This window comes from Thamnophis elegans, chromosome 2, assembly GCF_009769535.1.
Source record: "Thamnophis elegans isolate rThaEle1 chromosome 2, rThaEle1.pri, whole genome shotgun sequence".
NCBI classification, from domain to species: domain Eukaryota; kingdom Metazoa; phylum Chordata; class Lepidosauria; order Squamata; family Colubridae; genus Thamnophis; species Thamnophis elegans.
Genome location: NC_045542.1, coordinates 67,580,581 through 67,692,271, shown reverse-complemented (window position 1 = coordinate 67,692,271; position 111,691 = coordinate 67,580,581). Strand labels below are relative to the sequence as shown.

Below are 111,691 nucleotides of genomic sequence, written 5' to 3'. Positions count from 1 at the left end.
TAACAGATCAGAGCCTGTGGCTTAATGGCTAAGACGTCTGCCTAATATGTAATATAGCCCAGGTTTGAATCCCAGTAAGGGTATGGCTAGCTGATGAGAGCTAAATAGCTTGAAATAGATCTATACTAGTCTCCCTTTATTTATTTATCAGCACAAATAAAACACACATACACACACACACACACACACACACACACACACACACACACACACACACATATATATATATATATATATATATATATATATATATATATATATATGAGAGACAACCTATGAATAGCATAGTTCTATCATTCACTGTTGTCATGGTAACAGGAATATTGCCATGCCTGTTTCATTCTGTAATCAGTGATAAAGCACAAATTATTTCTATCCAATATTAATGTATTTTACTATGTTGGCAAATGCCAAAAAGCAGCTTGTGAGCTTTCTATTGTCTTTGATCAAGGATGCAGCAAGCTGAAAACATCAAAAATACATAATATCAGCCTTCAGCAAACGTCATGTGTGGAATTTAAAGCACTTGTCCCGATTTGCTATTTATATAGCAAAGTTACATTTTTATCCCAGATACTTCTCTCAGTAGAAATAATTTCAAGTATTCATTGTTTTAGAAACTACTATTCCAATGGTTCATTAACATGTAAAATTCACGTGCAATGTTATTTCTTATTTTTGAATGACATTGATAAGAATTGTTAAATTTAATTGTTATGTTTGGGAGTGCAAATAAATGAATGAGAGAGAAAAGTAATCCCACATAAAATAAATTGCATTTGACCTACATACTAACAAGAAAGGTCTAAGTGAGAGAGGAAACAGCTTTAGGACAATAGGTAGAAGAAAAGGATAAAAACCCAGAACAAATTCAACAATCTAAATCTAAGAAGCAATGGTTTACAAAATAATCATTCTTACATTCAAAATAGAAAATTAAGATTTTATACAAATGGTAAAGGATGTTTTCATTGTGAACGTAGTGGAAATCTTTATCAACAGCTTAAACTTCTGTTTCAGTTAAAAGATAAAAATCTTTTAAATCAAGACAAAGTATAGCTAAGTGGAATCAGCTAAGTAGAAGCTAATGAAAAATAATAGTACTTGTTCGGTAGTCCAGTAGCCAATATGGAAAAAATAGACAACAGTTCATTGTTTTTAAAATTATATCTTATAGTGAAGAGTCATAAAAAGAAACACAGGAATAAGGCTTTCCTCAGAGCCCCCTTGTTTAACAAACCAGGGTATCTAACATTAAATGAGAATTTATATATAGCCCTCCATGAACATGTGGTGGAATATAGTAAAGAGAAAGTTGGCATTTCAGTTTTCTACCTATATCAAACTGGCAGGGTCATCGTGACCGATTCAAAGAGATAAGTGGAGGCTTTCTACTAAAAGCATCAACTGAAGCAAAGCAAAACACGACAAGAAGCAGCAGCAGAAGAAGACTATTAGGAACCCATATATTTTCAAGAGTAATTGGTCAATTTTAAGAACAATTGACCTGAGAACAAAAAGAGATCTTGCAACAATGAGACAGTATTTCCAATGCTCAGTGCTGTAAAATTAATTAAATCTTAATTAAGAGATAAAGTTCCTAGCAATTATAAAATGAACTTCATATCTATCATTTTTACCGTTTGGCTAAACGAAGTATCGCAGGCCTGAAAATATCTTCCGAAAATTTATCCTGGGTGGATTTTCAGATTGGCTTCTGAACTTTTCTCCCAAATCATCCTGCTTTTTGTGCTAGGCTGAGAATCTCATTATCTCTTCTGGCTTATAACCATGAATTATACTTTATACATAAGGACTGAGAAAAACTGAAGCAGAAGCACTAAGCATACTTTTTTATTTCAAACGTACTAGAAGACTTGAAAACACCATGACATTTTGATAATGACTTTCAATGCTTCTGTAGTATGCCAGCTCAGGTAGTGACCTAAATTGTGACATTTAGGGTTAATGGTAGTCAACCTAAATCTCATCGTTAGACAGTTTTGAATATTCTTTCTAATGTATTAACCAAAAATATTGGAAATGAGGAGAAAAAAATGGAAATCTCATTTGAAATAACAAAAATAATGAAAAGTTGTATTTGGAATTTCAGGCGAGTAATGAACAGTTATTACTGAAACATAATCTACTAATCAATTGCAATTGTTATTATTTTTATTCTGCTATATCATCTAGGGATTCTATAACCAAACCACAAATTATTCATTTGCTGAGATTTATTGAAATAGAAAAGAACACTGACATTACAAAGATCACGTAGGGATATAAGACATCTGGGAAAACCCACCGATTAGATAGATTTCCGCTGAATTATATAGAATTGTTATTGTCATCTATATTCTTGGAGGCTTGTAATCAATCATTTAATTTTTCTACATTTCCCTTATTCTGTGACACTTACACAAACAATAATACTAAAGCCTGGAAAATATTCCACTGTTGTACAGGTTATAGAATAATATTCATGCTAAATGCGGATTAAACGTGCCTTGTAAGTAATGTAAACTTCATTATACGATTAAATTCATTTGTAAGTCAGTAATGATTGTAAAAAAAAGCATAGTATTGGATCATACAGTCTTCCTGTGTTCAAACTATTAGAATCTTACTTAAATATATGGAGCATGGAGATTTACAAATGGGTTCCAGAGACCAGTAGTACATCCAACACATCCCTCTTTTAAGTTTTACCCAGATCACTCCTTGCAGACAATGATTTTTTATGTGCAATAAAATCGATTTATCTCATTCTTCAACATATACCTATATATTAATACTTTTGCCCCTTCATCCCCCCCCTTTTCCATTCAATAGTGTCTCTACTGGGTTCTATACCTCTCTTGCTTTCTTTTCTAGATTCCTTTCTCTAACCAATCATAAAATCTTCCCCTTGAAGTACATAGATGCCACCCTCATAATTATTGCCAAGTGTTTGAATGTTGTCCATGTGACCATGGGAAAGCTGCCAAAGTCATAAGTTTGAAAAATGGTCATAAGTCACTTTTTTCAGTGCGGTTGTAACATTGAATGGTCACTAAATAAACAGTTGTAAGTCGAGGACTGGCTGTATTTGTTCATTTAAATTTTCACTCTACGTCTAAGAGAGATTTATTTCAGCAAATCCTCGCTTTCAAACCCATTTGGGTTTGTGAAAGGAAGCACAGTAAAAAGCAATTGAAAAGTACCATTCCTTCACTGCTAAGCACACATGAATTTTCTCCCCAGAGTAGTTATAGCCTTGCTAAACCACAAGAGCTATCCTCACTTAGGCATTAATCACCACAAAGAGTAATTGTTCCCTAACCCATACATACAGTGATGAATGGACAGCAGTAGTAATCCCCAGTTGCTATTCTGCAGAGTTTGAAAGGTTGGAAATTATGTAAAAGGATTCAGAAATCTGTCCATCTACCTACTAGGCTATTTCTCTGCAGGATAACTATCTGAACACGTAACAGAATTGGACCAAATTTAATGTAGTGGGAGAAATCAGCAAAAGAATGATAACATCGCGGATATAGAGAAAGAGGAAAAAACAAACAAAAATATTTTCCTCCTAAATCTCAGTATGGAAAAAATATTGGATAATAGATCAGAATGCTGTCATCGCTCCATTCTAAGCACTCCCCCTCCTCCATCCTGACCTTGTTACCAAAGTATCTGCAGTCTGATCTATGCTTCCCAATGAGCACAGCATCAGGGCCCTACCGTATATTTCTCATTGAACGCAACATACTCAGAGGCAACACATATGCATTCACTCTGAGCCTGGGCACTCATTCACTGGGCCCTATGTAACAGAATGAAATTCAATGTAGAGAAAAGTAAAGTCCTGCACTTAGGTAAGAAAAAAATCAAAAGTACACATATAAACTGGGTGAAACCAGGCTTAATAGCAGTGACTGTGAGAGGGATCTTGGAGTCTTAGCGGACAACCAGCTAAATATGAGCCAGCAGTCTGCAGCGGCAGCCAAAAAAAGCCAATGCATTCCTAAATTGCATTAACAGATGGATACAATAAAGATCACATGAGGTACTAATACCACTCTATAAAGCCCTAGTAAGACCACACCTAGAGTACTGCATCCAATTTTGGTCACCACACTGTAAAAAAGATGTTGAGACTCTGGAAAAAGTGCAGAGAAAAGCAAGCAGGATGATTAGGGGGCTGGAGACTAAAACATATGAAGAACAGTTACAGGAACTGGGCATGGCTTGTCTAGTGAAGAGGACCAGGGGAGACATGATAGCAGTGTTCCAATATTTGAAAGGCTGTCACAGAGAGGGGGGCAACCTATTTTCCAAAGCACCTGAAGGTCAGACAAGGAATAATGGATGGAAACTGAACAAGGAGAGATTCAACCTAAAAACAAGGAGGAACATTCTGACAGTGAGAACAATCAATCAATGGAACAGCTTGCCTTCGGCGGTTGTGGGAGCTTCATCATTTGAGACTTTCAAGAAGAGATTGGACTGCCTTTGTCAGAAATGGTGTAGGGTCTCCTGCTTGAGCTTGGACTAGATGACCTACAAGGTCCCTTCCAACTCTGTTACTCTGTTAAATTAAAACTTCACACACACGTACAACCTTATAAGTACAGGAGAAAAAGTGTACACAAATGCAATACTTTACTTCATTACACCCAATAAATAAGAAAGTACTGCTATCTCCTATCACCATTGCTGGTAAAGTAGGTGGAAATAAAATTCCAAAATGAATTCCAGAAGCCACGTTTTGCATGGTTTCCAAATTTTGATAATGGCTACAATACACCTAATTTAAAGGCAGGTTCATCAGCACCATTGTGACAAAGCTTAGAGCCGTGGGTAACATTAGTTGCTGAAGTTATAGAAAGTATTACTAACCAGTGAACAACTTTACAATGCTGAATTTCCTACTCCAGTGGTCGCCAATATTTTCGGCTCTGCAGACTAGCAGCAATGGCAGCTGCGGGGGTGGGAGGAGAGGGGATGGTTTCATACAAATGGAGCTTGCCTACCACTTGCATGCCCCGGTTCCCAGTGGGCCACAGCCCAGGTCTGGGCCATGGATCAGGAACTGGGGACCCCTGTTCTATCCCCATCCATCAAGAAACTGGTCAGGAACTGTCAATGAAGAAAGTGTCCCTCCATTCTAGTTCAGCCATTTACTATTTTTATATGTTATAACCAACCTTATACTGAATGTCATTCAGAGGTGATATTCAGCTGGTTCGGAGTGGTTTGGATGAACCGGTAGTGCCGATGATCAGTTGGCCCTGCCCACTCACCCCTGCTCTATCCTGTCCTTTATTTCCTGCTTTCTAGCTCATCACAATCGAGCAGCACAGCTGATTTTTCCCCCTTGCTATTCTACTTACCGTGGCTGACTCAGAAGGTAAGCCGCTAATCTTCTAAATGCTCCATTTTCAGTGCTGTACACAGTGTTTTAGGCATGTGCACACAAAGTGCACACTCACCGAATTGGTTGTTAAACCACCATCACTGATGTCATTGGAACTCTTCCATTATTTTATTTTTTTACTTTTTAGCATAAATGTATATCTTTCCTAAGCTTATGGTTCTTTGTTTAGCAAAAAAAGTCTGTTCGAATAAAATTTATTGCTTACTGGTAGGTGCTATCTTAATTTTTGAAATCTACAAGACAGTGAAAATGACTGTCCTACCTCATTGGGTTGATATTTTTGGCAGTTCAGGAAAGGATAGCTATGGAACATTCCGGCAAATGAATACTTACTGTACTTTCTTTCCATGGTGAAATTTAATTATACAAAGAAGCAAGAAAAATCTAAAATATCATGCTAGCATTTATAAAGTGGCAAGGGTACTTATAGCCCAAATCTAAAAATTACATGACAGATGCTTGCTCTCCACTCTTAATTCAAACCAGGTTTTGCACATTTTATGCAACTTCCCTTAATACCTCTCTCATAAAGCTCAGTCATAAATAATGCATTTAAAGCAGAGATGCCATAGAAAGATGCAAGTGGAGTACTGAAGATTTGGAAAATAGTTTTCTCTAGCAGGTAATTGTTTACTAGGGGCCCAGAGGGAACAGTTTTCTGCCAGGGAAGTGACAAAGAGTGTGACTTGAATAATTGATTCAGACAGTTCAGCAGAACAGTCCTAGTATCTCTGCTACTTGCCTATCCAAAAAACCCTTTGTAATATCAAGTTTGCATTTCTACTTTCACACCTATTTTTTCCCTCCTTCTCCCACCCCTTACTGACAGGACATCTTATCTGACCTCACTGTGGAGGTCAATGCATACCTGCAGAAACTCTGAAAGCTGAGCGCTGTGCTCTTTATCAAACATTAGCATTGTTGTTGAGAGGGCTTAAGAGATCAAGAGACATTAATCATTAGCAGAATCATTTCTCCGTGGGGATGCATTGTAATTGGAACTGTGTCAGCTGCCAAAACAACTGTGTAACAACATATGGCCTAACTTCACTGACATGTGTTGTTGCTAAGGCTCTTTTGGTTGACAAGGTTAACCAGCAGGTTCTGCCTTTGACAACATCGGACCAGAAGTTCTACCTTCCTTCTGTTGTTCTTCCACTAGCAGCTTTTAATTCCTGCCTTTCCCTGAGGACTGAGGTCCTGCTAAAACAAGGCTATGTAACAGAAACTAAAGCCAACAGAATTCTAGCTCTGACCTGATTCAGGTCTTGGATAAAGGAGTGAGATTACGCAATTTTGTGCCAGCAGCTGAGGCATCAAGCTTTTCAAATATAATCATCTTTTGGAGAAATACATGACTTGGTTAATGAAACAAGATTTCACACCAGCCAAGTGAAGATAAGACCGAGCAAAGCACTTGATTTTGGCAAAAATACCAAATGGCAACACAAAGAATTAAGAAATAGCAACGGATTCATGCTTTGGAGACAAGCAACTGAAGTCAAGATTGCTGAGAGAAGGAGGAAAAAGGTTAATCCTTTCATCCTAGCAATCTTGACTTCAGTTACATGTGTCCAAAGTATGAATCCAGTGTTACTCCTTAATTCTCTGACTTATCACTTGGTATTAAACCTGTCTCCTAGTAATCACTATCTAGATTGCTAGATGGAACAAAATATTAATTTTCCCCTACTACTCACTGCTCCTATTCCTGTTCAGCCACAACTGTTGCTAACAAATCAAGCCTTTCTTTGCGGGAATTAAAGAGGATACTTTTCTTCAGACATGTGAAAGGAAGGATGCATGGTGCTAGAAATACCTTCTGTATGCCTCTCCTTCTCCCTTTTACCTTTGAGAACCCCTCCCCTCAAAATTGAAGGAGCTTAAAGCTGTAACTGAAAGTATGGTAGTGTCACACTAGCTGAAAGGAAGATAGAAAAATAGCTAAAAACATAAAAGAAGATGCAGAGATGGCATGAACAGGGCAATGTTTATGCCTCATAAGACATCAGGCAAGCAATCGCTGTATAGTCCAGAGTACTGGCATTTAAGAATGGTTTGGTATTTAGATGAGGAGCCCAGGTCATCAGGCACTGCCATTCTGTAAAAGATTCTGGACACTGACTGCTTCAAAACATCACCCTAAAGGTACAGCACTAGGCCCAGAGTAGTGTCAGTGGTAGAAAGGAGTCTGTTATAATCCCCAAAAACCCTCTTAACAACAAACACAAGCAATGGGCTGCATATTGCATGCAAATGGCTTTGGGATAGGTTTTGGCCTGGAAAGGCAGAGGAAAATTAGAGTACAGTAAGAAACTATAGGAATTGGTATATAGGATACAGCATAAATTACTAGTTATTTGTATAGGGGGCAAGACAATGTAAAGTAGGCATATCCAACCTGTGGCCCAAGTACAGATCTGGATAGCTATTGAAAATGATAACAATTATTTAAAAATAAAGGAAGTTGGTCATTGAATTGTGTTTGAATATTACTCACTCAGGTTGGTAGTCAAGATTTTTTTAAAAAATTCACCTCATGGCTGCTGTTGTGTTGCAATATTTTGGGGGAGGATTTATTTTTTGGAGGAGGGCTTATTTTAGTGCATGCGCTCAAAAACCCGATTGGGCTTATTATCCAGGGAGGTCTTATTTTCAGGGAAACAAGGTATATTAAGTCTATATATTGAACTTGGCAATACCTGGAGGCAACACAATAGAAGAGAAAGAACTTCATAATAAAAAGATCCTGTTGGTCCTCTAGACCCAATATCTCAATCTAATAGACAATAAGCACTGCAACTTTCACTTGTCACTTCCAGAGTGGAATATCACTGACTGGCTGATAAACGCATCTTTGACATTAAAGGAAATCAAGCCTCAGCTTTCTTGTAAGCTCAAATGGCAATATTTTCATACAATGGACACATCATGCAAAGAAGCAATAGAAATTATAGCCACTAAGTTCAGAAGTAGAGAAGGAAGATGGCTTCTTAGTGCAACAATATCTTCTCCCCCTCCTTTGAGATCCTGGCTCCATAATTCGCTTTGTAAATCTTCCTCCTCTCCTTTCCTCTCCTCCACACCCCCACTCAAGTCTTTATCCTGCTCCTACATGGGAAACTGTTTTATTTGGTTTGTGGTTTTTAAGTTTGGACCTATTTTAATAGTTTGACAGATAGAAATTAATTTTGTTAAGGATAGTTGGCAAAAGAAAGAAAATTATCAGGGTCCCAAAAACTTTCAAAATACCTCTTTAAAATAGTATTCAAATGCCATGTTGATTATTTTCTTGTTTGTTTATTTGGGTATTTTGAAGACTGAACAATTCGTCACTGGTGCATTAATGAATAATATTTTTAGACTGTGGATAAACATTCCAGATAAGTGTATAGTCTCCTTTGAGTAAAGCTCACTTCCTGCCGAGTGTATAGATACCTTCTGGTTATTTCTTGCTAACAATACGAATGTGGTTTGCTGTTCCTTGGAAGATTTGTTTTTTCAGCTTCATAGTCATTCTACCTGCATGATATTTCCTGTGGTTTTCTCTCCAAGTATTAATCCTGTTTAACTTTTTCAAGATCAATCGAGGTCAGCCAGGCTGATAACATCTTGCAAACATAAACGTATTATTTCCTGCAATGACTCTCACAGTTTCAGTAGTATGTATCTGCAGTAGAGTGTATTCCTCTCACACCAATTACATGTGCCTTTCTCACTGCTTAACTACCTGAATTCCACAACAATGATTCAATTTGGGTGGGCAATTTGTAACATTCCAGCTCCATCTTTCCAAATCCAAGATTAGGCCATCACATTTGGCAGAAAATTTTCATGGTTTTTTTTTAATGGATTTGATTCCTAAAATCTGTGTATTAAGTCTGCAAACACCTCAATCACAACTTTCCCAAATGCAAAAAAAATTCTGGAAATTTCAGCTGTGCCTACTCTGTTTTGATATTAACACCATAAGCCAAAATCTCCTACAGCAGGTGTGTCCCAAAAAACAATCCCATTCTATTTTCTATATATAGACAATCCTTTATGCCAAAATAAGCTTTTGAAAGACCATACATTGGTACTCCTTCTCCAATTCAGTCCTTCTAAAAGTACTAGAGTTACAATTCCCAGTCAACTTCTGGAAATTGTAGTCCCACACATTTACTATAAGATTAAAGACCGCCTGGGTAAACAAATCTAACAAGCTGAATTGTGGCAATTCACCACAATAGCAGATTAATGGCAGCGCTCTTGATTTCTGCACCCAGAATGTAATAGCTGGGGAAAACCAGCTTGAGGTGAAGGTTTCAGATGGCCTGTGATGTGTGAAAAACTACTGGTTCCAAGTGTCTCCAGTTGAAAGGTTTGCTTCAGCTGGAACAACTGTTCGTTTTTAACTATGTATCTGGAAGCTGGCACTTGACTATTAGCCAAAAGCACTAATGTGAATGCTGATGAGAAATGAAAGGAGAAAGTAGTCTTACAGCTGGATAAGCATCCCTCTAGGGTCATCTTACTCAAAATTACATACACAGAGAGGGAAAGCTGGAAGTGAACCTATTGGCGTAATTATTTGTTAAGTGGAATATGCTAAAGAACAGCTTGCATATAAAGTTTTGTCTTTGACTTTTTTTAAAAAAATCAAGTAAGTGGTTTTAGTATCTGGAACATGCTTAAGAATGTACACAGATTTCTTCAGGATTGAACATTTCATTTCAAGCGCATTATATAACTGTTAAAATTTGTTGTATATCATAACCTCTGTTTCTGCATTTTCTGGAGGCATCTGATTGTCTTAGATTGAAGTAAACATAGGAAAAAGAGGTTATATAGTGTGTGCTTGGGTGTGTGCAATGTATACAGAGTCGGTTTTTGTGAGATGGGTGGCTATACAAATTACTGTTGTTTTATATTTATTGTTTTATTCAATCATTGTATGCCACCCAGAGCCTTTTTTGGTGAAAAGTTAGACAAATCTGATTAGTGATAAATAAATAAAACCTCATAAAATGCAGAAACCAAGGCCATGATAGCAGTCTGCTACTGTCTCTCTACAAATTTGAATACTCAGAAGTATACTGCCACTGAATATGGAGAGCCTGCCTTCTTATAGGGAAAAATAATCCAGAGTTAGATCCTTATTGATTTGTCCTTTATGTAAAAACCTATTATATTAGAAATAAAAGCAAGACTTTAAAGGATGACTGTATTTAGTGGCTCAAGCACACACTGACGCCAAGGTGAGATGGTGTACATAATGGAAGCCTGGGAATATGAACAAAGGACAAAGAGTAAATGCATTCAGACTGATCATTTATCCCCAAGTCCAGTCTTCTATAATCATGCTTGGAATTCCAGGATCAAAACTGTGAGCCTCAATTGAAGCATGTTTTCCCAACCCAAAAGCTACTACCAAGGAAAAACAAATAGGACTAGTATCAAGTGAATGTTCAAGAAGGAATGTATACTATAAAGTAGAGATGCATTTTCTTTTTTGATGAAACTCCCTTCTGTTAGTTTCCTAACCGCATGCTCTAGTGCCGTGATGGCGATCCTAGGTGGCATACAGAGCCATTTGTTAGGGCACATGAGGCCTTGCCCTGTCAGCTCCAGCATGCATGCGTGCGCTGGGCAGCTAACTTCAGCCTTCTTTTTTGGCCATTTTTCGCCCTCCAGAGGCTTCCCTGAAGTCACTTCCGGGTTGCCCATAGGGCCATTTTTCACACTCCAGATGCTTTGGGGAAGCCTACTGAAGCCTACAGAGGGCCTCCAGTGGGTTGGAGGAGGCTCTTTTCAGCCTCCCCAGGCTCCTAGAAAACCTCTGCAGCCTTGGGAGGGTGAAAAACTGGTCCATCATGAGCCAAAAGTGGGGTGTGTGGGTTGCCCGCGCATGCACACAGAGGGGGGTTAGTGTCATGCACATAGCATTATAGGTGTGGCATGCCCACGCATGACCCCCCTGCACTCCCCCCACTTTTGGCACATGATGCAAAAAAGGTTAGTCATCACTGCTCTAGTGCTTCTTCTACTTCTATGACCCTACCAAGGATGTGTTCCTTTGTGTATTATTCAGGTCCACAACTCCTTGGGGGAGGGGGATAAAAGCACAATGACTATATAGGTATACTTTTTTGTTCTCTTTTTTTTAAAAAAAAGAAGGAAGATATATGTCAAAATTAAACATGTATACTGAAAAGAAGTTATAAATACCATCAACCTAAAAGGGAGCTTGCTCAGAAGCTGAAATACACCAAGTAAATGAGATGAAGAGTGGGAAGTAGAGGAGAAAGGTAAGGGAAGAAGAGAGCGATAGGAGAGAGGGCAGGGGTGGGAGGAGCCTGTCGCCGAAGGAGCTCAACGGAGCCCCTCTCAGAGTTCTGGTCTGTATATCTAATTAAGATCAATAGATATCACCCCTTTCTGGCAGAAAGGGGCAGGCAGAAGCTCAGGTGCTAGGATTTATTCGTAGTTCACAGCCCCCTTTCTTTTTTTTTTGGGCTGCGAACGGAGAAGAGATCCAGCGTAACTGAGCTCTTATCTCCAGCCAGTTCCTCGCAGCTGCCTTTTTGCAGCCCTAGACAGGCGACCCCCCCACTCAGGACAATGATAAATTGTTTAAAGCAACTTAAGCTAACACGAGCGGGTCTCACTCCTGTGATGTTTTTTTTTTATAACTATCTAAACACCAGCCTTGTTTTTCCTTTGAAACTTCTCTGTGCAATTGGGATACAAAATGGCGTTTTTACTGTGTTGGTGATTGATGACGTAATTAACCGGCTTTATCTCCCCGGAGACTGCTACTCATTAACAAGCAAAATCTACAAATAATTTATTGAGAACTGACCAGCTGAAGACACTGTTTATCTGTTTATTCTCAGCTTTTATCTATAATGCCTCCCAGGTCTAAGCAGGCAAAAAAATCCCCCCCGCGTGTGCTTAAAGAACTTGTTAGTAAATCGCTGCCTTTGTCTCCTACACCACCTACTGGAGATTCCTTGACACAGGAGCTTTTCTTTCAAATAATTAATGACTTTAAACAAGAAATTAAAGAATTTGTGCTGGATTTATGCGATAAAATACAGACTAAAATTGCCCAAATAAAGGCAGATATGTTTGAAGTTACGTCTACTTTGACAGATTATATCGAAGAAATGGAGACTAAACTGGAAACTTTGGAGGGGGCTAATTTTAATTTGACTTCTAATATCCAAGCATTACAACAAGAGATTAGAAATACTCAAACACAACTTACAATGATAAATTATAACAGAAAGGCGTCTGCAATAAGAGTCAGAGGACTGCCCGAAAAGAAAGGAGAGAACTTGAAACAGACCTTTGTAGAAGCTTTCAGCCAAGCGGTGGGAGGTCCGGGACTCAATTTTGATTGGAATATTCAAAAAATCTATCGCCAGAATTCGCGTGTAGCAGAGCAACGACAGCTTCCAAGAGACATAATTATATACTTTTTCACAAGAGAATCCAGAAATGCGATCACTCAAAAGTTTTACAATAACAGGCTCCGAATCGATGGCCATGATTTGTTTGTCTTTAAAGAAATCCCGCTCCAGATGCTGCAAGCAAGGAGAGGCTATACTTTTTTAACCCAAGAACTTAGAAATCGTCAAATACAGTATAAATGGGAAGCTCCAGTTGGAATCACAGTTACATTTGAAAATCAAAGATTTCGTATTAATTCTGTCTCGGAAGCTCGGGACTTTTATTATAAAACTCTGAAGGCGGGGCTTCTTGACTCACTTGGAAACGCGGAAGGACAAGGTGAAGGAAAGACAAGCAGCAAGTCACTTGGTTACAAGAAGGAGGGAGTTGTTCTCCTCCTACTGGAGAGGCAGAAGAGCGGAAACTGAGGATTCAGTCATATTTTCAAAGCAGCGGGACACGTGGTTATAAGGGAGAGGGTAGCCTTCTCTTTCCAAAAGGGCAGAAGAGTAAAGAATATAGATCCAGCGATGTCTTTAAAATACTTTCTAAGCTTTTGGACTGATTAAAACTTTAGGATTTCTGTTTGGTATGAAATGGTAAAGCTGTGTACTGATGAGGAATGGAAAGAAGCATTGCTTATTCTAGACAGATATTATACGGGACTTTTACAAGACTTATTTGAATCTCAATCCAAACTGCGCATGAAGTGTTTTCTGTGAGGAAAGCGGGGACTAAGATTTATTTGAATTGCGGTTTGGGATGAATGGAGTTGGGAGGAGTGGGGCAGAAAGGAAGGTGGAGCGGGATATTGATGAAAGGATCTTGGGATTGAATGAACTGGTATGGATTTTGGGCACACATTTTACGGATTTACATGCTTGAAGTATAACATAAAAAGCTCAGGATTTTAAAGTGAAGAGCGAGATCCTAATCTTATGCAATTTGGGCTTGGGAGGAATGGAGACGTGAAACGAAGGGTAGGAAGATGAGTAGCGAAAGTATGATTAGACTGCTCTGTATTTGAAGATAAATTGATTTTTGTATAAACTAATATTTGAATATAAGGTTAAGAAAGGCTATCTGGAGAGTCTACAGGAAGATGGGGGTAAATATCAAAGAAGTAAGGGACGAGGACAAAATATAAATGGAATGATTCACACTGTTTAAATTTTAAGAATGATGGGAGGCTGAGCATAATGCAAAAGATTTTTAATTTTTCTTTTTCGGAGTGTTCTTTTTATTTTATTTTCATTATTATTGTTAATAAGATATTTTGAAGGTGAATGGTACTGAACGGTGCCGGGTGTGGGACCTGGGAAGTCGGAGGGGGTTAGGGAGGGGGGTTCATTGGGGGTGGGTGGGCGGGTGGAGATATAGTTTCAATATATAGAATAAGAAGAATACACTTGTATACTGTTGATCCTTATATTTTCTTTTTATTTTTCTCTTTTTTTTTCTTTTTGCTTTTTTCCTTTCTTTTTTCTTTTTAGCGTAACTGAATAGATTAAGGAATAGAGAAATGCACCATAGTGAGAAGTAGAGGAAAGGAAGAGGGAGAAGTAAGGAGGGAGGAAGAGGGGAATGTAAGGAGGATGAGAGGGGAAGGAGGGTGAGGAAGGCGAGAAAGGAAGATAGGAGGGGAAAGGGAAGTAGGAGGGGTGATCGTTGGAGGGAGAAAGGAAAGTTGGAGGGGGAGAAGAAGGGGTGTATGAAAGCGATAGGTTGGGTTTATGAGTTGTGTTTAGGTTGGGGTTTTTCTTTTCTTACTATTATATTATTATTATTGCAAATATACAGTATATAAGTGAATGTACAAAATTGAAAATGAAAATGAATAAAACATTTAATAAAAAAAAGGAGAGAGGGCAGGGGGGGGAAGAGGAGGAGAGAAATGAGGAGTGGTAAGGGGAGGGAGGATAAGGAGAGAGGAAGGGGAAGTTGAGAAGAGAAGAAGGAAGAAAGGAGGTAGGGAGGGGGAGGAGAGAGGGAGAAGAAAGTGATGGATGGTACATATATGGTGTATGGAGAACAGAAGAGCCAATAATTGGTTTTTGGGAGTTGTTGGTAAGATGAATTGATGTAAACATTTAATAATACAGATGTTGGTTATGTAATAGTATACATGTGATTATATGTTATGAAAGTGGAAAAATAAAAAACTTTAATTAAAAAAAGGTGCTTCAGACCAACAACAATAACAAAAATAGACATAAAAATGGTTGTCCGGTTCAGTAGAGTTCTTTACATTTCTAGGTCTAGTTTAGACTCTCAGTTCAAGTTCTTGGAAAGTATGTGGCAAACAGACCAACTCTCTGTGAGGCAGATGGGCATTTAAGAAGGTAGATAGATGATAGATAGATAGATAGATAGATAGATAGATAGATAGATAGATAGATAGATAGATAGATAGATGGATGGATGGATGGATGGATGGATGGATGGATGGATGGATGGATGGATGGATGGATGGATGGACGGACGGATAGATATAAATATAAATTAAAAGGACTGAACAGAAATGAAATAAATTCTGTAATTGGTCATGGCTGGGTGTGCATTTTGGAGATTGTTGCTGAGATACTTGCTGTACAAATAAATGGAAACAACTACAGTTTGTTATTTTCTATGTTAACTGAAATATATCCAGCTGGGTTTATGCTTTACTCCGTCTCAAGATTTTTTTTAAAAAAAAGTATCTTATGGAACCACAGAGACTAACAAATTCATTATGGGATAAGCATTGATTAAAGTCCAATTCATAAGCTAGAAGAGTTAGCATGGACCAAGTCAAGCAAAACACTTACTGGCAACAGTGGCCAAACTGGCATGATTTATTAGAATCACACTCTTTTATCCCTCTGACAACAAGATTTGGCTGCTACATGCACTTTAGTGGGCTTGGATGTATAATGTAAGGAGAAAGAAAATATCGAGTTTGGCTTGTTATTTTCTTAAGTATTTCATATAGATGATATTCTCTAAAGCACCAGAAGGCAGGACAAGAAGCAATGTATGGAAACTAATCAAGGAGAGAAGCAACCTAGAACTAAGGAAAAATTTTGGGACAGCCAGAACAATTAATCAGTGGAACGAGTTGTCTCTAGAAGTTGTGAATGCTCCAACACTGGAAGTTTTTAAGAAGATGTTGGACAACTATTTGTCTGAATTGTTACAGGATCTCCTTTTTGAGCAGGGAGTTGGACTAGAAGACCTCTAAGGTTCCTTTCAACTTTCAACTGTTATTCTATTATAGCTAACTGGATGTTTGTTTGTTGTCTCAACTGAAAAAGTTAATTTTAAGCAGAGGGGTTAAGCTAAAAAAAATATTCTAATGTAAGAATCTGGTTGTGTCATAGTCTCTTCAAGAGAGCTCTGAAGATGCCTCATGATTTTTGTTATATTTTTATCAAATAAAATCAGAGAAGTTACATATTTAGAAACAAAACTTGGAAGTCATTAATAGGACCCTAGATTGCAGCCTTTGTTTTATTGAGGGGGGGGGGGTATTTATTTATTTATTTATTTATTTATTTGAGCACCACTAGAGATCCATTTCTCTTCAGCATCATTTTTTTCCCTTGGTGACAATGATTGTGTGGTGACAGCTAGTACTGTGATCAGCACGCACTGTTCATAAATGTAACTGCTTTCAAGAGGGATGTTTGTATAGACAAGATAGTACAACATATAATTGATGGAAGTAGAAAGTGGAATATTTTAATTGTAAAATAAATTTCTCACTGTTCATAGTTTATAATTATTGTGCAACAGCTTAAAGATATTCCTCACTTAACAACAGCAATGGGGACTAGAATTTCCATAACTAAGTGATGTGATCGTAAAGCTTGAGGTCACATGATCACATCATTTAACCATAGCAATCCTGGCAGTCTCTGTTGCCCATGTTAAATGAGGACCTTCCCACATCTTCCTGCTGGCTTCCCATAAGCAAAGTCAGTGGGAAAACTTGCAGGAAGTTGCAAGTCCAGGCCGCTTTCAAGCAGGCTGATGGACAAGTAGGGATCTGCTGCAAGTTTGGGAGGGTAGGCAAGAGGCTGCAGAGAGGGGGTGCAGGTACAGCTATGCTGGGAATGGCTGCTGTCAGGTGGATGAGACTTCCAGAGTGACTTGTGACCTTCCCTGCTGGCTTCCCCATTGATTTTGCTGGTGGGAAATTGGCAGGGATGACTGTAAAAGGTAACTGCAGAACGATCATAATTATGAGCCAGTTCCCATGCATCCAGCTTGTGATCATATGACTGTGAGGATGCTGGGATGCCTGGACTGGTTCTAAGCACAACACATGAAGCACCATCATAACTTTGAAATAGGACCAAAAATTGTTATTAACAGAAGACAACCTGTACTCCTCATTTATCAGTCAAAATTATAGGTACTATATATTTTTGATTCAGCTAAGTTGATGCTATTCCTTCAATGCATGTTTCTTCCCTAATTTTATTGACATTAACATAATAATAATTACAGACTGATCCAAATAGTCAGGGCTATCTATGAGGAAAGAAAAATAGATTGTTTATATATATTACATCCTTCCCCAACCTTCCTTTCCCAGTTAATTCCAGTGGAATTCCGTGCTTCTCCTCCATTCATTTATTTGCAAGGCTTATAAGTCATTCCAATCAAACTGATTCTGTATAGCATTTCTCAAATATGTAACTGGGGAGGGGCGGGTAAGAACAAACAAACAAAAATAACTTCAATAGCATAATCAAAGCTAAAAACTAAAAATTGTAATAAAGGTTCCCCTCACACATAAATGCTAGGCGTTTCCGACTCTAGGGGGCGGGGCTCATCTCTGTTCAAAGCCGAAGAGCCAGTGCTGTCCGAAGATGTCTCTGTGGTCATGTGGCCGGCATGACTAAATACTGAAGGCTCACGGAACATTGTTACCTTCCCATCAAAGGGGGTTCCTATTTTTCTACTTGCATTTTTACATGCTTTCAAACTGCTAGGTTGGCAGAAGCTGGGACAAGTAACAGGAGCTCACTACGTTATGTGGCACTAGGGATTCAAACCACTGAACTGCTGACCTTTCTGATCGACAAGCTCCATTTCTTAGCCACTGAGCCACCACATCCCATAAATGCGTAAATCAAGAATCTAAATATTTGAAACATAAAAAGATAACTCATCAGCCAGAAAACAGTCACAACAACCCTGCCCCCAAGGTAAATCTTTACCAAACTAAATCTTTACCAACATTTTAAAAGTCAGGGGGAAAGATACTGATCAAATATCTTGTGGGGAATGCGGGAGAAATGTTGCAACTTGTGCAGTTTAGCATAATTTCATAATTTCACTTACTTGACATGATTTTACCAGAAGTGAAACTGAACAATGGAGAGTACTGAAATCTTGGTATTGTCTTTAGAGGAGCAAGACAATACCTAGGAAATCATAGATCATCAAACTAGTGTTTGCAAACACTGGGGCCTAAAAATAATCCATTTAATAAGTGGGTGCAACGCATCTCAATGAATTGCTCTATAGGCAGGCTATAATGAATTGCTCAACAGATAAGTCATTTTGAGTCATGTAACTAGGGAGGCTGGGAATTCTGTAAACTGAAGTTTGAGCATAACAGGAAAGTACATGGTAGGAAAAACTGCCAAATCACTGCTGTAGAAGGGACAATTGACTAAAAACTGTAGCATTTTATGACTTCATATTTAAGGGCATGCTTTCTTTTATTTTGATAATTCACAGCCAAATGTCATATAGAAAGCATTTATTGTTTATTCTCATTATCCTAATGTAATCGCTGATAGCTGAAGAACAAAAAAAATTGACATACTGTAGGACATTTTATTTCAGATATATGCTTCCATTTTTAAAATGGTCAGATATAGATAATATAGCTGTAAATGTAGGTGATATGGATATATAAATATATATATATACATATATAGCGTAGATATATTGCAATCATGGCAGTGTTGGTTTTTAGTGACCACATTGATTTTCTCCATGTCAATCTGTCCCAAAACTGATTTTTCAAGTTTGCAAACAGTGCTCCATTACCACCGTAACTAAACCCATCTCCCTTGCTGCTGGTCCTCTCTTTTTTTCCCCACCTTTCCCATTATTAAAACCTTCCCCAAAGAGGAAACTCTTCACAAAATGTGTTTGAAGTAGGATAATAGGAGCCTGGTCATTTGTACTTTGAATGAGAACTCCGGTTTGATTTGTTTAAATGATTCCTGTGTTTTATTGGCTGTCCATGATATTCTCAGGAATTTTCTCCAACACCAAAGACCAAAAGTGGCAATATTCTTCTTATACTGCTTCTTCAAAGTCCAGCCTTCACTTCCATAGAGTATCACAAGGATCGCAATTGTTTGCATTATTATGCTCTCTGTGTATGTGTTTCATTGATTGATTGAATGAATGAATTATGCTAAGATGTGAAGTATAGAAAAATTCAGTTTTGAATCTGGTCTTGTATCAAAGAAATAGAGTTCAAAGAATTGTGTTTGGTATTTTGTTCTTCTCTTGTACGTGTTTAGGATCTTAGAAAAGTTATTTGGGTTTTTGCTTCAGAATTAGTCTTTGAATTTTATTTTCCCTGAATAACTGGATGCTCCTTAGCAGTTGTTATGCATATCTGTGTTATGATCTAAGACCAGAATTTCTTTGTCTTTGTATTATAGTCATTGAAAAACTTGTAGAAATAGCTATGTGTAAAAGATGCCTTCTAATGGATACTTTGGAGTACTTTTGGTAAAATAAACATTTGCTGAAAACAAATTTGGAACAAGGTTAGTTGAGGCTCTTAGCAAAATTATGTAATTGAAATTGCTTTTGGACCTTCGAGACCACATTCCAAATTTCTAGCTGATTAATTTGTATGAAGTTAAGAAACCAACAACTTAGCTGATTATTGGCCAGTTCACCATGGTCAATCCAGCTAATTAGAATGTTTCAATCTTAGAATTCAGACATTTGTAGACTATTAAAGTACAGAAACATCATACTGACATGGTTAAACCTATGATTTTCTCAGTTATAACATCCTGCCTGGCTAAGAAAACTAATCATCAGAAAGGATAAACTCAGAGAAATGTTTGATTTGTAGCACTGGGGGGGAAATGTTGCAAATGCCTCAGACCACAAGAACAAATAATTCAGAACAAACACCACATGAAGTAAAACCAGGCAAGGCTCTGAAAACATCAAAATTAAACTAAAACTCAGACATTTTGGATTTTAAAAAATGCAATGGGGTAATGCAATGCACACCCAATTGTTTCTGATTCCTATAATAATATGATTATTGCATAGGTTGAAGTTGTACCTACCTCCCAACTTTAAAGAAAATAAATCAATGCCAGAAATTTGGTGATATTTTGGATAAGATGGAACATTCTTCTGGCAGTAAAAAAAAATGACACATATCACATGAGTCAGAAATAATGGAGGCAGCATACTGCTGTTTCTGGATTTTATATTCATTAGAGTTGCTGTAATGACTTGAACAAACTGGTTAAAAGAGAAAATGATTTCATTTATTTACTTTTTTTTAATAAAAGTGATTTATGGAAAAAAGATCAGATTTCATTTAATTCAGCAGATGTTGATTTATCAAAGTGAGACTGATTTCATTTTACAAACATTGGTTTATCAAACAGAAGTTGATTGAATTATTACCAAAATAGTTTACAGAAGAGAGATTTGATTTCATTCCACAAACACAGGTTTATTAAAAATAGATTTTCCTTCAACTGGCCCAAACCAAGATATAATCTAATCTTTGCAAAAAAAAAAATTACTACTATTACTACTACCACAGTAGATACCTCAGCCTCAAATAATAGAATGAGAGCTAACTGGTGCAAAAGAACTATTTTATTTTATGCCTAAACCCAAATGAGGAATGGCATACAAAAAAAAATGGAGCAAAAATAAAGGAGACTAAAGAACTGTTTCAAAATCGTACCTTATTATAATTACATAATCATTTACTTTCGCTGCTCCGTCTTGTCCTCTTTCTTTGGGTGTGTCCATGCACACTCCTCAGAATATTACATGCTTCTCAGAGTGTCTGGTCTTCAAAAAAGAAAAAAAATATGTAAAAAGTAGACCTGAAATTGTACTGTATAAATAAAATGCTTTTGGATAACTAAACAGGTAGTCATCCCTGGAGGCCTGGAGCCCCCTCCACTGAGTGCAGTAGCAGAAGTGGAAGGGGCCCAGACTTGCCTCTCATCCCAGAGTGCCTGGATTGAATGGCCTGCCAAGTAGAACAGGGGCCGTGGGAGATGGAGGGGGATCTACGGACATGGGGGCGGGGCGGAGCATTAGGGTTATGACTGGGAGGGGCAGATACGATGGGAGCTTCAGGGCAAGCCATCACCGGGGAAGGAGGGTTCGCTACGTCACAGCGATCCCTCATTCCGGCCCTGATAGCTCAACTCGGGAACCAGGTGACATGGGAAATCAGGGCCCTGGTCTCAGGCTGCTGCTGCTGAATGCCAGGTCTGTGGTCCATAAAGCTTCCCTCATCCAGGACTTACTATTAGACGAGGAGGCAGACCTGGCATGTATTACTGAAACCTGGCTGGGCCATGAGGGAGGAGTCCCCCTCTCAGAAATGTGCCCAGAAGGGTTTCAGGTGTTGCACCAGCCACGACACCAGAGAAGGGGTGGAGGAGTTGCTGTTATAATCTGGGAGTCATTGATGCCTCGCAGGCTCCCTGCTCCAGAGATTGTCGGATGTGAGTCCCTCCTTGTGAGGCTGACCTTGGGGGTCAAATGGGCTTATTGTTGACGTACCTACCTCCCAGCTGCGTTGCAACAACCCTGCCTGTGCGTGCTCCTAGAGTCAGTCGCTGGACTGGCGGTTGAGTTCCCCAGACTTATAGTACTGGGGGATTTCAACCTGCCATCTCTTGGCGAATGCTCTGATGGGGCCCAGGAGTTCATGGCTTCCATGGCAACCATGGACTTGACCCAAGTAATTCAGGGCCCAACCCATATGGCAGGACACACACTCGACCTTGTGTTTCTCTCGGAGCAGTGGAGATGTGATCTGGAATTAAAGGAGATTGAGATCTCGCCCTTGTCATGGACAGATCACTTCCTGCTGAGGCTTGATTTTTGGAAGCTACTCCCCCACTGCAGGGAGGTGGAGCCAATTAAATGGTTCTGCCCCAGGCACCTGATGGACCCTTCGGGATTTCAGACGGAGCTTGGGGAGATACCTGACTCCCTTGCCCACAATTCGACTGAGTCCTTGGTCGCTGCCTGGAATACCGCGGTGACTAGGGCTTTAGATCAGATTGCGCCTTTGCGGCCTCTCCGCCACAGTGGATCCAGGAGGGCGCCTTGGTTCACCGAGGAACTCCGGGAGATGAAGCACCAAAAGAGATGCCTAGAGTGACGATGGAGGGCTAGTAACTCCGAATCCAACCGAACACTGCTAAGAACCTTTATTAGGTCTTATCTAGTGGCAATACGGGCGGCAAAATGTGCACATTTTTCCGCCCTTATTGTGTTCGCAGAATCTCGCCCGGCCCCCTGTTTAGGATAACTCGCTCCCTCCTGAAAGGGCGAGATGCGGGTGAACCCTTACAGGGTAGAGCAGAGGAATTTGTTCAGTTTCTGTCGGATAAAGTCAGATTCAGATCTGATCAGATTCAGACGGACCTTGACTCCACTTGGACAGTGCCAGCAGAGATGCCGAGGGAGAGTCTTGAGCAAACCTCGTGGAGTGAGTTCCAGCCTGCCACTCCTGAGGAAGTGGACAAGGCCATTGGATCGATGAGTACCACCACCTGTCTACTGGACCCTTGTCCCTCCTGGTTGGTCTCGACTAGCAGAGAGGTGACTAGGGGCTGGATCCAGAGGATTATAAACACCTCGCTTCAAGAGGGGTCCTTTCCACAGCCTCTGAAAGAGGCGGTGGTGAGACCCTTCCTCAAGAAGCCTGCTCTGGATCCAGCCATCCTTAAAGACTACCATCCAGTCTCCAACCTCCCTTTTTTAAGGAAGGTTGTTGAGAAGGTGGTGGCCAAAACCGCTTTGGTCACACTGACCGATGATCTCTGGTGAGCCAGGGATAATGGGCATTCCTCTATCCCGGTGCTTCTTGACCTCTCAGCGGCCTTCGATACCATCGACCATGGTATCCTTCTGCGACGGCTAGAAGAGGTGGGAATGGGAGGCACTGTCTTGCGGTGGTTCTCCTCCTACCTCTCTGGCAGGTCGCAGTCGGTGTTGGTCAGAGGACAGAGGTCGACCCCTAGGCCCCTTGAATATGGGGTGCCGCAGGGTTCGGTCCTGTCCCTCCCTCCTATTTAACATCTACATGAAGCCGCTGGGTGAGATCATTCACAGGCATGGGATCAAATACCACCAGTATGCGGACGATACCCAGCTGTATTTGTCCGCCCCGTGCCAACTCTGTGAAGCGGTGGAAGTAATGTGCCAGTGCCTGGAAGTTGTCAGGGTCTGGATGGGAATGAACAAGCTTGTGCTCAACCCTGACAAGACTGAGTGGCTTTGGATGTTGCCCCCCAAAAATAGTCCAGATATTCCACCCTTAACCCTGGGGGGTGAAATCATACACCCCTCAGAGAGGGCCCGCAACTTGTGTGTTCTCCTGGATCCACAGCTCACATTAGAACATCATCTGTCAGATGTGACCAGGGGAGCTTTCGCACAGGTTCGCCTGGTGCACCAGTTGCGAACCTACCTGAACCGGGAGGCACTCCAAATGATCACCCATGCCCCCGTCACCTCAAGGCTCGACTACTGTAATGTGCTCTACATGGGGCTGCCCCTGAAGAGTGTTCGGAGACTATAATTGGTCCAGAATGCAGCCGCGCGAGTGATACTGGGTGTACCTAGGTACACCCATGTTACACCTATCCTCCGCGAGCTGCACTGGCTACTCATCAGTCTCTGGACACGCTTCAAGGTGCTGGTTATTACCTATAAAGCCCTATATGGCCTAGGACCTGGATATCTCTGTGACCGCCTCCTGCAACATACCTCCCAGCGCCCAATAAGATCGCACAGGCCAGGCCTTCTCCGGGTACCATCAGCCACACAATGCTGTCTGGCGGCTCCCCAGGGGAGAGCCTTCTCTGTTGCTGCCCCGGCCCTTTGGAACGAGCTACCCCCTGAGATCCGGACCCTCCCACTCTCCTGGCCTTCCGTAAGTCTGTTAAGACCTGGCTGTTTTGACAGGCCTGGGGCTGTTGAGCTCGACTGAACTTCAGCCCCATTATAACTGAGTGCATGTTGTGTTTTTCCTGTTTTAAACTGTATTGTTTTTGTGTTTTTAATCTTTTTAATATTTTAATTGTTTTTATGTAAGCCGCCCAGAGTCCTTCGGGATTTGGCGGCATACAAATCTATTAAAATTCTAAATTCTAAATCCCTTTCTTGTCCTCATGCTTTGCCACTAGTGAGAAAAATAATTCTACATTTTCATCATGAGAATACAAAAAAAAGGTGCATTATTTAGCAATTCTGAATGAAATTCAATGCTCAATTTTACCACCTTTTTTACTGTGACTGTTAAATGAATCACTGCAATCATTAAGCAAATCACATGTTCATTAAGTGAATCCAGTTTCCCCCATTGACATTGCTTGTTGTAAGCTCCCTGGGAATAATGTGACCCCTGGATGCTGCAACCATTGTAAATACATGCTGGTTGCCAAGCACCTGAATTTTGATCACGTGACTGCAGGGATACTATGATGGTCATAAGTCACATTTTTCAGCACTATCATGACTTTGAACAGTTATTAAACAAGTGGTTGTTAGTCAAGGACTACTTGTACCTTGCTATGTTTTTTTTTTCCTTTTTATCTGCCTGTGCTTTCTGGTTCATATTTTAATGTCAGAGAAACAATTCAAATAAAGATCGAGTGATTTTTGAAACATTTTATACTTTGAATCTCTTTTTAAAGCCACTTAAAGCATTTCCATACTTGAAATAGACTTACCATGTAAGTCTTCCCACCCCTCAGTGGGGTGGGAAAAGGAATCACAGAAACATAAAACGTAAATAGTAACTTATAAAGCCTTGAGGTCCCCTCAGTCTGGAAAGAAACATCATGATAATGCCAGGAAACTACAATAGCCATCAGTTTTTGCTATGAAAAAGCAAGAGTCTGGTATCAATAAATTCACAGCACCCCTTAGTTGAAATACTGTATGCATGAAAGGAGGGGTAGGATTCAGCTGGTTTGGACCGGTTCGGGCGAACTGGTAGTTCTGACAATCAGCTGGGAGTGAACCAATTTGCTCTGATGATCAGATGGGCCTGCCCGCCAGTCCCTATGCTTTACTTATCTGTTGTGGCCCAGCAGAAGCCATTGGAGCTGCCACCAGACTCCGACAGTAAGGGGCCCTATGAGTAGGCTCTGGAGGATGTGGAGGACCCTGGACAGGGTTCCGACTCCGAACAGGGCACAGAGAGGCTGGTTGGCCACCAGGAGGCATCTGAGCCTTGGACCAGTGGGCAGGAGACAAGGAAGAGTGAGCCGGATGCTGACAGTGAGTTGTTCCTGGATGCACGGCACCGAAGAGCTACTAGGCGTCAGGAACAGTTGCGCAGTTACAGGAGGTAATTGCACTCAGCTGGTGGTCATTAGGCTCCTCTCCAGACTATAAAAGACTGCTTGTGCACACGCCCCTCTCGCAGAAGTCAACGCATTGACTAAAAGTTGAAGAACTTTTGGAACTAGCTTGGCAGGCTGGATTGCTGCTGAGGCTTGTCTGAGTTGCTGCCAAGGTCCTTATCTGTTGTTATGCTTGACTTTCAGCCACCAAGGTTTTGGTGTCTTGCTAATAAAGTACATTTTAGTTAAGCTTGTCTCGGCATTCGTTAGTGGACGGAGGAGGGGGTCAGAACACTTATCTATATCCTCTCAGCTGATTTGCAGGGCAGAACAGATTGCCGCGCCTCAGCTGTGTTATTCCCCAGAAGCAATGAGGATAGTAAGTTTTGTTAAAACTGCACACGCTTGGCAATTACCAAACCACAGAGGTGGTATTCAACAGGTTCTGACCAGTTCTGGAGAACTGGTAGGGGAAATTTTGAGTAGTTTGGAAACCGGTAAATGCCACCTCTGACTGGTCCCACCCCTATCTATTATGTGTCTCCCGAATTCCAGCTGATCAGGAGGAAATGGGGATTTTGCAGTAACCTTTCCCTGGAGTGGGGAGGGAATGGAGATTTTACAGTATCCTTCCCCTGCCACGTCCACCAAGCCATGCCCACAGAACTAGTAATAAAAAAATTTGAATCCCACCACTGCCGAACCAGTTATTAAACCAGCTGGATCCCACCACAATGAAAGTAGTAACAAATTGTCTAGTGCTCAAGGCACCAGGCTAGAAAGAAAGAGACTGTGAGTTCAAATGCTGCTTTAGCCAGGAAAGCCAGCTGGATGATTATAGACCAGTCACTTTCTCTCTCAACCCAACCCACCTCCAGAGTTATTGTTGTGGGAAAAATGCAAAAAAGAAGGTGCATTTGATAGGTTCACTGCCTTGACTTATTTGTAAAAATAATAACAGTGACATACAAATAAATAATAGCAATAGCACTTAGGCTTATATAGAAATCCATAGTGATTTACAGCACTCTGTGAGCAATTTTTTAAAAATCAGCATATTGCCAATTTGCCCCCAACAATCTGGGTCCTCATTTTACCATCCTCAGAAGGATGGAAGGCTGAGTCAATCTTGAGCTGGTCAGAATCAAATTCCTGGCAGAGTTAGTCTGAAGTACTGCATTCTAACCAATGTACTACCATAGCTCTTACTTATTTTTACAGAAATATAAATATAAAATATAAATATTTTGCCTACCAGAGTTATTCAAAATTTATGCTATGCATCAATCACTGATCCTTTCTGCAAGCTTGTTTGTGAACAGATTGTTTGTGAACTTTGTGTGGCATTTGTCAATCTTGACCTAAGGTAAGACAGAGATGATGTGCAGAGGTGGTATTCAGCCAGTTCTCACAGGTTCTAGAGAACCAGTAGCGGAAATTTTGAGTAGTTTGGAGAACCAGTAAATAGGCTGGCCCTGCCTCCGCTGCCTCCCAGCTGATCTTCTTTTGTTGCCCTGAAAAGGAGAACGAAGCTGGAAAGCAGGTTAGTGGGGTGGGGAGGGGGATTTTGCAGTAACCTTCCCCTGTCACACCCAAAAAGCCACACCCACAGAACTGGTAGTAAAAAAAATTGAATCCCACCACTGATGATGTGTTTTGATGAGCAAACATTTACCATGATAGAGCATGTGAATTCCAGTATTCCCTCCACCTGGCTGAATTTGGGCTATAAGATCCTCTCCCATATTGACTTCTATATGGAAGTAGCACCTTCCCTGTATTTAACTGAAAGAAAGAAGCCTAATTTCACTAAATTAAAAAAAAATGCCCAGTGTAAAATACATAGCTTTTTAGTTTAAATACTTTCCAGAATGTAACTTTTTATAAATGTCAAATATGGTAACTCTTAAAATATACTTAAATTATGTTCCCCTGGACACCATCTACTTCATACTTAATATATCATTAAATGCTCTAGCAGACTTTGATTTAAGTAGCTGTTTCCAATGCTACTAACAGACTTACTTATTGCAAAAAAAAAAGTCATCTAAATGTTCACTCATCTTCCTTGGAGGAAGAAATTTTATAATAACTTTTTTTTCCAACTTTCATCATTACTGCATTTTGATTATTCACCAAGGCATGGAGGAAGAAATAGAAGCAAACAAGAATTTTAAACTACTGTAGTGCAAAAGCAGAATTGCCTGATGGATGAAACCAAGAGTTAATTTTATCCAGGAATTTATTTGGAGAAGCAATTTCTAGATATCTCTGATCTTGATACCATCCAAAATATCAATTGACTTTTCTGACTATTAAAATGAATCTGCATGCCTCTGAATACTAAATACCTAGGACAAGCAACAGGGAATCTATTTTTCTTATTTCTACTTTAATCTGTTATTACATTTTTTTAAAACACAATCGTTTTGTGCAAAAGGGCTAAGAAGCTGCAAATGCTCAGAGGCATAGCATAAAAGTGACAGTCAACTTTTTTTTATTGGTAGCTTCCAATTAACAAAATTAATTTCATCCTAAATAGCTGGGATTCTGCATTTAGGTAGGAAAAGCAGATGCAAATTTATAGGGTTAGTGGATTCCTGGCTTTATGACTGCATATGTAAAACGCCACGAAGTGTCTTCACAGACCATAAGCAAACCATGAGTTAGAAATGGGATGACAATTAAATTCTCTTTAAGCTGCCAAGATTCTTTCTGGTTATATTAAGATAGCAATGCGTTTATAAATAAATAAAAGTTGCAAAAATGGACAAAACACAATTCTAGCATATTCTAGGTTCTGCGTTTAGGATAAAAAAGGAGTTTTTCAAAACCTAAGACACGAGAAACCAATGGGCATTTTAGCCCTTTCTCTTATGTCTCTTCCATCTATTAAGGGCTTTATGAGAAAGGGAAATGAGAAATAACTCACAGAGACCCATACCTTAATGTACTCACTAATAAATGAAGTTGTGGGTGCTTCAACACTGGAAGTTTTTAAGAAGAGATTGGACATCCATTGTCTAAAATAGTATAGGGTTTTCTGCCTAAGCAAGGGGTTGGATTAGAAGACATCCAAGGTCCCTTCCAACTCTGTTATTCTGTTATTCTGAAGGCTGGAGTATATCTAATTTAATTCCCAATATTCTGTAATTTTCTTTTACTTGGCATAGACTTTATGCATGACTCTCATTTACTTGGTTATAGGCTGCTATTGAGGATTGAAGCATCTAATTCTAGCAGGAAAGGTATTCTATCCAGATTGCAAGTAGCAATAGTAACCCTTTACTTGCTTTGTTCAACTGTGACCTGAACTATTCTTTCAACCATCATTTACCAAAAAAATGCGGTATGAGATTGACAAATATGAAAACACATTGGGAGACCAAGTTTCACAAAGGAATTGGATACATTTATCTTGAAGAAGACAATGAAGAATTGACGCTGTCTTCTAAAATCAGGCAATGCCCGTTACCTGGGATAGAAAAATCAGAATCATCAGGATCAAACTAAAAGGAATTGTTCCAATTTCCCCTCTTCTGCATCTTGATAGTTAAAAGGCTATCTGCTCTTGCAGGAATCTCCCACACATGCAAAAAAAAAAAAAAAAAAGACCAACCATACAGGCTTCTCTACACATTTACAGTAAAATCAATTTTGTATATACAAGAAAGGGGGCTTTTCAATGGCCTCTGCAACATTTGTAGAATTCTTAACCCAAGAAATTCTTCTAATGTCAGTTCCCTGTTTTAAGGCAATGCTGAAAACTTTCCAGGTAGAAGGGATGCCTTCAACTTATTGTTGACTACTGGTAACTGCCTGGACAAACCTTAAAGTCAGATTGGTAAAGTTTTTCTAAAGCAGTTGCCATTGCCTCCTTCATGGGGCTGAGAGTATGTGACTGGCTCAAGATCCCCAGCTGGTTTTGTGCCTAAATCAGACTAGATTCCCTCACAGATTCCGTTTCTAGCCTTCTTAACCATTGCACCAGACGTATCACCCTTCTGGTTGATATTATAAAAGTTTCAGGTATCTACATTTCATTTTGTTCTCTTTATCCCAATGTTAAATGCACACTATATTTTAAATTGTCTGTTGTCTGAATTTGCTTTTTCGAATGCTTTTTAATCAAAAAAAACAAAGTACATTCCAAGGGGTGAAAAAACCTGTGACTGATTACTCTTCTCCAACTCATAACAATCCTTGTCAGTCCTTTTGTATCCAAGACCAGAGGTGGTATTCAGCCAGTTCTGACCAGTTCTGGAGAACCAGTAGCAGAAATTTTGAGTAGTTCAGAGAACCGGTAAATACCACCTCTGACTAGCCATGCCCTCGATCTATTCGCTGCCTCCCAGCCTCCGAGCCCCAATTGATGGTTGGTCTATTGCTGCCTCCCAGCCTCCCAGCTGATCACTGGAAAGCAGGTTAGTGGGGTGGGAAGGGAATGGGGATTTTGCAGTATCCTTCCCCTGCCATGCCCACCAAGCCACACCCACCAAGCCATGCCCACAGAACCTGTAGTAAAAAAAAAAATGAATCCCACCACTGTCCAAGACACTTACACTAGCAAAATAGAGACAGGATGAGATAAACAGCTGTTCTTTGAACAAAAATGCAAAGAAAATATAAAGATCTCTACAAAAACTATAGGTTTCCACACAGTATCAACTTCAACTGAGAGATACATTTTGTACAAAAGTGAAAGAGTCAGGGGCTGCCTAAAATGCTGGCTTTAGTGGTAAATATTATGCCACAACTCAGATACTATGTTTCTAGGCTTCCAAATTCCAAATGTCTGTAATGTGTCCTAATTGCATCAGGGTTTAAAAATTAATAAGAAATCTGCTGAGTTATCATTAGGGTTTTGGCTAGAGGTGTTTTGACTGCCTACGTTTTCACCTGTTGTAGAGAATTGAAACTGAAATACTGAGAGACCGTATTCAGGAGTGGGTTGGATTTAAAATAGTAGATGAGCACACTCTGTGTGACTGTTGGATGTATTTTCTGCTTACAAGGACCAGGTGTGTGTTGTAAGTTGTAATTATCCTTGCTTTTAATTTTGCCCCTCCAGGGAAATGGTCTTATAAGCAACAGTTTAACCCTTTCTTATCACAAAGGGCTTTTTCTAACAATAAGGACAAAGATGAATATCAGATTATATTTTCCTGTTTTTGCTTTTTCTCATATTCTTTGCCTCACCACCAATCCTGGTTCCTTTCTTCCAGCAACAAGGAGGCAAAGAGAGCAGAGCTTCAATCAGACAGAAACATCTCTACACGTTCATTGCACACAGCGAGCAGGATGGGATTTCCCCTTAGGTTGTCAAATGTCAGCATCTGCTATGACACAGTTCACTGTGTTTGTTTGCTCTATAAATCGTTTAGGTTTGAAGGTTGCAAGTAATTCTGTGTGTGTTTCATCATTTCCTGCGAGTAATCAACCATGTGTTCCTCTTGTTTCTTGGGGAAGCATTTTTCTTGTACTGGATAGCCTTTCGTGCAGCAGGTAACATGTGAACTCAGAACCTAGGAAGAGGTGCATTCGCTTCCAAGCTAGAATTGTTTTTCAGTTCCTGTTCTGTGTTTGTGTTTCAGACATCCCTTATCAGTGACCATGACTTTACCAGTTGACTCGGCTACGTACCATTGGCAATGGCCAAAAGAAGAAAGTTCACAGTTGGAATCAACACCTCTCTTATCCTCTGACAAACCAAGGCAGAACCAGAAACACAACTGGGACAGATGCAGGATTGTCTTTCCTAATAATGCTAGATTTCAAAAGGAGTTGGGAAGAATCCTGAAGACATATTGCAAAAATGGGATACGAACCACAAAATATACTTTGCTGACCTTTTTACCCCAAAATCTCTTTGAACAATTTCACAGGTATGAAAATGCACCACTACACCAAAAGAAAACCACAATGGTGGTTATTTTTATATCTGTTTTCAGTAAATGAAAGAAAAGTATCCCCCCCCCCCAAAAAAAAGAATCATACAAAAAAGCAAATAATGCCTTTAGTGAGGTAAGAATCAGATATTGTTGCAGATTTAAACTCCTCCTTCAGATTGTCATTAAAGGTTTTCCATTATATAAGTCTGGAACATACAATACAGCATTGGCGCACACAATGTTATACACCAGTGTTGCACAACCTTGACAAGTTTAAGACATGTGGACTTCAATTCCCGGTATTCCTCAGTCAGCATGCCGAGATATAGAAACCATGGTGTAGATGATGCTCCTACATAGCATCAAAATTACAATGAAATAAAATTGTTTCTTTATTTTAAAATGACCAAAATGTTATGAGATTTTAAGTGACAATGCCAAAACCTTGGATGATTTAAGCTAGATTTTGGCCTAGTCATAGTATCTCTGTTGCAGATCTGATAGACCCCAGATATTCAACGAACTCTAAATTAAAAGTTGGAATGTTTTATACAGTGTATAAACATTGTATATTAGAAAGTGTACAGAGAAGAGCAACAAAGGACTGGAGACTAAAACATATGAAGAATGGTTGCAGGAATTGGGTGTGTCCAGTTCAATAAAAAGAAGGACTGGGATGACATAATAGCAGTATTCCAATATTTGAGGGGCTGCCACAAGGAAGAGGGGATCAATCTATTTTCCAAAGCACCTGTAGACAAGACAAGAAGTGATGGGTGGAAACCTATCAAGGAAGAAGCCAACCTAAGTCAAAGGAGAAAGTTCCTGACAGAACAATTAATCAGTAGAATGAGTTGCCTCCAGAAGTTGTGGGTGCTTCATCAATGGATTTTTAAGAAGAGAAGAGACATTTGTCTGACGTGGTACAGGGCTTCCTGCTTAAGCAGGGGATTAGACTAAAAGAGCTCTAAATTTCTTCCAACTCTGTTATTCAGTTCTGTTCAGTGTATTAGAGTGGAATCTAATACTCCTCTTTGGCACCATCTGTGGATGTGCGAATGAAATTCACCCCCTCTCCCCTCCATATACACACATGCTCTAAACTTTGTTTAAAGAAAGTCAGAAGAAACTCCGTATCTCATGGGGAAGACTACAGGAGGGAAGGGAAGGGAAGGATTGGATCAAAGTCTGATTGTGCAACAGGAAACAACACTGAATTCCATATTTAAATATGGGTGATGATTTATAAAATGAATAATAAGGGACAGTCCAATATCATTTTAAAAAATAGCTCATTTAGTATGACATGAGATACTATACAATCCTTTCTCAGGCTATTTAGACAATAGATTGTGACGTGTGTCAGACGTTGCCTAATTCCAGTCTGTTGGGAGAGGCTTGGTGATTCATTGGGAGCTATAAATAACACTTCTTTAAGTAACGAGATGGTCCAGATCCTCAGGAAGCTATTCTAAGCACCATTCAGAAGAAGCTTTAATTAAATTCATCTGACCTGAGAAATTATAGACCAGTCTTGAATAGCCCAGTCAGAACAAATGGGTCATGACAAAGCAGCTATATATTATCTCTGGTGGAGAAACAATTTCAACCATCCCAAGACCTGGTTGGGAAATTGGAGTAGAAGCCATAAGATAATCGACAGCTCTGCCTTGTCTGTCAACAGTCTGTAGGTCAACATTATGTGGCTTTAATTTGTATCTAGTTTTACATTTATGCATAAGAATGTTCTTGACATTGTGAAGGAAGATAACAGATGTGTGTGTGTGTTTGTGTGCGTGTGTGTGTATTATACATACATATACATATACATATACATATACATATACATATACATATACATATACATATACATATACATATACATATACATATATATATATATATATATATATATATATATATATATGTAGCTGTGTTATCTTCCTTCACAATGTGAAGAACATTATACACATACACACACACACACACACACACACACACACACCTGTTATCTTTCTTCACAATGCCAAGAATGTTCTTATGCATAAATGTAAAACTAGATACAGATTAAAGCCACATAATGTTGACCTACAGACTGTTGACAGACAAGGCAGAGCTGTTGATTATATATAGATTAGATTAGATTAGATTAGATTAGATTAGATTAGATTAGATTAGATTAGATTAGATTAGATTAGATTAGATAGATAGATAGATAGATAGATAGATAGATAGATAGATAGATAGATAGATGTATTGTGTCACTGGAAGCACAAATGCAACACACACACACACACACACAAACATAGATAGATAGATAGATAGAGAGAGATGATTGATAGATAGATAGATAGATAGATAGATAGATAGATAGATAGATGTATTGTGTCACTGGAAGCACAAATGCAACACACACACACACACAAACATAGATGATAGATAGATAGATAGATAGATAGATAGATAGATAGATAGATAGATAGATAGATAGATAGATAGATAGATAGATAGCCTGGGGGTTGGGGACTCTGCTGTACACCATCTTGCCTATTTCAACCCTGCCCAAACAGATGCTACAGCTGACTTGCCATGGTGCCACAAACAAACTCATCACAATTTAGTCTAATATTTTATGAAAAATCACCCTGCATGGTTAGTGTGGTTGCATACATGCATTGCATAGACAGAGTTTTTGGACAGAGTTAAGTTTAGCCATTAAAGCAAATGAACGAATAAGTGAGTGGTTGGTTGGTTGGTTGGTTGGTTGGTTGGTTGGTTGGTTGGTTGGTTGGTTGGTTGGTTTGATTAGACCCAGAAATCATTGCCTCACTATAACAATAAGAAAGATGATAAACATAACAACTCCATTAATTATTCTATCCTTTTAGGTTGGCCAACATTTACTTCCTCCTCTTGGTGATCATCAACTGGTTTCCACAACTGGAAGTTTTTCAGAGGGATATCACAATGGTACCTTTACTTACTGTTCTTTTAACTATAGCAGTCAAGGATGGCACTGAAGATTATAAGAGATACAAACTGGATCAGCAAGTCAATTCTTCTAAAACGAAGGCATACAATAAGTAAGTCTATAAATATGCCATTACATTATTATTCCTTATATCCCTAACCCATCCCCCATATTTATGTAAGCAATAAACTATCAGAATACAATTTGTGGCAGAAGATTTTTTTTCTTTATAATATCGGTATTGCTGTAATTCTGTTGGTACATTCAATTTCCTGTTTAAAATTGTATTTCAAACATCAATTATGATGAATATCACAAAATTCAACCCTATGCTTATGCCACTGTTATTTAGATTCCTACAGAACAGTGGTGTGTTGCAGGAGGTGCGCCCCGGTACTGGCGTACCGGTGCCTGCCCGGAGCACTGGGTACCATTCCAGTACGGCGCTCCAAAGGACCCACCCTCCCGCCCAAGCTCCTTACCTGTATTTGAGCTCTTCGGCACTTCCGCACATGCACACGGAGCACGTGGCGCCTGTGTGATGCTCTGTCGAGCAGCTGGAGCATCACAGAGGCATCGCAGGAAGTAAGGAGGCATGCGCATGCTGCACTCATTGATGTGGTGAACGTTGGGCCCTGTTGCAACCATACCAGTTGCAATGGGATCCAGAACCCACCACTGCTACAGAAATATGATTTATTTCACATAAGCAATCATGTAATATACCTAGTTTTAGCTTACTGCTTTCTACAAATTCAGCCATTGAATGTGTAAACCACAGTGCTTTCTTTAATAACCCATAGTTAAAAATTGGTTTAGGGTGATGTGTGAAGCCATTCTACAGATCCTCTTTGCATCGCATAAAATATATATCCACTCCTTTAGACATTGCTTTGAATATTTTTTTGACAATGCAGACAGCTGGAGATGCAAGCATTTTGGAGAATGGCATACAAATTATGGAAAACAGTGTACAGACAAGTTTCCTCGGCATATAATTTCCATGCAGAGAAATGTAATTGCTTGAAGTTGTTGTTTTAAATTTCAAGTATTTAAAATGATAAAGGCCCTATAATCCATACATATCCGAGATTCAAGTAACAGGCCAGTGAACTTCTAACTTCTATTTTATACGGTTCAGAAAGTTTCGGTCTCATTGTACAGCCGAGAAGAAAAAAATCCAGATTGGCAGCAAGGCAGGCACTAGGACCCAGGAGCACTCTTTTTGATGGCAGCAAAACTGGTTTTCAGAAGGAGGACACCTCTGTGTTTCAACAGGTGTTGACTAAAGCAAGCAAAAGCAGTTGGCTCAATTAAATTCAACCTGACACTTCTCCCTGGAAGAAAACAACCGGAATAGTTTGTGTTTTAATTCTTTAAGTGTAGCTTTAAAGGGGCAGGAAGATGTCAAGGAAATGTGCTCAGTAACATTCCTACAGGATATACATTGGTTCAGAAGACTGTGCTGCCAGAGCATTGTCTCAGAGTCTGAGAGTGTGGAATCTGTGACGAGAAGGAATGGGAGAAAGAATGAAGAAACTACACGAGTTGTGCTGTCGAACTTGCCCTTTGAAGCCAAGTGGAAAGAAAACCCAAACAGACATCATGCAGGCAACAAAATCAAGACCACCCGATACACATTCCTGTCTTTTATCCCTAAAAATGTTTTTGAACAGTTTCACCGCTTTGCCAACATATATTTTGTGGCCATCGTTGTTCTTAATTTTGTGCCGGTAGTCAATGTTTTTGAGCCAGGAATATCTGTGTTGCCCGTCTGTGTTATAATGGCCATCACTGCTCTTAAAGATGCTTGGGAAGACTTCCGGAGATACAAGCTGGACAAGGAGATCAATAGCATGGGCTGCCTAGTGTACAGCAGGTAAATACCTTCTGAGATGCAGTTTGGGGAGGTTTCAGAAGCAACTTTAATAAGCCTTCAAATATTATCCAATATTATTTACTACTAATGCTAATTTGTTTTAAATAATCTAGCTAAAATTAAACTAACTAAAACAAATATTTTAGTATTGTAGAAGAGAGAAAAAAAATTTCTAGTAACCCCACCCAGGTTGCTTTCTTCTGCTTTTTTTCTTTGTTTCAAACTAAACTTATGTGACATAGAGATGTAGTGTTCATTGCAAAGACAATAACCAAGAATTAAGTTTCTAGTTTTGGCAATTTCAGTTTTCGATCCTTTCTAAATGATTCCCAATATGTTTTGTTTTGTTTTTCTGTTTTTTTTCACAGCTGTCATATACATAGCGACCCTTTTATATCACTAGTCAGATTGCTAGTCAGAACCTATAAATAGTTAGGTAAAATCAGAACAGTGAGCAAAATATGTGTACAGTTTCTGTAATACTTTGAGTAGTTCATCTCTTGGCTTTTGAAAAATTATACCCGTGCTGCTGTCATCATTTACTGAACTGTCAAGTTTTGATAATCATGTTTCTTTTCTTACAACCGTTCTAAAGGTAATATTTAACATATAATTATTGTTAGTATTTAGTTTATTATTATATTTCTGTTCCTAATTTCTTGGCCTAAAGGAGAACTATTGAGGAAACTAAAAATTTGCATGGAAACACTGGTCCATACACCACAATCAAACCACAAACCAACCACCAGAGTTTCCTTCTCCTCCTTCCTTCATCCTTTTGGTATTACAATTCCTTCTCTCACTTCCTCCGTCACCATACTTTGTCATCCACACAAAGTAAGGCCAATGATGAGTCACACAATAGTACATACATACCAGAATTCAAACCCATAAGAGTTTCTTATGCTGCCTTACAGATAGCAATTAAGATTCCCCCCCTCAAATTTAGTTGTAATCTATCTATTTTATCTGTAAACTATGAAGAATCAAGAAGAAAAGTTGGAACTGAATTTGTGTGAGTGAACCATATGAGGAACAGATCACCTTTAGGTATGGATCTTAAGTAATGATATCTAAATTAGGTCCTTTTAGTGGCACAGATCCATATTATTGTCTTCATTAGTGCTCTTAGGAATAGGAAAAGAGATTTTTTTTATTATCTGTACTTTGTTCCTCAGTTTCTAAAGAATGGAGAAGTGAATGCAGAATTTTGCCACATATCTCTATCATCACCTCTACACCCTGCTTTAAATTTAGATTAACACACTACATTCCACATTTTTTCCTAGGCCTCCCAGTCTCTGTAGCATGCCACAGGATTCTGTTTTTGGCTAACAGGCCAATTTCTGAATATTTTAAGTAAGGATGGGAAAGCATTTCCATGCACATTTACTATAAAGGCTTTATTTCTTTTTAAGGTTATTATATCCAAACAGTGGCCTGTTGTGATGTCCAGCTATGGGTGGAACATTCTTTGTTACTATTTGTCATCCAAACAGCAAGTTGGCACCAATATGGAACTTAATTTCAGATAAAAGTCTAGGAAATGATAGTGTACAGGTGTATATTTGAATACCATAGTATTAGACAAGATCTCTGCTTCCTTGCCACATAAGAGAAGAGTAAAATGAATATTTTCTTCAGTGGCAACAAATTTTGATGATTCCCCTTACTCAGATTTGCCTCAGGGCTGTGACCTAAACTCAAAATTAGAGGAAGCTGAACTAATAGATGGGAACTGCTTTCTCTAAGGAAAATTCGAATTTTGGCTAGTTGGACAGAGGCACTTAATTTACCTTCCGATGCCACTTGGAACTTTCCATATCTCCAGATGGTAGAAGACACTTGGAATTTTCTATATTGTTGTCCTTCAACATTTCCGTGGAGATATGTGTTATGGGTGCATCAGAACATCTTAATTGCCTTGATGTATCAGAACACCTTGAATTTAGATTTTTTTTTTCAATTTCAGATGACAAAAACATACATCAAGTCATTATTTTTCTTAAAAATTAATTATATTGGCTACAAGGAAAATTTGTGATAAAAAGTTGAAAGTTTGTAAAATGGATGAGATCCTTTATAATTGTTTTTAGCAGTACTCTATCAGGTCAGGTTTAAAGATATTGATAACATATTTAAACTGTGTTTCCTGTAACTTACATACATGTTCACATATCCAGGATCTGTTTGAAATACAAGAATTTTTCACACACTTCTACAATATTATGAATTGGGATTCATAGAATGCCAGCTGGATTCATCTTACACATGATTTCTTATTTTGAAGTGTTCCTGGCAGATGCTTCTAATGAAAGTTCTTCTATAATCTTAAGATCATTTCATCATTGCTTTTATTTTTAAAAAGTTTATTTTAGTCTTGCTCCTGGGCATTCTTCCTTATAAACAAAAAACCCGAGGCCTAACATCAAGGCACCAAATGAGAAAGTATTTTATTTTATTATTTATTACATTTTTATGCTGCCCATTTTCCTCATTAAGTGACTGGTTTCTTACTATTTATATCTAACACTGTGAAGTGCTTATTTTACACAGTTTCAACTAGTTCCTAGAAAAAACTTCACAGGCTGTTGTGAGATTTCTCTTAAGAAATGTCCTAATACCATATTCATCTTCAGCTGATCTTGAAATTTTGCTTTGCAAAAGGCTAACCAAGGCTTCATCTTAAATGGAATTGATTTGCATAATGTTATTAATAAACATGCTGCAACACTGAAATAACTCCAGGCAATGAATTAATGGAGGTACAATATTTGTCAGGGAGAGAGGCTCTTGCTTCTTCTTGCCAAAACTTCCATTTACATGCAATTCCCTTATTGGAAAAGCCAGGTGCCTCTTCAATCATTGCCTATGCCACACCTTTTGGTTCCAGTGCTTTGTATAATGCAGGTTTTGGAGAAAAGGCATTATCCCAATAGACAATGAATGTTTGAATGTACATATTTATAGAAGATTTCTTGCACATCTTAGCACATGATCAAACTGTTCCTGAAGATATCGCAAGCACATGATCAAACTGTTCCTGAAGATATCGCACTCATTTTGAACATTGATTTTTACATAGAGAAAGGGAATGCTAGCAACACTTCACAGTGTTGTTACTGTTAGATTGGATTTAAATTGTCTTCACAAATTCCTACTGGTTGTGCTATTCAGTCATCTGGGAGGAGGAGAAAATTTAGCATTGACAGGAAATCTTTTGCCACATATCCAAAGCAAGACTGCAAGGAATATAAAGAAAATCAGGCTAGTATGATCTGTGCTTTCTGTGTACAGTTCTAAAAGATCAATTCTTGTTGAGAAAAAGAAAGGGGGAGTTGTTCATTCGGGCCTGACTGGACTTGGCCCAAATGAATTGAATCCAAAGTAGATCCAACCCTCTTTCATAAATCAAGGTTGGGAACAATCAAATTATGGATATAAAATATATGGAATCCGCTCACTCCAGTATGGGAACTACTCTATAGGCAATCACCATCTTCATTTCCTATTAAACATTTCTAGCTTTGAGACACTGTGAATTGCTTGAAAACACGAGAAGCAAAATTAAAGAAGCCATATGGAACAAAAAGTACATGCCCTAAAATAAAATAGTTATAAAATGAAAACCAGGACATAGTTATCTACACTATCTAACCCTATTTCCAAAAAAACTCAAAATAATTTGCTAGGATTTGGTGGCTTTAAAGGGAATCAGTATTATTGTTTGGTGTAGCATAATGGTAACCACTACCAAAATAGCAATAGCAATAGCAGTAGACTTATATACCGCTTCATAGGGCTTTCAGCCCTATCTAAGCGGTTTACAGAGAGTCAGCATATTGCCCCCAACAATCTGGGTCCTCATTTTACCCACCTCGGAAGGATGGAAGGCTGAGTCAACCCTGAGCCGGTGAGATTTGAACCGCTGAACTGCTGATCTAGCAGTAGCCTGCAGTGCTGCATTTAACCACTGCGCCACCTCAGTATGTAGAGAGTTTTATGGAAGTTTCATGTTGAAATATATACATCAAACTAAACATAATATGATTTCATTTGATCTTAATATACAATATCCTTTCTGAACTCAGCCATTTTTGCTAAACATGTGGTTTCTGGCTTCATGCATTGCGCAGTCTAGATCAATTGTGGTCTGTTCACAACTGATCCTGAGAAAGGAAGGTAATAAAGGAAGTTGAATTCATGAGGGGCAAGGCTGCATTCCTCAATGAAGATTATAAAATCATTTTAATCTGGTCATCTTTTTAACACATATTAGGTTGTCCTGGATTGTTATTTTAACTGGGAGAAAGCTTTAGAATTACATTTTTTTTCCTAATAGAATATTAGAGAATTAGAAGCTACAGTTTCATTCTTATATGGTAGACTGTTTCTAGAAAGCAACATTGGAGACTTTTGCTCTCTATTGAAAATGTCAGGGTAACCATTTCAATGTTTAATGTAAATTGTCTCTGGTGTTTTGGTATAAAACAAAAGCAGTTGGGTTTATCATGAGAAAACCAAAACTTTATTAGGCTAACTGAAGTTGTACAAATTCTGAAAGTTCAAAAATTCTGCCAGCTAATACATAGATTACATTTCTCCTTTCCATCTATTTGATTGGATTGCAGGAAATGCCCAGAAAGTGTCTAAATTCAGTAAAGAATTGGAGAAATATAATTGAAATGTAAATAAATGTTTTATTTGACCAGGGAACTAGTGCTAAATGTTTTCTCATTTGGAAGTCGATATAGAGTTTAGGGTGCTATTGGATTTAATCTTCTCTCAGAATACCAATTTGGCATCTGGACCTGAAACATACTTTGTTATCTTAGATGGCTAAACTTTTTCAATCATAGAACTAGCCCAATGATAATGACTTCTGCATTGGAAAAAAAAACTGTTTTATATTACCATGGTGCACAGTAGATGGAAATTCTCTTGAAGCAGTTTGGAGATTTCGGATAGTAACTACATGGCATCCAAATTGTTTCCAACCACATGGAACCTACTTTGTCTTTAATTTCTTTGGTTATGGACCCCCAAATACAAGTAATTTAAATTCCCAAATACAAGTAAGGGGACGCGGTGGCTCAGTGGCTAAGACACTGAGCTTGTTGATCAGAAAGGTTGGCAGTTTGGTGGTTCAAATCCCTAATGCCGCATAACAGAGTGAGTTCCCGTTACTTGTCCCAGCTTCTGCCAACCTAGCAGTTCAAAAGCATGTAAAAATGCAAGTAGAAAAATAGCAGCTTCCTTTGTTGGGAAGGTAACACTGTTCCATGCACCTTCGGCGTTTAGTCATGCTGGCCACTAGACAGGGAGATGTCTTTGGAGAGTGCTGGCTCTTCAGCTAAGAAACGGAGATGAGCACCACCCCCTAGAGTTGGGCACATATGTGAAAGGGGAACCTTTACCTTTACCTTAAATACAATTCCAATTGCTGGCGTTGAATATATAAAGGCCCATACAATCCATGAACACAGTTCTTTCTCTCTCGTCTATCATGAAGGATTAAAAGCTTTTCTCCAAGTGTTTCTTCTCTTAAAAATACTCACATGTCTTCAATTCATTAGTTACCCTCATTGTAGAAAGCCATCTTAAGGAATATTTACTTGCTACCTGGTACGCTGAGTTTAAAATGCCAGTTTCAATTAAACAGCTGGGGGGGGCGGTTGGTAAACTGCCAAAAGATTACATCCAGAATATGTCAGTACACCATATATATTTCCTAATTGATAGATTCAGGGTCATAACAATAGTGTTTAAAACTTATATATTGTTCCATAGTGCTTTACAGCATTCTCTAGATGGTTTATAATGTTAGTATTATTTGCATATGGTCCCCAACAATCTGAGTCCTCATTTCACTGACCTCAGAAGGATGGAAGGCTGAATCAACCTGAGTTTGCCTGCAACACTGCATTCTAACCACTGCTCCACCAGGCAATAGCATGCTGCCTTCCAATTGATTAGGTGCCCTCATTTGCATAGGATAACATAAACATTCTTGAGCAGAGTATACCCAAAACTAATCACTACTGTCCTTTTAATCAGCATGAAATGCTGTATATGGCCAGGCATGATTATGACTAATTACTCTTTCCTTCTCTTATTAAAAAGCATCATGTGAAAGTCTCAGGCAACCAAGACCATGATGACCAACAAAGGCCAATAACTATGAGTCCATGTGATGTAGATCATGGCATATAAAAGTTTGTGACTTGGAATGTAAGAGGGCTGAACATCAAAGTGTATGCAATGCATTAACAAATGGAATGAAAGAATGAAAGAATATTGTGTGTAACTACAGTGTGAAACTACAAGGAAAGGGAAGTTTGTAATAGTTCCAAATAAAAATTGAACGGTTTTTATTGAAATGGAATTGATTTATACATGAATGGGGGCAAGAGCAGGCTTAATTAGGAATGAAATGCTAAAATATATTAATTGTTGAGGGTTGCATATAAAAACAGGAATCCATACAGTTGCAAATTAAACTCCAGTGAATGGGGATTATAGAAGAACTGGAGAACCATCTTGGGAGAAATAATGCAGCATTCTGAATGAATGTTATCTGGATAAAACATCATTCTGTTAAGTGACATGAATAGCTGGTAGGAATGAGAATGCAAATAACATGACTGGGCCTTTCAGAAACCCAAGGGAGAATGAGAATGGGAATCTATGGTTACCTTCTATTTTAAGAAAAAAATACCTGTTTTAAGTATAAAATGATTCATACATATGCATGTCAAAAGAATAAATATAAATCTGAAAGCATGACTGATTTTATAATTTACAAAGAAAGACTGAGAGAATGAATAAAGTATGTGAATATATAAAGAGTCGAGGTGGTGCAGTGGTTAGAATGCAGTACTGCAGGTACTTCAACTGACTGCTAGCTGCAGTTCAGCAGTTCAAATCCCACCGGCTCAAGGTTGACTCAGCCTTCCATCCTTCCGAGGTGGGTAAAATGGGGACCCAGATTGTTGGGGACAATATGCTGACTCTGTAAACCACTTAGAGAGGGCTGTAAAAGCACTATGAAGCGGTATATAAGTCTAAGTGCTATTGCTATTGCTGCTATGTGAACACAATGAAGCCGTTAAGTCCTGCTATCCTGAGTCATTGTGGTTGGGAGAATGGAACATTCCTGAGAAGGATGAGCAAAATGTATTGGGAGTGTTTGGCAGTGTATTCTCCAGGTAGAGTCAACCAAGTAAAGACGGTCATCTGAACAGCCCACTAAAACAAACAAGCATTGCTATCAGACAGCAATAATATTTACTGGAATTGAGTGGTCATTTGAACAACAACGCAAAGGCAAGAACACATTTTTAAAAAACCTGGATAGATAACAAGATAAAGTGAAGACGATACATAGTGTTGGATGGTGTCCTTGATGTAGCTATGAATCTTGCTGCTGGTAGACCAATGCAGAAAAAAGAAGATCCAAAGCTGGAAAAACAGAATTTGGTGGAAAACTGGAAACATGGGTTAAACAAAAGGGAAGGGAAGGAAAAAAGAGAAAGAAACAAAAAATATAATGGGTACAAAAAGAGGATTTATGAGTTCTGTTGAAAAAGCATTAGTAAATTAATTGAATAAATGGCCAGCGGATATTTTAAATATATATATGGGAGTCATTTGAAAAAAAGTGAAAAATAAGTTATTACACATTATCACGGAACTATGGTAGTGGAATGGATGAAAAAAAATCTGTGATGGAAAGGTGGCATGAAAAAATCCTGTCAATAAGGAAAAATCCATATAAAGGAATGATTGCTGCAAAAACTACATATAGAGAGAAGACTGAAGTGGGCAGCTGTAACAAATCTAAATAAGTAACGTGGGAACACTTTTTAGTGTTGACAATAATTTAAGAGTGCTGATGATGCTAATGTGTTTTGACTGCATTTGTGAAAACAAAAGCTATTTAATTTTATACACTGCCATTCTACAGCTTAAGGCAACCCAAGCATTTTTTGCAATAAGTCAAATGTTTTTTTTAATATTTATTAGCAGTAATTTGTTTTAAAATGTTACTACCCTGTTGACCTAAGGAAAAAAATATACCTGAAATTTTAGTCCAGTTTTACCATTATATGACAACATAGATTAACTAAACATTTTTTGTAGATTTGTCTTAAAACTACTTGATAACTTATTGATCCACTTGAACTTAAAAATATGAACTTAAAGGAATCTCCCTGAGTAGAGATATCAATGATATAATATCAACTTTCAAAGCATCTGGTTGCTTATGAAAGTTGATATGATTCACTTTCTATATTTATCTTAGCAATTGTTTTTTTAATATATTTTAAGATTCTTTTTCCACCCAGAGTCACTTGTTGAAATGGATGGATGGATGGATGGATGGATGGATAATCTGCTTTCCCCATAAATCCACTTGCATTAAAAAATGTCTTTAAACAAAATGCTTTCCTGTGCCCTAAAGAAAAGAGGTGCTCTGTGCGTTGATAGGGCAGTCACAGATTGTTAACTGATGGTGCATCTTCTCATAACAGGAGCCAAAACACCTACATTGAGAAGTGCTGGAAAGATGTTCAAGTGGGAGACTTTGTGCAGCTGCAGTGCAATGAGGTCATTCCTGCTGATATTCTGCTGCTCTACTCCTCTGACCAGAACAGGATCTGTTATTTGGAGACAGCAAATCTTGATGGTGAAACCAACCTTAAACAAAGACAAGTTGTGAAAGGCTTCTCCCATCAGGTAAGCAACTTCTCTCTCTCTCTCTCTCTCTCTCTCTCTCTCTCTCTCTCTCTCTCTCTCTCTCTCTCTCCCTCCCTCCCTCCCTCCCTCCCTCCCTCCCTCCCTCCCTCTCATTGATTATTTTCAGTCGAGACTAGAAAATTAAATAATTAAATATAACCCTCCCCCCACTTTTTTTCTCCTGAATTTTAAGTATCTGGAACAGTTTTCTAAGCCCCTGATTTTTAAAACCGACATAGAGTGCAGCAAGATAAGAGCATAAGCCTAAACACTTAGGGAATCATTTATATCCACCTTTGTTTGCCAAATGCATGAAGATGGGACCATTTCAGGAGCAGGATTCACAGTTCCTCAGGACTCTTCTATGGAAGCGCGGTATGGAGGTCTTGTGAGACAGCTTCAGATTCTTCTTCCAAGTTATAATTATTAGTAGAAGAGAGCAGAAGAGAGCAGAAAAGTAATCTTTATAACATATCAGCTGTTGAAATGTTACATTAATCTTATATAAAAGCTGGGTTTTGAAACATAGGTTTCGAAGTTTTGTCAACACAGGAAGAGGCATGCTCTACTCCAGACCTTCACAGAAACTCTCAGCCTGTCAGCACTTTTGTGTAGACTGTCAGATGCTTGACAAGCCTACAGTTGGGGGTGGGGTGAAAAAAACAGGTGATTTATTGTGCTCCATTACGATGAGCCAGCTTGCAGGCTGTACTGTCAGATGGTCATCCACCCTGTGCAGATCGATTGATTGGTTATATTAGTGTTTACAGCCTCGGAATGAGGTTCTAAGTTTACCCCTAACCAAAACACAGTCATTAATTTCAAGCAAGCCATTAATGGTCCAGAAATATAATTTAAAGAGAATGTTTAAAAAATTCAGCAGGCAAGCAGTGACTTTTTACCAATATGTAACATTTCCTTGCACCTTCACTCAGTTTTCTTCAGAATATTTTTTTAAATAACTATTTTATTTATAATAGTAAGAGAGAGAGGGACAGCGACAGAGACAGACAGAGGGAGATGAAAATTGTGAAGGAAACGTAAAATCAGAAAAAAGAAAGAAAAAAGTGAAGTAAGAATACGGTAAATAAAAAAGTTATAGAAAGAAGTGACTTGCAACCTTATCACATAGAAATAAACTTCACCCCTATATAGAGGCATATGTGGTATTGTGTTTTTATTCAAATGCATTGAAAGGATTTAGGTGAACTAAGTCCAATTTAAAATCACTTACTTCGGGAGAAAACTAAAGCTTCATCCACCCACTGGAAATGTTAATATCCATGTGCATTTTGGGATGCAAAATTTAGTGGGATATGAAAAATTGATAATAAATGTTAGTCTTACTTCAAATTTAAGCCTGATTAGCCAAAAATAATAGGTATTTTAACATCTCTGTTCCCACATTAATATTTTTTCAGAAGCAGTATAATTAATATTTCCTTTTATCCATTTTATATATAAATCCATTTGTGAAATTTTTAATTTTGGAAAAAATATATTATTTAAATTATAGAGTGATTTCTCAAACACCAGAGGTGTCAAACTCAAGGCTCACGGGGTGGATCCGGCCCATGGGGTGCTTAGATCTGGTCCATGGGGCCGCCTTGGAAACAGCAAAGGACCAGCCCATGGTGCCTCTGCCAAGGAAAACAGAGCTCAGGAACACTGTTCCCTCTAAGGTGCGCGGCTGCGCACGTGGCAAGAAAACACCGCACAGCCATTTATAACTGCATGCAGTGATTTCTGTCACAGGCAGAAGGGGAATATCTGCTGCCACCTCCTCCTCCTCCAACAGCACTTCCGGATTTGCCGCCCGACACAGCTGAGGTGAAGCCGCCAAAGCTCCCATCAGCACCTCCGCCCGTGGCAGTGGTGCCTCTCCCTCCACGCGGAGCACCTGAGCTGGCCCCCATGTTATCCCTCCCCCTTCCTCCTCTGCCATGCTTTTGAGGAGCCATGAGGCTGCGGGAGCTAGTAGGAAGGCGGCAGAGGGGGCGGGAGCAGGAAAAAAAGACCTCATGGCTTCTCAAAAGCACGGTGGAGGCGGCGGCAGGGGTAACCCAGAGCCCAGCTAAGGTGCTCCGAGGGGGGGGAGGCACTGCCACCACTGCCATGTGCGGGAGCGCCTGCAGGAGCTTTGGCTGCTTCACCTCGGCTGCAGCGCTGGGCAGAAAATGTGTTGGTGATGTTGGAGGAGGAGGAGGAGGCGGCGGTGGCAGCAGTTATTTTAGTGGCGGCGGGGGCTTGTTGGCATCTTCAGCAGCAGCCCTGCCCCCTGTGAAAAAAACCAAAAATGGATCCACGCAGATGACGTTGCCGCAACATGACTGGAGGAGGAATTCTGGGAGTTGAAGTCCACAAATCTTAAAGCTGTCAGGTTTGAAGACCCCTGGGGTTTTTTTCCCTAAAGGGTTATGGGTGCAAGGATCTTGTAACTTGACAGCTTTAAGACTTGCATGCTTCAATGCCAGAGTTTCTGAGCCAACATGACTGGAGGAGGAATTATGTGAGTTGAAGTCCACAAGTCTTAAAGCTGTCAGGTTTGAAGACCCCTGGGATTTTTTTTCTAAAGGGTTAGGGGTGCAAGGATCTTGTAACAACAGCTTTAAGACTTGCGTGCTTCAAATGCCAGACTTTCTGAGCCAACATTTTGGTTGCTAAGCAGGACCGTTGTTAAGTGATACTGATATTATATAACACTTTTAATTAAGCAGGTACCTTGAATAAACATAACTTTGAGTTTCAAATAATACTGATTTCGTTGTTGTCTTAGGTGACATCTGTGAAAAAAATTCAGGTGCTCAGGCATGAAAATATGCCGCTCAAACACTATACTTTTCTGCTCACACTGAAAAAAAATTAGAGGGAACATTGCTCAGGAGGACCCTCCCCAGCTCCATTTTCACTCCCAAGTGATTTGAATGGGCCACCCTGGCCAGACTCACCCAGCCCCCTGAGGTCAAGCACAACCCTGATGTGCCTTTAATCAAATCAAGTTTTACACCCCCGATCTAGACATCAAATGTAAAGTATTTTTAAATGTTTCTGTTTTCAGTGCTACAGATTTAACCTTTTCTTGCCTTGCCTGTGTTGTATCTTCCCCATTATGTTGCATTCCAGATATGTTGGATTTCAGCCTTTGTCATGATGGACATTGAAGTCCAATAAATCTAGATTGTACCAACCTGGGGTAGGTTGGATTAATTTATTGGCTTCACTCAGCTACTGTTGTATTACAATAAGTACTTGGATGGGGTCACATTTTAGATTCATTCATGGCACATTAATCTGCAATTATCACTTCTAACCATTGAACAAATATTGGGACAGCTCTTATAAACCAGTTTAAAAAATATCCATTTGCTATTACAAATCACTAATTTTGTTTTGTTTGTTTCTTTACAGAATACGGAATTTGAGCCAGAATTATTCCAAAATATTATTGTTTGTGAAAAACCTAACAATGATCTCAATAGATTTACAGGTTACATGTAAGTTACTGCAGTTTTTATTTTTACCATTCAATCACTATTATTAGAGCCAATAGAGAAAAGGGGAAAGTAATAAAATATGTATGTGTCATGATTTCACAGCATTTTATTATTTTTCATTGCTGCAGTTTGAAAAGGATGCCATAACAGTGTTGTGTTGTGTTGTGTTGTGCTGTGCTGTGCTGTGTTATGTTATGTTATGTTGTTATGTTATGTTATGATTGTATTCTACTCAAAATGTTTTGAGATATTGTGAACAATTTACATAACTATTATTGTACTCTCCCAAGTATGCAAATAGTCCAGAAATAAATATATTCAGCAATATTTGCTATATTCATTCTTCTTCAGTGAGGATTAAGACTGAATAGACTGTTAGTACTGCTGATGTCCTTCTGCAGAGAACTTTGTGTTTGGCTACAGCACTTTAACAATAAATTTTCTTTTATCATCTACCACAGTATCGTTATAAAGTGGGAGCAATTGTCATTGTTTAAGTATGGAATTAGATGAATTTGTGTGATTATTATAGGGTGAGCAGCTAACATCTTCAGAAAGAATTTGAATGAGCTCATGAGCTTTGCAGTGCATCCTATGTCGGAATTAGGAATTCAGAAGACTATTTTGTGACTTCGTTTCAAACAGATACACTATATAAACAAGTCAACCACATTTCTGCAAGTTCTGCTTTCTTCAACTTAAAGTCCTCTTAGGTCCTCTTTAGGTTTTCCAAAAATGCAAATGTGGGGGATAATTAATGAAATATTTGCCTCAACCATTTCCATCCTCAATTTCCTTTAATAATGAGAAATATCTGAAGAGCTGTAACCATATTCATCTTCCATAGATTCAGAAGTCTATCATTTTCATTCCAAAGGATGCAATCCTTTATTTGTGACAGCAATATCAGGAAAAGAGAAGTGAGGCTTAGGTATTCAACCCTGTCTGCTCTTTGTGTTTACAATAGGTGAATTACTAAAGAAGGCCCATGAGCTTTCCAAAAATATATTCGCCAATCAGGTTATTCCATCCAACTCCCAACATGATATATAAACTAGTGGGAAGTGTACTGATAAATTATTCCATAGCGCACTGAATGTTTTATATTTTCTAAAAGTGAACTAATACAGCCTTCTTCTATATTGCCCCTTCTAAGCACTGCAAGTTATCCAGAACATATTCTTGTTGCTAGCTATCTGTAGTTAATTATTCTGACTCATGAAGAGTCATTGGGTTTATACAGCCCATGTGATATGAAACTAGTACTACTGAGCCCAGAATATTTAAATATGCAAACAAATGTCAATTCGCAACAATGGCAAATGTAAATCAACACTGCTGGGTGTGTCTCATGATTGCTCTTCCTAGAAACTGTCTTATGGCATGCCAGTATCGGGATAATCTGAAGATAGGCTGTAATTATTTTGTTTCTATGGATCTTTTTTTTTTTTTTGTAGCCAAGTATTTTAAAATGGGGACAGGCCCAAGCCTCATTGAATGTTATTATTGATGAGGTCTGAGGCTGATCCTTTATCTGTTCCTTTTTTTAGTGGAAAATTAACTTGGTTTCCTACATTAAAAGCAAATATTCAATGCATAGAACTGTAAATACAATCACCCATTCCCTAAACTTTCCCATAATTATTTTGTAGTATGTACAGATAGCAGTTAACAGAAAGACTGGTATAAGAAATGAAGCAACCTATAGTTTGCATAAACGGTCCCAAACTGTCATTTGTAGCATCCAAATTCAATGGTCAAATACTGGTAGAGAAGTTTTCTACCAATTTCTGATATAAAGTAAAAGAAATAAGGCATTGACTTGGACAGGACAGGAAAGGAAAAGACAGGACAGGACAGGAAAGGAAAGGAAAGATCCCTCACAGATAAATCAAACAATCCACTTGCATGGCATCATCCCCCTCTCCTCTGTGAGAAAGAGACAACAAAAATAATACCAAAATGGCATTCCTTCTTGCTGTTAAAACCTCATTTACTCCAATCCTGAATATTAATTTGCTAGAAATGTCTAGCAAAGTCAATTTTTCTGAGTGTCAGGAGTCTGATAGCTTCAAAAGGTGGCATTTATCAGAAATGTGGTGATGTTCTATATGGCCCTCCAAAGTCTTTCTCTCACCTTAGATTCCACCACAAGGAAGGAGAATTTGTGATAAACATTCCATTCAGAATCCTTCAAAAGTAAGCTTGAAAGATGGGTCACAGAAAAAAGCTGAAGCATTTTGAGGCCTTTTTTCAGACAAAAGACAGATGGTTGCTTTAAAACAGCCTTTGAGCATTAAGTATGAAGAATCCAATCAAGTGCCTGTGAGCGTTTCACCATGTACATAAATTTATCTGCAGCGGCAAGGACATCCTTTTTTAAATGCTGCTGGCAAATATACCCAATGTATTGAATTTCCACTGCTGACACTTTGGTACAACAGAAGGTAGGAAGAGCCTCCGAGATCTTTGAACACTTACATTAAAAGAATGTATTGTGTCAAATTTTTTAAAAAATGTGTTGTGTCAAAACATTACATGGTGATCTGTAGAAGCCTAGGGCTCAAGACATCAGAGAAATCATCTTTTCTGTAATGTAAATTCTCAGCCTTTTAACACTGATTTGAAACCGCAGCATGGTAGTGATCCCCTGCAGTACTTTATACCATCAGTGAGCCTCAAAACATAATCACCCACGGTCACGACATTAGTAGTGTATTATTTAGCACTGAGAGAACAAGAAAAAAAAGATATGAAGAAAACAACACACATCTTTCTTCTTTGCAGGGAACAGCCTGATTGCACACGAATTGGACTGGACAATGAAAGCCTTCTTCTTCGTGGTTGCATAATAAGGAATACAGAGGTTGCTATAGGAATTGTTATCTATGCAGGTAATTACTGGATTTATTTTTCATACAACTACAGATTGATACTAGGGTCACAAAAAGTTCTTTCCCCCAGCACTTTTTGTGCAATGTAAAATTTGTTTTGCCTCTGGCACTTTCTCTGTAAAATGCAGAGTTGAAGTTGTTGTTGTTAGTTGTGAAGTCATGCTCGACCCATTGCGACCCCATGGGCAGCGTTCCTCCAGGCCTTCCTGTTCTCTGCCATCCTCTGGAGTCCATTTAAGCTGACGCCTACTGCTTCGGTGACTCCATCCAGCCACCTCATTCCCAATCATCCTCTTCTTTTTGCTCTCAACATTTCCCAGCATTAGGCTCTTCTCCAGTGAATCCTTCCTTCTCATTAGGTGGCCAAAGTATTTGAGTTCCATCTTCAGGATCTGGCCTTCTAAAGAGCATTCAGGGTTGATCTCTAGGACTGACCAGTTTGATCGCCTTGGAATCCAAGGGACTCGCAGGAGTCTTCTTCAGCACCATAGTTCAAAGGCCTCAATTTTTTGGCACAGCCTTTCTTATGGTCCAATTTTCAAAGCCATACATTGCATCTGGGAAAACCATTGAGTTGAGAAATCAATCCCTATTAATTTTTTATGCCAGCTTCCACTCTTCATTATTTTGGATACTTTTTAATCTGAGCAATAATTTTAGAGAACTCAAAAACTGCCTGGGTCACCATTTGTAGTTTAGTCTGAGAAATATATTCTTACTTAATGCATCACTTTGGCTAATTATATCTTGCTTCTTGAAAGGCAGCTTTATAATTTGAGAGAAGAAGAAGAAATTCTGCATTATACAGTACACACAGGAAACCAAATTGTGGCCTTTGATGGCACTCTTCATAGGGTTGAGAGCAGGAGGATTGTGCTGTTTTTGTAAACTACCTTAGGAATGCTTATTGAAGATCACTACAAAAGCAGCACTTAATCAAGATGTGTAAAAGGGAAAGGGAAGAAAGGTTTATGGTGTGTTTCATTAGTGTCTGAATATAGGTGAATGGTTATACTACACAGAGAGAAGAATGCATTGTCAAGAATGATTTTTAAAATAATGGGTTCTGGAACTCTTCAAATTCTTAGAGTGGGAAAAGAGGAAGTTGCAATCTTAACTGATCTAAAGAGTTGTCTTCACCTTATATTGTAAATATAAAATCCCCATCCCAAGTCCTCAAGAACTGCTTAAATTTCATTCCGGTTTTCTCTGAATAATTTGGATTCTGACTGGGATGTCAGCATGCACTTTTTTTGGTTTGCCTAAAACTGTGGCAGTTGCTGTGCTGATAACAACAGTAAAACCATCATTCGTGAAAGAGACATTTGAAACTAATTTCCATCCTTATCTTGTCACTTTAAATGCCGTAGCAGCTCTTGACTTTAAGAACACAGGCATAAACCTAGCATGCCTCTTGGGAATACTTTTATTTTCCTAATAAATCGCTTTTCAAAATTTCTTTTCTTTGATGCCAGAAGTGTTCCCACAATACCAATTGCTCATGAGCAAGGAAAAGTGGAAACCTCATATCACAATGAGAACACTGGTTTTGTTTTCATATTGTATTTATTAGAAATGTGTAAGGCCACCCAACTCTACAATAACCCTGAGCAGGTTACAGTAAAAAAAACAACCATACAAATACCATTAAAAACCCAAGTGCCAGAATAAAAATAACCATTAACTAGCACTTAGCAATTGCAATGGCACTTATATACTGTCCCATAGTACTTTGCAGGGCTCTGTGAGCAGTTTGCAAAGTCAGCATATTGCCCCCAACAATTTAGGTCCTCATTTTATTGACCCTGAGAAGATGGGAAGTTGAGTCCACATTGAGCTGATCTGAATTAAACTCCTGGCTGTCAGCAAATTACCCTGCGATACTCTATTCTAACCACTGCACCATCAAGGCTCCAAATAATATTCAAATATATAGGATTATCACCTAGACTCTAACCCAAGTCTTGTGGAAAGAGCTCAGATGGGGGAATAATGCATCTGGGATGGTGCTCCAGATGGCAGGGATTTCAACAGAAAAGGCATGCCTCCTAGATCCCATCAGGTGGAGCTGCTTAATGCATGGGACATTGAGCGTGCTGATTGAATATGCCTAGTTGCGCATGCCAGACAAAAACCACAGAAAATACATGGTGCTTTAAATAATCAGGCCCTATGTAATGAAATTCCTTGGTTACAACTTTTCCTGAAATGGGAACCATTAGATTCCAATTTACTCTGTGTTTCTTTCTGGCCTGCTGTTTTGTTGGTACTTCAGATTCACTTTGGGAAGAACTAAACAGCATTAAAATTATTCACTGCTGGATCTAACTTATTGGACTTTCTTTATGTTCACCCAGAACACGCACTAGTAGATTCTCATTAAGTCACTCTGGCAGCTGTGAAACAGTCAAACTTACTTAGAAATCAGTCGGCCATCTAATTAGGTTTTAAGGCATTAAAGTACTCTGCATTTTTTTTTGGCTCAGGTTGATATTCATTGTGAACAAGGACTTCTCTAACCACCAGCCTTTCCATTTGCAAATAATCCCCAACAGACTTTAAACCTCATCTATGATTTCTTCACATTGTTCTCATTATCAGTAATCTCAAGCACATTCAATATGATGTTGCCTGTACAACTGTACCTTTGAAGTTGTAGACAGCTATGCACAAAGACTGCTGGCCACCTACTCATTTTTTTAAAAAACTAGACAGTTGCTGGATGCATTGTCCCCAAAACTCCATTAGGTTGCTCTACCTGCAGAGAAAGAGGAACAATGACATTCTTAGTATTTTTCACACAGACGCACATAGATGCTGGCACGCTGCACACACACTTGTTCTATATTTTTGTACATCCGCTGACTGTATTGCGAGGCATTTTTTTTCAATTGCCTGCTATTAAAGCCGTTGCAAGGAAAGACTCACTATTGAAACTATTAATGCAGGGAAGCTTCAAATAACTCCTGTTCACATGGAATCAGATCACCGTGGTAACATGGAATCAGATCACCGTGGTAGAGCTGTCAATCATGGTAAATCTTGTGAAAGTGGCATTTTTGCATAATGTGTGAAGTGTGTTATCCCAGCAAATCCTGAGTGCTGCAAGGCAACAAGCCCCATGAGAACCACATGCAAACAAAATTGCACTTGAGCGCTTTTCTCCTTGCTAGGCTAAATAAAGTGCTAGTAAGGAATTGAAAGCTTGGGGACATGGAATCCAAAGGGGAAACACATGCCAACAAACAAAGAATGATTTTCTGGGAAACAGGTCCCATATGTCTCTGAAACAAGGGACAGAAAATGCAAATGAACTTTCCAAATGGGACAAGGAATGAAGGTCTGCTGATATGCCCCAGAGCTGGTTTGCAGAAAGCATTGAACAATAGATTGAGATTCAATCAGCCCAAAAGGCAGAAGAAAATTAGTATCTAGAAGCATCCCACATCCCTGCACTCTTTTAAGACACTAAAATCAAATGTTGTTATCTTCATGGAAGTGAGATGCAGCATATAATGTGGTCTCAATATACTGAAGCTCTGGTACAGGTATACTCTCACAAAATAAAATGTGCAACAATAAATAGTTACAGCAACCATCATCAGTCCTGTTTCCATTCCTGTAATAGTCCATGAATTAACCTAGATATCAAATACATTTCTCTGATTATCACACATCAGGGAGCTCAATAGGAACTCTCATTTCAGGAAGTCATCTCCGTTGACTATGATGTCTGTTGCCTCTGGATTGGGTTCAGAGGCAGAATTTATGAATTGATCAGTGGATCAAATCAAAAATCCATTAAACTAATTGCTCTGATTTCCATTGTAGCCAGCCAGATGGTGCTGAGAAAGTCACAAGCAGAACATGATGGAGCAGCAATTGCCAATTTCTATTAAGCCAATTATTTCAGAACGTGAAAACTCATTCAAATGCTTACGGTTAATTTCCATTAATATTGCTGTCCACACATAGTGAACTAATCCAGCACAGCCCTGTGCTAATCCAGCACTGAAACAGCATCCCCAGATGGCAATTGCAGAATTTATTTTTTAAAAATAAAAGTTATATATATATACAGTACATTTTTTTTAATGGCCAGAATATCACAGATTTTTTTTTTACATTCTTGCACGTGCTCAGAAGATAATTATCTGGAATTTAAGGATTTCAGTATTACTCGGAAAAGCTCTTGGGAGGGAGATCACCAAAGATTATAGTTTTATGACAGGAGACACATTTTCAAAAGTATTGTTTTGATTTCTTGGCTCAGGTCTTATGTGAGATTCCATGATAGAACCTTGAATGCATTATTGAGCTTTGTTCCAGTCTTTTTAAAAATTATGTAATAAGGAGTGACCATTGTAAAATCATATAATTATTGGCTAGCATTTGCTTCTTATATTTGGGAGAAGTGTTGCTTATTCAAAGGATTTAGAAGACATTTATTTTTAATTTTATTAACCAAATTTAGAAACTGCCCATTTAGTAACACATATCCCGCCTTAAAATGATAAATAACATTTAAGAAAAGTAAATAATACATCCATTACAGCCATCTGTTCTATTAAGAAACCAAAAAAATATCTCTGTATGTTCAACTTTCCTTAAATATGTAGTTATTAAATAATCTGCAATACAAACTTGATTGAAGTTCAGTTTAAAATAGTTCTCTATTCATTCTCTCCACATTGTGGACAATTTTATAGTCCCAACCTGATCCTCCTCCTTTTTTCTCTTAAAGAAAAAAGCCAAACTATTTATGTACTTATTTTCTAGATATTTTTTAAAAGCCTTGCTTTCTAAATCCAGGTTGATGAGCAGCAATAAGAACATAATAGCCCTATCAAACTACAGCTTCATCTAATTATCTGTGCTGTCTAGCAGCTGTTCTCTTACTTACAGATTAAAAAACTTTTCCAGTTTTACCATTATTTATTTCCAGTAAATCCAAGATTTTTAGGAATTCAGGATATATTGATGCAATCTTCTTGGCTTTTTGCAATGTCAATCTACCACTGGAAGTCTTGTTGCCAAGAATGCAGTTCAAATTACATCTATAGATAGATGAGGAAGTGTTTGTACCAATCTCAGCCTTATTATTCCAAATAGGAAGTGCTTGAAACCAACCTAAAAAGATAAATATGCTCATTTTGGGATTTGGGGATTTTGTAATATTTTCTATATAATCCATTTATAATCTCTTCCATGGCAGATGCGGTGGCTAAGGCGCTGCGCTTGACAATCAGAAAGGTCAGCAGTTAAGCAGTTCAAATCCCTAGTGCCGCATAACGGAGCGAGCTCCCATTACTTGTCCCAGCTTCTACCAACCTAGCAGTTTGAAAGCATGTAAAAATGCAAGTAGAAAAATAGGGACCACTATGGGGGAAGGTACCAGCGTTCTGTTCACCTTTGGCATTTAGTCATGCTGGCCACATGACCACGGAGACGTCTTCAGACAGCACTGGCTCCAGAACTTTGAAATGGAGATGAGCACCACCCCCTAGAGTCGGGAATGACTAGCACAAATGTGCAAGAGGAACCTTTACCTTTACCTAATCTCTTTCATGAACCTGTTATTTTTGTGACATTGGTATTTTTTAAATCTATTTTGGCCTTCAGTCATGCATAGCACAATTTGAATGTTCTTCTCTCCTTCTTTGGACCGTTTCTCTGAATCTATCCATCCCTCACTTTCTTTAAGATTTCTTCCTTTGATGTGCCCAAGAATTATATGCCCACAGGTTGAATCAAGGATCATTTGACTTCAAAGTATGTCCTTTTCAACACATCTGCACACCTCTTTTTTTTCTCCAGGATTTATGTCTTAATTTGAGCAGGAATTTTGGTTTTAGAGACCTTTCTTTGCTTCTACGAGCTTCCTCCAGAGAACATATTAATAGATTCTCTGTGAGATACAAGTCTTTCCAAAACCTTTGAAATTGCTAGACCCTCAATAACTCTGGAAATCATGCTCTTGCATATGCCTATTCTTTAAACATCTATTCCAAAAACTACCATAAAAATGTATGTTTGCATAGCTAGAGTTTAAATTTAAAGTTTGATTTCTTGTAACCCCTGCGTTCTTTATATTCATAAGATCATTTTATCTTACTCCATGTGCACACCTGGAAGGCCACGAAACCAAAGCTATGTTGAATAACAGAGGTCCTCGTTACAAATGCAGCAAGATAGAACAACAGATGAACATGGATATATTCTTCTGTGTGGGACTGCTCTTCGTCATGTGTCTCATTGGAGCATTAGGTATGGAACAGTGGTAAAAACCTAGTCTACTATTTATGAAAATCTTTTTGTAACATGGTGCATTTGGATGGACTTTTCTAAAGATAAGAAGATCAATGCTGCCCTTTTATAGAGGGAAGAGAGGCTCTGGTAGAAAAAATCCCTGAGAAGTGGCAATCAATAGCAGCCAGTGATATTAACTCTATTATGATCTGGTACGATCAGCGTCTCAAGATCGACCAGATTAAGACATTAATGGCATGACCACTAACTACTTTATAATAAGGTTATAGTAATGGAATCTGAATGCACTTTGCCTCTCCTCTCTTATATCTTTATGAAAACTAGGGAGGGTCGTGTCTAAAGTGCTTTTGGCCCCAGATTCAGATTTTTTTTTAATCTGACCATTGGCTTGGTTGCAGCTCTTCCTCTTGTTCAGTAAGGTGACTTGGGTGCTTCATCACTGGAGGCTTTCAAGAAGAGACTGGACACGCCCTTGTCAGAAATGGTATAGGGTCTCCTGCTTGAGCAGGGGTTTGAACTAGATGACCTACAAGATCCCTTCCAACTCTGTTATTCTGTTATTTCTACCAGCCATCACAGGTATATCTTTAACATTAAAATGAATAAAGATTTATTGCCAGTCCAGCTGAACTTGTATATCTGGAAATGAGGGAAGCCCACTCTCTTATCCCAAAGGTGCTTTTTCAAGAGGCAACTGAACTTTCTGGTTTTTATTTGAAGACATTTCGCTTCTCATGCAAGAAGCTTCTTCAGTTTACAACCCAGCTCATTGCCACTGTGCCTCCGTGTGCTATAGACCTTTAGACAATTCCTCATTTTAAAAAACTTTTTTTAAAAAAATGTTTTGCCATAAGAAAAGAAGAAAGAGAGAAAGAGAAAAAAATCTAAAGGATGCTTAGCTCAGATGTACAAACTGTATTCTTAGAACGCTGGGATTCCATGAGAATTTAATGGGGAGAGACTGAGAGAGAGAAAAGTTACTCGAATGTTATTTGCTATAGATGGAAGATGCATTTTTCTTCTAACTCTGAATTAGAGTCATAGAGATTTCATCTAAAATTATCTAAGCCTCTATTTGCATATGTTGCATATCATAATGTTATTGCTTAATTTTTAACAATATAAATAATGTTAAAGCCATCTATTGTGCTTTGCAAACCATCATTTAAGTATTAATATGATATATGTGGTCAGTGTTTGGCTTATCCAATATACTATGCTAAAGAAAAAGTGATTTCACAATAACATATAAACCCAACCACCATTTTACCCCCAATAATCAAGGGATTTTAATACATGATCTTTTGGAATAATGGGATAATTAATTTGCTCTAATACTTTTGAAAAGCATAATTTTTCTTGAGATCATAAAGGCCTTCAAATTTTTAAAATTGGTTTGTCCAACTGAAAATTTCTGTGCCCATACTGGAATGTTGCTTAATGTTTACATTTATTCTGTGCGATAATCTTGGTGTGTACGTGTGCTCACGATGTATGCAGCACTAGGCCTTTTGAGTTTTGCTATTATTCTATTTTTTTCTATTACTCTTTTTGTTGTGAAATGGATGGATATGAGTGCAATGACTCAGATGGTACAATGGCTCAGCAGTTAAAACACTGAACTTGTCAACTGGAAAGCAGAAAGCCTGTGTTTGAGACCTGAGCATTGCATGAGTGCCCTCTTCGACTAGTTTCCACCCACCTCGCATTTTGAAAGCATGCAAATGTAAATTAATAAATAGGTACCACTTTGGTAGAGAGGAAACAGGGCTCCACAATGTAATGCTGGTCACATGACTGTGAAAACGTCTTTGAACAGCACTGGCTCATGGCTTTGAAACAGAGATGAGCACCTCCCCCTATAGTCAGCAATAACTAGCAAAATAAACTCTGCATGGACTCCTTTCCTTCTTTTCCTTTCTATTGTGCACTGAAAGTAAGACTCTGGCTGCAAATTACAAGGAAAGAGTCACAACGGCCTTGAAGAATTTATTTGCCTGCCATTGCTAGTCTTTTCACTGTGAAACCCATAATAAGCTTATAAGAAACACTTTGAAAACAACAGCACTAAAGTCCATTCAATATGGATAGAAATTTGGATGTAGAGAAAAAGTTAACTGCTAAAATTAATAATTCATTGTTGTAAATTCCCTAGATGGTACCAATCACTTTCAATAAGAAGCAAAAGAAAAGATTGCTCTCTTAGCAATTGCAGAGATTGTGTCCTAATGTGACCAGGATTTGCAAGGGTGTCAAATTCTAATGAAAACAAGTCCACCAAGACTCTACAAATAAATATTTGGCAGAAGAAGCAAATGTTCCTATAATTGTGTCCCAATTTCTAAGTGTCGGTCTGCAAGTGAGTTGCAAAACGCTCCACTGGAAGATTTAGCATTTAATTTCTTTTGTGTGGTGAGAGCCTTTGAGGAAAGTGGCATGACATGCCTGTAATCTGTTGAATTAGCCAGACAAAAAGAGCTGAACTATCTAGAAATGAAGAGCCCTAACTAAGCAGCAGTTCAGTTTCTTTTCATTTCATTTTTGACAAAATGGGAATTTTAGTTTATAGTCTTGGTTTAATCTAGGATCGCAGCTGGATCAGTTTTATAGAATGGGAATGCAGTATGTCTTCCTTTTTCAGGGAGAAAAAAAAATAGATCAAAGATGGAAAAGCGAATTGCAAACAAGTTTAGTCTTAATCTTTGTAAGCCTTAAAATTGGAAAACATGTCCTGATCTATTTTCTCACACTTCCCAGGAGTCCCCTGCAAGTATTTCTTTTTGACATACATTTCATTATAAGGAGATGGGTAGAAAATAATTTCATTTTATTTCTTGGCTTTTCAGTGTTCTTTCCCTGAGGCTTTAATGTTGCACTTAAATACACTCTGATTGTATTTCATTTAAATGGAAACTCGTTCTAATGAAAAAGTTGGATGCTGATATCTATTAATAACCTCCTGTTTTGTTTCATACAAAATCCAATTTTGTATACTTAAGAACATCACAGTTTGTTTTTTAACTGTTCATTAGATAATGGCTTATAAACTAGTGCCACATCCGAATGCTTGAAGTGGAATTAGCTGTTACAGCTTACAGTTTTGGAGCAACTAGCCCAAGATGGCTGCAACAAAATAAGGGGGAGGAGGGTATTTTCACATTGAATTATTACAGAGTAATGAACCAATTCCTTGTCAATTACATACCACATTACACCAGTCAATTTCAGTTCGTGCAAAAGGCTATTTCTTCCCTCTTCTGTGCATCTTGTTAGATCATTCCTGCAGAAGGCCCTGTTCTGAATTTGGGTGTGGGTGGGGGAGGGTTAATGAGGAAGGACAGGAAAAAGAGGAGGAGGGAAATTCATACCTGCTATCAAATGCTGCTTCCTCTGTGTAACAACATAGTTGAATACAATCCTGTTATGTTTTATTTTAATGTGCTTGCCTCCCTCTTCACAACTCCCTGCATATGCTCTGCTGAGCTGAAATATTTTGTATTTGAATGCAGGTCAAAGTATTTGGAATGGAAGTTTTCTCATCCACCCCTTATTTATCATCCCAGACATAAATGGCAACTACCTTGCTCCAGCTCTTGCAGGTTTCTACACATTCCTGACAATGATCATTCTTCTACAGGTCAGAAAAATCATTATTGTATGAATGAGAAAAGGAGGTTTAAAGTTGTGTGTTGACCCAGGATTACATGTCAGTTACTTTACAAGGGTCTTTCGTCCAAGTAAACACAGAAACAGAACAGCCAAGAAGCTTAATGATGAGCTAGGTGTGTGAACCCCAATTCACATCCTATCTCACACCACGTGTCTCCTTTTCAGTATCACAGCTTCAGTTTAGCCATCCTTGTGCAGTACAGGAAAATAAATTAGTGATCTATCTTGTTTAGTTGATAAGAATGACATAGCCATTCCTGGAATGCACTTTATAATATATGGGAAGAGCTGTAAAAAAAAAGTTGCATCATTCTTTCAGCTGGGAACCAATGAAGAGTTGAGAGAAATGTCTCAGTATTAATGCTGAAAGCATCTCATTGTTTTTGTGATAATCTTTCAATGTGACTTTAGATATGGAATGAATAATATTTTGTAGCCTTGCTTGAACCACACTTTTCTGAAGTATTCTTTCTGGTAGCCAATGGCTGCAGGAGACAGAGCAGGGCTTAAAATTTATGAGGATTCTCTTTCAGTTTCCTATTGTACGTATGAAGTCCCAACTAAAAGACTATTTCTTTATTACTGGAAACTGGGTGGGAAATTGCACCACTGATTTTCAGCATTTCTGTATTGTAATCCTGATAGATGGGAGAGGAAATAGAACAACAAAAAGAAAGAAGCCCAAACTTTTATAATTAAGAATCATTTAGAGTCAGGCAGCATCAAATCAAATCAAATTGTACACATAAATACATATACAATTGTTTTATTATTTATGGACAATGTCATTCCTGCTTTCTGTCATGCAGAAGGAAGTTACTGTAGTATAAAAACTAGGAAACAAAACTGATCTTAAAAGTTAAAGCAGCTCACAAAATGTGAAGTTGGGTATCAGGCTGAGGTTGCCATACTATAACCTAAATCATTGCCATTTTATCGTCTGAATTTTACTTCTTGTCCCAACCTGAAAATTTCTTTACAGGACAAAACATTCGAGTGTGTATGAGTAACAGTAGGATTTATGTGTAATGCAAATAGAGTTAAAGAAATAAATTTCATTTAGAAGATCTATCCAGAATTCTAAATGTACCCAGGAGATTGCAAATTCGTATTGTCAACTAATGGAACAGGTTCCTGAGAATGCCAGACTTTTCATAGTGTTAGTCTAGGAGCTGCAAGAAATTAGTCATGAGAGAGAGTGGGGAGAGAGAGGGAGAGAGAGATTAGATAGATAGATAGATAGATAGATAGGTAGGTAGGTAGGTAGGTAGGTAGGTAGGTAGGTAGGTAGGTAGGTAGATAGATAGATAGATAGATAGATAGATAGATAGATAGATAGATAGATAGATAGATAGATAGATAGATAGATAGATAGATAGATAGATAGATAGATGATAGATAGATAGATAGATAGATAGATAGATAGATAGATAGATAGATAGATAGATAGATAGATAGATAGATAGATCAGGCAGGGAGGCAGGCAGGCAGGCAGACAGACAGACATTGGACCTTACACAATATCAACATTGCATATTGATTAGAGAGCATTGTTATCAGCAATGATAACAATGATAACAGTGTGAGAAAATACTGGAATATGACTCTTAAAACAGTCATAATATTCATTCTTGTAAATGTTCTAAAAGGTTGTGAGAACCTCCAGAATATTTATGAAAAGTGCCAGTGATTGCAAAGAAATGGGGAGAAAATGACTTTACTGGAAAATTCTGAGTAGAAATATATTTACAAAGTGCTTCAATTTTAGAGTAAAAATAGTAGATTTAATCCAATATAAATCCATATTATCATACATTACAACTTTACAGAAAAATCCCATTGTAATCTATTATTAGATATTCTTCCTATATAGTGTCATGATATTTTCATTTATTATACTTGAACCTCATTCTTTAAAAAAGGTTCTTGTAGGGACTAGCAGCAAAGTTAAAAACAGCAACTGTAAAAACAAAAATATAATTACAATGTACCGTTAAATTTGAAAGTTAAATCTAAAACAATATCAAGCAGAAAATAAAAACCAAGTGCTAAAACAGCTATAAATATTACAGTAAAGTTTACCAGCCATGGAAAATAAATGCTATTATTTTCCTGATCTCTGTAGAGCTCCAGGATGGCTGAGAAAGAGACACTGGGATGGTGGGTACTATGTAGATTTGCTCCAACTCTGAAAGCCAATAAAAACTTCAGAGTAAGACATAGGTGATATTATGGAAATCTCTGTGGACACCTTGTAGCAGTCATTGTTAATGTCAAGAAAAGAAACAGAAAATTATCCAGCAAAAGAATTTCTAACATGCTGAGAAATGTCTTCTTTCAGATCTTAATTCCGATCTCCCTCTATATATCGATTGAACTAGTCAAGTTGGGCCAAGTCTTCTTAATTCATAATGATATTGACTTGTATAATGAAGAACAAGATTTGCCCATACAGTGCCGAGCACTCAATATCACTGAAGACTTGGGACAAGTTCAGTATGTCTTCTCTGACAAAACAGGGACTCTGACGGAGAACAAGATGGTATTTCGAAGATGTACAATTAATGGGAAAGAATTTTCACATCAGGAAAATGGTAAGGTTTTTGTGCTTGCTCTTAAGTGTTAAATTAATCTGAATGTGAAAACTGCTGGAGGAGAAAGAAATTCACTTCAAATATGAAATAAAAAATGTCCTGCATCTTAGTCCTGTCTTGGAAGTTGAGAAAGAAATAGACTACAGGATACATTGTGTGCACAAAAAGAAGACAGGACTATATCATAGGTGCATTTATATATAAATGTGATTCCAGTCCCTTACAAACAGAAGGGTGCAGAAGGGTATTTTGAGAAGGATGCTGGCTATTTGCATCTCTGTGAAAACAAAGAGCTTATATGGGGAGAAGCTGAACCAAGATCAGCTTCAGTTTTAAACAAATATAAGATATCCATTCAGCATTTATTTTGGAAATGTGAGGGAACCTCATCTCAGCTCTGGGGATTTCCCAATTTTTTGCTTCGCTACTATTCCCTGCAAGAGAAGCCATTGGCTACCTCAACTTCACCCCCATCCCAAGTAACAGCAGTGAAGACATTCACAAAGCAGTGCAAAAATGCAGCAAACCTTGTAAAAAATAAAGTCACTAGCTATAAGGAAGTCCACTCAAACAGCCCATTGTAAAGGAAGGAGTGGCAGAACCTGAGGATGGAATTAAAAGCCTAGAATCTCTACATAGACACAAGCAACCTAAGTCCAACCCCTCTTGAATTCCAATCATCCTTATCTAACTCCTAGATTGTATGCAAGAGATCTGAATTCCTAGTGGTTGTAATCATTAATTGAGCCTATTCCTGTGGATAGGCATGAGTAGCAATAAATCAGTTTAATTAGACCTTATGTGTGACCTTTTGCACCTAACCCCCATTCCCCTTAAGGCTTGATTCCTGCCCCACAGGTGACTTCCTCAGGTGACTGCCTCTCCCCCATTGTTTCTATCTGCCCCACCAGAGCTAATAGAAGGGGCATCTTTCTCAGGACTTTGAAAGGGTAAACACAGTGATCTCTTTTATCCCACTAAGACACATGTGGAGTAGATTGAAGACTATAACTGGCTTAAAGTCAACTAGTGAGCCTTGCGGTGTGTGGGGACTTGATGCTGGATCTTCAGAGCTCAAATCCAACATTTTAACCACTACATTGTCTTGGTTCTTTTTGTCTCTCATAGCTAAGCGGTTGGATTCATACAAGGAAATCGATTCAGAGAATGAAAACTGGAAAAAACATTTGAGCCTCCCTTCCAAAGTTGGAGAAACAACCTCAGTAACACAGACAAAGAATGTGAGGCCTTTGCAAAGATGTCATAGTGCTCGGCCCCATTTTCAGGGACACGCAAGAAAGAAATATCAGGGTCTCTGGGGAATTGCTCCATCTCAGGTGGCATTTAGTAGCACCCTTGTAAGTATGACCTTTCACTTCTTTAAATTATAAAACCTTGCTCCTACAGCTGGTTTAGGGGGGAAAATCTCAGTTGTAACTATAAGAAACAAAGGAAATATTGAGGTGTTCAATAGGTGCCAGTCACCAGGCAAAATTTGCTCTGAGATCCTATGATTATGTATACGTATTTGAAGTAAACCTTTTGGATTTGTAATATGCTAAGTGTAGGATATGTTTTGCCTTATTTGAGGGGGTCATATTTTCTCCCCTCTGACTTTTTAAAATTAATTTGTATTGCTTTTTTAAAAAAAATAACAGAAAAAGTAAAACAGAACAGAACCCTATGTAAATACATAGGAAAACTACATATAAAAAGTGGTTGAAATTTAAAAATGCATTTTTTTTCTGATGTTTTTTTCCCTCCCTGATAATAAGAGATTATAGTTGAACTTGAGACTTCAGACCAAAGCACATTCCTACAGCACATTGAGCCCTAGTGAGCAATAATATAAAGTAAATTTCGGCTTTACAAAGAAGACAAACCTAGCCTAAAATTCTTAGAGGTATAACAGCAATTTCTTTTTTAAAGATCTATATCAGGAATAATAATCAGTCAGGAATAATAAGCAGGTAAGAAGAATAAGTAGTCATTTAGCATGCCAAGAAGGCACAGCAGTTAAAGGTTAGTAAAATGACACTTTCAAATATCTGTCTCTTAAGACCATTGACAAGAAATCAGGCAAGTAGCTACATTACATGGCAGAATTGTATGTGAGCGCTTTCTTAAAATATTAGGCAAAATCAGGCAAATGATCCAGAGAGGCAAATGCAAATAAGAAGAACCATGTACATCAATTGGTATCAGTCTAAGCAGATTATTGTTCTCCTGATGCAAATGTTCTTTTTCAGTTATTAGAAAAGAATTAAATATAAATATGGAGCAGTGAGAGCAAGCATGAACAACATGCTGACTGTTGTTAGTTAGTCTCTGCCTTTACACTTGAAGGAAAGCCATAAATCTTTCTTGAACCAGCCCCCATTCCTTCCTAGCTTGGAGCCAGCAGTATTTAGCAAAATGTCTTCGGCATTCAGAAAATGATATCCAATCCCTCCAAAAGCAAGATGCAAAGAAGTTGGCCTATGGACTCCTTGGTGCTTTCTGAGCTTGTTTGTTTTTCTTGCAGATGTATTATTACCAAACTAGGTAACATCATCAGGTTGGTAATGAAACATTTGTGAGGAAATAACCTAGCTCAGGGAGTACCAAGGACTCCATAGTTCAACCCTGAGCTATAAATATTCTCTTCTAGATGTTGACCTATAATGCAGATGCAGGTAATAATTTTAAATACTAGGTCATACTTTTGAAAAAGCCATTTCTTGGGCTTCTTGGGAGAGACAGTCATGGCGAGGTCTGATGTCTTTCCCAAAGGAGGATGGAGCAGTATTTTGAGGGTAAGTTTTTCACATTTTAGGAAACTTGGCAGTTATTGATAATAAGCTAATTCTGTCTGATGTTTTGTGCATCTATTTCCTTTCATGCGCCCCCCAAAAGCAGAGATGATAAAGAATCACAGTTCAGGCAGTTCACCACTGAATTTAAGAGCACAATCTTCAGAAAATTAGAGGGCTACATGTGGTACAGTGACATGCGGTGAGGTTTACAGTTGGTGAGGCAAGAGCACGGCGGCGGCGAAAAGCAGCGTCCTCGCTGCTGTCCCTGATAGAGGCGTCTCGTGTTTATGTCTGGCATAGATGCAAGACACCTCTGTCGGACACAGCGGCGGGGACAGAGGAGAAAGGGGGCGAGGCGGCGAAACGCAGTGGTGGCAAGAAGCAGCATCCCTGCCACTGTCACCGACAGAGGCGTCTTGCATTTATGTCCGCCATAGACGTGAGACGCCTCTGTCAGACACAACGGCGGGGACAGAGGAGATGGGGCGAGGTAGCAGAGTGCGGTGGCAGTGAGAATCAGCGTCCCCGCCACTGTCTCCGACAGAGGCGTCTCACGTCTATGTCTGTCATAGATATGAGATGCCTCTGTCGGACACAGCGGTGGGGACGGAGAAGGCGGGGGCCGAGGTGGTGGAGCATGGCGGCGGTGAGAAGCAGCCTCCCTGCCACTGTCCCCGACAGAGGCGTCTCGCATTTATGTCCACCATAGACGCAAGACACCTCTGTCGGACACAGCGGCGGGACAGAGGAGAAGGGGGGGTGAGGCAGCAGAGCATGGCGGGTGGCAAGAAGCAGCGTCCCCTCCGCTGTCCCCGACAGAGGCATCTCGCATTTATGCCCACCATAGACGCAAGATGCCTCTGTCGGACACAGCGGCGGGGACGGAGGAGGTGGGGGGCGAGGCATCAGAGCACGGTGGTGGTAAGAAGCAGTGTCCCCACCGCTGTCCCCGACAGAGGCATCTCGCGTCTATGTCCGCCATAGACGCAAGACGCCTCTGTCGGGGACAGCGGCGGGGAAGGAGGAGGAGGGGGGGCGAGATGGCAGCCGGCGAAGAAAGGGGAGAGGAGGAGGAGGAAAGGGGGAGGGGAGCAGGACAGGGCTCCCAGTGGGGGGGAGAGGAGAAGGGAAGGGGGGCACAGCAGGCGAAAGAAAGAAAGCGCCAGCCTGCCAGCAGAGGCGGTTAAAAGACCCGCCTCTGCTGGCGGGCTGCCCCTCTCTTCTCAAACAAGGCTGCCACTCTCTTCTCAAACAAGCTGTCCTCCCTGCCTCTCCCCCTTCCCTCTCTTCTCAAACAAACTCTCTCAAATTGAGAGAGAGTTTGTTTGAGTGAAGTGACATGCACGCACACACACACACACACTCAAATTACTCACAATAAAAAATTACTTACAAATTACAATAATTTTGAATTCCTCCCCTCTCCCTCTCTCTGACCCACATACCTTTTCCAGCTGTGTCACAGAGGATTTCAACTCTCCTCTTGTCTGCCATGATGAAAATGTAAAAATTTTAAAAAGAAAAAGGCAAAAGCTGGTGCTTCCAGAGTCCCCAATGGATGACTCTGCTTAACTGTTTTTAAAAAGCCTCTAAAAAAGTGCCCTCTGCAGGAGGAGGCGAGAGAACCACGTGCCTCCTTTGCATAAGGAATTTTTCGCCTTTTAACCCTTGCTTAACTCTGCTCAAGTGATCATAAAGATAAAGTAAAGGAGGCACGTGGTTGTCTCGCCTCCTCCTGCAGTTAAGCACTAAGCAGAGTCATCCACTGTGATTCTGGCAGCAACTACCTCAGCCTTTTTCCTTTTAAATTTGTTTTTCTTTTTCATGATAACAGTGGTGAGGCCCTGCCTCCCCTGCCTCCCCTGACTGCACGTCCCTGATGTGATAGCAATAGCAATAAGACCTTGCAGACCTCTCTAAGCAGTTTATAGTGTCAGCATATTGCCCCCAACAATCTGGGTCCTCATTTAACGACCTCGGAAGAATGGAAATCTATGTGTTATTGACCCCTTTTGAAACTGACACATGAACTGTGATATTGGACAAAGGTTTTATATATGTGTGTGTTGGTGTATATGTTTGGCAACAGAAGTAAGTTGCTCTGTTGCCTTTGTGCTTGGATTGGTATCGTTCTGTACAAACACAGTGTTCTTGAAAACACTCAGCATAGGATGTTATTTTTCACACAATCCTAAACCTGCAAATGTTTGCTTTAACTAATAATATGCATTTCAGGAGAAAGGATGTGACCCCTGACAACAAGCTGCTGATGAAAATGAAGAACCTCTCATGCCCACCAGAATCTTTGAAATCCTTTACTGCTGGAGAAACCACGACTTCAATCACAGACTTCTTTCTTGCTCTGACCCTCTGCAACACAGTAGTGGTATCTACAGCGACTGAACCAAGGCAAAGGGTAATCTTTCACTTAGTCTGCCTTGCTAGTTGAGGAAGAATGTTCTATTTATTCAGTGTAATAGTTTGAAAAGCATATGGCAACCACTCTCAAGCAGGCTAGAAAAAAATCTTACTTTATGATAAGGGAGAATATTCCCTACTTTTGACCTTCAGTAATCCTAGTTAATGCTCAGAATTCCTACCATTTGTGTGAATGAATTTAATCAATATCCCACCGAAAGGGACACAAAGGGCAAGTAAAAAAAAAATTCACTGTACAGAAACAGTTTCAAGCAATTCCTTTATCAAGGACAATACACAATAATAACATATGATACTTTATACAATTTTATTCATGTAAAAAAAGATACACAATTGAGAAAGGAGAAGACCGACATTCAACAGAATATATTGTTGGAATCTACAACAAAAGAAACACCTTTTGAGATGAATGAACCATTCTGTTTATTGTTTTTCTCTAAATCTTTGAAAAAAAAATGAGAATATCAAAAATCTGGATCAAATCCAAAGTACATACATTTGCAGAAATGAAAAATATCCACTTTTAAGAAGAAAAAGGTGAAACTAATTAAATTTATATTTTTAAAAAGCATCAGTTTCATTACTTTTTTATGATTTATATTCTCATGTTTCAAAATGAACTCAGATTCTCTAAAAGGTTATTCCAGAAAAAGGGCCTCCAAAGCCTAAGTATTTTTTTCTCTACTAAATTATGAAAGATAAAGTTGGAGAAATAGGTTTACTTTAAATAATACATTTAAGCTACCTGTGCTTATCAGTTAAAACATGCCAATTAAAAGTCTCCAGCAAACTTATTCTGAGAAATAACAGCCAATGTTAATGGGGATCTTTTCTTCTGTGAAAAAAAAGAAATCCTTTACCGTCGTAGAAACTCTGTTCCTAAAGAGAAACTAATATATTTAGAAGGGACGCAGTGTTGGGCCCTTCTTGTTGATCAGAAAGGTGGCCGGTTCGGCGGTTTGAATCCCCCAGCGATGCATAATGGAGTGAGCTCCCGTTACTTGTCCCAGCTAGAGATGGGAACGACTAGAGCATATGTGCAAGGGGAACCTTTACCTTTACCTTAATATATTTAGCTAACTGAATAATAATCTGAGGATGTATGTATTTCTTCATTATAACAGAAATATTAATTTATTAATTGACCTGGTCAAAAATTTAAGTCATATTGTAGTCTATTTAACTCTAAATTTATTACAACTTTAAAAAAAAACAAGATAAATTTTTATTACACTCTCCGTAAGATCTTTATAGCACACTACTTTATCCTCATTTGGGGGATAAATTCCCCTTAAATCCTTACAAATAGCTTTCATCCCAATAAATCTGTTATGGTCTTCAATCAATACAAGTTCTGGTTCCAGATGAGGATTGAAGCCAAGTGATTTAGATCCCTTCACTGAGGGAGAAGGGCAGTTGAGAAATATGAAATATAAATAAATAACTAAAACGTTTTATACAACATTTCTTTTTTTAGTTTCTGCTAAAATAAATTCTTCACACAAGTTTTATAACCTTTTTTTTCCATGTGTGGCTTGTGGAAAAATTATATCTTTTCTCTTTTGAGAAATATTTGCTCGGTTTATATTCCACATTAAGTGTTTGTAATCCATAATCAACCTCAAATTTAGAAGAATTAATATGTGTAGCACCTAGTTTGGTATTATCCCTTTCAGTTTCTTATTGTACCTGCTGAAGGTTTTGTGCACTCTCATCTGAGCCCTCCAATTCAAACATTTCCAATTCCTCTTTAAATTTTTCTAAAAGTTCCTTCATTTTCTTATTGCGATTTTCCTATACGTCCCATCTTGAAACTCACTTGTTTTGCAGAACTATTATTTTATGCACTCATAACAGTCCTTATGGTTGAGCACAGGAAATATAATGCTTGGCTTTCTTCCTCTACTACCTCCCCTACCTGCTAAACGTTCAACTCAGCGAAACCCAATAAAAGGAATTTTAGAACATCATGAAGAAACTCTACAATATTAACAAGATGCTACCCATGAATAAGATAAACTTGGGAATGTTGTTTGGGAGACTTAATCATATTTTATATACACACTTTTCCTTGCAGAGTTTTTTAAAAAAATAATCTTCTCCATAAACATATGTAGAAACTGTGTATTACATTTGTGTAATACACAAATGAACAATGTGAATCTGAAATGCAGTAAAATAGGTTGACATACATCTCTATCTTTAATTAATTCTGCCATTTACAGTGAATAGGAAACTTCATATTTTAAAAAAAAACTGTCTTTCTACACAATAAGAAAAAAATATCATCTTCATGCAGAACAGGAGTAGGCCATTTTTCAGCCTGGAACCACAGTGTGATTTCTTGCCCAAACTTAAGATCCACAAAGGGCACAATAATGTTGTTGTCATATCATAGCAAGCAAGACCAAGACTCCCCTTGGTGTGTGCATGCATAGAGGGGGAAGTGGGTTAAGAGGCAAAATTGGTATTGTAAATAAACCAAGCAGATGATTAAAGAAACATTTTAATCACTTAATCACAATCATTTGAGAGTTGGGGATTTTTCTGAGGTTTAAGAAACATACTTTTCTCTTAAAACCATTTACAGAGGCTTAGAACACTGAAAGAATACACAGAAATTTCAGTTGCATCCATTCTGTCTCAATCATTTAAAAGGTGCTATATATCCTAGGAAACATTCTGCAATGGGCTTATAAGTATTTCAATTCCTAAACTGTTCGTGTAAAACTTTGGTTTTTATCTACATAAGGAAGCCAACAAAAATCCCCCTTATCGAGATGTCCAGTTAATGAGCCCCTTGGTTTGAGTAATGGCATTACTTGGCACCTTTTCCATGTTTCCTCTGTTAATGTGAAATGGTCCAATTTCATATTAGCTGTGCTGCAGAATGTTTGCTTTAATTAATCCCAATTCCCTCTTTTCTCTTAAGGTTACGACTCCATCACTGATGAAGCAGTCAGGACTCTCCCTGGAGAAAATTCACCAGCTGTTCCAGTGGCTGAAGTTGGCAAGCCTCAGCCAGACATCGGTTCAATCGAGTTCAGACTTAGGAGAGAGTATTAACACAGAGAGCAGCACTGCCTTTGCGGAATCAAAATGAAAGATGAATGTCCTACTCAAAGCTGTTCCAGCTTAACAGATGATGAGAGTCTTAGAAGGGAGTCCTTCAGTGAGAATGACCTCTGTGGGGTTTCGGATCCCTCTTCAAATGAGGGGAGCTTTGCAGGCAGAGACCATGGGCCTTTGCAGGGAGAAATTTGTTATGAGGCAGAAAGCCCAGACGAAGCAGCTCTAGTCCACGCAGCCCATGCCTACCAGTTTACATTAGTCTCCAGAACTCCTGAACAAGTGACTGTAAGGCTGCCGGAAGGGACTCTTCTGACCTTTGACCTCTTGTTCACCTTGGGTTTTGATTCCAGCAGGAAGAGGATGTCGGTGGTAGTAAGGCATCCCCTCACCAAAGAAATCATAGTCTATACCAAAGGGGCAGACTCCGCCATAATGGATGTATTGGAAGACCCTACCAAAGGTACAGAACTAATGAACTAGGAGGAAGGCATCCCGTGTTTCCCTGAAAATAAGACAGGGTCTTATTTTCTTTTGACCCCCGAAATAAGCACTTGGCCTTATTTTCAGGGAAGTCTTATTATTTTTGAGGTGCAGGAGGCAGCGAGCATGGTCACCTCATGGATGCTGCTGTGTTGCAATATTTTCGGGGAGGGCTTATTTTCAAGGGAAGAGCTTATTTTAGCGCATGCGCTCAAAAGCCCAATTGGGCTTATTATTTGGGGAGATATTATTTTCGGGGGGAAAGGGTAGATTTGATTGTTGGACAATATCTTCAAGATGTATAGGTTTCAGTTTGCAGCAGAAACAATACACTTAGAAACCTTAGTAGTGAAAATGAGAGCAAGGATGTTGATTTACATAATTAAAAAGGATATTGAACAGACTAATTAAGAAAGCCTGTATCCTTTCTAATTATTAATGTAGACATTAATTTGTTTTTATGAGCGCTGTATTAAAACGGTAAAAAAATGACCGCAGTGATTCTCTAACAGGAGAAGATACACAAATTGGTAATTAACAGTAAGCTCTTAATAATAGAAATCACATTGTAGGACAAGGGTAAGGAACCTGGGGAGTTTTGTGGCTACTACTTCAGCAGCCCTAGCTAAAATGTCCAATGGTGAAAATTGCTTCATAGTATCTTAAAAGCCTCCAGTTGCCCAGGTTACATGTAATTGATAAGGACCAAGTTCCCTCTGTTCATGTATAAAGTAGAATCAAGCATCACATGTGGATAATACTTACATCTTGACAGGAAAGAAAGAAAAATGCCCACAGGAATATATATTTTTTGTGCCTCAAAAAAATGTCTCAGTTTTGGGCTGCAGAAGGGTACTTAAGAGGGTACTTCTTAAACCTTGGTGAGAATCAGCAGATTTCCTTTGTGTTTCACAGCTAGTGTGGCCATGGGAAAAAGAATAAGAAGAGTGAAAACACAAACACAAAAACATTTAGATTGGTATGCACGTGACGGTCTGAGAACTCTATGCATAGCAAAGAAGGTAATCTTTTTTTTTAATGGTAATAGCAGCAATAATAATTACAATCACTTCAGTAAATGGCTTGTTTTGACACTTTAAGCCAGTTCCCCAATGGCAAATGCTTTGTTACCTAGATTAATTTCCTAAGGTTCTTACTTCCCCCTCATCTAAATCATCTTAAAATGAAGCTAAAGGAAAGCAATACTCTACTCCAGTCTTTTGACATCTGTTCTTCCTATTACTAACTTTTGAATATCAGAAACATTTGCAATCAAACAGAGCTTCTCTGTTGTTTCTTGAAACATTTGGTACTCTGGCTAGGCTGGTTAATCATAGTGTAAATTACAACCTGCGGTTTTTAGCCCGCTTTAGTTTAGCAGAAGCATCAAAGCCTGCATAAACATTTCTGGACTGCTCCAGAGAAAATAATATGTGAATTACAGTTTTTGGCTGATGGTCAGAAAAACGTTTGGAAGGTATTGTTCTCAGCAGCACTGAGTGTTAGCTTGAAATATTAGAAAAATAAATACTTTCATTTTGGAACCCTTACCTGATAGGAGAAAGAAACAGCAGAAATGATCTGAAGACATGCAGCAGCTGATTGGCAAAATTCACCTGCCTTTAACTCCAAATCCATCTTTCCTCTTTATAGTATGCACAAGGTAGTATGCAAAACAATGCAATAAATATATATTTTTCCAGAAGGAAAAACATGCAGCACCATTTGCTGTTACAGCAGCTGGAAAATTAAACATCTATGTAAATAAAACTATATTTGTCCAACAGTGGAAAGATGTTAAAGAAAGGGACAAAGCTGGGTACATCAGAATTTTTGGAAGAGAGATCTTTTGCATTCTTCCCTCTGATAATAACAGAACAGAAAGAACTTCCCCAGAGGAACTTAAAGTCTGAGTAAGGTCATATGGGAGACTTTTTTTTCTTCTTTCAAACTGCCTGATCCCACATGGTGGAAAGCTTTATAGGGGATAACTAGCACTTTGAACTGTAGCCAGAAACAGCTTGGAAATCAATGATGCTCTTGCAGTAAGGGAGATGTGCCCACTAAAACTGAAGGTCAATTGCCTGCCTGCAGCATTTTATGCCAATCAAAGTTTCTGAATCATTTTCAAAGGTTAGTTCATTGTGATTGTGTTAATGGCTGCTCCTATATGATATAATGAAGACATGTATCATCATCTAACATCTCCAGGAATAGGTGCAGTTGGCACCCTAGCTGTAGCTGTGCAAATGCACTCAGGGCCAAATTGTGAGTAAAAATAATCACAGTTCCTTCCAACGCAGATGGTATCCCGGATCCCCAATCTGTCTTAGACAGGAACATTTCCAACTTATTTAGATTAAGCTTCTATTTGTTGTTCCCTCGAGTAATCCTTTATTGATAGTAGTAGGTATTAAATAGCCTTTTTGGATTTAGGTAGGAAAGCCATACAGAATTACATCTCATCAGGATTTGGCAGCATCAGATGTCAAGAATGTGAACAAGGCTCCCATAAATTTTAGGAGCATTATAAATAGTGATGGAGAAAATGAAATTCCAAAGAAAACTATTACCACCTTCTGATAACATCTTCTAGATAGTCCTGTGTCATCATACACCAGTTTTCCTAGTTCCATTCTATACCAGAGAGAGACTCTGGGAGAACTCTTCATAATAAATATTAAATGCTATAATATTAGTATCACTGGTATTAAAATCTTCTAGCACTCCAGCAAAACAAAAGAGACATTTCTACTGTCTGGTTTTTGGTATGTATCATCCGCCAAAGTGATACCAAACTCTGTCGATAACATTTGCAGTAATGTAATTACGATATGAGGCTTTTTCTTATTATTTCATTGTACATATTATGGTTTTCTTGCTCAACTGATACTACCTCATTGCTGTGGAATATAAATACTAAAAGGCAGAGCTCCTGCATTTTAGGACTGATTTTGTTATTAAACAGGGTAAAACTTCAGATTTATGTGAATGATGAGCAACAGCAATAGCATTTAGACTTACCGGTATATAATGCTTCACAGTGTTTTACAGCCCTTTCTAAGCAGTTTACAGAGTCAGCATATTTTCCCCAACAATCTGGGTCCTCATTTTACTGACCTGCCAAACTGCTGGCTGTCCGCAGTCAGCAGATGCAGCCTGCAGTACTACATTCTTTCTAACCACTGCGCCATCACGGCTCACAAGAATACTCTATGCCATATCACCAAACTTGGAGACACCATTTATAAGTTGGGAGCCCCTCAGACTCAATGGAGGATGCTATTCTATTATTAATGCTGAAATAATTCTGTTTTTAGTCTTGTTCATGGACTTTGCCAGGATGTCCAGGGTTTTATTTCAGATAGCACATTCTTAGGCTTGCTTTGATCATGATTCAAAGTACAAGACTTCATCTATGTTTTATCCAGTGAGAATCCTTGGACGTCATCTCATATAAATGCCTCTGAGGACAGAATAAAGCTTCACATTTTTCTCTGTCAGCTCAGATACTGGCATTCACAAACCGTAGCTCATCTCTTAAATCACAGTTTCTCCTACTGAAAATGCTGTATTTTCCTTCACTAGAATTTCCCTGTATTCCCAGAATTCTTATTAAAATAAAACATAGCTGTATCTGCTTCAAAATTAATTCAATTTTTAGGACCTAATACTTCATCAAATCTATTACTTCAGGCTGTGTGTTTGTAATGTTGCATATTTTGTGCTTAGTTGTCAAAATACTATTAATTGCTACCTGACTCTATTTGAAATTATGAAGTAACACTACCCTAACTTTTATAACCCATCATAGTTAGTGATAATGTATTAGAATTGCAATTGGTAACAACAAATGTTCTAATGACTGAATCAAACTAGAGATGTTGATCTCCACCAGCCTAATGACAGGTATTTAGTATTTTCACTTACATGTTGACTTTACACCATGACAGATTTTAAGTGAAGAGGAATTTCGAAAATGGCTCAACTTTCATCATGAGGCAGAAATAGCTATTGACAACAAAGATGAACTTTTAATGGAAGCAGCACAACATCTGGAAAGTAAACTCACCTTATTAGGTATCTTTTTTAAAACAATTTTATTTGTTTTTAAACAAGGACAAACAAACATAAAAATTAAAATTAAAAAAAACCATCTTTCAGTATAAATTGTAGAAAGTGTGTCAGTTGGTTACAGTATTTCCATGCATCTCTTCCATAGTCACCACCTGCTTTTCATATCAAATCACATATTTTAATTTCACCTATATTCATGTATATCACAATTATTATATCTCAACCTTAATTTGACTATAATTGTTTTTACATCCTTTTATATATAATATTCAAAATCTAGAATAGGATTATATAACATTCCATTAAATCATCCTAAAATCATCCAATCACAATACATCTTTATAACATATTCTAGATAAAGCTTTTAAACCTCCTCTCATAATCTCCACATATTGTTTATATAAAATTTCATATTATCTAACTAATATATCTATGTATTGTTATCATTATTAATCCTTATTTAACTATAGCTATTGTCGCTTCATTTTATACATACTACTAGTAAACTAAATTTAGTTTAATTTTTATTATACATTTTCATTGCAGCAACCTGTATCCCTCCAGCAATAGTATGGTCTTATATCTCTTGCCATTTATAGAATTAATGTTATAGTTACTTTCTTAATAAATCTTGTATAAATCTCCCTTGGCAACATGCTGTTCCTTTCGTATCTCACAAAAGTTTGAAACCCAATATCTGCTTTTTCCATCAGCTTATCTTTGGTTATCACTAGTGCTTCTATCAAGATTTATCTCCTTATCTCCATCAATTTTTCTCTCTTTTCTTCTTCTGTGCTTTGAAGTCTGAGGTAGAGTTCCAATCCATCCATCTCCCCTTTCCATATTCTGCTCTTGCCATTACCAACCACGCTCACTTTGTTGTCAGTATCCACAGTTTTCTTATTTCTTTGCTCATTTTTTTCTTCCATCTTTTGAACTCTGTCCTCCACTTTCTTCATTTGGTAAATATCCTCAATTTCTCCATCAGATTTTTTTTGTTTTGTATTCCATATTCTCCAAACTCTTTTCAATTCTCTCTGTCACAACTAATAGATTTTGAATTTCAAACATAATCATTTGCAATGTTACAGTTTGTTTTTCCTGCTGGGCCATTCTTTCAATTTTGCAGATACTGCCACTATAGGGTTCAAGGCTATTTTAATAAACTTCAAACAGGTTCATTTATTATCTTTCAAGTCAAAATGTTGTCTTCTCTCCAATAGCTAGTGATAGAACTTCCAAAAGGCACCTATATAAACAACTTGTGCACTTCCTACTATCACTGTCAGTAAACAAGCTGAAAGAACCTTGAATCTCGTGATCAAAGAGAAAGAAGAAAAAACTATGTATCCAGCCTCCAGCCTCTAAGTGGCAGTGTAACTGCTTTTCCTCCTGTTGTTATAATCCTCTTTATAATCCTTCTTATTTTCTTCTTTATATTCCAAGCTAAGTCACAGCTTAGCTATCCAGGTTTTATGTGATAGTTTGTATTCAATATATAATACTTAAAATTTCCAAAAACGTTATATTGATCCCAGTAGGAAAGTTGTTATTACTCTTTCAGTAATTATTTTCAATGTTCATTTAGCAGAGTTATTTTAATTCTGGAACATCTCAAGCCAGGGAATACAGTTTTCTAAGTTTTGCATTGAAACAATAGATAACCTGTTTAGTGAATGGTTTTCAGTTAAACAGGTCAGCTTTCCATTAGTTTTTCTTTTATTATTGTGTAAGTTTTGACCTTTTAAGTTCATCCTCCAGAAGATAATGAAAAGCTAAAACATATGTTCTTGTGCAATCCTATGCCTCATTGCTCCAGCAGTGGTGCACCCGTATATGTGTATAATAAATGTATCCCAACACCATAGTACATACAGAGCATACAGAACTTTTGTTACAATAATTGCTCTGCAAAACATTTAGAATATAAACCATCTTTTTTATTCCTACAATTGGCATACAAACCATTTTTGCATAAGCCAATTGTAGGAATGAAAAAGATGGTTTATACTCTAAAGTCCTAAAGAAGAATCTCTTGATCACAACTGTTTTGCAGAGCAATTATTGTAAAACATAACAAAAGTTAAATGTGGGGTATGAGCTGCTTTATCACATGGCAATTGTTTCCTAATTATTCCTAATTAATGGCACAGAGCCTGGTTACTTGAGGTACCACCTGTCTCCCACCATATCTGCCTGGCGTGCTCTGGTTTCCATCGATTAAATACTGCCATTTACCTAGACCCCAGAGGTGTGCCTTCCCTGTGGCAGCAATCAATAATGCTGATTATTTCCTTTTCATAAGGAGCAACAGGAATTGAAGATCGGTTGCAAGAAGGAGTGCCTGATACCATCGCTGCCTTCAAAGAAGCTGGAATCCAAACATGGGTATTAACCGGAGATAAGCAGGAAACAGCTGTCAACATTGCCTACTCTTGCAAACTTCTAGACCAAAGAGACACTGTCTTTACCATTAATACAGAAAGCAAGGTAGGTCCTAATGGCCAGCAGGGAGAATATGCCATGATAGGTAAATAATTTCTCATGCAAAAGTTTTTCAGAACAGGGTTGAATTGTGGAGGGGAGAAAAGAACTGAATCCAATGGTGTATTCTCATGGGTTCCCAAATGGTGAGAACCTCCCCATATGTATTCGAAATCTGTTCCAGCTTCATAGTAGATTTTGAAGATGTGGGAAGTGGTTGGGAAAGATGCGGAGAATTCTCATTGTATGAGTCAATACCTGCTTGTGTACTGTGCCATCCGTGCTTTCATAAGTAGCCCTTCTTCAGAACCCAGGGAGATCTTGTGAATGCTAGCAACGAGCTTTAAGATTTTAAATCTTTAAGATTGCAAAAGAACTTGTCTCCACATGCTGTTGGGGTTTTGCTTGATGCTTAATCATAGGCTTGCCATCTGTTCCATTGAAAGAAATTGATTCTTATTTAGAAATACTAAACTTTGGTACTAAATAAGCAATTCTTCTCTGAAAGAACAGACAGGGGGTAAACCTACTTGCGAGATAATATTTCATTTATCAGTGATGTAATGATAAAGGGTATTTAATCCATATGCAATATGCAATAAAACAATACATTTAGTCATAGACTACATTATATGCAGTAGTATTTATCTCAAAGCCTCAACAGTGAAAACATTGCAATTTCTTCTGAATATACACTAATAATAGCAAATATTGTATAGCATCATTTTTTAACCTGGTGTCCTCTAAATATCTTTATTTATAATCCCAATCATACCAATCCATGGTCTCAGATCAGTAGCTCAGGTCACACATATGGGTGATGTAAATTGTAATCCAAAATAGAAGACTTAGATTGTAAAATATGAATATACAGAATTATATAAGAATTAGCAAAGTACAAATTAACTATACATTACGAGGGAGGTTAAAATTAGTTTGGATAATGCACCACATTCTCCAATTTTAAATTGTTACTAAATATTTGATCAAGTAACTTGTTCAATGACTTCTCTAAATCAGCACTTATGTCCTTCAATTTATGTGGCAGTCCAATGGAATGAAAGACTATAAGTAATTAAAAGTTTAGCATATACTGTTTAGTAACTGAAGAATTCTTGTTTGCAGTGCCATGTAGCTTCACAACTTATTCAACTATTTTTTCCATAGGAAACTTGTGAATCGCTGCTGGATATCATGTTGGAAGAGGTGCAGAAGGGTCGAGTAATCCCTACAAAAATCTGGAGTATTTTTGGCTTTAAGCTGCCATTTTCTTGGTCAACCACAGGACTTCCAAATCCGGTTATTGGACTAGTAGTTGATGGAAGAGCTCTAAATACTATTTTCCAAGGAAAACTTGAGCATAAGTTTCTTCAACTTACAAAATATAGCCACTCAGTTTTGTGCTGCCGATGCACGCCCTTGCAGAAAAGCATGGTGGTCAAACTTGTACGGAATCAGCTGAAAGTGTTGACCCTTGCAGTAGGTGAGCATCATGTGCCATCAAGTCACTGTCAGTATTTAATAACTACGTAGATACATTTTCTCCAGAACACTCTGTCTCCAACCTTGCCTATCCCATCTGGTTGTCTTGGTAAAATATAGGAATAGTTTACTATTGCCTTTTCCCATATAGTATAACATGTTGCTTCTATCTTTGTCATTGTTACTAAAGTGATCAATCTTCCTACACCACTGCTGCTCAGTATAGGTGTCTGTTTGTTCTAGGGTATTCTTTTCTTACTTGAATGACCCTACTGAGAATGTACATTCTTGGCATACACTCACAGCATTCTTTGCACATTTCTCCCAAGAACCTGCACACACATCCTAGGGTTGAGGCCCAAGGTCACCTAGCTGGCTTTGTACCTAATCCCAACTTCACATTCAAGTAATATGATAAGGGTGGAAATGTGAATCTGGATGAATTGTTTCCCAGCTTTGGAGCTAAGTTCAAGTATAAGAATGGGGTATTAGATTTGATATGTCAGTGAAACATAACATAACAAAAAATTGCATGTTTCTGCTGAGCAAAAGGTAAAGTTGCTGAAAAAACTTATACAAGAATTGAAAATGAAATTGTTGTTGTCACTGTCAATGATTTATAATAAAGTCAGCAGTGACTTGGAACAAGGTGAATGGGAATAAGTTTATTTCTCTTGTTCATACTAGTCAAATTTAGGCTCAAGCAATGGCAAGATTCAAGGCAAACAAAAAGAAGTATCTTTTCATTCTATATCTAATTACACAAACTTGACCTCTGACATAAACCATATATTGCAGAATGAGAAATATGCTGAACAAATATTTCCATTGCCTTACATACCATCTGTTCAGCCTACTTTTCAGTCTGAGAGAAATATATGTTTCACTCTTTTCTAGGTGATGGCGCAAATGATGTAGGTATGCTCCAGGCAGCTGATATTGGAATTGGCATTTCTGGACAAGAAGGTATGCAGGTATGCATAATAATTGAAGAATACCCTCTTGCCCTTGGCAACAATTGCTAAGGTACATATTCAGAATTTTTAGGTGACTGCATTCCGTATAAAAAGTAAACTTACAAACTTATCTGTTATAACAAGGTAAGCAATATCAGAGTGAAATGATTTGCATTTATAATGAACCAAATCATTTGTATGCTTACCTTGATTATTCATTTAGGCATATGAATCTGTCCCATGCAAATGTCCAAGGCTATAATGTTTCTGAACAAAGACATTGTGCAGCAGAAAAAAAATAAGGAAGGTTGATTAACAATAAGAAGCATCATCTGGAAACTCTCTGTCCTCCCCGATCCTTCCTAAGGGGGTTAATTGTTTGATAGAAATGTCACTAGAAGCATCCTAATAGAATAAGCTGACAATTAATTTTCTTGTTGGTTGACACTTATGAACTGAGGCTGAATCACAATTACATTGTAATCCAGTAAAACCATAGATGGATTGTCCAACCTCTACCACTAAATCCATATTTTCTGTGCAGGACTACATTTGATGTGGAATTGTACTGGATTACAAGCAGTACTTGAGGATGTTTTCCTCATTCAGTGCTTTGAGTTGTTTCATCGAAGGCTGCTTTTATTATTTTAGACTGGGATGGGCAATTTGTGGCTCCAGAGCTACAAGAGATTCTCCAAGTGCTTGTTTGTCTCTCATTGTTCCTCTGTTGCTGAATATTTGGAGAAGAGAACAATGCACAAACAGTAGTGCATTAAAATAAGCAAAATGGCTTAAAAAAACAAAGGATCCCAAACTTTCACACGGAGGTTAAGGAGAAGGGGAGAATTGTAGTTCCATCCAAATAAATGATAGATTCCCACCCTCTTTTCCTCATTATTTTAGAGTGATGTGAAGCCTCCAACTACCCAAAATTGCTTACCCTAAGTCTAACTGTCATAAGATCACTGTCTTATACATTAAATTGTCACACAGGGCTTGGAAATGGAGATAGATGCAGTTTCATAATGAAACTCTAGCACACTCATTTTTAACTTTTCTTCCAGTTATATTAGTGTGTAACTTCACTTCAGAATTCCCAGTTTGGCCACACTTCTCTGGGAATCCCAGAAATGATAGTTAAACACATCTAAAGAGCAAAAGGTTTGGAAAAGCTGCCATTGAATAGTCTAATATTACACTAGAGACACATTGTATTTCCCACTCTTGGCTTTTATTATTTTGACTTTTGCCTGCAGTCCTGATTTATATTGGATCAGTAAAAATTGAAAATATATATTGTGTCATTTTCTATATGTTCTCCATTTCAGGCTGTCATGGCCAGTGATTTTTCAGTATCTCAGTTTAAACACCTCAAGAAGTTACTTCTCGTCCATGGACACTGGTGCTATTCTCGCTTGGGAAAGATGGTGCTATACTTTTTCTATAAAAATGTGGTAGGTGTTTTAACTTTTTATTTCATCCTACATGTCATCCATTATTGCTTAATTGGACAGGTTTTGTTTATAGGTTATTTTACTGCTTACAAGTTCCCAAAAATATAATAAGGAAACATTCCATAAAGTCATTCTTTAAATATTCAAGAATTAAAAAATATTTTGATTAAATGGATTCATTAGTTCCTTTAAAATAGGTTTTATTCTCTAATTTCCTATTTAAAATGTTATCTGGAGGATCCTTAACAGAATTGTGGCTCTACTGCTGTACATAAAATGACTGTATAATCATGCCATGTAGAGGTTGGTCCTGACTTGGACTCTAGAGGTTGACAATGACCTAAAGTGATGGGAAACCTATGCTACCAATAGATGACCATATTAGTCAGCTTTAGCCACATTGCAGGAATTTCAGTTGGACATCCATATTCTCAGGGTAGACATTTCAATCATGCAATTAACATGCATCTCTTGGAATCCGGAGCCACTAGTACCTCCAAAGGGTGGGGGAGTGTTTAAAAAAACACAAGATGGTAGCATAATCACACAAGATGTTGCCACATCATGGCAGCATAATCAAGGCCAGAGTTCCTTTATATGCTTATTGCAATGTACACTATATACAAAATTGTAGATGATAGATGTTAAATGATAGAGGGTAGAGAATAGAGGAGAGGGGGGAAGGAGATAGAGATAGATAGATAGATAGATAGATAGATAGATAGATAGATAGATAGATAGATAGATAGACAGACAGACAGACAGACAGACAGACAGACAGACAGAGACAGAGACAGAGACAGAGACAGAGACAGAGACAGAGACATAAAGGGATAAGCTTCTATTGCATTGCTACAAGTACCATTTTGCCTCTTTTGACTCCCACTTTGGGCGTTGGTGTCCAAAACCACAATTTTATAAGGACTGAGGGAAAATCAAATATCTTTTGGGAAATGCTTATGTTGAATTAATGTCATTAATTTTCCCACTATTATTTCATTTCCCAATATCCCAGCCCACTTTCAAAAACCATGGAGATTTTCTAAAATGATATTTAATTTTTACTTTGTCACTAATAACCCTTGCAATATTAGGTCTGATGCTGGAAAAAGTATGATTCCCATTAGTAAAGAATGATGGATTCCCTTACCTACATTGCTATAAATAAAAGAGGTAAGGGTTTCCCATGTCCAACTCTAAGGGCCAGTGCTCATATCTGCTTTCTAGCCAAAGGAGCCAGCTTTATCTAAAGGTGCTTCATTTGGTCATTTGGCAAGCATAACTATACACCAAGACAAACAAGATAATGCTGTTATCTACCCATCAAAGTGGTACCTATTTATCCACTTAAGTATAAGTATAATCTTTATTGTCATTGTACTTAAATACAACAAAATTGGTATTTCTTGCATGTACATAGACATTTAACTCCCATTATTTGATTGAACTTCTCTACTTTGCCTATTTCTGGTGAATTTCATTATATCAAATATTGTTTACATTTCATTTTTCTGACTTATTACCATCAACGTCCATAACATTGTTTGCTATGAAAGTAGCTAGAAAATTGTAGAAAACAATAGGAGGGATTTTTCTGCCAATTATTTAATTTTACTATTTCAATTTTTTGTACAAAAATAAATAAATAGAAGTGACATTTTATGAATATGTTACCTTTGCAGCATACAAAGTTTATGTTTGATTCTGAGTGACAATCACATAGCTGCAAGAAATACAAAAGCTATTTATATTCATGAAAGCAAGCTCTAACTGTGAATCTCAAGTAGATGACTACAATCCATTTACATACACCCAAGCCTAACTATATTTTTCATGCAAATGTTTGTCACTAAGACCTAATAATGGACTGAGTCTACTCTTATTCGTGCTTAAAGTAGATTTACTAAAAACAAGTATGTATATTGTAGTATAATTAAGTTCTGATGATTTCAGTGAGTCTGTTACTACTCTTAACAATAGCAATTAGACTTATATACTGTTCTGTAATGCTTTACTGCACACTGAGTGATTTTATAAATGTCAGCATATTGCCCCCAACAATCTGGGTTCTCATTTTACCAACCTTGGAAGGATTGAAGGCTGAGTCAACTTTGTGCCAGTAAGGATCGAACTGCTGGCACTATGTAGAGTTAGCCTGCAATATTCCATTCTAAACATTATGCCACCATGCCTCCTTAGCTTAAATTTGACAAATTTATTTTTAAAAGAAATAGTTTAAAAGTAGGGAAGTAACCAAGAAAACAGTTCTCAATCCTTTTGTCCATCCACTGTTTTCCTAATCATATCACATCATGGGTTCTAAAAATTAACTCGGGTACATTTAAAAACTTGAGAAAGAAAACACAAACAATTAGCATGGATAAATAGCAGGTAGAGAAAAATATAAATATGCTTTTCTCCTTATCCCAATAGTTAGTTTAACTTTCTCACTTCCGGCACTTTAAAAAAAGAAAGAGAGCTCAGTTGTACATGGTTGTAATGTAACTTTAGCCAGTCTCTCAACTTAATAAAAAAAACTAATTAAAATCAAATAGCATATTGAGTTTATTTGGACTAATACTGATCAGATTCTAAGAGTTTACCATGCTCTGCAGGGGCTAGGTATTATGACTGACCAAACACCCTTGGATAGCAAAGGCTGGATAATGTTTCTATAGATCTTTAAAACATTTATTTTTTTTCATATATTATCACCAGACCTATGTCAACCTTCTCTTCTGGTACCAGTTCTTCTGTGCTTTCTCTGGGGCTTCTATGATAGACTACTGGCAAATGATATTTTTCAACTTGTTTTTTACATCTGTACCACCATTAATTTCTGGAATTCTGGATAAAGACATTTCTGCAAAAACTCTATTGAACATTCCTGCGCTTTATAAAAGTGGACAAAATTCAGAGGTAACAATTTTTCAAGAATATCCCATAATATAACAGGTTTCACGGTATAGCCAGATAAATATCCTTTCTAAAGTAGAACTTCGCTGCATTAAGCCACGATTTGTTGAATATGGTCAATTTTCACCTAAACAATTCCCTTATTAAACAACTGTATTCCATAAAAAGCACCTTTTAAAAACATTTTTCCTATGAATGGATGAAAAAATATAGAAAGAAAACAATTTTTATAGAGGAGCATTCAGTGCTTTCTTGTATCATTTTTCATCAATCCAAGCTATTGTGTGAAGTCTGATCTTGCACTAAGAAATGCAACTCATTACACTTTTAAATAGATTGATTCTCATTGGATCAAAAATTTCCAAAGCTTAAAATAGCCACAAATACAGGTTGATACAATAAGCACAATAAAATGTATTAACAAGTCAAGGTGCTAGTTCAACAATTGTTGGGGTAGGTATGACTAAAATAGGGAAATCCAGGAGACAAGTGGGAAAATCTGTGTCTTTTAAGCGATAGCAAAAAAAATTCCAAACCAAGAACCCATATACATTCACAGAGAATATTATCCCACACTAAAAAAGCTACAATCCTTTATGAAGAAGGTCAGCAAGCTACAGTATGGTCATGGGGACATTCTTCCCTGGCTCTAAAAACCAGGTAAAGTTCTGTGGGAAATGATTGTTCATATGACTTGGCTGTGTGCTTGTCAATCAAAATGAAATCTGAAAAGTAGTTTGGCAACTAAACAGCAGACAATGCAGACCCTATAATACTAACATTAATTGAAAAGGACTCTAGTAACCTAGTTCCTCATTCTAATCTAAGTGTGATTTATAAATCACCCTCAAGAACAGAAACATGTTGCAAAAGTCCAGTCTCTAGGTAAAATATATTACAATATTCCAGTGCTGGGACAGTTATGTCTACCTTGAAAAAGTTATGCCTATCATAGTAAACAAAACTGTAATGTGTTATTATGTTTAAAGTGTTAGAGTAGGTCCAAACTAGACCCAGAGAGACCCAACTTGAAGATATCCATTCTTACCTTATCGGTCCATCCTGATGTGGAGATAAAAGGCATGGAGATCTCCATGGAAGCCCCTTGAACTCTGTGGAAAAGATATACAACAATTTAACCAAAACAATAATTACATTGGAAATATACATTCTTGACCACAGGGGCTTGTTTTGACCTCTTATGATAGAAGCAAGCCCATCAATAACCCAAGCTCCATACCTTCTTCTTCCCTGTATCCCCTCTCATGCTGTTCTGTTTGGATAGAGATATAAGAATAAATAGAATTATCAGTAACAATTTAAATAAAACTTTTTCGGGTTTTCAGGCATACTACATCTCCACTGATTTTGATTTTGAAGGCAATGGCAGAGAATGAAACTGATGCAAATCCTGTCATTTATGATTGGTGGATTCCCTAGTGGCCATCGAGTTATAAGTGATATATCAAGAAAATGTACACGTTCTGAAAAATCTCTATTCTTTCTGTGTCCTATTTGCTACAGATTTACAAACCTCTGACGTTTTGCCTTGCTATCTTGGATGCCTTCTACCAGAGTCTCATTTGCTTCTTCATCCCTTATCTAGTAAGTGTTCAAATCTCAAACTATTCAACTTTCTCCAAGCCAGCCTTTTCCAGCCTGTTGCTGTTCAGCTCATATTTGAAGTATATTAGACTTGAGAAGGCTGGTTCGTAAAACTCAACATTTCTGTTTTGTATTTTGATACATCAATATTCTTTTATCTACCTTTTCAGGTATACCAGGATTCTGATACTGATGTTTTCTCTTTTGGAACAGTAGTTAACACTGGTGCCCTTCTTACTATTCTTTTTCACCAAGCTTTAGAAATTCAGATGTGGGTATGTATATAGTTTCAATAACTATCCCAGTTTGCTTGCTTGCTTGCTTGTTTGTTGATTGATTGATTGATTGATTGATTGATTGATTGATTGAAACAATGACCTGGCTGTTAAAGTGATAGTCATGTGTTTTTGATACTACATTTGAGTGTCTGGGTATGAGTCCCTTCCACCTTGGATTTCAAAGGATTTATCGAATGATGAAAAAGTACTGAAATGCCAACATTTGCAGATAGTGCAGTGCACAGATTCAGAAATAGTATAACTCTGAGTTATCTTATAGGATCTTGGAGTCCTAGTGGACAATCACTTAAATTTGAGCCAACAATGTGCAGCTGCTGCCAAAACAGTATCATTTCCCTCATTTCTATCAGAAATATTTATGTATTTCAGTAAAATTTTACATAATTACAAATATTATTGCTGATTGCAGTTAGACAAGGCTGCAGATAATATTTTTGCTGAAAATGGAAGAAAGTTAAAGTTCTAGTCCCAGCTTAAGCACAAAACCAGCTGAGTGATCTTGAGCCTGTCACTCTCCACTTTAGCAAAGCCATTTCTGAAATTTTTTTTCCAAGTAAACTGCAGAGACTAAACCAGGTAATACTGACTCAAAGGTACAGACCTACAAAAATTCAATAAATGGACACCAGGTCTTGGAAACCAATATTCGCACAAAGCCAACTAAAAAGCATGACTTCTCAAATGCAATGGAAAAAAATACTGCTCTTTCCCACCAGGCCCACACTTGTCTTGGAAAGACCTGACAAAAAAGCATCAGAGTTCATTCCAAAATTTGACATTCCTCAATGCAGGTTCATCATTGCTGCAATTTTTACATTCAGATGCCTTTTGTTTGCATAGAAATTGCACTGCCTCAGCATAAGATTGTTACTATGGTATTTGCTCTTTATATTCTCCTGATGTTCTGCACCATCACATTCCTAGAAAGGAATCACCGCTAAAAGGTTTATTTCTCTAATTGCTTTTCTTTTCTTCTGTTCACAGACCCTGTTCCATGGGATTGCAATCATTGGGAGCATTTTGCTGTACTTTGTTTTCTCATCCATCTACAATGCAACCTGTGTCCTTTGTAACCATCCCACAAATCCCTACTGGATTATGGAGATGGAATTTTCAGAGCCAAGCTTTTATTTCACAATCATTATTATGCCAGTTGTAGCACTTCTCCCAAGGTTTGACCAATGTTTTTTTTCTTACTTGTTCTTGTTTGAAATGCCACTCAATAGCTAGCTTACCAGATCAAGAATTACAAAAATTGATTAAATGTTGTCCCAGGAAACACAAAGCCTTATCTCTTGTGATATGGTATTTTTTAAGCAAGGTCTTAATCAGATGTTGCAAATAAAGCAACTGGTACCATGTAAAATCTGATTTCCAGAGAAAAGTCCCAGCAGATGTACCCTTACTCGTCTGTTTTTTTTTTCCCATTCTCCACAAAAACCTGCCAGCCAAGAGCCAGTTCCTTGGTATAGCTGTCATTTTATGGAAGGGAAGCTTAAAAACTCTTGACAGCCCACATCCTTTAATACAGTGCAACTTTCTCTGTGCAGTTTGGAGAAATTGAGTTGACATGCCTTGCTAGAACATAAAAGCTTTGTTGTGTTGTGTGATGCCTTCCTTTTTCTCTCTCTCTTTTGAGAGGCAACCCTTGAGTACTTCAAAGAAAAAAATATGTTTCCATGTTACAGCTAGTGTCACAGCTCAGACTTCTCCAGCTGTCATATGATCCTTAGAAATAGCACAAAGATCAACTCTCTGCTTCTCCCTCTTAACACCCAAGGTCTAAGGGTTATGAAAAGAATTCCCTCAGGAAGCCTTATTCTTCATGAGTCCTGCTTTAATCTCTTACTACAAAACACACATTGATTTGAGGGCAGAACATTTTAGCTTCTTTCCATAACATTGCATTCCTATGAATTTTCTGTAAAATGAGAAGTTTTTTGCTTATTGTAAAACTGATAGAGAGTGGGGTGCCACAAAGTGCTGCAATAACAGAAGGAAGCTTGAATAAATGCATCCTAATATATTTTAAAATGTTGGTTTTTGGTATTTACATGAGCAAGCCTTGATAAACTTCAGAGTTGTTCACTTGTTTTCTTCTTCTTTCCTGCTGTAACTGTAAGAAGAGCAGAAGTGTCCTCTTCTTTTCATAACAGATCACTGATATCCAAAATCCAGACAAAAGTATGGGCAATACTATGCATGGTGTCCGAAATAAGACAATTTCAAAATGTCTTTTATAAAGCTGCCCTATTTCAAAAAAAAACAGAATACCGTATATACTCGAGTATAAGCCGAGTTTTTCAGCCCACTTTTTGGGCTGAAAAAAGCCGCCTCGGCTTATACTCGAGTCTACAACTGGATCCGGCAGTGCTATTGCCTGTTGGAGGAGGAGGAGGCGAACCAGCCTGCCACCGCCGGCCACCGCCACCCCGCCGCTCTTCCCGCCCCCTTCCAAGCCCCACAGTCCAGCGGACGCAGCAGAAGCAGCCCCGGGGCTCCGCTGCCGCTCCCTGCATTTTGTGGACGGGGTCTCGCAGGAAGGAATCCCCTCTCCAAGGGATCCCTGTCCAGAAAATGCGGGGAGCGGCAGCGGAGCCCTGGGGCTGCTTCTGCTCCGTCCGCTCCTCTCTGCTCTCCTGTCGCCAGCTGGTGGGGCTGACCCTGATCCATAAACACTGCCGAATTCAGCCTCGGATCTTTGTCGGGACCTCTTTCTGGTCCGCCTCTGAAGTCCATATTCTCCATAGTCTCTCAAACTGCTCCCCCCCACCTCCAGTTTCTTCCTAGTTTGATCCCACGCGCCGCTGACCTAGGAACCGCATACCTGCCAGCAGTTTTTTCAGGCTGCTCCCAGATGGGAAGGGAGGGGGATTGTATTAGCCAAAGGGGGGAAAGCGAGCGAGCGAGCGAGCGAAGCAGTGGGAGGGGGAAAGGGTCCCTGTGAAGCCCTGCGGCCAAGGAGCGCTGCCTGCTTTTAAAGAAAACCTGGAAGGGGAAGAGGGCGGGTTTTTTCCCCCTCCCTTTTTTTTTCGTTCCCGTGGCTCAGCCTCTCCTTTCCTTGGGGCCGCTGACCTAGGAACCGCATACCTGCCAGCAGTTTTTTCAGGCTGCTCCCAGATGGGAAGGGAGGGGGATTGTATTAGCCAAAGGGGGGAAAGCGAGCGAGCGAGCGAGCGAAGCAGTGGGAGGGGGAAAGGGTCCCTGTGAAGCCCTGCGGCCAAGGAGCGCTGCCTGCTTTTAAAGAAAACCTGGAAGGGGAAGAGGGCGGGTTTTTTCCCCTCAGTTGTGAGGGCAATGCTGCTCGCGACTTTCCCCTAAATGTTGGAGAAAACTTTTCACCGCTGTCCTCCTCGGCTCATTTGGGAAGGACGATTGTAACAGGTTGAGATTTACTTTCAAAACAAAACAAAACCAACCCCTCCCCCGGTCCCAATGTTTCAAACAACCCCCTTTCCTGCTGGGAAGAGCCCAGCCAACCCCCCGTCCCTTCCCATTCGAAAGGGAAGCTCGTATCACCTTCTAGAGAAAGTGGCAAATGCCCTCCGTGACTTCCTTGGTTTTTCTCCGGGCTCTGCTCTTCGGCATTGCCCTTGGGGAAAACTGCCGCGGTTTGTTTCCTTGAATATATTAACAGGCGCGTGGAAAGCAACTAAGCCAAGGAGCGTACGTAGTCCAGCCAAGCGAGTCTAGTTTCCTGGGGTCCCTTGCTCGCTCGCTTTCCCCCCTTTGGCTAATTTGGGCTTCTCTTTCAAAGAAAGAAAAAAAGAAAGAAAGAAAGAGAGCCTGAACTCTGGAAGAGGAGGAGCCAGGGTGTAGAAGGGGTTTACAATCCCATCTGGGAGCAGCCTGAAAAACTGCTGCCGCGCCACGCCTGCGCCCCAAACAGAGCTGGGTCCAATCAGCCTTTTTTCCCCTTTTTATGCCCTGTCTCAGACGTGCAGGCGCGCATGCTGTGAACTTGCCCACTTAGACGTCGAGGTTGCTGCGTGCACTCTTGTATTTTCCCCTTCCTCTTACGTGTCCCCCTTGGTGCAGCGGGCTAACGCTGGTGAAAGGAGTGGGGTGGACACAACTGGTAAATTATAAACCACAGATTTTAATCCTATTTAATTTTTAATGGTATCAAATTTAGCTATAAAGAAGAGAGAAAGAAAGAGGGAGTGTGTGCACAGGAGTGTGGATTTTCTAAAAATCCCATTGAATCCAGAGGAGGGAAGAGAGAAAGAAAGAAGGAGTGTATGAGGGTGGGAGATTTCCTAAACCCCATTGAATCCAGAGGAGGGAAGAAAGAAAGAAAGAAGAAGTGTGTGCACAGGAGTGTGGATTTTCTAAAAATCCCATTGAATCCAGAGGAGGGAAGAGAGAAAGAAAGAAGGAGTGTATGAGGGTGGGAGATTTCCTAAACCCCATTGAATCCAGAGGAGGGAAGAAAGAAAGAAAGAAGAAGTGTGTGCACAGGAGTGTGGATTTTCTAAAAATCCCATTGAATCCAGAGGAGGGAAGAGAGAAAGAAAGAAGGAGTGTATGAGGGTGGGAGATTTCCTAAACCCCATTGAATCCAGAGGAGGGAAGAAAGAAAGAAAGAAGAAGTGTGTGCACAGGAGTGTGGATTTTCTAAAAATCCCATTGAATCCAGAGGAGGGAAGAGAGAAAGAAAGAAGGAGTGTATGAGGGTGGGAGATTTCCTAAACCCCACTGAATCCAGAGGAGGAGTGTCTGTGTATTTGTGTGTGTGTGTGTGTGTGTGTGAGAGAGAGAGAGAGAGAGAGAGAGAGAGAGAGAGAGAGAGACTATCACTGTGTTGTAGCTTATGATTCTTGATGAATGTATTTTATTTTATTTTATTTATGTACACCTAAGACAAATTCCTTGGGGGTTCCAATCAGGCTGCTCTATGCAAACAGTCATGTCATCACTTTCTATAATATCAGCCTGCATTAGGCCTCAAAAGATACGGTACCCGAACAAGTCTTTTTTTTTTTTTTTATCCTGTTAGAAATGGATCCCAGTACTTCTACCGGTAATCCTCAACCAAAACAAAAACGCAGGTCATTCGAAGCTGGTTTCAAACTTAAGGTTGTGTCAAGAGCAGAAGAAAGCAATAACAGTATTGCAAGTAGGGAATTTTGTGTTGATGAAAAACAAGTGAGGGAATGGCGGAAAAAGAAAGCTGACTTGGAAAAGATTCCAAAGTCAAAAAAAGCTCAACGTGGTTTAACAACTTCATATGGGGCTCTAGAGACTGAATTGTATGAATGGGTTATGGAGTGTCGTCAAAATGGTTACTGTGTAACACGCATGGGAATTCGCTTACGTGCCCTTCAAATGGCACAAGATGACAAATTTAAAGCACCAGGCATTGAAAAATTTGTTGCGTCAGCAGGATGGTGTACCCGCTTCATGAATAGGTTTTCCCTATGTTTGCGGCAAAGAACAAAGATTTCACAGAAGTTGCCAAAAGACCTTGATGAAAAAGTGATGTCATTCCATTCATTCATCATAAAACAAAGAAGGATCCATAACTATGACCTGGGAGATATTGGAAATATGGATGAAACACCTATGACCTTTGATCTTCCAAGCAACAGAACTGTGGCAAGTTTGGGAGACAAAACTATTTTTCTCAGAACCACAGGAAATGAAAAAAACCATTTCACAGTTGTTCTGTCATGTTTGGCTAATGGAACTAAGCTGCGGCCTGTCATTATTTTTAAAAGAAAGACCTTGCCTAAAAAGGTCAAATTCCCACCACGAATTACAGTGCGCGCACATATTAAAGGCTGGATGGATGAAGACGGAACAAAAAAATGGCTGGAAGAAATTTGGAAAGAACGACCAGGAGCAGCCTTAAAGAAAAAACCATCATTGCTAGTTTGGGATATGTTCAGAGCCCACACATCTGATGACATAAAAAAAATGGCAAAATCTTCTCAAGTTACTTTGGCCGTTATTCCAGGTGGGCTTACATCTGTATTGCAACCGCTAGATGTGTGTTTAAATAAACCTTTTAAAGACCGTGTGAGAAAGATGTGGCATGAATGGATGTCATCTGGTCAAGCCCGACTGACAAAAGGTGGAAATCTGATGAAGCCCGACATAGAATTGATAGCAAAGTGGGTTCGTGATGCATGGGAAGAGATTCCGGAGGACATGGTGCGACACACCTTCAAGAAATGTGGCATTAGTAATGCTATGGATGGCAGTGAAGACAGCGCTTTGTATGAGAACGACAGCTCTGATGGTGATGACTGCGAACTCAGTGATGATGACAATGTCTATGCTGATAACCTCACACTAGCTAATGCTGAAGCTCTGTTTGGACATACAGATGATGAGGAGGAATCCAGTTTTGAAGGATTTTAACTTTTATGTTTTAGCTTGGTTGCTGAATGAGCTAAGGTTTTTGTACATTTAAAGTTATTGTTGATACCATATTGTTTTTATTGACCCTCTTTTCCACTTACAGAGCTAGTTATTTATTTATAAATAAATAATATTTATTTATTCAAAAACATTATTGGTATCTATTTTTATTTTTGAAATTTACCGGTAGCTGCTGCATTTCCCACCCTAGGCTTATACTCGAGTCAATAACTTTTCCAGCTTTTTGGGGTAAAATTAGGTGCCTCGGCTTATATTCGGGTCGGCTTATACTCGAGTATATACGGTAGGCCTCTTGTATATATGACTGTCCGAGACATTTGGGGCAACTGGCAATTTCTCATCTTGCTATTGCTGCTGATTTACTGCTAGTCACTGTATTTGCTGTAACATTTTCCATGAATCCCTGCATTTGTCACCTTGCAGCTGTTATCACTAATGTTGTATAGAATGTAGGCTGCCTTTACTGCTTCTTCTGCAGCTTCTTCATACCAGAACCAGGAGGAACCTTCTGCACATCTGTGTCTTTGGAATCAGTTGCATTTGCTTTGCTATCTTGCAGGGAGAAATGGGGACCAAAAAAATCCTCAGAGTCACAGATCTCTTGAGTTGAGCCACACAAAGAAGTGAGGATGGGCTGATCAAGAGCAGAAATGACAGAAGAGTGATGGAGGACTTGGTAGAAGCTATGACAGTTTAACCTACCCTTCCCTGCAATCTTGACCACACTAAGATTTCTGGAAAGGGAAAACCATATCTGTTGATATAATACAGTTACAGAGAAATACCCTTACCATGGGCTGTGATCCACAGACTGGCATAACTAAACCATTTTTTCCTGAAACCTAGCAGCTGGCCTTAACATGGTTGAATGGCAGTTTGAAGTTGTCCATAATCATCAAACAAAACCTTAGCCCAAGAACAGGCAAGCTGATCTATTCTATACATTCTGGATTTTATTTCCAAATTATCTTGCTATGTCTGAACTGATGTGAGTTATGCCTTATTTGTTCAGATAGTATCAGGTTACCTATGCATCTTTACCCATGGCACCACCTTAGCAGGTAAATGGAAACCACCATTGTGACAGATCTTTTGTGACACTAGCTTTCATAAAATTATGAGTTTCCTCATTCTAGCTTTTGTTCCCTTTTTGTATCTTTGTCTGTACTTTGCAAAAAGTGCCTTTGGAATCCATACTGTATGTGTGGTATTTTGGAACTGTTATCTGTAGACAGTGGAATCTTTGTATGAATGACTAACTAAAAACATAATTCACATTATACATCTGCCACCTACAAAATGAGTGAGCGAGATAGCTTATTATTGAAAAAATAACTGTTTTTCTTTGCTTTCCCTAGATATCTTATATTGGCTCTGCAAGGGACTTTTAAAATATCCTGCATCCTGAAAGCACAACAACTGGAGAAGTTGCCAAAAGAGCAACAGGACTGTGAAATACAGAAATGGAAGCTGATAAAAGAAGGCCCAGCAATCCACAGTGAAGATCCTAGTCAACTCAGTGGAAATATTTGTGATCATGTAGCACTCGGGCTTCCCGAGACTAGTGTTCCTCAGGGCCTAGGGCCTCTGCCGAAAGAAATGCTTGAAGAAAGAACTTTGAATGAGGAAGCCAAAGATGATGCCAAAAGATGCATCCAGAAAGAGACTGGACAACTTACAGCTGTGGAGCCATTTACTGGCCAAATCCCCCAGAACACTGAAAGTTCTCGGCAAAGCCATCGGAGGTCTGTGAGTGCAGTGACTTTGTGAAGGAGGCACAACTTTCAAGAAGGAAAAGTAAAAATTGACTGCTTTCCCAGCCTCTCTCTCCACGAATAAGGGCAATGGAAGGAAAAATAGGGTTCCTTTTTTATGTTACATGGCAGCAAAGTCCAGATGGGAGACCTAAAATAAAATTTCATCAGTATAACGAGGAACTGTGTTTTGACTATACAGTGCAAGACATCTTGGATGCATATGGCTATATATTTCTCATGGGGAGGGGCAGGGGAGAAGGGTTCAAATAGCTTAGAGGACAATTGCACAAGATTTCCTTTGTGGGGACTTAAAAATAGAAGGGCTGTTTCTTTTCACCAATGAAATTTCAGAATCATGCCACATTTCTGCCTTACTGTTGAATAAGAGTTAAAACTGCAACATCTTAGAGTAAAATGATTCATGTTTAAAGATATAAAGAAATAAGCCATTAATCTAAATATTTTAAGTGAGAATCCAAAACTGTTTTGAGGGGATTTTTTTAAATAAATCTGAAATATACTGTATGGACATACATAATATATGTTGCATATATGTATACTGTATGTGAAAAACTGCACATGCCAAATTGCTCTTCAGTGGTCAGATAGTTGTTTAGTTCTTTTGGGTAACTAGCAACCTAATGACTTAATTCCATATTTGGAAGTAAAGTTTGTTGATTTCTCAGGAATTATCAGCCAAGATATATATTTTAAGAGCTTTACCTCTTCTTTGAATGGGATGCTGAGGAAGGAAGGTGGACCATCGATCGGGGCAGAGGTGGGTTCTGGTAGGCACTACTGCCTGTTTGTTTGTGGGTGTGCTGTGCGCGCATGTGCAGCACAATAAAAAATGTTCTGCGCATGCGCAGAAGTGAAAAGTAAGATGGCGGTGCTTACAGCGCTGCCCAGAGAACCGGTTCAGGGATGTGGCAAGCCTGGGTCATTGCCAGTTCCAGTGACCCAGGCCGCCAAGCTACTACTGGTTCGTCCAAACAGGGCCAAACCGGTAAGAACCCACCACTGATTAAGGGTCTAGGAAGCAAAGAGAACTCCTATGAAGAGAGACTGAAGGAAGGAATCAAGCCAGTTCAGCCTTGAGAAAACTGAAAGGGGGCATAATAGCACTGTTTGAACAGCTAAAAGAATGTGGAAGTCTAGAGTCTTATCACCTGGAATTATGAATGTAAGTTGTGAGATGGCAATTTTGGTTGAATGTTACAGGGGAAAAAGAATTCCTAACAGTAAGAGCATGGGGGGGAGGGAGGAGAGATACATCTTTTCTCTAACCGTGTCAAAGCAGGGCATGCTTTCATTTCCCACAGTGAATAAAGGTTAGGTTACATATTCCAAATGACCCTATTGTCTGGATTCATAAGAATGACAGCTGACTTCTCAGACTGGGAATACTCATACTGTCATCTCAAGCAGAATCAGTACCAGAGGCATGACTTCTGTCACATAGAGAAAAAGCATGTGCCCCAGCCTCTTCTTCTCTTTCTTAAGAAGACTTTTTAAAAAAATAGAAAAATGGAGAAAGCTGTTGCAAAAGTTCTGATAAAAAGTTGGGGAAAGCCCAGATGAAAACAGAGCACTTTGTATTGGAATTCTGAATACCCTTAAGCAAAAAAGTAAACATTTAAGCAAAAGCTGTATTAATTGTTAATGTATTCTGTCTGTATCTGTCTAAGTTGAATATTATTTATATCTCTGCCCAAGTTCAGAAATTCAGCATATAGCAGGTTATGTTAAGATGAAATTTTTCCCCTGATGAGAAATTCTCTGAGCTTGGTAAAAACTCAGAGTCTGGTGAGTTTATAATATAGTAGTACCATTGCTGTAATTCCCTTTTAAGGTTGTTGTTAAGGCTGTCCAATGATTTGAGAAGTTCTGACTTTACCTCTTTCAAAATGTTAACATTTTAATATCTAAGGTTTTTAAAAAATTACATCATCTTTTTAAATAAACTTTGATTTTTGTTTATCTCTGGTATGTCTCCCAAGAAAGGGCTGGGACCAGTGGGGGGTTGCCAATTTTTTTACTACAGGTTCGGGCGCGCTCATGCGTGCACACAATGCTTCCGCGCATGCGCAGAAGTGTCCAGGCGGGTGGGCAGCGCCTACCACCACCACTTCTACCAGTTTGCCCAATCTGGGCCGAACTGGCAGCAACCCACCTCTGGCTAGAACATCTTCATGTACCTCAATATTATGTAACCAGCAGGCAACACGATGGCAGTTATTTGCCTTTTTATTTGCCAGAAAGGCTACAAAATATAGGAAGCCTTTTTTTTCTCACCCAAATGGTTAGAAGGATCATCCCAGGGAAGGTGCCACCTTGAAAGATGCATGGAGGCAATAGGAACTACCAAGGCTCTAGGCAAAATAGGCCATATTTCGTGGGTCAAAAGAAAATAAGACCCTGTCTTATTTTCCGGAAAACACAGTACATGTATGGACTGTCAACCAGCCCCACTATTAAGAACATCTTGGTATCAGGGTTTTGACCAATATCCTAATGAGCGAGTTGACATTTGGATCTTGTTAGGATGGGCAGATCTGAAAATGTAATTAGTGTAACTGTAATAATTGGGCCAAGGCTTTAATGGCTAGAAATGCTTGCATTTGTTCCAGATTGAATGCTAGATGGATGAAATCTATCGCTATGACAATGATGGAGTCTTGCAATGTACCCAGGATGCCTTTTGAGCATTTAGAACTCAAGGAGGTGAATGGAATTCTCTATTATCTCAGTACTGCCAGTTTTGTACTAGTCCCTGTATCCCATCTGGCTGGTTACTGCTTTTTTGAGAGAAAAGGCAGTTCCCAAAGCCTTGAAAGAGCTCTTTTCAATCCACTCCTCAAGAAGCCAGGTCCAGATGGAATAAAATCCCACAACTATCATCCAATCTCCAACATCTCTTTTTGAGGAAGGTTAATAAAATGATTGAACTGCAATTACAGAAAGCTGTATAAAATAGGGCCAGGATGGCAAACCTGTGGCACGCAAAGCCATTTCTAAGGGCATGCAAGGCGTTGCTCTGTCAGCTCCAGCGTGCATGCGCACGCTGAACAGCTGGCCAGCTGATTTGAGGCCTTGATTTGAGGCCTTGATTTGAGGCCTTGATTTAATGCCTTGATTTGAGGGCATTTTTCACCCTCCCCAGGCTCCTAGAAAGCCTCTGGAGCCTGCAGAGGGCGAAAAATGGACCTACTGTGCCCATCAGAAGTTGGGAAACGGCCATTTCCGGCCTCCGGAGGGGCTCTGGGGCTGGGGGAGGGTGTTTTTTCCCTCCCCAGGTTCCAAGAAAGCGTGCACGCATGTACAGGGCAGCGGGAGGCTCACACGTGCATGCGCAGGGGGCACAGCGTGGGGGGGGGCATGCGAACACGCGTGATAGCCCTTGCGTGTGTGTTTTTTCCACCTGAGGCGAAAAAGATTCGCCATCACTGAAATAGGGGATTCATGATGGTCAAGCCTAAGAATGAGGCAGAAACTGCACTGATCACTCTCATAAATGACATGGAGAAAGGTTTGGATGAGAAAGCCTAAAACTCCTAGAACTCTAAGTAGCATTCAATTATGCACATTGAGTAACCACAATTATTGATCTCTAAAACCAAGCCAAAACTTTCCCTTTTTTTAACATTTTACCTTTATACCACTATCATTTTGCCCTTTTTAACACAGACTTTTTAAAATCAGGAATAATAGTGGCTCAGCGTGCACCACACACGCACCCTTTCCAAAAGCAGCTTCCAGTTCTGTAATGAAGCTACCTTTTTACAAAAGTGCTGCTTAAAGGTGTTTATCACTTCTCTAACAAGTGTTAAAACAATAAACCAGTCGATTCAGACTAATAGCCAGGTGTAATCTAAGCATTTGGGGGCTCATAAATATTGATTTGTAGATCCAAGTATCATGGCAGCCAGCTGCTATGCCTACAGCAACAGAAACATTGTAAATATTTATGTCTAGGCTTGTCCTTTCTGAGGCTCTGGATAAAGAGCAACTAGAATAACTTTTTTTTTTATCCACTGCAAATGTTCTGTTTTCTATTGATCTGGAAATTTAGTGATGGATGGCAAAAAGAGAACCATTCATGCTCTAGAGGCAATTTTATTTTTTTCTTTCAAAAGGAGCAGTCCCACAGGGCTGATGTGTCAGAGGCTGATGGATGGAGCTAGAACAAGCCAAGGGTGAGGGTAGAAATTTAAAAAGGTGGGACACTCGCTGTCTCTTTGAAGCCCCCCCCCATCTTGGGGTTTTTCCCCCACATTTCATAAAACTGATGCTGCTTGCCCGCAGTGAAGGAATAGATTGCTCTTATTAGTGACTTCAAAGATCTCTTGCAGGATATATGAGTGGAAAAGAGGTGAGATAATTCCAAAGGGCGCAATTTCTACTACCGCAGGATTTATAATTATTATGGTTGATCATACCGTGAGCCAGATTGTTAGAACTGCCGCCTCATGCTCAGACTTTCACATCGCTTGATGCTAATTTGTCATGAACTCTGTGGGGAGGGAGCTGGATGGGAGGGGGGAAGATTCACTACTCACCATACCTTCTAGAGACATAACGTCAAGGTCAGATGGTTGGGGATGGCATGCAGCTGCATTCCGGCCAGCCCAGAGTTGAAGAGACCATTCTCAAAACACCGCATTCAAATATGATTGGACAATGGACCAATAGTGGGAAGCCCCTCGAGGGGGTGAGTTACACTTGGTGATTTTGGCACGCAAATTTCAGCCCTGGCTTTACTCTACTGTATCTTTCTCACTAAATGGAGTCAAGGATCCATTCTTATTTAAAGGTTCAAGTTGAGGTAGGACTGACACAGATGTTTAGACTGGATTTGGCATTTTTATCTGCCTATCAAGTCCTTCCCAAGAACCTGGGATATTACAAGTACTGTAGTCCTTAATGTATGATTACAACTGAGCCCAACATTTCTGTTGCTAAGAAAGCCAAGTAAGTTAGCTGGATTTTGCTCCATTTTATGACCTTTCTTGCCATGATTGTTAATTGGAATTGTTCAATTAGTAACACTGTTTTTAAGAGAGTACCAAAAGCTCCACAGTTCAACCCCGAGCCATATATATTATCTTCTATTTTCTGTATCTCTTTGCTTTTATCTTTGTTGCTCATCTGGATATCATAATCCAGATATGGCAGTCTTAGTGGTATAGCAGCAATAGTAACTCCTCTCTCACTTGCTTCCCCTTCCTTCAGTGCTATTCCCCTACAATGGTACTACCAGGGGCTTGTGCACCCAGGTTTGTGTGCTTGTTTGTTTGAAAAACTGGAGGGCTTGCTTCAAAGATAAATTAAGGGGGAACCCAAGGGCCCCTGTGCCCACTTTTGCCTTCAATATTTACATGACCATTATTGTACAGTACTATCATTTTAGCATCAATAGAGAAAGGACTAATGGTGTAATTAATGCTTAACAATATTCCTTTGTACATGGACTTGAGGCATGCTGGGACTGAAGAAAGTATTCAGGGACTCTGTATTGTCCAAATGTTAAGTTTTTTTACCCAACTAGAGTGAATGTGTAATGCCAGACTCACTGCTCAGAAGATTTATTTGTGATAATGGTGAAATAACCTATGTGGAAGAACACCATTAGGTTCCTACTAGCAATACCTCAGATCTCCTACTGTTTTCTTGTATATTTAGGAACGGGCATCTGTAACTAAAACTATTAACTCAAAATGTATCAGAAAACTGACCATGAGTATACCCTAATGGAGACTAACAACCAATTGTTGACACCACAACAAAGTTTTGTGAGCCATATCCAATCTTCTGATGGTCTTTCCACGCCTTTGGTCAATATCATATATCACCCCAGGCTCCAAAGACATTATCTCATGCTACTTAGCATTCAGAATAGAAATTCTTTCTGTCCTCTGTATATTAACTGTTTCTTTCTTATTGCCAATAAATACAGGTCATATAGTAAAGAATGAATTTTGCTGTTAGATTTTCTGTTCAAAAATCTACTCTGGAATTGTTACTGTCTAAGAATGTTCACAAATATTTCCATGAGTTTCCACTGCTTTAAGGTGCTAACCAATCCTAAGATGCCTTCATGCCATCAACAATATATCCAGAGATATATCTTTTTCCAGCAAAGGCATGCTCAGTTTTCAGAAACCAAATAAAATAATCCATAGATTGAAAAAAAATCCTTACTAAAACAATACTCACTATAGTCTTAATCATTTTACTGGAGCAAGAATATCTTTATCACACCAGTAATTTTCATGAATGTTTATATCTTCTGCACTTCATTTCTTTCTACATTCGTTATTTATAATTCTTGCTCCAACCAATAAAGAGTGTTTTTTTTTTAATCTCAGGATACACTCCATGGATTTGATTGGTAAAACTCAGTTCACAAAACCATATGCCAGACTAAATTTTCTCATATTTCAAGCATCTTGACCTCAGATAACCAACTTCTAAACAGAGTCCAAGTTCCCGAGGACCACCTGAGCTAAGGAAAGGAATGACACATTTCTTCCTTCAATTACTTATTGAAGTTTTCAAAACTGAGAAAGGCAATGGCTAAAAACAGATTGCTTGTCAAATGAAAGGAGATTATTTTGAAGTCATGGATTACAATATCTGTTACACTAGAAGCCTAAATATTCTGTTTAAAATAGATCTAAGTTTCATTTAAAGTTGAGACGCTCATCTGCTCCTCTATAGGGCACTCTCTTACCAAAACATTTATTTTAAAAGCTATTAGCCTCAGGAAATGCTCTGTTATGCCTGTTGTAAGGTTTACAAACTCTGCATTTTCAACAAGCATGAAATCTCTACTGGTCTCCGCTATGAATCTTCCCTTTTCAGTTTCCTGCAATATTGCATGCTTCTGATAACATTTTATAAATATTTAAAGTCCAAGCAAGTAGTCAGTAACATCAGTCAGATACTTCAAATAATCCCAATATTTAAACAGTCTTGCTACGGGCACTACAGTGGAATACTATTTTTCTGGCATCAAATAAACTGTTATTCAAAAAACATGAGATTTTTATTTATTTATTTATTTATTTAATTAACTTCTTGTATTTATCCATTACCATGGAGAGTCTTGGTGATATACAAAATCCAAATTTAGTATCATAAAAGGTGCTGCTTTAAAAAAAAATAATCTCTCTAAATCTAAAAGCCCGGAAAATATAACTTTTATTTTCTAGGGGGAGTACAAAATATCTCCCCATCCCTGAATGGCTTCAGATTTTTCTTTTTCTTCTTTCTTATACACAAATCCAGGGGTGGGCTGCTGTGGGTTCGCAGGGGTTTGGGAGAACCTCTAGCTAAGATTCTGTGCAGTTCGGAGAACCCTCAAATCCCACTCCTGGCTGGCTCCGGCCACCCCACACTGTCCCTCCCAGAGGTTCCCACGCGGCCTGTTTTGGATACAAGTAAGTGCAGGGCACGCACAGATGCTTGGGGATGGTGAAAAACGAGCCTACTAGACATTTGAGAAGGCCAGAAACGGGCCCATTTCCGGCCTCCAGAGTGCCATTTTCATTCTCCCCAAGGCTCGAGGAAAGCCTCCAAAGCCAGGGGAGGACAAAAACACCCTCTCTCATCCCCCCAGCCAGCAACCAGGCAAAAAACTGCTAAAAAACTTTGAAGCCCACTCCTGCAACAAAACCCACAAAGCTTAACACTCTTTTTTTTCTATCTTACTTACAAATGAATGAGCACTGGTGATAGTACCTAGTTTGAGTAATGAAATGTCTGCAAGAAAACAACAAGCTCAGAAATCATCAAGAAGCCCTCATTTCAATTCTGAGCTACAGATATTCTCCTTTGTTGGAATATGCCTCTACCCAGATTTCTACACTGCTAATTTAGACTGGCAAGGGGGAGGGGTCTGTTTTTTATGAAAAAGGAACAAAATTCTGTTAATTTCAGTTCATTCTCTGAATCTATTTTAAGAAGTTCTGGGATGGCAGGGGGAAGAGAAATATGCATTTCAGTCATTTGTTCTGCTCTGTTTTCTCATGCACTTATACTATTTGATTTCTGTGTTCGATGTTGTTTGGAAAATTATATGCTAAAGTACAAGATTGAAAAGGGGTGCAGGCAAGGTTTAATATGAATATATTTAACTAAGGACAAAAATCAAGGGAATAGAGAGAGTACATGAAGATTTCCCCCAAGAGTTAGAGCATCTGCTCTTTTTTCATCTCTGTTATTAGTCTGAAAGATTGAACTCTAAGAAGAGGCTCTCCAAATGCAAAGTGAAATTAAATCATTAATACACTTCTTTCGCTATGTATGAATTTTAAAACTGTTTATGGATTTAAACCAGATAAAAGATACAGATAAGCCTCGAGTTACAACCACAATTGGGACCAGAACTTCTATCATTAATAATTTGGTCACTAAGTGAAACGTGCCCGGTTTTACAATTGTTTTTGCCACAGTCATGAAGCAAATTCAGCTTCCCCCATTGATTGCTTGTCAGAAGCCCTCTGGGAGATTGCAAATGACCCTGGGATGCTGCAATTAATGTTAAATATATGCCAATTGCCAAGCATCCAAATTTTGATCATGTGATGGATCTCACTGTGTGATAACCAGTTGTAAGTTACTTTTGCATTGCTATCATCACTTTAAACAATCAATAAATGGATAGTAAGTTGAGAACTATCTAGAACAAGTTTCAGAGTGCAATTAACGGACTGCCAAAGTTATCATTATGAAATCAACAATAATTGTGAAAGATTTGGGTTGGATAGGAGACAAAATATTAAATAAGTCAACTTTATCCAGCGGTCCAAGAACGGCATCACAAAATTCTAAGCATAGAATAATGAACTTCAGAATAAGGATATGTTTATGCAAGTCTACTCATGATTGGGGGAAAAAAGGTTTGTTTTTCCAAAAGGCATTTAATATAAAAGGAGGTTACTGATCATTTTCTTTCTTTTCTGTGTAACAGAAGAGTTTGGTGTCCACTTGCTATTTGTGTGTAGTTTTTAACCTTATGTTTTCTTGCCTTGTTATTTTTATTCAGGAATCCATGGGTACTTCTACACCACTGTAGTTTTCATGCCCAAATCCCTGTTTTCAAGCTAACCTGAAATTATCTTCATTTTTCACTTCTGGCAAACTTAAAACTTTGGTAACAAACAAAGATTACCATCTGCCATCAGTGCTTCCTCCAGCTGAACAATTGGAAACTGCAAAAAAAAAAAAAAAACCACCACCAAAAAGTTCAGTTAGTTAGAGCCATGTATCTCAACCTTGGCAACTTTAATATATATGGACTTCTTCTGCTATACACACCTATTTCCATTGTTTAAAATTACGCTTTTGCTTCTCAGTTGATCAGAGTGCTCTTTATGCAATCAACAACTGTCTCCCCCTTTTCTTTCTGTTTCGGCTTGTGTTTGGGCCTTAATTACTTCATTTTTCACAATTTCGCAGAAGTGGTTTTCCCTTCAGGATTTCAAGAAGCAAGAAATGCTTCTTGTCTTTCCCTTTTATTTATTTATTTCGTGTGTCGTCACAGAATACAGCATTAACTACTGTTTTTATTTTCAGTACGGGTGTTGCTGCTTCCTGCTGAGAAATCCTTTTGAGGTCCAACAGCCAGGATGTGTAGCTATGGAAGTTGACCATTTTAACATCTAGAACATTACTCCGACTTTCCCTTCTTCTCTCTGACTGTAAAATAGTAAATTATAGGATCGTGTGCTTGCTCTTTCCCAAGTTTCCTCAATGACTTCAATGTCCTCAACCATTTCTTCTTAATGAGTGCTAAGTTCATTACATTTGATCTTCAAGATCCCTTCCCCACCTTTGAACAATGAAGCTCTTTGGAAGGCACCTCAAAAAAATATTGGGTCTCCCACTTGCTGAAGTTTGATTCCCACTTCATATTGGGGTAGCTAACACAGTGGTGATTTTCCTGGATTCCTCAGCCATTTGATTCATGGATATTTCATCTCTATTATTTAGTGCACAGCCACAATAGTGTCATTATTTTCTTTTTTCTTTAATATTCACTTAGATGCTTTCTGCAGGGTTTTCAGCAGAGTGTGTGAGAGAGGGGGGGAGAGGGAGGGAGAGAGAGGGGAGAGAGAGGGGGGGAGATTTACCTGCAGATCTATAATGCAATCCCACCTCTCCTTTTACTGGGTCTGTTTATTTTGAACAAACTATATCTTCCAGTACTACATTCAGTCATGAGTCTCATTCCACCATATCTCAGCAATGCCAAGCTTCAAATGATCAGACATTATCAGAGTTGCAAAAAAAAATTAAGATGATCATGAGATGGCAGCAAAGAGATATATAAAGCTATAACTCTTTTCTGTTGTCTAATCGTCCAACTTTTTGAAGACCAGAAATGGTATGTCCATAGCTTATATAGGATGGCAAATTTGCTCACCTTGTGATTTGGGGCCAGTTGGTCTTTTGGCCTCATCCATCTCACGCAGTTGTTCCTATAGCAATAAAGATACTTATGGCAATGTGCTCTTAAACTACCAAAAAAATATGGATTATAATAGATACATAGTACATAACAGTATGCCTACCATCACTTAAAGAGGTTAGCCTCACTTCTAAAGTTGAGAGGCTGGGAGTAACCTTCATATGGTCTAGATTTCCAATTAATCAGGATCCACTTTGTTTAATGTTTTTGTTTGATGTTAACTGCTAATGCTTTGTTTCATCTTCTTTCTTCTTAACCTCTCTACATTTCACTCTCCATATTTCACCATTTCTTCTTTCTCCTACTCCCCTTTTTTTACCGGTATGACTAATAGAACTTTGTTCCCTCCTTTCTATAACTCAGAACTATGCAATTTGGAACCTGACACTTGGACTAGAAAGGATATATTAATCAAACTATATCTTTCTATAAATTGTTAATTTATTGCTTCTCCCATATCAGTGAAAAATGTTTTAAGAGAAAAGCTGCTTAAACTAATTATTTCCAATTTCTTGTGAATCTGAGTCGTTATTTCAGCAAATTACTCACCATTTAGAATATAAAGGGCACCACCCCCACCCTAATGAACTATGCAAATAAGCCTGCTACATAGGTGCCTGTCTCTGCATAAAGTGATTCTGACTTTGCTACAGCTATATTTGCAAATGTGCATACAAAGTACAGGTGGGTTCCTATTGGTTCGGAACGGTTCAGCCAAACTGGTAGTGGTTGGGTGGCCTGGGTTGCTGGAACCAGCAGGGAACCAGGCCTACACGCCCTTGAACTGGTTCTCTTACAGGGCCGCCATCCTAATTTTTGGTTCTGCGCATGCGCAGAACAATTGTAATTGCACAAAAATATTTTTTGTTCTTTTTTAACATTTTGTGCATGCACAGACCTATTTTTGTGCAAATGAACACGTGCATGGAGCAAATATTTGCATGCACCGAACCTGCAGTAATGCTGAGAGCAACCCATCCCTAATACAAAGAGAGGTTGCCCTTCAGTGCCATTATAATAATCTTAATTTCTTAGAATCATAAAACTATACTCTAAACAAAATGAGACAAATGTGTTTCCCAAGATGATTATTGTTTTAATTCTGCTAAAAAAAAGTGAACGCAAAAGAAAGAGAAGCAACAGAAAAAAACAACCCAATTAAGTTGTATATACAGACATCTTCTTTCATTTGATAAACCAGCTTCTCAGGTCAAAAGAGTCATAAATTGACAAATGGCACCAAAAGGTCCTCTAAAGTACTTCTAGTTAGCTAAGCCAGCATAATAATGGGGATTATTCAGAAGAAAGTTCTTATGTAGCTTTCGCTTCATGTCTTGCATTATATAGTATATCATGTGCCATCTCTACCATTTCTTTAAGAAAGCTTTTTAATATCCTCCACATGTGTACTGGTGTTGCAAATCCCAGTGTTTAATCTATAATTCATTATAGGAATGTTGGGTGCCTTATGATAATTCATAGTCCCTGTATTAACCATGTATTCAAACTAACCATGTATTCAAATTAATGGGATATGAAATATGTATCTAGGATCACCCATGTACAGACTAGCTGTAATGGTTCCTAAGTGAATAAATAATTCATCTTTTCATTAAACTTTTGTCCTTTCCTTGAAAATGAGTAAATTGAAGAATAATTTTAAACCATGTTGAATAGCATTACATAGTATTCCTAACATTGAACCACATACTACTTCTTTGCCATTAATTTGATAAACAATGAAGAAGAAAAGTGTGAATTAATGCAAAATGTGAAGTCAAAGATCACAAGTCATGATTTATTTTGTTTTTAGAAGTTATATGAATCCAACCACATGTGGATGTAACTTACAGTAGGTTTATGGGAACCAACATTATAATTTAATTCAACAAATCTTAATTTAACAAAATGTATGTGAATTCTACCTACTTGCTAGAGTAGAGCTGAAGGAAGATTTTGCTTTTACATTTGGCATTACAATTCTAATCCTAGTTCCAGAACCCAGTTAATAGATTTCCTTATTTCCCACTGAAGATAAAGGAAAGGAGCGACATGAACCTTTACATCCTAGCATTTAACAAGAACTAAAATTTGCTAATAAATTTCTACCTTTCTATTTTTTTAACAAGCATATTAATCAAGGGGACAGAAGACAGTTCCATATTATATACTTTTTATTCTGATGTCACAAACACTTTTTCATATTATAAAGGAGCAGACAGTGCTGTCAAGCACCAAAGAAAATGAATAGTATCTGTTCTTTGGAGACATAGAAAGATAGAATGGTAATTTGTTACTTGCCCTTAACCATGGTATGCATTTTCCTGCAATTTTCTTATGCCTTTGCCTTCTTCTCATCACCAGGCCAGATACAAAGAAAAAGTAAAAATCCCTAAGAAAGCAACTTCCCATGATCCTCACCAGTATAAACAATTTCACAATCTCTTCACCCTCTCTTAATTAACAGATATTAAACTCCTCCACTCTTAACCATACATTTCTTAACTATAAACAAATCCAGTAACATCTTCTCAGATCAGGTGTCATCAAAAAGTCCGTGAAAAATCTTAAGATAATAACTTTAATTATCATATATAAAATTGCACATTCCACCTCTCAACTCTCAGCTGTAAACAAATGGCATTTAAAGGCATACAATGGTCCAATATCCTAGTGTGAAGGAAAAAAAACCCTATAATTTAACATGACAAAAAGGGACAGTACAAAACTTTAAAGAGAATGAGCTTATGAATATCCCATACTTTAAATAGGAAGGCAAAGACAATTAAATACATTAAATATGTATTTGCACAAAACTGGAAAGCAGACAAAATCCCATCGGAATGGGAAGTAGTAAAGAAGATATTAGATTGCACAGATATGAACAGGTTGACTTTGAGAACAATGGACAAAGAGGAATCAGTGTACTACAGGACATGGGGGCGATTTTATGAGTGGTTTGAAAAAAGATATAAATAAAAAGAAAAAGGAACAAAACATAAAATAAGTATCTCAGATGACACATGATTAATATAGGAGGGAAAATAAGAAAATATTAAAATGTAAATATACAGGCAGAAAAATGATATGAATTGATATATGTTAAATAATAATTATAAGAATGTATATCTAAGAATGAATTTGAAAAGAAAAATAAAAAACTTTTTACAAAAAAGACAATTAAATATTATCAGATCAGAACACACACAAAAACTGTATGGAGAAAAGCTTAAAGATCACGTTAGCTGTAATAAAAGCAACTAAACATTTTTCCATTCCAGATATCAGCAAATCCAAAGTGAACCACCCCAATTATCAACATATCCCATTCAAATAACTATTCCATATATCAACTCTTAACTATAAGCAAATTCAGAAGTCCAACCAAAGAAAAAAATCCAATTGCTCTCTCAGATTGTTATTTAATTTCCTTAATTTTTAAAGTCTTATCCAGGTTTTTTTAAGCCTAATAGCAAAATCTTGTTCAAATTCTTGTTTTCAGATATACTTTTTGCATAACGTGCTCTGTAGTATCTTCTTCTGGAAACAAGACTGTTCCCAAGAAGACACAGCATAGCTGGCATTGTTGATACGAAGTCCCAGTGCAGTTCCTCAAAACTACTTCCAAATGCCCTTATAGGTTTTTGATGCATTCAATATCAAAATAATTGTTCTTTCTCAAAAAAATGCATTTGTTCTTTAAAATTAATTTCACAGTCTTAATGTCAAAAATCCAGTATCCCAATGTTTCCTGAATCCTTAATCTGTTTAAAACTTTCTATACCCTTGTCTTGCTTTTGCTATTTATTTTAAATTCTTACAAGTTGTAAAGATGAATCTTCATTTTCTTATGTTAGGAAATGAAAGCACTCACCCAGTTTTTCCAGCCTTGTCATTTGAAGCTATTTAACTTCTTTAAAGCAAATCAATATGTAATTTCCAAAAATGGTCAGCAAGGGAAGTGCTAACAGTGTCCCTTGAAATGCTGCATTTGTTGCTCATATCTTTGTACTTTGTTGTTGGGTGACAAATTCCTTAAGTTCCTGGACTGCTTTCTCCTCATGAGAAACAATTTGTATAGAGCACAACGTACAGTTGTTGAGTGTTCTTGCATCCTCTGTTTATCCAATAGAGTCAATAGACCCAATCTACTCATTAGCCATCTACCATTTGCTGCAAACTTCATGGAAAGTTTTTCCCTGAAAGTCCTCCCATGACCATTCATAATATGGATAAGTCATTCCTAACTACTACAGATATTGTGTTTCTCCTTTTATCATGGCACAATTTATGCAGTAGATTAAATTTGATATGCTCTAGTGCCTTTTTCATTGGTTGTAATGAAACACACATAAAAGAGCAGAGCTTCAGTTTTATGATCAACCCTGGGACTTGTTGACACACACCCCTTCCATGGACACCCCTGTATTATTGATCAGGCCACTTTAGACTTCTGATTGCATCCCTTCCTCCAATCCTTGGGCATGGCCAAATGTGATCATTCTGATCTGGGCTGTGGGAGGGATCAGATTGCTGGCTTCTACTGCGAATTTTGACCCCGTAATGCCTTACCAGCTATTTCCAGGCTACTTCTGAGCATTTCTTTCATGCTTTTCAAAAAAGTAAAGAATACCATCTCGTAATCAAGCAACTGGATTGGTGACTCTGCCAATATTCTTTCTTAAGCTTGACATGTAAAAGAAAAATAATAACAACAGGCTAGAAAAAGGAGGCAGCATCAGGATAGCTGTAGTCATTGGCTTTAAAATAGTGGACACAAAAAGGCAATCAACACTCCACCCTTTTTTAATATGCATCACACACTTTATACATAATGTAAAGGTGGTGGGGCCCAGTCATGCTCCACACACCCATTTTAAGTCAGTGAATCCCCACTGCAGCCACAGTTAGCACAGCAGTTTATGCCACTTTATTCTTTTTCTGCCAACTCAGGGCCTGAGAACAGCATATTAACTCAGCCATGAGAAATAGCCTGGCTTATTGCTGTCTTATTATCTGATCATACAGTTCAGGGGGCATTCAGGTCACCAAATCTAAATCTCTGATCAGTGCAGGAATTCACAACAGATAGCTGGTCGGCCTTTGCTTGAACACATCCACTGAAACACTAACAACATTAGGACGTTTT

At 38.4% G+C, this 111,691-nt stretch overlaps 1 protein-coding gene across 1 annotated transcript; it reads left to right on the top strand.

Annotated features, from left to right (window-relative positions):
- The first annotated feature begins 28,815 nt into the window (after window positions 1-28,815).
- Window positions 28,816-96,202, top strand: ATP10B (ATPase phospholipid transporting 10B (putative)). Its single transcript, XM_032239037.1, is given in 25 exon segments — window positions 28,816-28,925; window positions 31,059-31,349; window positions 34,244-34,438; window positions 44,740-44,944; window positions 48,353-48,438; window positions 51,226-51,332; window positions 57,468-57,599; window positions 61,112-61,239; window positions 63,613-63,865; window positions 64,994-65,223; window positions 65,795-65,835; window positions 68,896-69,076; window positions 72,032-72,199; window positions 72,202-72,631; window positions 73,567-73,673; window positions 76,605-76,731; window positions 79,034-79,218; window positions 80,380-80,695; window positions 81,592-81,668; window positions 82,979-83,104; window positions 85,823-86,023; window positions 87,545-87,625; window positions 87,796-87,900; window positions 88,909-89,096; window positions 95,670-96,202. Coding segments are annotated over 25 exon segments (4,482 nt in total). The 3' UTR covers window positions 96,082-96,202.
- Window positions 96,203-111,691: the final 15,489 nt, after the last annotated feature.